Genomic DNA, 144,179 nt, shown 5'->3' on the forward strand with positions numbered 1-144,179 from the left:
GCTGCAAAAGCGGCCCTGTAACAAAATCGTCCAAAAACCGGCCCAACAAAGAACTCGGTCGCACCCCCAGGGGGCCGGCCGAGCACTTTTCCAGGGCCGGTTTTGGTTCTCAGTCCGGCCCTGAACAAGGCTATACAGTGCATTGTAACAACGATAAGCATCACAATCTAATAGTAAGTGCCCAATATATTTAATTAAATCTTTTTAACATTAATCCAGTTGGACGGTAACTGGTCATAATATCGATTCCAAAATATCGAATGGACAAAATATCGAGTATAAAATATCGAGTATAGGGAAATATCGAAAGTAAGAATATCGAGGTGCAAAATATCGTTTATCTTGATAGTAATAAAATGTCGAATACAAAAATATCTAGTCAAAAATATCGAGTAGTCTTAATATCGTTTATTTAGTGTTGGTAAAAATATCGAAAATATAATTATTAAGTGTTAATAATATAATAAAAACCCTAAAAAAATAAAAAAGTGTATAAAACCAAAAAAAGTAATATTTAGTCAATATTTCTAATGTAATAAATGTGTAATTTCTTAGAAAAAAATTTCTATTAGGGACGGGATGTTGGGTTAATAGGGGATAAGGGTTGGGAGTAATTTAAAAATATGTAGGTTGAAAAATGTATAATTTGTATTAAAATATTAATAGAAAATTTAAAAAATATAATAAAATAAAATGAAAAATGTTTTATAAAAATTATTAGAAAAATATTTAATTTATAAAAAAAATAATAATTGAACGTTAATGTTTAGGAGAGGGATGTTGGGTTATTAGGGGATAAGGTTGGGGAGTAATTTAAAAATTTGTAGGAAAAGTAATTAATACATTTAATAAAAAAATTAAATGAAATTCAAAAAAATATATTAATTTTTTTAAATAATCAAATAAAAAAAAATAAAAAAAATAATAATAATTTAAAAAAATACAATTGAACGTTAATGTTTAGGAGCGGGATGTTGGGTTATAAGGGGATAAGGGTGGGGACTAAATTAAAAATATTTTTTTTAATTTATAAAAAATGTGTTAAATAATATATATAGCAAGATTAAATTAAAATGAAAAAATATTTTTAAAAATATATTTTAAAATTTATGGAAAAAAAAATTAAAAATTTGAATATGGAATTTAGAAAAATATAACAAAATATAATGAATTAAATAGAAAGAAAGAAAAAATACAGACTTTTTTTAAAAAATATTTAAAAAAATTAAAATAGAAAAAATTAAAATATAACAAAATATAATGAATTAAAATGAAAGAATTTTTTAAAAAATATTTGTAAAAACAATTTACAATTTAAATTGTATTGAAACAAAAAATGTAAACATTTCAATATTGAAATATTTAAAATATAACAAAATATAATGAATTAAAATGAAAGATTTTTTTAAAATATTTGTCAAAACATTTTAAAATTTAAATTTTATGGAAACAAAAAAATAAAAAAATGTAATATTGAAAAATTTAAAATCTAACAAAATATAATGAATTAAAATGAAAGAAAACATTTTTAAAATATTTTTTTAAAACATTTAACATTTAAATTTTATGGAAAAAAAATTGGAAAAATAAATATAGAAATTTGAAAAATATAACAAAATAAAATGAATTAAATAGAAGAAAACATAATAAAATAAAGAAATATAAAAATATATAAAAAATTAAGAAAATGTTTTATAAAGATTTTGAAACAAAATTGATAAGCATAAATTGTACAATTAATTTATGTATAAAAATACTACATTAATTATTCAAATATTAATAAAAAATAAGGAACAAATACATTATAAGACAAATAAATACAATAAATATAATTAATAAATTAGGAATTAGAAAATTGAAAATAGAAATATATTTAAAGAGCAAAAATAAATAAATCAATACTATATATTGCATGTATTATTAATAATGTTGTTTGTCCATTGTTTTAATTGAAAAATAGTGTAAATGTAAAACTAATGTTGGATGTTTACAAAGATTATACCAAATTAATTAAATATTACTAGAAATAAAATATATATAAATATATCATATCATCGCAAATTTAGAAAATAATGAGGAAATAGTACAAAAATTCCCAAAAATAAATCAAAAAAATCTAAAATATTTAATTTAAAAAAAATTGAAAAGTTTATACAATTTATCAAAATTATCAGATTTGTTATACATTTATGTAAAAAAAAATGTATTACTTGTAATTAAAATATCATAAGACATAGGTAAATGTATATTTTTTTAATGGATCTGTGTCCAACCACTTCCCTGATATTTGTCTGATTGGAGTTGGAATAGTAAATTATAATGGGTTACTGTCCAGCATCTTCTCTGATATTTGTCAGACAGGAGTTGGAATAGTAAATTATAATGGGTCAGTGTCCAGCACCTTCCCTGATATATTTTTGACTGGAGTTGGAATAGTAAATTATAATCGGTTAGTGTGCAGCAGCTTCCCTGATATTTGTCTGACTGGAGTTGGAATAGTAAATTAAAATGGGTCAGTGTCCAGCACCTTCCCTGATATATTTCTGATTGGAGTTGGAATAGTAAATTATAATGTGTGAGTGTCCAGCACCTTCCCTGATATTTAACTGACTGGAGTTGGAATAGTAAATTATAATGGGTCAGTGTCCAGCACCTTCCCTGATATTTAACTGACTGGAGTTTGAATAGTAAATTAGAATGTGTCAGTGTCCAGCACCTTCCCTGATATATTTCTGATTGGAGTTGGAATAGTAAATTATAATAGGTCAGTGTCCAGCACCTTCCCTGATATATTTCTGATTGGAGTTGGAATAGTAAATTATAATGGGTCAGTGTCAAGCACCTTCCCTGATATTTAACTGACTGAAGTTGGAATAGTAAATTACAATGTGTCAGTGTCCAGCACCTTCCCTGATATTTAACTGACTGGAGTTGGAATAGTAAATTATGATGGGTCAATGTCCAGCACCTTGCCTGATATTTAACTGACTGGAGTTGGAATAGTAAATTAAAATGGGTCAGTGTCCAGCACCTTCCCTGATATATTTCTGATTGGAGTTGGAATAGTAAATTATAATGTTTGAGTGTCCAACACCTTCCCTGATATTTAACTGACTGGAGTTTGAATAGTAAATTAGAATGGGTGGATGCGAGGAGGGGATCAAGGGCAAGATGGCCGCTGAAGCCCTGTAGGAGTCAGTCGCTCACTGACCCCTCTCTGACCTAAAGCTCAAACTCAGGCAATGGAGCTTTGAAACAGCATGCAATCGGCTTTCTGGAACCAACAGACAGGAAACGCTTCTGTGAGATTAATTCACGGCGGAATCACTGGCCTCACACGAGCAATTTTGAAAGCGAAATCAATCTATTTCAAAATCCTCGAGGCACTTATGGCAGAGATGGGGACCCGAGGCAAAGATAAGCATCTGCAGCAGCAACAACAGCCCACATATAGCGGAGCGCATAAGGAGATGCCGCAGAAAGAAGCTGGAAGAACGGGCGCAATTCCAAAAATAAAGGCACCAACTACCAGCAAAAGAACCACCCCCACAGTCTCTACGATCACCAAAGCACAGATGCGCAAACTGGAGAAAGCCAGTGATAAAGAGAAGGGGATCAGCCAAAGTAAAGAGGCAAGAGGCAGCAATATCACCCCAGCGGCGCGAGAAACATCGGAAAAGAAGAAAAATGATGTTACCTACCGACAACTATCAATGTCCGAAGTTTTCAGCGCTAAAGCTCCGCCAGAGACACCTGGCTCGGTCACAGCAGTCTCACTCTCCACGGCATCAGGGCCGGTTGCCGACACAACTCAGAGCGTCCTCGAGGACGCAAGCGGTGGGGTTGCTAAGCAACCAGAGCTCACAGGGCTTACGGAGCTTACGCTTACCGCGGGACGCCACGTAGAGGCTCAGCCAGACGCTGGGGAATGGGAGCTGATGCAGGAGAGGCGGAATGAAGGTCGGGAGCTGGAAAAAGAGGTGAGAGAGGCTGATGGCGGGGTAAAGACATCGGGGGTGTCAAACACTGGTCAAATGCTAGAAGCATTGATAGAAGTGGAAGCGGAAATTCGAGAGGAGAAGATTCAGGCTCAGAGAAAAGAAAACAATGCGCTGGGTGAGGTCACTGCAAGCCCTAGACTGGACAATAACTTGATAGAGGTGGATCTAACAGAAGGGGCTGAGGGGGATAGGTTCTTCTCTGTTCCAGAGGAATCGGAATCCACGCTTGCAAGTAGCAATGACGAAAGGGACTCAATGGACTCAGAGTCAAGCTCAAGCTCTGATGATAGTGGCAGCTCCAGGGGAAGAGGGACACAAAAAAGGCGGAAAATGACTGGGAAAATGACTGGGAGCTCACACAAGGGTACACAAAAGAAACTCGTGTGGGACTACTCCGCTACCTCCAATATGTATAAAGATAATGAGCAAGAGCTTCAAAATGGTGGAGGGAAACTGGACTTAATGTTTGCTACATTAAAACAGATACAAATGGAGGCGAGAGCCGAAAGTCGGAGGGCCAGACATGATACGAAAAAAATCCAAGCCTCAATCAGGAAAATAAATAAAAAGTTTGAAGAAGTGGAGGAAAGAGTCACTGAAGTTGAAGAAAGAACTGGTAGACTAGAAGACGAGGTAACTGATTGGCAATCATCTAGAGAGGAACAGTCTAAGAAAGTGGAAGACCTACAGTGGAAGGTGGAGGACTTGGAGAATCGCCAGAGGCGTAATAATGCCAGGCTCCTCGGAATAAAGGAAGGGATTGAGGGGCAGGATCCCAGAGGTTTCGTCATCAAGCTATTAAAAGGAGCCTTCCCAGAGGCCCCATGGATTTGGGAACAAGAAGTGCAGAGAGCCCATAGATACCCACTTTTTGTAAGGAAAACTCAGAAAGAAGGTTCAGGAGCTCTACCCAGGGCTATGTTGGTATTTTTTGGCAACTTCCTGGCAAGGCAAGAACTAATGGAGAAAGCCAGACCTGATGCCAAAAAAACGGTGGAAGGAATAACTTTCTTTGCGAGACCGGACTTCTGCCACATAACAGTGGAGAGGCGCTGGAGGCTTAGACAGCTGATTAATGAATTTCAGTCACAAGGAGCAGAGGCCTACCTGATGTTCCCAGCAAAGTTAAAGGTTATCTCAGCAGGCCGCACTAGAATGTTTTTCTCTGAGATCAAAGCGGGTGAATTCCTGTCAGAATTAAAAGAACAAGGGGGTGCTAGTAGAAAATAGTCAGGGAAGGGAGCAGAAGAAGCCCAAAATGGGTAGACATAAAAGTTGGATAACTTACCAAGCCTGATAAATAGAAGTAGTACTGGACAAGAGGGGAGGAGAGGGGGAGCGACTCTACAACGCTAAGCGTACACACATAGGTCAGGGATGACCTATTTGCCTGTCACAGGGGGGGAGGGGCAGCAGCAGGGGTGGGGGGGGTTAAAGGGGGGGAGGGGTAGGGAAGAAGTCACGGGGAAAAGGTGCTGGTGTAAGATAATGCAGATTTGTAAGGAGTGTAGTGATGCAGTAAAAGAACACATAGAAAAAGACAAAGAAATAGCTGAGGCACCGGTAAAAGTTAAACTAGAGATATGGCACTTAGGATAATGTCAATTAATATCTGTGGGTTAAACAACATGGAGAAAAGGCAGAAGTTCTCCGCGCTGTTGCGATACTGGAAAATTGATATAACCTGTATACAGGAAACGCATGTAGCAGCTGATGACAAATTTTTGCTTGGTCAGATGGGGCTGGAGATCCTTGCTAACACAGGACAAAAAGAGCGAAATAAGGGGGTGGCAGTCCTGGCCAAAAAAGGGGTGGTTAAAATTAAAAAGAAAAAAGAGGATTCTGAAGGGAGATGGGTGATGCTAGACCTAGAAACAACAGCGGGAAGATGTACTCTGGTCTCATTATACGGTTCAAATGAAGACGAATCGGATCTATTAGAATTTTTGGATAATGAGTTAGCCTTGTGGCCAGAGCCTGTGATTTGCTGTGGGGACTTTAATATTAATGGGATGTATGGAGTAATAGGCGCAAGTGGGGGTGGGTATCAAGGAAGGAAAAAAAAGGTGCATAAAGCAATACAAAATCTCGCTAGACACAACGCATTGGTGGATATATGGCTGGAGCTCAATCCGATAGGATCAGGTAGCACTTATTATTCAGCACCACATCAAACAGTTGCCCGCTTGGATTATTTCCTCATCTCTAGCTCATTAGTTTGCAGGGCTAAAATAGATTGTCTCCCAAGGATAATGTCGGATCATAATCCGTTGGTGTTAAGTTTAGCAGTATTACAAAAAGTGGAAAAAATAAACCCGACATGGACATTTGAAAGAGGCTTGCTGAAGGAGGAGGGTTATATCGCAAGGATGCAAGAATGGATGACACAATTTTGGGACTTAAATAGATATTCAACCTCAGCAGATATGGTGTGGGATAGTTTCAAAGCAGGAGTAAGGGGAGAGACATTAAGTTTTTCTTTGACAAGAAGTAAAAAGGAAAAAGATAAGATGGATGAGGACATTAGAAAGTTGTTGGAGATGGAAAAAATGCTAGTAGAAGCAATAGAAAAACAAGAACCTATTGAACATATTTTAGTGGCCATAGAGATGCAGAGATCAGAAACAGGGATTACTCTGGCACAAAAAACAGCGAGAAAATACTTAGCACATAAAGAGAAATGTTATGAGTGCAACGAGAGGGTGGGACATCTGCTTGCAATTAGAACTAGGCAAACCCTAGCTGCAGGAGAAATCAAAGAAATTAAGGATTGTAATGGGATAACTGTTAATAAAGCAGAGGAGGTGCAGGAAGAGTTCAGGAGGTTTTATGAGAGACTATACGCGCAGGATAAAAAAGATGAGGAGATAGAAGCAAAAACCTTGGAATACCTAAGGCAAGGTCAAATGGATGGGATGAGCATAGAGGATAGGGATAAGCTAGATACACAATTAACACTACAGGAGATAAAAGACGCAATATTTAGTTTACCATCTGGCAAAGCAACGGGACAAGATCAGATCCCAGTAGAATTTTACAAAACTTTCTGGGATATACTAGCCAAAGATATCTGGATAATCTGTTGCTTGGCACAAGGAGGCAGAACGGTTCCTCACTCTTGGGCGGGGGCTGATATAATCGTGTTATTAAAAAAAGATAAACCCCCCACCGATCCGGGCTCTTATAGGCCTATCACATTGCTTAATGCTGATGCGAAGATATTCTCCAAGGCACTGGCCAACAGATTGAGCAAGGTGATAGGGAAGGTGGTCTCCCCCATACAACACGGGTTTATACCAGGGAAGGGAACCACAGAACATACTAGACAGCTGATAACCATTTTGGACGCTGCAGCGGCCGTAGGTGATCCAGTCGCTGCGATCTTTTTGGATGCCGAGAAGGCTTTTGACAGGGTCTCTTGGGTCTACCTCTGGAAGGCTATGGAGTGGGCTGGAATAGGGCGAGGATACATAAAGGCAGTCCAGGCATTATATAAACATCCCAGTGCAAGGATCCGTATTAATAGATCTTACTCTAATACAGTGCAGATTAGACGAGGGACTAGGCAGGGCTGCCCAGTCTCACCATTACTATTTGCAATATATCTTGACCCATATCTGAGAAGATTGTCAATAAATAGGAGGATTACCCCAGTTATATTACACGGGAAAGAATATAAACTATTTGCCTACGAAGATGACGTGGCTGTCATAACACCGACGCCAGAGGAGTCACTGGTTGAAATCGAACAGGAGGCTAGGAAATTCGGTGAGGTGTCTGGATACTCAATAAACAGGGGGAAAACACAGGTCGTTCAGAATATTTACACTACATTTGTAGACGCAAGGGTCGTCTCAGATACAAAGTATTTGGGTATCAGGGTGACTGCAGACCTTGAAAAATTAGTAGAGATAAATTTGGAACCACTGCTAGCCAAAGTTAAAAGCAATTTGGAGAGAGTAAATAATTTACACTTGACTCTCATGGGTAGAATCAACTTTATCAAAATGGTTACTTTTCCGAAATTTTTATATTTGTTCAGGGCAATCCCACTCTTCTTTGAAGGGATTTGGTTTAATAGAATAGAATCAGCGGTAAATAAGTTAATTTGGGCACAGGGGAAGACACGTAGAGCATATCGGTTTTTAACACTACCACGTGAGAGAGGAGGCTGGGGTGCACCTGATTTTAGATTTTATTACTGGGCGGCAGCTCTACAATACTCCAAAGGTTTATTAGGTGGAAGTGTTCAGGAGGAGGGAATGGGGAGGAAGGGCCGGCGAATGTATATAAAGCAATCCTTGGTGACGCGGCGGAAAATGCTTTGGTAGCAACGGTGGACTTTGCATATTTTAAGCACACAAGATTCAAGACACTGACTGCGATATATAAAGTTTGGAAAGCGATAAGGAAACAATTGGGACTGGGAAGGTACAATCGATATTTAAGACTTTATAGAAATGATAGCCTTCCGATAGAAATTTTTTGGGACACAGTTATGAAAGAGTGGGACGAGAAAGGGATTAAGAAATTGGGAGACTTAATGGATGAAGGGGGTGCAATCTTAACGTTCCAAAATGTACAGCATAGGTATAAAATAGCTGGACATAGCTTCTTTAAATACCTACAAGTGAGGAGCTATTTCTATACAAAAACGGGGGGCGTAGGAGGGATGGCGAGATGTAAGATAATGGATTATTTGGGAAGTAATTTATCATGTTCAATAAGACAGCTGTATGCAGAATTACAAGTCTATAAAACTGATGACAGAGAGAAATACAGCAGTAAATGGAGAGAGCAGGTAAATGCAAGACCTGAAGATTTACAGATCTCCTTAGATCTGGGTAGAACTATTTTATGCTCCGCTACACTTCAAACCCAACACTATAAAACAGTTTATTCATTATATTATACACCAGCCAGAATTGCCAGTTGGGGAGGCTCCACGGGAATAACGTGTCCAAGGTGTAATTCAGCTCAAGCTAATATAACACATATGTTTGCACAATGTCCACAATTATATACTTTAAAACTGGCAATAGAAGAGTTTCTGGAGAATTCACTGGATATAAAAATTAAATTATCTGAAGAGTTACTAATCTTGGGGGTTAGCGCAGAGGATAATATAGCCTTCCCAGAATTCTTATTCATGGTCGCAGCAGTATACAGGATAATTGTCGCAAAAGCATGGAAGGACAAAACTGCACCGTCATTCCAGACATGGGTTGCTAGATTATTATCTACGTATAATTTGGAGAGGGCAATTTATGACAGAAAAGGAAGGAAGGCAAAAGCTATGGGGTGCAAGATATGGCTTCCCATTGAGCAGTGGAAGAATAGGAAAAAGGATGGGCGGTAATAATTGAGAAATGTGTTGAATATATAAGGGTAATAGTGATGTTCTGTTATGTGCCATATTTATGTCTTTGAATTTATGTCTTTGAATATGAGTATTTTAAATCTGCATATTATTATTGCTATTATTTAGCAGTACAAATCTGTATTCGTTTTAAAAGAATATGCAAATGTATAAAAACACACTGGTTGTAACAGAAAAATGGGGGGGGGAAAAAACTTCTTGAATAAAGATATTTAAAAAAAAAAAAAAGTAAATTAGAATGGGTGAGTGTCCAGCACCTTCCCTGAAATATTTCTGACTGGAGTTGGAATAGTAAATTATAATGGGTCAGTGTCCAGCACCTTCCCTGATTTATTTTTGACTGGAGTTGGAATAGTAAATTATAATGAGTTAGTGTCCAGCACTTTCCATGATATTTGTCTGACTGGAGTTGGAATAGTAAATTATAATGGGTCAGTGTCCAGCACCTTCCCTGATATATTGTTGATTGGAGTTGGAATAGTAAATTATAACGGGTCAGTGTCCAGCACCTTCCCTGATATTTAACTGACTGGAGTCTGAATAGTAAATTATAATGTGTCAGTGTCCAGCACCTTCCCTGATATTTAACTGACTGGAGTTGGAATAGTAAATTATAATGGGTCAGTGTCCAGCACCTTGCCTGATATTTAACTGACTGGAGTTGGAATAGTAAATTAGAATGGGTCAGTGTCCGGCACCTTCCCTGATATATTTCTGATTGAAGTTGGAATAGTAAATTATAATGTGTGCGTGTCCAGCACCTTCCCTGATATTTAACTGATTGGAGTTGGAATAGTAAATTATAATGGGTCAGTGTCCAGCACCTTCCCTGATATTTAACTGACTGGAGTTGGAATAGTAAATTACATTTGATCAGTGTCCAGCACCTTCACAGATATTTATTTGACTGTATTTTCAGTAGTATATTTCTTTGGGTAAGTCTCCGCCACCTTGTTATTTTTCTATGTAATTTAAATAAAGTGGGAATAGTAAGTTATATATATGTTAAAAATATATCTCAAAACGAATAGTAATAAACATCTGATGAAATTTAATTGTATTTTTAATATATGTAATGGTACATAAAGTTTTACATTTATATCGCTAATTATACATTTTCAAATGTTTAAATAACAGTTTATTCATCTTTAAAAAAAAGTAGACATGGAGGTTTAGAAATGTTTTATTGTCAATTTGTATTTATAATATGTACAGTACAGTATACAAAATTTGTTACATTTTACTTAAGTAGTTAGTTAAATAGGATGTATTACATTACATTTATTTATATTCATAAAATGTAGTACATTTTAAAAAAATTATATTTTTGACAATATTTCCACAATAAATTATAAAGTGTTGTTCCTTACATTTGGCAAAGAAATTGGTATATTTACAACATATTTTCAATTTTTTTTTAAAGCATATTACAAATGTATTTAATAATGTTAATATATTATATATTAATATTATGTTGTATATAGACATTATTATACACTAATAAGCAAGTAAATATTTATTTTTATAATATTAATTCTAAATAGACTTTTAAATACTTTGGTACATATTACATACAATGTTCTTAATCAAAATAAGTTATAGAAATAATTATTAATACATTTATATAAATCTTTTAGGAAAAAACATTATTCCTAATGCTATATCAAATTGTAAATCATTTAGTTAGTTGGATATAATGTTTCATTAGTAATTTCAATTTATTTACATACATGTTTAGAATTATTAATAATAATAATTAATATAGTATATTAATTATTAAAATTAATTTACACATGTGAAAAAATTATAACTTTTTTTATAAAATAACATATATATTACGGAAAAGCAGGTCGGAGGGAGTACCTGAGATCGCCATCACATCGTGACCAAGCTATTAAAATAGGGATTCGTGAAGGTCTTACAATTGGTCAACTATCAACTCTGGAACATACAAAGAAATAAGAAACAGTGATGCTTGTTCATCTCTAGTGCAATTGATACCTGAGCAAGTCAAGTGGAGTCCGAGGAGAGAGGAGAGGGAGAGGAGCACAGGAGCCGCTGCGAGCCGTTTGAGAGCCGTTAGAGAGCCGCTGTGAACCGCCAAGAGCCGCGGTGTCCACTGATGGTCTCTTTAATCCCTCCACCCTCCACCCTCCACCCTCGTGAGAACATTGCTACCGACAGCGGCAGCAACGGAGTGAGCCGCGAGCCGTGTGCCACAAGCGAGGAGCAAAGAGCAGCTGAGTCAGGAGGGGCCGCGAGAGGACCGCCTGTGCTGCGACCGCTGGAAACAAAAAGCGGCGGGGGTTTACCATCTACCACCCGCCCTCCGCCTGTGTTGTGGAGTGCAGCGGGAGAGCAGGAACCCCGCCCAAGACCCGCAGCTGCAGCTGGAGGATCGCCTGTGAGAACCGGAGATCAGTGGAGAGGAGGGTACGGTGAACAGCGGAAGGAGCAGTCTAGTCCAGCTCTGCCAGCTCTACCCCACGTGGGAGGTAAGCCCAGGAGGCAAGCGCGGCTGCCGATAGAGGCGGCTGCGAAGTAAGAGCCCGGGGGCTGACCGAGGGGCTGCCTGACTAGGTCTTCCCCCTCCTCCTCCCTTTAAGACGGGACAATAAAATTTTGGATAGGTCTCCTTCTGAAAATCGCTTAATAACTTTGCTTAGTCTTCTTCTGACAGTTCTGACTCCCCTAAGGCCACCACCTGTGGCCCTTCCACCTGCCACATCCCCCTACATTCTCACTGCCGCTCTCAAAGGTAGGACGAGCACATTGGGAGGCCTTTTACTTATCAGGTCAATTCCAGTACCCCCTTTCTGCCAAGAGCACCATTAAGCACCATTACACGCTCATTCCAAAATCAAACTGCTCTAATTACACCACGATCTACACCATTAAACCCTCCTCCAGTTCGGACAACTAGGCGGACAACTAGGCGCTGATACAAAGGACCCTGGGCACTGCAGTCCTCCTCAGTGACCAAGTGCTTGCAGAAACAGGCACACAAAATTAACTTAAGGGGCCAGAGAGGCCACGTCTCAACAAGGAGGACCATAAAGGCACTGAGTTATATCATTCTGAGCCCCAACCTTCGGTGTCTGAGGTGTCTGAGGATGTCAACCAAGAAGACTCCATCAAGGACGGAGGCAGGGCCGGAGGTGGACTTCGAAAGCACTGCACAAAGAAGGGTAACAAGGAGCATCAGCTCACATAAACCCCAGGAACCAGTTAACGGCAATACCCTCCCTCAAGGACTAATCACTAATTTCTTCCAGGCTTCCAGTGGCCCTACAGCCTTGGAGGAGGGTCAAGGAGAGCCAGCGTCGAAGCTCATCCTCAAAACGGGCCCCCCAAAGCCAACTAAAGACCAGTGGTGCCCACACCCCGGCGAGTTTGCCGCCACTCAGAAAACTGGGAGCCCCAAGCCATGCCTCCAGCCTGTCGCTAAGAGTCCGATATGGATTACAGCCGATATTCACGTGAGACCCACTGCGGGGGCGAGCGGGATGAAAGAGCTCAAGGAGGTAGCCACAGCCGCAGCCACTTCCCCAAAGACAATACGCAAACGATCAACCTCAATGGATACACCTCGTGAAAAACAGAAGACAACTCCCTCAGGAATGGATGCACTAACGACATCATTCCTGCAAAAACTAGAACAATCCATCGAAAGAACACTGGAAGCAACACCAATAAACCCGGGCAGATCTGTCGACCCAGGCACGTCTCAAACAGAAGGGCCTAGCACACCTAGCAAGGCGCTATGGAAGAAGTTACTTTCAAAAAGTTAAACCTGTCAGCTATAAGAGAAGTACAGGACACAATGGCCAGGCGCTGCTATGGCAGTCCACAAAGATGGAAGTACAAATTGACCTGCTGTATTCAATCGCTCAGCACCTGGCGCGTCAAGATGATAAGTTGGCTAAACTAGAGGTTCTTCGCGTCCAACACGCCAACGTGGCTAACACCGACGCTAACGCTGCCATCATCGAAAAATGGGCAAGTCTACCAGAAGTTTTAAAGGACATGTTGGCACTAGCGAAAGGTCAAAGTGAGACGCCCCTCCCAGTACAAGCCACCCAAAAGCCACCAGCCTCGAAGACGGTGCAGCTTGTACAGTCTAATAATTGCACTGCAGCTAGCAGCCCACCAAAGTTGCCACCGGCAGGGCTAAGCAACAACAACTCTTCTGTAGCACAAGGGTTTGGGGAGCCCGATATCCTGGCACTTGACACCACAAGTGACGACTCATTTGACACTGCCCCTCCAGCGGCGACGGCCGAAGGTGTATCGGCTGGATTGAAAGCTCCGCTGTCAAGGAGGGCCAAAAAAAGATTAAAGAAACAAATGAAGAAATCTAAAGCCAAAAGCAAACAAACATTACCAGTAACACAAACTTTTGGTGTGACAGCAATTAAAAGCAGTCCCAAACCACTTTATCCCGTTTTCAACTTCAAACCGGGTACTAAGACCAAGAGGTCAGGTGATGCACCTCCCGTTCCAGACAAGGCCCAAAGTCTTCAGAACATCCCTCGGGAGAGTAGACACGATGAGGTGGTTCAGCAGAGGATGGTACAGGTGGTACCCGGTGCACCACTCTGCGCCCCCGGCTCCCCCGGCTCGGTGCATCAACATAAGACTGTAATAAATTCCAACTTAAACCTGGGTGAGCTGCCAAGAGTCCGAAGAGAGGAGGACTCACCATATGAGCTATCAGGAAGTCTGCGGCCAGGGGTCGTTAATAACAACCCTCAGTTCACTAATCGCCAGAGGCACATCACTCTGGGAGAAGGGCAGACCCTGCGCCCCCTGCAACATAAAAATCAACCTGCCACATACGAGGTGCTGCTGACTCCCAGATATTTTGCCAAAGGCTCCTACGACATTTTGAACAGGTCTAACATCGTTCGCCTCTTCGGCTCCATTGCATCCTTGGCACAAATCACCTCAGACGAGATTGAGTGGGTAATGTTCAAAAGCTTGGAGACGGATACCCACGGCGACTCCACTTTACTTGGACTCGCACAACAGCAGGTCCAATACGCGATCCTTAAGGAAGTCACACAACTCGCAGAATGGGGCATTGAAGTCACTGGGCCCAGGGTGCCAAAATATCCACATATTCGCACGCCTAATTATGGCCACCAAGAACCCACCTCAGTTCTCAAAGGAACCTGGCCTATAAGCCTAGACGGGGGACTGAAAAGAGGGGGGAGGCCAAGAACTCCGCTAAAAATTAACATCATGCATAAAGACACGCAGCGGAGGGTGCAGCGGCTTCAGCAAGGTCTGGATTATCCGGAGGACACACGGACACAGGGTCCCTAACCAAATACACACCTAAGACAACAGTGTATACTCACATCCATCCAGGGGCCAAGACCGTAAGCTCACCCTCATTTCATGGAATGTAGCAGGGCTAAGCAACATTTCAGGAGACGCAGCCTCACTTGAATACCTCGCACAGGGAGACATACTGTGCTTCCAGGAAACCTGGGCGAGGTCAACCACTCCAATTGGAGGCTTTTATGAACACTTTAAAGCAGCTACCAAAAGGACCATCTTTGGACGCCCGTCAGGGGGCCTTTCCATCTTTGTAAGCCACGCCTGCAAAATTAAGATCACAGAATTAAAAGTGGTGTCACCCGATCTTCAAGCTTTCACAATAGAGGGTTTGAAAACGGGTAAAAAGCCCCATCCCCTCTTACTAATTAACTGTTACATCAATCCAACTAAATATCAATCGCAACAGGCCATGGAAGCATTTATTACCATGTTGGAAGATCTACTCATAAGCTTACAGCATCATGATGTGATAATAGCAGGCGATTTCAACACTAGAGGCCTGGGTCAGCTCCCAGCTGGCCCCCAAGCAAGAAGTCAGCCCCACTGACCGAATTTCTCACAAACTTCAAGCTGCAATCCACTCACGGGTCACAAAAAATGCGCCATCTTTCCTGGACTGCCAAACCGACTTTCAGGAATAAATCCACCATTGACTATATTTTCACTAATGAAGGGCTGGCCTACAATCTCTGCAACTTCACTGTGGACGATAGAGAGGAAAGCGACCACAGGCCCCTCCGCGCAACATTCAACCTAGCGCGGGAGCAGGTGGAAGCTCAGCAAGTAATCGGAGCAACCTTAGGCAAAGAACACCTTCAGGTCCTCAAAAGAATAAAATGGTCGACCAACCTCAGCCACAGTCTGTCAGAATTTGTAGCCAGCAGGGAGGCAGATCTAAAGACACAAGACATCAAGAACATCACACACTTCTGGGAAACACTGATCAAGGACTTACTGAAGAGCTTGGGCAATTCCAAACAACCAAGAACTCTTCAAACTAACACCTGGCCAAGACGCAAAACATCACAGAGTTTGACACAAATCAAGAAAGCGCTTAATAAGGCAATCAAGGAAAAAAAGAAAGGCTTTCACCCACCAGCGAAGACCCCAATCTCCGCCTTGCGAGCAAAATACAAAAAGAAAGTCTGAGAGCTGAAAAGGCAGTGGTCAGAAAAGAACTGGATCAAAGTGTTTTCCCTAATGAAAGAAACGGACAACAGCAAGCTATGGCGTTTTATTAATAGCCTGACCCCCAGAGGTGACTTTAAGGAAAACAGTGTTGCAGGGGCCGTGTGGGAAGAGTACGCAAAGAGGTTGTACACCAGCGGGATAAATCAGACAATCCCTGGCAGCTCAGACTGGTCCAAGGAGCCTGCAGTAACTCTTAAAATTCAAGGTACGTCGAAAGACTTATCAGGGCCCAGCCAATCTGTAAAGTACACAGAGGAGGAGATCTTAAAGCTCATTAGGGCTACAAGAACAGATGGGGCTCCCGGCCCAAATGGTATTCCTGCCCAGGTCTTTAAAACCGCCCCTGCCTTTTTTGCTACCATACTCACCCCGCTTTTCAATCATTCATTTGCCTCCGCAATCCTGACAACATCCTGGAAAGGCTCGGTCCTATTTCCTATACACAAGAAAGGTGACCACTCGAATCCGGCCAACTACAGGCTCATAGCGCTTCTTGATATAGAAGCCAAGGTATATGCCCGCCTATTATTAAGGGACCTGGAGGCTTGGGTAGATAAGAACGGCATTCTCCCACCCTCACAGACTGGCTTCAGGGCCAATAGCTCTACCTTGGACAATATCATAGCGCTTTCTTACCTTGCGAAGCAAGCCAACATGAGGAACAAGTTGCCCCTGTTTTGTTGCTTCATAGACTATTCATAGACTATTTGACCGCCTTCGATCGAGTAAATAGGAGTCGGCTATGGGCAAAACTGGAGAACTGGGGGCTCCCCCAGATTCTGCTTAAAGCCATAAAAGCTCTCTACGAGGGGACATGGGTCAGGTGAAATTAAGTCCAACAATTACAACAGCAAGAATCAACACCAACTCCGGACTTAAGCAGGGGTGTGTCCTGGCCCCCTTACTTTTCAACTTGTACACAGCAGACATGGGGCAAGCTTTGAAAGATGCGAACTTAGTACCTCCAAGATTGGGGAAGTTGGCCCTGGGAACCCTTCAGTATGCAGATGACACGGTGGTCATGGACCACACTAGGGTTGGGCTCCAAAGAGCCTTAAACAGTCTGGCAGCATACAATAAGGAAAACAGCCTTCGGATCAACGAGAGCAAGACAAAGATAGTAATCTTCGGCAAATACCGCCACAAAAAACGAGCAACATGGTCCTTGGGGGAGCACCGAATCAGCACAGCCCCTTCCTACAATTACCTGGGCGTCTGGGTGTCAGAGAAGGCCACAGCAGTCAAACATCTAAAGGCGTTAAAACCTAGAATTGATAAAATAATTTTGTCCCTAAGACGTCTAAGCCATCGACTAGCCAGCCCCACAGCAGAACCAATGATGACCGTACTTAGGGCGAAACTGATTCCCTCTATTACGTACGGCCACATAGCCTACCCAGGGGCTTTCGCGAAAAAGATCAACGCGGCCCAGGTAAAAGCGTATAAACTCGTCCTACAAGCCCCAAAACAGGCAAGGAATACCAGGCTAAGGCTGGAAATAGGCTTGAAACGCCCAGAGCTGATACTACAGGGGGACTTGCTAAAATATTACATCAGAGTGCTGAAAGCGCCCGAAAACAACCTTAAACACTACCTAAAAATAATCTTTGGACAAATGGGCTCCCCGTGGCATACCATGGTGGAAAAAGGTATCGCCTCACTGAAAATCGAGAGCAAGAGCTTATCCCTCCCGGAAATCCCCTATTCAGCCTGGGCCCAAGCCGTAAAGCGCCAAGTCCAGATTATCTCATTTGAGCTTGACTGGTCTTCACTACGGCACAACTCATCAACCCTGGCCCTGGATAAGTCTTACATCCCAGGCAAACCTCAACCATACTTGCAAGACTCGCTATCAATTCAAGCGAGGAAGAAAATTCTGTACCTACGCCTTCTGGCCCTTAGGATTGTGGATTTTAACCCAAAATGGGCACGTACGGACGGTGCCATCGCCTGCCGGCTATGCAACTACCGCAGAGAATCCTGGTTGCATCTTCTGTGCTGCTGTACCAAGCTGGACAGCGACCGACATCGTCTGCTGCACCCGGCCCTACGGACCCTAGGCTACAGAACCTGTAGAGAGGCCTCGGATTGGTGCTTTTCGGTAACTACGACCTGCCTACTAGCCAGGGTTGGCAAGTTCATCCACCAAGTCAGAATGGCACTGGAGCACCACCAAAAGGCCACAGCCCTCAACGGTCCTGATATAGTGCAAGGTACACCATCTGGAACCCCAATCACACTTGCAGATGGTTAATTTAGCACGTAAAGTAAGTGCGATGACAGGAACTAAAAACCAAAGCAGGGCTGGCCTAGGGCCTCACGAAGAACACCTCGACAGCCAGCTGGAAATTTATAGAGAACAACCATGCTGAACTACCACAAAAGCTTTAAATTCACAAAGGTGGAAAAATAAGGACTAAAAAAAAAGTATTTCTTCTTCTCTTATACTTTTAGGAGTTTTCAACGGCATAAAGCACTGAAAATACTTGTAATGTTATTTTTAAAGTTGTACATAGGGTTTTAACGGGCGAAGGGTTCCTCGGGTGGGGTGGGGTTGTTCATGTGTTTTATACTGTAAAGATTTTAATCAATCGTACACAAGAAAGATATATATATAAACAACAAATGTTAAGTCACATTTATATTTCTCATGGTATTCACTTACAATTGACATATATAAATATTATTAATAATAATAAATAATATTTTTTATTTATTAATAATATTAATTTAAAAATGGAATATAGTTGTGGAGTCTTTTCAATAAAGGAAAAAAAATTATAATATATAAATTCACATTACATATGTTTTATGTATTTATTTCAATTTTTATATATTTTTACAATATTAATATTAAATAATATTAATAAAATATTCTTTAATATTAACTAACAAAGGATATTTAATCTAATTATGTGTTAGAAAATTGTGTATACAATTATAGGTGTAGTTATATATTTTATTTCGACTTAGAACATTGTATTTAGTATGTTTAAGTTGCTAATATTGTTTCAAGGGGACTACTTTTTTACCGCGTAAGGTTATTTTGCTTCATTCACGACTGGAGAAGCTCGCGGTTGGAAGCTGCGTCGCGTTGAGAAAGGTAAGGTCTATTTTAAGTAATATATGTTAGAGAGTAGTAGTGTTTGAGTGCATATTAGAGGTTTGTAGTGCTATTGTGTGTATGTAGTCGTTGGTTTTGCCATGTTTTAGGTGAAAAATAGTTTTGACAGGGGTGTTGTGAGTGTTTGAGGCATAGTGTAGTTTAATGCTTTGGATATTATCATATGTGTATTTAAATGCTTTACATTACTGTTTATGTGTATTTGGAAATGTATGGGCTTTTTTGTGGGTGGGTTTGTTTTCTGTATGCTTTTTTACAGGTTCTGGTATTTCGCTGTTTCTTTCCGGAGAAGGAAGCGTTTTTTTTGGGAGAAAAGAGTGTATTACTTTTAAATGTAATATTTTAAACTCTCTCTCCTCTTTTCGTGCTTTCATGGAGCGATTTTTACATGTATTTAATATTTTTCGGGTTTTTATGGTTATCCGTTTGGAATGGACTTGGAGAACATAGTGCGTTTTTTTAGAAACTAAGGAGGCCATTAGTCCGTCCGCGACCCTTGAGGAGGAGGGAACGTCCGCATGGGCTGCGGCGTTCCCTCCTCTGCAATTAGGCTGTGACCACCACCCTGGCGGTCACATCCTCTATTTTTAACATTGCGGCGGGTGCGGCTTCAAGCTGCGCCCGCCGCAATGGTAAAAAAGCACGCATTGCATTTACATGCAGAAAGCTGCAGGCACCGCGCGGTGCCTGCCGCTGTCTGCATGTAAATGCAGGGGGGTACCATAGGTACCCCCCATGTGCAACACCCACCCCCCCCTTCACCCTGGGGGCCCGCAACGGGCCCCTGAAGTGCACATCCATATACTTTTCCACGGCGGAGAACCCGCCGCGGAAAAGCATATCAGTTACGCAATCCTAATATGGCTGGCGTTGTCTGAGAGACACCGCCACCATATAAGAGCTTTTCGCCGCGGTTGTAAGCCGACCGCAGCGGAAAAGCGGCGGACTTAAACCAAGACCCACCAGCCATCCTAATTTGGCAGTGGGTATTTGGAGGCTCCGCAGCGGTTTTCCCGCATCCTCCGGGCCGGCGGTGGCTTCCGCCGGCCCGGAGGATGGGGGAAAACCGCGATCCTAATGAGCCCCTAAGTGTGTGTATGTTAATTTTTTTGAATAAAGTTAACACAATTTGTTTAGTTCCGTGTTCTTGGAGCTATTTCTATATTCTTTACCTGTTTTTCGAGTTTTGAGGGTATCGCATTGGATTGGGAGAAGACTATGCGTTTTAATTTTTAACAACGTGTGTGCATATCACTTTAAATATTAAAGTTACCACACTTCTTTTATCGGTATTTCCTGGAGCGTTTTTTCTATTTTTACTTGTTTTTGGGTTTTTGAGTGTTTCCAAAATTGGATTTGTCATGGATTGTCAAGGGATTGGATGGATTATAAGTGGCTGTATTACGTCTTCTTCTGTGACATAAATTGTAAGTATTTTAATTCTATATTATTAGGGTGGGAAATGTAATTTTAAATGTTATTGTGATGTTTGATATCATAATAAATATTGCATATTTGTCTACTAAATGTTTTGTAAATGTTTATAAATATGTACAACAAATATGTAATATTTTTTATGAAACCAAAATGTCAAGATTTTGTAACATTTTAAGTAAATACCAGAAACTATTGTTATTTTTTGACAGATAATTTACAGTAGGGTTTTTGCTATTAGGGATAGGTAGTCTAGACCTCTTGTTGAAGGATATAGTGTGACCTGGCTTTGAAGTAGTCGGAACATTTGTATTGTTTGTTTTGTTAGTTTAGGTCCTATTTGTGTTACAGATTGTTCTATCCGTAGTTCTTGGTAGCTTTGTTCTTTTAGTAAAGCTTGTATTAGATTGTGGAAGGTGGGTTTTCCTCTGCTCGTTTTAGCTTGGAATGCATTGTGCCACCCTTCTACACTGTTGTTTGTTTTAGCCTCTTGATTTAATGTACTTAGATACACATTCCACCAAGCTATGTGGAATTTATGTTGGCGTCTTTGTCAATCAATCAATCAATCAATCAATCAATCAAAGCATTTATAAAGCGCGCTACTCACCCAGAGGGTCTCAAGGCGCTGGGGGGAGGGGGGCCGCTACTGCTCGAACAGCCAGGTCTTGAGCTGCTTCCTGAAGGCGAGGTGGTCCTGGGTCAGGCGGAGGTGGGTCGGAAGGGAGTTCCAAGTCTTGGCGGCCAGGTGGGAGAAGGACCTTCCTCCTGTGGTGGCTCTTTGGATGCGGGGGACGGCGGCGAGGGCGTGGTTGGTCAATCGAAGCTGGCGTTTGGGAACGTAGAAGTTGAGGCGGCTGTTGAGGTATCCTGGGCCTTGGTTGTGTAGGGCTTTGTGTGCGTGGGTGAGGAGCCGGAAGGTGATTCTCTTGTTGACCGGGAGCCAGTGCAGGTCTCTCAGGTGTCCGGAGATGTGGCTGCGTCGGGGGATGTCCAGGATGAGTCGTGCTGAGGTGTTCTGGATCCGCTGGAGTCTCTTCTGGAGTTTGGCGGTGGTTCCGGCGTAGAGGGAGTTGCCGTAGTCCAGACGGCTGGTGACGAGGGCCTGGGTGACCGTCTTCCTGGTCTCGGTGGGGATCCATCGGAAGATCTTACGTAGCATGCGCAGGATGTTCAAGCATGACGAGGAGACGGCGTTGACTTGTCTGGTCATGGAGAGGGAGGAGTCCAGGATGAAGCCCAGGTTGCGTGCGTGGTCTGTGGGTTTGGGTGCGCTGCCCAGGGCAGGGGGCCACCAGGAGTCGTCCCAGGCGGAGGGTGAAGATCCAAGGATGAGGACTTCCATCTTGTCCGAGTTCAGTTTCAGGCGACTGTTCATCATCCACTTGGCAACGTCTGTCATCCCTTCATGAAGGTTGGCTCTGGCGGTGACGGGGTCGTTGGTGAGGGAGAGGATCAGCTGGGTGTCGTCGGCGTAGGAGATGATGTTGAGGTTGTGCTGGCGTGCGATCCAGATCTATGTAACCTTCCCACCCAAGTATCTTCAAAGTAGTCTAGAAGTGGGGCTAATTTGTCCTCATTTCTTGTAGTATGGAATGTCAATTAGTATATTATAATGTTCTGCTACGTCAGTAACAGGGACATAGGATAGTGAAATTAATTTTTTAATTTGATAAGCAAAATTGCTATCTGTTGCATATTGGATGCTTAATGTGGATTTTTGGAGATGTCTCCATATGCTTTGGTTAAAATGATAATAGCAACCTTGTATTGCTGTGTGGGGAAATGTTTTTAAAATGCTATTAATCATTGCTAGCTCGAAATCAATAATTATTTTCTGGGGAAAATAATTATTAGTTTCATGTTTTATTACATTTAGCATTTCTGTATATGTGTTTTGTTGTTTGTTAGGTAACAAACAGTAAATAAATGGTATATTGTAATGATGGTACAATCCATGTATGCTATACAGTTGGTAGAATGGTTTAGGACATGGTTTAAAAGTCCCATCCATCATCCAGTGTTCGCATTGTTGTAGTTTCCTTAAATTTGTTGCAGTAGCAAACATTATAATTCTGTTTGTAGGGCTTTCGTTGTCAAATTGTACAAATTTATCCTTATTATGTGTTATGCTCATTTCTGGGGGAATTACAATTTCTTTGAATGTTTTAGGGTTAGGTTGAGTTGTAGTTGTGAGTCTTTTTTGGCGTGAAATTGTGCGTTTTAGGGAGTCAATTGAGGGTAGTTGACCTGAAGCATGGGCAGGAACTTTTAAAAGTTCCTCTTTTAGGATCTGTGTTGTTGGTTTGTTAGTCCCTGTACTTGCTTCTTTGATACTTTCCAAAGCATCCCTGATCTCTATTTCTGTGACATTAGGGGGGTGATTGTGTTCTCTAGTAAATAATACATTTGCTTCTTCAGTAGTAGCCCTACCATAGCATTTATTTGAATAATATTTAGTACATTTCCAAAATACTTTGGTTCCTGTTTGTCTTTCCTGATTATAAACATACCCCGTGTAGCATAGCAAAAGTTTATTTTTCTGTGACATTACAAATTCAGCACCTTCAGTCATTTTTCTATTACTTGTGCTAGGAAAAAGTAGAAAGAAACATATTTTAATGTAAAATATAGTTTTACATGTGTTTTAGACATTTATATTTCACTGTTTATACTTACAGTTATTTTTTCTTGTTTTCAGAAATGCTGAAAAGGTGTTTCCAAAATATTTCTTGTATGTTCTTCTTTTATTTCTGTGGGTAGGAAATGCAAGAATTTTATAAACTAATTTGTTATAATATTTGGAGCTTTTTCTAGCTAGGGGAAAGCAGTTTTGTAGTTAGTATTTTAGGGCCTTTTAGGAAGTTAACAGATATACTTACTTTTTTTAATTGTGTAGTCTTTGCCTTAGGTGGAGTACATTTAGGACGTATTCTGAATATCTGTGAAAAAGATAGAATAAAAAAGATTTCTATTAGAAAAAAGTTTTAGCATTTTAGGGCCTTTTAGGAAGTCAACAGATATACTTACTTTTTTAAAATGTGTAGTTGTTGACTTTGGTGGAGTAGATTTATGATGGATTATGAATATCTGTGAAGAAGATAGAAGAAAGAAAAAATGGCTATTAGAAAAAAGGTTTTGTATTTGTGGGCCTTTTAGGAAGCCAACAAATATACTTACTTCTTTAAATTGTGTAGTCTTTGCCTTTGGTGGAGTATATTTAGGATGTATTCTGAATATCTGTTAAGAAGATAGAATAAAGAAGAAATGGCTACTACAAAAGAGTTTGAAAGAAATGCAGTTTGTGTGTTAGAGAACATTTCTATATACTTACAATCAGTATTTAGTGGCAAAGAATTAGTAACAGGTTATTTGATGTGTTTTAGAGATTTCTGTAGAAGAAATGTAAAAGTTGAAAAATAAATGTTTTTTAAACTGTTAAGAGACATAGTTACATTTCTAGCCTAATACTTGTTTTTTATAAAAATAATGTTTAACTTACTTGAATTATTTATGTAGCAATCTTGTTTTCCAAAGTAGATTTCTCAGGAATAATGTTGTCAAACTGTAGCCTTCTTTTTTCTATAGAGTTAGCAGCAGGAAATAGTAGTGGGAATGTACTCCTTTTATAGTGTGTATTTTATTTGTTATTTCATTTGATTGGATGTTTTAAGAAAGGGAGCATTTCATTGGCTAGTTTGAATTTGTTTACATTTAATTGCTTGGTTTGTTGTAGTGGGAATCCTAATCTGTGAAGATTTCTGCATTAAAGCTCGTTTATATTTTAACTATTTTCAAATATATGTAATAATAATGTGATAATATATGTCGAAACAATAGTATTTATTTATATATGTACTGCAATGTTTTGATGATATGTGGAATTTTTTTTTAAATATTTTAATGTGTTTCAAAAAATGTTTTTTTATAATTTTATATGTATTGTGGAGTGTATAATGTATTTTAAATGTAGAGTTTTATAGTATTTTACATATTTATTGTATTTATTCTATTGTCGATAATCATCTATTTTCGATATTTTTGCTATCTATATATTTGCAGTCGATATTTTTGTAGTGTTATATATATTTTTTCACAAAACGATATTTTAGTAGTCTATATTTTGGCTATCTATATTAGTGTTGTCGATAATTTTTATACTCGATATTTTGTCCTCGATATTTTTGCAGTTTCCTAAATAAATATAGGAACTCGATATAATTGCTGTTGATAATTTATCGTCGATATTTTTGCAACTCGATATTGTGTCCGTCGATATTATGTCAGTGATCCCGGTTGGACACATAAGTGGACAGGCCACCCTTGTTTCTCCCGTCTTGAGATAATATCGCAGGAGTATGAAATGTTTTGTAATTATTAATATGCATGGTATTCTCCGCCCAAGTTTCTTGAAGGCATAATATATTAAAATCCTCTACAAAATCTAACCATGAGGGATTAATAGATGTAGAACACAAACCTGCCACATTCCAAAATAGTACGTGGTGGGTGTGGGTCCTGTAGTGATCTATATTACTCACTTCTATGTTTTTGTGATGAGTCTTTGTAATAGGGGTGTTTTCTGAGGAAACCATGGTACCCTTAATATAGACTGAGGGGTTTACATGGGTAACTAAATTAGTACCTGTTACCAAGAGTGTTATCAGATAAGAAGAAGAAGTCTGTATAACAGGAGTTGAGTGTGAATCAGCGTGCCTTGGTTGGACAACACATATATCTGATGCTTTTAGTCAGTCTACTTCCTCTAATGAGGGCAAGATGTCAAAACGGTTACACACAGGGACGTTATAAGTACGGAAAGTATTTTCATGAGGTTCCCTTCTTTGTAATCTCATGTAGGGTACATTTGACAGTTGATAAAAATATCCCATGGGGGCTATGTTGATACCAGAAGTTGTAATAAATTGGCTTCCAACTCTTGTCAAGATGGCTTGGATTAATTGTGAGGATTTAAATGCCAGTACCACACAATTGCCCTGTTGCATTTTATAGTCTTAACCAATCCAGCTGACCCATCTTGCCATTTTAAATTTGGCGTGTCTCAGATACCCAGTTTGGGTATCCAAACCGAATAAAGATTTGTTTCTTAAAGCATCCCAGGGTTCTTTTGCCTGAAACAATAGGACTAGATGTATCAAGATTCCATTTTGCGATTCCTAATAGCGATTTTTAAGGAATCGCTATTTAGAAATCGCAAAATGGAATGTATGTAAAAAATCGCTAATTTTTTGCGATTTCTTAATCTTCGTTATTTGCGAATTCGCATTTTGCGAATTCGCAATTAAGGAATAATTTCCCGTGCATTCCCATGGGCCAGAAGGCCCATAGGAATGATTGTTAAATAATTCTCAAATTGCGAATTCGCAATTTGCTAATCGCAAATTGAGAATTATTTCAAGGGTGCAGGGGTGTCTCAAATACACCCTGCTGCACCCCTGAAATGTACATGTGAGTGCATATGGTGCACATACATACCCTATGGACATGTGTGTGCGTCACATGCCACCTTAAAAAATGTCAAATTGTGCATTTTTTAAAGAATTCGCAAATTAACATCAACTACAAGTTGGTGTTAATTTGTGATTTCTTAAACAAAATTCGCAATTCAAAAATGCTACATACATAGCATTTCAGGAATCGCAAAAATTGCGATTCCTTAAATGCTATGGCAAAATAAGGAATCGCAAAATTTTGATGCATGCCAAAACATGCAAAAAGACCGTTTGCGACTCTCAAAGGCCGAAATTCTGCAAATTTCGGTCTTTGCGATTCGCAAAAGGCTTGATACATCTAGGCCTTAGTCTCTGTACATTGGCCAAGACTATTGTGTAAGGTGTAGCTGCCGGCGACAAGTCCAACATGGACGTTTCCGTTTGTACGTTAGTTGAAGGTGGAGGTAGGTTCAACTGATAATACCTTGTATCTAATGTTATGGATGCCCTTGAGTTATTTTCTGTATTATAATTGACTATTTTTGTTTTTGTGTTAGGAAGAGTTGGACCTGTTGCTGTCTTTACAGAATTTGATGTAAGCATAGAAACCAGCATTATATAGGGATCATTAAAAAGTACCCTCCCCCCAGGATGTTAATCTTCATGCGGAAGTGTTGGATCACTACCTGAGCACTTTACTGAATTATCCTTAGTGGGACACTGTCGGATTTCTAAATGCTTGTTTAACATCTTCTTTACTGAGGTCACCCTCGTTGATAAATTATTTAAGGCGTCCCTTATACATTTGTGTAGGTCTTCCATTTTATACGTTAACTTATTAAGATCGGCTGTCTGATTATTGGTAAGGGGCTGGCCCCTCCTTCCTTCCTCAGATTTACTCCATTTAGTCATTTCTTATTTTTATTATGGGTTGTAACCTAGTTACTGAGTGAGTTTTCTCATTATTTTTTGGTACTTCCTCAGAGTTTCTAGGGCGCTTTGAAGGCGGTTGATGGATGCATTCCTGATCACTAACGTATATGTGATTTGACACATTTTGTACACACCCAATTGAGGTGAGTTGGCCAACTGTAATCTCAGGCTGATGTTCCAGGGAAACATTTCCAACGGTGGTTTCTGTACTCGAAACCACCCCTGCCCCCATTTTTCCTTGATTTAATGACTCCTCCACTGAGTTAATCTGTTTTTTGATGGACCCCATCATCCCAGTTAAATACTTCATTAACAATTGTTGTGACCCCCCTACAGGCTTTAATAAACTTGTGGCCTTTCTCTTACCCATCTCTCACAATTGCTTGCTATATTACAAAAACTATTGATGTCATGAGTCTCAGGATGCTTGTCCCCTTAAAGCTTACAAACTGGGTGCCCGTTAAGTCTGAATAATAAGACCAGAAGAAATAGTAAAATGAATGTCCTTATGAAAGAAGTGTGGCTCAATGGTTAGAGCGGCAGACCCTGATGCAGAGGTCTAGCCCGGGACTAGGGTTCAATTCCCCGCCTCGGCGGGTCTTGGGCTCAAAATTCCACGGACCTGATATTTCTCACCTCGGTGCCTATTCCAATCATGGAGTCCCACTCTGCAACTCTGGGCAATAGCTTGCTTAATCTCCACAACGGCCCCCACAACGCTAAGGATGCCTGGCCTCCACCTTGGGGGTGCCCAGGAGTGGACACCTCACAGGGAAAGCCAGGATGGGTTCCACAGCGGTATTCGTACAAGCGCCTTGAGACCCTTACGGGTGAGTAGTGCGCTATACAAGTATCAATTTACATTAGGCCAGTTCCATTCAGGATCCTGGGAAAACCTTTGGCCCCACTTGTTCTGTATTTGCCGTACAGGAGCAGAGGATGCTGTACTAAAGCAAGTGTCAATGTCCTCCTTCGCACCGGTACACAAGGCCTACAAATAATGGCCCAAGACGGACTACAGAATGTCTGACAAAATAAAATAAGGGACTCACCCCATGCGCTCAATGTCCCGATGTCGACTGATCAAGGAAATGGCCCGGCACAGCTCGGTTCGGTCTATGATGGGCTTAGACTGGCACGTCTTGGCCGGGTATTTACCCGGTTAGGCCCCATGCTGCGGGACTGCCAAAGTGAATTTATGGCACTCTAGCCCCTCCTCCATGGTCCGGCAAGGGTCTGTAGCAAAGTGCATAGTGCTGAACCCAGGGCCCATAGGCAAAGTGCAGAGTGCTCTGTCTTCCGCGCAATGGTCCTGCCAAAATAACTTTATGGCGTTCCTGCACCTCTAGCTCCTCCTCACAGGTCTGACAAAGGTCCGTAGCAAAGTGCATAGTACTGAAACCAGGGTCTGTAGGCAAAGTGCGTAGTACTGAAACCAGGGTCCGGAGGCAAAGTGCAGAGTGCTATGTCTCCTGCGCTGTGCTGCGGGACTGCCGAAGTAAATTTATGGCTTTCCTGTACCTCTAGCCCCTCCTCACAGGGCCGGCAAGGGTCCATAGCAAAGTGTGTAGTGCTGAAACCAGGGCCAATAGGCAAAGTGCAGAGTGCTCTGTCTCCCCAACTTTAACCTATGCCATATCACTTATCAGAAATAAATTGCAATTCTTTGAGTTCCTTCAAGCCCCCATAATTGACCTTGCTTTTGTCATCAAAACTTGGGCCGACAATAGCCCTGGCCCTGTCTTAGTATTACCAATCCAAGAAGGCTTTTCAATTTCTAGATTGGACTGCCTTGGAAAGAAAGATGGTGGTTTGGCCATTGTCTATCAAGACTATTTGATAGTAAGTTTTTGGCAGCCCCTCGGTCAACCGATTGTGAGGTGTTAGCTTTTAAATTTGCTTTTAATATCCACACCTCCTTTAATGGTATGCTAATTTACCATCCACCAGGCCCCAGGTCAGCTTTCCTTCAAAACGTCTGCAGACTGCTAGATGGTGAGGCTGAGAAGGCTGAATTTACTTTGCTCTGCAAGTTTTTATTTTCATTTGGAGAAGAAAGAAGATAGGGACACTGAGTCTGTTAGATTTAATGAACAGTCTGGACTAGGATCAGTTGGTTAATATTCTAACTCTTCCTGCCCGGCACACTCTGGATGGTATTTTCTCAGATAAACGCATCATTATCTTTTTTAGAGGCACTACCGCTAACCTGGTCTGATCATGCTGCAGTCATGCTCAGTGCAAAGTTTGGGACTAACTCAAGTACCCCCCAGACTCTTGAGAACTAATCACTATAGGCATAAAATGGCTTCTGAAATGCTGGAGGATAAACTGCTATCCTCGCCATTCGTCGTCACAAATAACCTTGATCATGACACTTTCAGCATCAATTTTTAGTCAGCTAGCTCTGGCAAAGCCGGTATGTAATATTAGACTGACCCCTCCCAGCCATGAATCTCTGAGAAACCAAGCGATGACAAGAGTGCAGTTGGAAGCAAAACTATGACAAGTGGGAAAAAATTGTCTACAAACAGAAAATTTCAGAATACAAACCTCTGATCTTCACAGAACAATATGCTTATTTCTTGCAGAAGATAATGGTCCATATTATCAAGCAAGGGCGATACATTATCGCCGCTTTTATTGGCAGGAAACTGCCGCTAAAGTGGCGATAATGGGCTTGATCATATGCCCTTGTGAATTCCCATAGAAGCCCAGGTTAACACCAGAACCTGGGCTTCTATGGGAATTCACAAGGGCATATTATCAAGCCCATTATCGTCGCTTTAGCGGCAGTTTTCTGCCGATAAAAGCGGCGATAATGTATCGCTCTTGCTTGATAATATGGCCCAATAACTTTAAAAAAGTCTTCCAAATAACTTTTCTCCACAGTAAAAAAGCTTGCTAAGATCGATGCTCCCAATCTTTATGTAATAGTACTGCAACCGCCTTTCAGGCACTAGTGATAGACATTTATAACATCTTCACCACTAACTTAGCGCAATCTTCTGTGACATCTAATGAGGTTCGTGTAGGAGATTCCTGCACTGTTGGTCCTCCAAGCCATGTGGAGTCAACCTCTATTACTGTCCTGATAGGTCTCTTTTCCTTTTCCATCTTGATGGTTGATCAAGTTCAGGATCCAGTAGTATCTTTTAGATCTGGCTCACCTCTGGACGGCTGTCCTCCCAATATCCTACAACTAACTCGTAAAACCATTGCTTGCCATCTAACTAACATTTTAAATGGGATGTTCAGTCAAGGCTACTTTCTGTAAGACTGGAAAGTTTCCTCTGCTTTACCCTTGTTAAAAAAAACAAATCTTAGTCCTCTGGACCCAAATAACCGCCGACCCATTTCTCGCCTCCCCTTTCCCGCTAAGACTGTGGGGAAAGCAATTATCAAAGACCTTTCTCTCTTTTTGAAATTATTGAACTCCTGGGCCGTACACAATTTGGTTTCCAGAGCCAATACAGTTCTGAATCCGCGTTGATAGTGGCTTCTGAAGAATTTAGATCAATTCACGACAGGGGCAGTGGCATGGCATTAATTTTAGTAGACCTCTCGGACGCTTTTGACACAGTCATTCATGTGTTATTGATTGACCATATCAGCTTATTGGGCATTGGGCATTAGGAATTCTGTTCTTGCTCTGAATAAAGCCTTTCTGTTTGAAAGAGAGCAATCAGTTGCTTTGGATGGGTACACCTCCAGCCCTTTTTCTCTTCCTTGTGGAGTAATCCAGGGCTTCTTCTTTGAGCTGAACCATTTGTAATCTGTATATCATGCCCTTAGCTAATCTCATAAAAAAAGTTGGGCTTTCAGTGGAAAGCTAGCAGATAACACCCAGATTGTGGTTTCAGTGTCTGTTAACCAGGAGGTCTCAGTGGGTAACTTCCACAGCTGTATAGAACAGATCATCCAATGGATGTCCAATAATTGCCTAAAAATAATTTCCAGCAAAACCGAAATTCTCCTATAGGCAACTGTACTTCCTTCTGGTCTCTGAACTGGTGGGCCTCAGAGTTAGGAGACATGCCAGTCCCTGTCCCCAAGGATAAAAACCTTGTGATTGTGTTTGACAACAAATTGTCATTTGTCAAACAGATAAACGCAGTGACTTCTTCATCTTTTTTTATTCAAAAGATCTTAAGAAAGGTCCTTCCCTTCATTCCGTTAGACCTGAGAACACCAGTGGTTACCACTCTTGTCATTTCAAAGTTGGACTAATGCAATGCACTTTATATCATTATGCAGAAGAAGCTATTGAATGAATTACAAGTCCGATTGAACGATGTGGCACGTATGCTGATGGGGATTCTTAAGCATAAATCCACCTCTCAAGCTCCTGTCCAGCTTCAGAAACACATTAGTGTGAAGGTCTTGTGTATCACTTTTAAGGTCCTGCAGGACCTAGGTCTTGAGAAGCTAAAGAAAAAGTGTATCTGGTATATTCCTTATACGTCCCTTAGATCCTCCTCAGCTCTCAATTTAGCGATTCAAAAATTCAAGAGAACTTACTGGGGTGGAAGAAGTTTCATATATGGTACTGCTAAGCAGTGGAACTATGCCTTTACAATTAAAGAAATTAAATTATTTATAATCCTTCATGAAGCTTCTCAAGGGCCCCATTAGGATAGCGGGCGGAAAACCACCCCGCCCGCCATGGATGCGGGAAACAACCGCCCGCCATGGAGGCGGTGCAACCGGCAGACAAATTAGGATCGACCGCCACTAGAGACCGACCGCGGCGGTAGCGGTGAAAATGAAACCGCCCGACGTGTGCGGTGATGACAAAACTCCGACCGCGGCGGTCGGAAAAGCAGATGGAAATACAACACCGCCCACAGGGAAAGCGGAGACACCGCACAGGAAATTACGATATCCCCGAGGGTGGCGCGGCCGGACCGGCAGGCACCGACCGCCGCGGTCGAAGGCAGGATTGCATGGGAGAAATGACGGACAAGCACCAGCAAAGTCACCGCAGCGGACGAACACGAAATCCATCGCGGTCGATGTCAAAGCACCGCAGCGATGCAAAATACTGCATAAACAAAGTAGCCCAGCCACAAATACATACAACACACACACACAGATACAGAAATGGCAAAGAAATACACAATACTACATAACCACACCCACAACACACCTGACAACCACTATCCAATTGGACACACCCACACAGCTGAGTACAAATCCACACCCTCCACTCACCACAATCCTTTGCATCTTCCCAGAACAGAAGGCCACACACCACATCTGAGAGAGGCAAAATCGCACACAACACCCACCACCACCATCAACACCACCATCACACCATCACAATCAAACCCCCAGCACAGAACACACCTCATCACCACACCCTTGCACCCACACACCCCTGCACCCACAAACACCTCAACACCCCCACACCATGACCTCACAAAAAATGCCCAAATTCACAGAGAGTGAGTTGACAGTCATGGTCAACGAGATTGTGAGAGTAGAACCACAACTATTTGGGAACCTAGTCCAACAGACACCATTAGCCACCAGCACACAAATGTGGGAAAGGATTGTCCAAAGGGTGAATGCAGTTGGGGCCACCCCAAGATCCAAGAAGGAGATCATGAAGCGGTGGCATGATCTCAAGAGGGTTGTCAAGGAGAAGAGGAGCAAGAACTGGACCCTGGCAAACGTGACTGGCAGTGGCCCTCCCGTCCCACTGAAGACATTCACACCATGGGAGGAGAAGGTGCTTGCTATCCTGCTACCTGAGAGTTTCACAGGAGTAGCCGGGGGAGCGGAGGCTGGTAAGTACAGACAACCACATTGACTTTCACCTCCTTGCAATACCCAACCACCAATACACTGTCCATCCCTAAGCAAGATGTAGCCAGCCATTCTGCTGAGGAGGCCTGTATGGGGCCGGAATGTCAGTACAACAACTCCCACCATAGCCCCTGTCCCACAGGCCAGCAGCATGGAGGCTTCCCCCACCCAGGAGCAAGTGTCAGCCATTGCACAGTTTAACAAACAAACTTACAGGTAGGTAGCCATCTTCACTTGGAGGGTGTTTGTGGGGGTGAGGCCTGTACCACTACTCCCAGCATGCCCCCTGTCCCACAGGCCAGCAGCATGGAGGCTTCCCCCACCCAGGAGCAAGTGTCAGCCATTGCACAGTGTAACAAACAAACTTACAGGTAGGTAGCCATCTTCACTTGGAGGGTGTTTGTGGGGGTGAGGCCTGTACCACTACTCCCAGCATGCCCCCTGTCCCACAGCCCAGCAGCATGGAGGCTTCCCCCACCCAGGAGCAAGTGTCAGCCATTGCACAGTTTAACAAACAAACTTACAGGTAGGTAGCCATCTGCACTTGGAGGGTGTTTGTGGGGGTGAGGCCTGTACCACTACTCCCAGCATGCCCCCTGTCCCACAGCCCAGCAGCATGGAGGCCTCCCCCACCCAGGAGCAAGTGTCAGCCATTGCACAGTTTAACAAACAAACTTACAGGTAGGTAGCCATCTGCACTTGGAGGGTGTTTGTGGGGGTGAGGCCTGTACCACTACTCCCAGCATGCCCCCTGTCCCACAGCCCAGCAGCATAGAGGCTTCCCCCACCCAGGAGCAAGTGTCAGCCATTGCACAGTTTAACAAACAAACTTACAGGTAGGTAGCCATCTGCACTTGGAGGGTGTTTGTGGGGGTGAGGCCTGTACCACTACTCCCAGCATGCCCCCTGTCCCACAGCCCAGCAGCATGGAGGCCTCCCCCACCCAGGAGCAAGTGTCAGCCATTGCACAGTTTAACAAACAAACTTACAGGTAGGTAGCCATCTGCACTTGGAGGGTGTTTGTGGGGGTGAGGCCTGTACCACTACTCCCAGCATGCCCCCTGTCCCACAGCCCAGCAGCATGGAGGCCTCCCCCACCCAGGAGCAAGTGTCAGCCATTGCACTGCGTAACAAACAAACTTACAGGTAGGTAGCCATCTGCACTTGGAGGGTGTTTGTGGGGGTGAGGCCTGTACCACTACTCCCAGCATGCCCCCTGTCCCACAGCCCAGCAGCATGGAGGCCTCCCCCACCCAGGAGCAAGTGTCAGCCATTGCACTGTGTAACAAACAAACTTACAGGTAGGTAGCCATCTGCACTTGGAGGGTGTTTGTGGGGGTGAGGCCTGTACCACTACTCCCAGCATGCCCCCTGTCCCACAGCCCAGCAGCATGGAGGCTTCCCCCACCCAGGAGCAAGTGTCAGCCATTGCACTGTGTAACAAACAAACTTACAGGTAGGTAGCCATCTGCACTTGGAGGGTGTTTGTGGGGGTGAGGCCTGTACAACTACTCCCAGCATGCCACCTGTCCCACAGCCCAGCAGCATGGAGGCCTCCCCCACCCAGGGGCAAGTGTCAGCCATTATACCCTGCACGCTCACCTTACAGGTATGTAACTACCGTTTATCTTCATGAAGTGTGTGTGTATTAATCTATTTACTATAGTACAAAATGCATAGACAATCAACCATTAGGACACCATGATCTAACTATCCACTATGTAATGTAACACGATGTTGCCATGATTTGTACAACTGATGACAGCACAATGCACTAGTGTACAGACAGCTGATGATACACAGATGACACAAACACTGACCACTCCCCATCTACTCCACAGGTGATGAAGAACTCACTGCTGGGGACAACACCAACGACCCGCAGAGCCAGTCTCCACCTCCGGCACATGGACTCACAGATGCAGACTCCCAGGACAGTATGGACGATGAGCTCCAGGCCGGCCCATCCGGTGTTCCACACACCCAGAGGTCCCAGGCCCCCATCCTCCCCACCACCACCTCTGCTGCAACGACAACGCAGCAGACCCCTGCTGTCACAGCCTCTGCCTCCACCGCAACCACCACCGCAGCCACTGCCACCAACACCACCACGACCACCAGTACCACCTGCAGCACCCTCCCTGTCCCTAGGGATGACCAGCCCACACCAACAACTGTGGAGGGCAGGGAGCCAGTGCGTGGCGCACCAGTGGCGAGGGAAGAGGTTCGTGGCAGCAGAGCAGGTGGGAGGGCCAGGGCCAACACCAGACCTCGGGCGGAGTGGACACCATCCCTGGACCACTTCACCAGAGTTGTGGATGCCTATCAAGAGGTCCAGGGACAAAGTGGCCGGTCGGACGAATTTTTCAGGGAGCTCATCCTGCTGATGAGGTCCATCAATAACCACATGGGACAGATGGTGGACCTCATGGGCCAGCAAGTGGCGTTGCAGAGGGACAGGCCTGTGTCCCAACCATCACCGCCATCCCCTCCTGTTGTGCAGCAGGATGACAGTCCACCATCCTCCCCTGCGCCAACAGAGAGGGGCGAGTCCTCTGACGCCGCTGGCCATTCAGCAGGCCCCCCACCGCCAAAAAGATCTAGGGGGCGTCCAAAGAAGAGCCTGGGAGTCTCTGGAAGCCAAGCACCTGCCACACGCCAGTCACGGAGCCAGCCTTGAAGACAACCCTCTCCCCAACTGCATTGACTCTTTTGGACTATCTTTCCCCACATTGCCTTGGCAATGGCACCTGTCTGTTGGACTGGGTCACCACATTTATGTGGTGTCTACTCTTGCATCTCAGCGACCATGACTGTCAACTCACTGCTCATTCCCCACCTTCCTGTAAATATTCACGCACAATTCACATGTCCACCCCGTAAATAAAATACCTTACAATCCAGATTTTGTGTAGTGAATTCTTTAGTGCATAATTTACAATGATGATAATGTCCATGATATGTAAACATGATGTACAGTATGCAGGGCAGGAACACGCTGGAGAACCTAGGGAGACACAACAGAACTACAGTCACTGGTCTCATCGTGGCAACACACACAGATCACTGATCCACAAATATCCTAATTATCACAGGTACCCTACACAGTGTCTATCTGAAATGCTGTAATGCCGTCCATAATACATCTCCGGACGTAACGTCCATTCCAACAATCCCATACATAGGTGACAGAACATGTGGCTATTGGGAACATCTGCGCATAACCATTCACAACATAAGCTAAGACACTAGACTATGTAGACGTTGTAACTCGTCACACACCTTCAAGTGAAGTAGCGTTGGATTAGCTGCTGCCGTTGGTCAACTCCTTCCTCCTCTCCACTCTCCTCATCACTGGATTCAGGTCCCTGAGCAGGTTGTGGCCTTGGTTCCTCACCGTCATCCAGGAGCAGGGGGACCCCCTTGTGGATGGCCAGGTTGTGTAGCATACAGCATGCCACAACGATCTTGCACACCTTCCCAGGCGAGTATGCAAGTGCGCCTCCAGTCCTGTCAAGGCACCGGAACCTTGCCTTCAGCAGCCCAAAAGTACGTTCAATTACCCGTCGTGTCCTGCCATGGGCCTCATTGTAGCGGATCTCTGCAGGTGTCTGGGGATTACGGAGTGGGCTCAACAGCCATGGCCTACTGGGATAAGCCGAGTCCCCTGTGAATAAAAAATACACATTGCAATGTTGTACGGCCACAGTAAAGGCAGTGACACACAGCACGTGATAGCAGTTGTGTAACTCACCCACAATCCAGGCACGTTCGGGATGCAGATTCTCCATCATCCGTGGCACCATGCTGTTCCTCATGACGAAAGAGTCATGTGCCGAACCGGGATACTTAGCACACACATGTGAAATTGTCATGTCTGCAAGGCACACCACCTGCACATTCATGGAGTGGTAGTGTTTCCGGTTTCGAAAAATGTGCTCCGTCGCCTGCGGTGCCACCAGAGCCACATGGGTGCAATCTATCGCACCGACTACATGTGGGATGTGCCCAAGTGGATAGAAGTCCCCCTTAACGGCAGCCAATTCACGTCCCCGGGAGAAATGGATGTAGCGATTCCGATAGATCATCATGGCCTCGAGTACATCCCTCAGCACCATGCTGAACATGGGCTGCGACATTCCCCCAGCGTTAGCCACGGTCTCCTGGAAGGAACCAGTCGCAAAGAAGTGTAGTGCTGCCATTACCTTGTGGGCGGGTGTGAATGCCGTAGGATAGTGACGGCGAGGCTGCAGGTGGGGCTCCAATAGATCACACAAGATCTTCAATGTCGGTCTGTCCAACCGGAATTTCCTGATGATTGCCTCATTCTCCATGTCCTCAAGCACAATCACCTGACGTAGGAGATTTGGCCTCCTCCTAGTTTAGGATTAAAAACAATAGGTCAATGACAAGCATCATGAGATGGCCATAGCACAAAACATCAATGATGTAATGGGTAAAAAACAATGGCCAGAAAGCTGCATGGCACATCTGGTTACATGGCTGCCCAAAAGCTACACACAGAGGGCAGGCCTCTCCAGTGACAATACCCAAGTGACAATAATGTGGATACAATGATTAAACTAGTGACATGCGCAGACATGGAGCTACAAGAGCCACAAATCTAATGTGACTTAACATGTCTGTCATACCCATCTGCCGTACCTGCCAGACCTCAATGCATCATGTACATTGTGGAAGCATTCATCAACACAATGATCACAATAGCAGGGACACTTCTGGTTGTGTGCATGATCAGTTCTGAATGCACAAGTCAGGTACGATACAATGCAGTGCCACCAGCCTGGTCAAGGTCTGCACTGACCAACAACACATTAAACCTCACTACATCTATGTAGAGCACCTGACGTCTGTCAATAAACATCACCCATCAAAAGCCTTACTAAAATGGCACAAACACATGCTAAAGTGGCTCAGACTGAACGTGCGTCCTCCTGTGGATGCAATGGCTCTGTGGCATCGTGTGTACAATGATGTGCCCTACACCATGTAGCTGCATGGCACTTATACATTGTCCATGATTGACATACACAGCAATGTGTACGAAAATGCCAGAACCTAGCGCCAGTCCCTGGCGGTGTGACCCCAGCACCACCATCTACCCAGCCAAGGTAGCCATTGGCACATGGACTGGTGTCCATGCCGCTGGCTAGGCTCCGCCGCATCAGTCGCGGTACCTACCGCCGGTCCCCGGCGGTGTGACCCCAGCACCACCATCTACCCAGCCAAGGTAGCCATTGGCACATGGACTGGTGTCCATGCCGCTGGCTAGGCTCCGCCGCATCAGTCGCGGTACCTACCGCCGGTCCCCGGCGGTGTGACCCCAGCACCACCATCTACCCAGCCAAGGTAGCCATTGGCACATGGACTGGTGTCCATGCTGCTGGCTAGGCTCCGCCGCATCAGTCGCGGTACCTACCGCCGGTCCCCGGCGGTGTGACCCCAGCACCACCATCTACCCAGCCAAGGTAGCCATTGGCACATGGACTGGTGTCCATGCCGCTGGCTAGGCTTCGCCGCATCAGTCGCGGTACCTACCGCCGGTCCCCGGCGGTGTGACCCCAGCACCACCATCTACCCAGCCAAGGTAGCCATTGGCACATGGACTGGTGTCCATGCCGCTGGCTAGGCTCCGCCGCATCAGTCGCGGTACCTACCGCCGGTCCCCGGCGGTGTGACCCCAGCACCACCATCTACCCAGCCAAGGTAGCCATTGGCACATGGACTGGTGTCCATGCCGCTGGCTAGGCTCCGCCGCATCAGTCGCGGTACCTACCGCCGGTCCCCAGCGGAGCGTCACCGCCATGGTGCATTGCATACAGCCAATGGCATGGGTGTTCAATGTGGCATGATGCAGATTTGAATAATGCGGAAGCGGCGCGCCGCCGCCGCGGAGCCGCTCATTGGATGCTTTTGAATGATGCACCATCGCGGTAGCGCACCCCGGACACCCGCGGTGCGTCACCGCCATGGTGCATTGCATACAGCCAATGGCATGGGTGTTCAATGTGGCATGATGCAGATTTGAATAATGCGGAAGCGGCGCGCCGCCGCCGCGGAGCCCGTCATTGGATGCTTTTGAATGATGCACCATCGCGGTAGCGCACCCCGGACACCCGCGGTGCGTCACCGCCATGGTGCATTGCATACGGCCAATGGCATGGGTGTTCAATGTGGCATGATGCAGATTTGAATAATGCGGAAGCGGCGCGCCGCCGCCGCGGAGCCGCTCATTGGATGCTTTTGAATAAGGCTGACCCAGACAACCAATTGTAGCACCTTATCAGCTTCCTAACGACCCCATGGGCCTATAAATCTGTGGGAGTGAGCCACACATTCCCACTGCTCACAGAGCCTGCTGCCTGAGACCCTCTCCTGCTGCTGCCTGGGACCCTCTCCTGCTGCTGCCTGGGACCCTCTCCTGCTGCTGCCTGGGAGCCTCTCCTGCTGCTGCCTGGGACCCTCTCCTGCTGCTGCTGCCTGGGACCCTCTCCTGCTGCTGCCTGGGACCCTCTCCTGCTGCTGCCTGGGACCCTCTCCTGCTGCTGCCTGGGAGCCTCTCCTGCTGCTGCCTGGGACCCTCTCCTGCTGCTGCCTGGGACCTTCTCCTGCTGCTCACAGAGCCTGCTGCCTGGGACACCTCACAACTCACTTCCGCCACAGGTCTGCCATATCCACAGGGATGTCAAGAACAGATAAGATCCGTGCCAGTCCATTCACGAGTGAGGAGCTGGATGTCCTTGTGAACGAGGTGCTGGCACAGTACCCACGGCTGTTTGGTGGCCCCAATGTCGTGGTAAGTCACCATGTAGGGAGCAGTAGGGCAGGGTGGTGTCAGACGTGTATTCATGATGCAGCTGTATGTTATTTTGGATGTGTGGTGCAGACAAACACTGACAGACAAGATGTTTGCAGGTGGTGGGAGTGTGTGTTTTGCATTATGACTCTGTCCTAGGCCAATACTTGTATGTGTGAGTGGGATGTGCTACTTTTTGGGGCAGACATGACCAACGGTTGTTTGCCTTGTAGCTGGTTGGACAGTGTCCGCTTGTGATGTAATTTCAGGGTGCCCCTGTAGTCATAGTCAGTGTGCCCCACAGAGTAGGTTCAGTGGCTGCCCTTCCAAAGTTTGTCCATCAGCCAACTTACATGCTACAGTTGCTGCACACTGATTAGTGGATATGCCACATCAATGCCCTGTACAATTTATGATTTACACAGTGCTGTCGATGCATTTGTGTTGAATCATCATTCTTCAGTGTGATAATCATGGAGACTACGAAGCTCAATGTGTGCATGCATTCACTAATGTTTATGCCATGCAGAGTGGCCTTGTGAGGGTACCCCCAGTTCTGGAGGGAGGGAGGTCACTGTGCGTCCAGATTCAGTGTCTGGCTGCTGTACTGATAGATGCTGACATATGACAATGTGTAAATGTTCATTAGTCCTTCTTTACTCTCATACCTGCAGCTCAAAGTACACCAACGTAAGGCTGTCTGGAGGGCCATAGCAGCAAAGGTGCGAGCCCTGGGGGTATCAAACAGATGACACACACACTGTCACAAGAGGTGGGACGACATCAGCCGGCTGGCTAAGCAAGTGGCAGAGATGAACTTGGGGATGGTACCACGCACAGGGCGTGTGGCACGCCGCACCAAGACTCCGCTGATGGCACGCATACTGGCAGTGACCTATCCAGACCTGGATGCACGTCTGAAGGGGCTTCAGCAGCAAGACAGAGATGGTGAGTATCCGGGGAGGGAGAGTTTGTCTGGGAGTGGATGCATGTGTAGAGTGCCTGTGTCTGCGGTGACACATGTGATGTGCGTGTGCTGCCATGCTGTGATATGTGATGTGAGTGGCAACTGTGATGTGTGTCTGTATGAGGCATTGGCCCACCATGGCCTTACTCTGCAGCTCCTGGCTGCAGTTTTCAGTCCTTGACATATATTTTGTTGTCCACATGGTCACTCTTCTTTGTGATGGTGGGTGTAGTCCCTATTATGCTGTACAGCTGTGTCCACTTAATGAGTGTTACACCATGTCAGTCTACTTTGCATGCACCTGCATGGTAGTGGCCCACACATCTGACAACAATGTGAACCCACATTGGCACATGGTGATTGTAATGGCCTATTTGACAATGTGGCATGTGTAGACAAAACAGGTGTGTGTATTCCCCTCTGGATCCCTTTAGGCTCTGGAAGTGGTGATGTTAGTTGTGGCTACATCATGTCCGTGGGGCAGGTCCATGTGGGCTAGGGGAACACCATCCATGGCCAGGGTGTAGTGCTGTGTATCATCGACATTGGTCCACTCCTGCCTGTTTGTCCGCATGACAGGCACAGTTGTGGTGTAACTGGTGTGTAGCAGCACAATGATTTGAGGGTGTGGTGGTTACCATGTAGCTCTAGGCCTCTCATGTGCTGCATTTCTCTGATATCGTGTGACCAGACTATGACACTTATACAACCATGTTTCTGTCACTAATGCAGATTCGGAAGACACCACGGCGGAACATGATCCTGAAAGTGGTGGGGAGACCAGCACGACAGCGGCAGCAGAGCAGGGTGAGACGGAGCAAAGTGACACTGACCACACCAGCGCTGATGAGGGTGACAGGAGTATGCATGAGGAATCTGTGGCTGAGACACAGAGTACCACTTCATCTGATGGCAGGGGGGATGAGTCCCTGTTAGCAGCCACAGGGGATGGGGACTCTGCTGCTGCATCTGACTACCAACGGCCACTGCCCACCCTCCCATCCACTTCCTCTGGGGCTGGCCGTATCCGTGTCACTAAGAGGGGACGTGTGACATTCACACATGGCACCGCAGCACCTGCACCTGTCCCCCCTGCTGCCCTCAGTGCAGAGTGCGTAGAGCTCCTGCGGCAACTTTGCGTGGGCCAGACCGCCCTGCTGAATGCCTTCAGTGCCCACGATTACAAAATAGGGCAGGTTCTGGCATTCATGGAGGGCATACACTCTGACGTGGGTGGCCTACATCGTACACTCCTGTCATTGTCAGGTACAGTGACGTCAGCCCTCCAACATGCCCCCTTTGCAGCTCAGGTGCCTGTGACGTCCACCCAGTCAGTGGCCACATCAGATGACAGTGAGCACTTGGGACATACATCAAGTAAACGTTACAACACTAGGAGCACAGCTCAGACCCAAAGCAAACAATCCCGTCCACAGACTCCATCCCCAAAGAAGGGCAGGGACCCCCCAATATGCACAGACAAGGTGAAGTCACAGAAGAGCAAGGCCAGAAGAACATTGTGTCAGACATCAGGCTCACATGCTGCTGAGCCATCACCAGATATTGACTCTGCTATGCCCACAGAGGATGTGTGGGATGTCATGACTACACCTGGGGTGAACACAGGGACACACCCACCTACCACATCAACCCCAGAACAAAGTACATCGAGGCAGGTGGAGGGAAGCCCTGTTGTGACCAGCCCAGTCATTGTGGCAGTGGAGACCCCTGTCGTGACCAGCACAGTCATTGTGGCAGTGGAGACCCCTGTCGTGACCAACCCAGTCATTGTGGCAAAGAAGGGCAGTGTAGTGGCCATCCCTGGCAAGAAGGGACAGGAGGGCAGTGTAGTGGCCATCCCTGGCAAGAAGGGACAGGAGGGCAGTGTAGTGGCCATCCCTGGCAAGAAGGGACAGGAGGGCAGTGTAGTGGCCATCCCTGGCAAGAAGGGACAGGAGGGCAGTGTAGTGGCCATCCCTGGCAAGAAGGGACAGGAGGGCAGTGTAGTGGCCATCCCTGGCAAGAAGGGACAGGAGGGCAGTGTAGTGGCCATCCCTGGCAAGAAGGGACAGGAGGGCAGTGTAGACACCACCCCTGGGGTAAGTGGGAAGGTGGTCACTGTGGGGGGTACACCTTCCAGAGAGGCTAAAGTGGTCCGGAGGCGTAGCCAGCACAAGCGTACTGCAGGATCAAGCACTTCTCCAGAGGGAGTGGCAGTGTCTGCCCCTGAAGTGGAACAGTTGGGGGGTGTGCAGGTGGTGTCAACGCCACTTCCCATCAACCCCATGACAGGGAAGCAAATTCACATTCCAAAGAAGTGGAAGGGCACCCCTCCAACCTCTCCCACCCACACTGTGTCAAGGGCGTGCATGACTCCACCTCCACGTGCCACGGTGCCACCTGGTCCGCACAGCCCTCCACCTTGCAGGCCCTCTGTTATAGCCACACCACATGTCCCTCTGTCACACCAGTCAAGTCGACCTGCAGTCCCTGACACACAGCCAGGTTCCACTCCACATGACAGCCAGGAGTGAGTTGTCAACACCCTCAGACGCCTGTGCCACACATAGGTGTGCTACAGTACACCATTGTTAGCGATGTGGGTGTGTTCCTGGGCCTGTTGCTCTGATGTGCTCTCCCCTGCCAAGGACACTGGGCCTGTTGCTCTGATGTGCTCTCCCCTGCCAAGGACTCTGGGCCTGTTGCTCTGATGTGCTCTCCCCTGCCAAGGACACTGGGCCTGTTGCTCTGATGTGCTGTACCCTGCCCTGCCAAGGACTCTGGGCCTGTTGCTCTGATGTGCTCTCCCCTGCCAAGGACACTGGGCCTGTTGCTCTGATGTGCTGTACCCTGCCCTGCCAAGGACATTGGGCCTGTTGCTCTGATGTGCTCTCCCCTGCCAAGGACACTGGGCCTGTTGCTCTGATGTGCTCTCCCCTGCCAAGGACACTGGGCATGTTGCTCTGATGTGCTGTACCCTGCCAAGGACACTGGGCCTGTTGCTCTGATGTGCTGTACCCTGCCAAGGACTCTGGGCCTGTTGCTCTGATGTGCTGTACCCTGCCCTGCCAAGGACTCTGGGCCTGTTGCTCTGATGTGCTCTCCCCTGCCAAGGACACTGGGCCTGTTGCTCTGATGTGCTGTACCCTGCCCTGCCAAGGACATTGGGCCTGTTGCTCTGATGTGCTCTCCCCTGCCAAGGACACTGGGCCTGTTGCTCTGATGTGCTCTCCCCTGCCAAGGACACTGGGCCTGTTGCTCTGATGTGCTGTACCCTGCCAAGGACACTGGGCCTGTTGCTCTGATGTGCTGTACCCTGCCAAGGACTCTGGGCCTGTTGCTCTGATGTGCTGTACCCTGCCCTGCCAAGGACTCTGGGCCTGTTGCTCTGATGTGCTCTCCCCTGCCAAGGACACTGGGCCTGTTGCTCTGATGTGCTGTACCCTGCCCTGCCAAGGACATTGGGCCTGTTGCTCTGATGTGCTCTCCCCTGCCAAGGACACTGGGCCTGTTGCTCTGATGTGCTCTCCCCTGCCAAGGACACTGGGCCTGTTGCTCTGATGTGCTGTACCCTGCCAAGGACACTGGGCCTGTTGCTCTGATGTGCTGTACCCTGCCAAGGACTCTGGGCCTGTTGCTCTGATGTGCTGTACCCTGCCCTGCCAAGGACTCTGGGCCTGTTGCTCTGATGTGCTCTCCCCTGCCAAGGACACTGGGCCTGTTGCTCTGATGTGCTCTCCCCTGCCAAGGACACTGGGCCTGTTGCTCTGATGTGCTCTCCCCTGCCAAGGACACTGGGCCTGTTGCTCTGATGTGCTCTCCCCTGCCAAGGACTCTGGGCCTGTTGCTCTGATGTGCTCTCCCCTGCCAAGGACACTGGGCCTGTTGCTCTGATGTGCTGTACCCTGCCCTGCCAAGGACTCTGGGCCTGTTGCTCTGATGTGCTCTCCCCTGCCAAGGACACTGGGCCTGTTGCTCTGATGTGCTGTACCCTGCCCTGCCAAGGACATTGGGCCTGTTGCTCTGATGTGCTCTCCCCTGCCAAGGACACTGGGCCTGTTGCTCTGATGTGCTCTCCCCTGCCAAGGACACTGGGCCTGTTGCTCTGATGTGCTGTACCCTGCCAAGGACACTGGGCCTGTTGCTCTGATGTGCTGTACCCTGCCAAGGACTCTGGGCCTGTTGCTCTGATGTGCTGTACCCTGCCCTGCCAAGGACTCTGGGCCTGTTGCTCTGATGTGCTCTCCCCTGCCAAGGACACTGGGCCTGTTGCTCTGATGTGCTGTACCCTGCCCTGCCAAGGACATTGGGCCTGTTGCTCTGATGTGCTCTCCCCTGCCAAGGACACTGGGCCTGTTGCTCTGATGTGCTCTCCCCTGCCAAGGACACTGGGCCTGTTGCTCTGATGTGCTGTACCCTGCCAAGGACACTGGGCCTGTTGCTCTGATGTGCTGTACCCTGCCAAGGACTCTGGGCCTGTTGCTCTGATGTGCTGTACCCTGCCCTGCCAAGGACTCTGGGCCTGTTGCTCTGATGTGCTCTCCCCTGCCAAGGACACTGGGCCTGTTGCTCTGATGTGCTGTACCCTGCCCTGCCAAGGACATTGGGCCTGTTGCTCTGATGTGCTCTCCCCTGCCAAGGACACTGGGCCTGTTGCTCTGATGTGCTCTCCCCTGCCAAGGACACTGGGCCTGTTGCTCTGATGTGCTGTACCCTGCCAAGGACACTGGGCCTGTTGCTCTGATGTGCTGTACCCTGCCAAGGACTCTGGGCCTGTTGCTCTGATGTGCTGTACCCTGCCCTGCCAAGGACTCTGGGCCTGTTGCTCTGATGTGCTCTCCCCTGCCAAGGACACTGGGCCTGTTGCTCTGATGTGCTGTACCCTGCCAAGGACACTGGGCCTGTTGCTCTGATGTGCTGTACCCTGCCCTGCCAAGGACTTTGCACTTCCCGATTGTGATTCACCAGTGCATAGTCTATGGCATTTGCACATGATTTTGAGACTTGCTGTTGTCTACTTATGTTGTGTAGCTACATCTGTGCAATATGTGAATAAATACAGTACATTATGGTGTGTTTTCTCTGTCTCCTTACTGATTAAAGTAATTTTCTTGTTTGACTGAGTTCCATGGTCTATTTTGTACATCACCATTGCAAGGTTCTATGTGGCCATATGATTTTTAGACAGGGGGACAGGTTCTTCAGTCCATTGTGGCCCTGCTGATGTTGTACTCTGTGATGGTTATTTGGCAGGCCATGCAGTTTTCGTGTGGGTGAATTGCTATTGCTGCATACACTGTTCACAGGTCACCTTGGGGGACACTGGCAGCACAGGGTGTGCAGCTGTGCTGTGGTGTAGTAGATATTTATGATGTGATGAGGTGTGTGTTTCCCTTTCTGTGTGCCCTGGCGTGTATGTGTATGGTCGTCTTGTGTTGGCCCTTGGTCCTGGTGGCATGGCTTACATGGCATGTGTGTGGCAGAGGTGTGCAGTGTGAAGGGTGTTAGTTTGTAGTGTATGTATGTGTGCCCCTGTATGGTGTGAGACACACATGTGTCAGGCAGGAGTTGTATGCCTGTTGTATGTTTTGTCTTGCCCTGTGTGGATGTTTGTATACAATTGTGTGGGCTGTGGGGAGTGCACTGGTGTTGTGTGTCCGTTGTCAGGCAATCCTGCTGTGCCTTTGTCCCTGGTTGTGTGTCGCAGTGTGTGTGTATTGTGCTTGTTGTTACAGTGCTTGTTGATGTGCAAGGGGGTGCACGGGATTGGCACCTGGCCTGTGACTACTTCGGGTGGTGTGCAGTGTTGGTCGGGGTGGTGTGTCGCTGTGATGTTTGGAATGTGTCCATGCCTTGGTGTTGCCCTGCCTTCTGCATTGTGCGCATGTGTTGACCGCGGCGGTGACGTGTCCGTGACCGTGACGTTGCTGCAGGTTGGCCGACGTTGTGTGTTCCGGATGCCGTGGGGTGCCTTGTTCTGAGGTGGGTGATGTGTGGGTGCCCATGTGGATGTGTTGTGCCCCCCAGCAGGATGCCAGTGTGGTGCTTGGGACCTGTGTCGGCATGTGTGTTGTGTGGTGTATATGTGTAGTGACGTACCTGCGGCGGCGTCCGCGGCGGCCCATCTGGCGATAGTGTTGCAGCAGGTACATGACCGGATGCATGTGGAGGGCTGGGTCCATGGGGTTCATGTCGGATCTCGGCGTGCGTGCTCCGCTGTAGACTTTCCGCCTGCTAGAGCTGTGCGGTGTCTCCGGTGCGGTGCGTCAGCTTGTTTGGCCCATCCTAATTTGTCGAGCGGGGCGGACGTCATCGACCGCGGCGGAGGGTCTCGATTGGCTGCAGCCGCCGCGGTGGCGGGCGCACCTTGATGGCGGAGCGAGGCGCTCCGCGGCGGACGGGAAATGACCTGTGTTTACATATCCTAATGTGGCGGACGTGATTTCCACTGCTAGCGGGCGGAAAAAGCTGTTTTTCCGCCCCGCCATCGTTTCGGTAGTGCCACCGCCCGACATCCTAATGGACCTAAGCTTTCTAATCTTTAGGTTAGTTCTTCTTCAGTCTTTATTTCTTTTTTTTACTCCCTTCCCCTTTCTGGTTAAGCTGGCAGCGCCAAGAAGCCCACAGACATATTCACACCTTATAAACTTTATTTTAAATGTATTTCAACTTGTGAGAGGAGTTAGTTTTTCACAGTAGTGAAAAACGAAATAGACTGCTTGTCACTACCAGGACATGCAAGCATAAAAGTACAGGTCCTACCTTTTACTTACATATCACCCTGCCCTTTGGGCTAACTAAGCCTAACTTTGAGATGACGTATATGTAATAAAGGGGAGTTTAGGACTTGGGAAGTAATTTTGAATGCCAAGTCTAAGTCACAGTAAACTGCACACATAGGCACTGTAGTGGCAGGCCTGAGGCAGGTTTGAAAGGATACATTTGTGAGTGGCACAATCAGTGCTGCAGCCCACTAGTAGCAATTAACTTACAGGCCTTGGGTATATGGTATACAAGTCAATTGCATAGGTCAATCTGGTATATACCAATTACACAAATGTTTAGGGAAGAAGAACATGCACTTTAGCACTGATTAGCAGTGATACAGTGCTCAGAGTCGTAAGGCCAACAAAAAGAGTTCAGCAAAAGAAAAAGAGAGAGGCAAGCACTGGGGGTGACCCTTCAATGACGGCCATTTTCCAACAGATTGATAAATAGAAAGATAGATAGATGGATAGATAGATAGATAGATAGATAGATAGATAGATAGATAGATAGATAGATAGATAGATAGATAGATAGATAGATAGATAGATAGATAGATAGATAGATAGATAGATAGATAGAACGATAGATATATAAATAGATATATTAACTGAAAAAACAAAAGGTTAAGGTAACATTATAATTAGATGAAATGGTCAGTAACAGTATAACTTTTAAAACTCTAGAACCACAGAAATTTACCAATCATAGAGTTATGTCAAGTAACTATTACTCATGCTCTAAGGGTACTACAATTTGCACCCTTGCCATGCACAGTTTTCTTATCAATAATTTCATTGCAAATGTTGGATTAATATTATCAATGTCATAGAAAATGTCATGAGGGATGTACCATGTGGGGCAATTTGCAGTGCATGGCTGTGGCATAGATTATAATTACCTTCCAGCACGAGTCATAGTTACTTGGATAGCTATAACTGCTGCATTTCTATGGTTTCTAGACTTTAAATGTGGCATTGCTAGTGACCATTTCATCACTTTAACCTTTAGTTTCTTCAGTGAATCTCCAGGATTTTCAAAGTAAATATGTTATTACCATTAGTAAAGTCAACCAACCACAGACAGCCAATCTCAGGCTATACATGGCCTTCAGCCATGCGTGTCTGTGGGTTGGCCACAATGCCGCCAAACTCTGCAGCCAAACTCCTCCCATCTGCACACATAATACCCTATACATGAAGTGCATCTATCAACTTTCTAAAAAAAATACCAATAATTTTAATCACATTTATAATTCAATATTGCACATAATGAAATGTTTATTATTATTGATTATTTAGAAAATATTTAATAAAGTTTTAGTAAACTACACATCTGTGGCTGTTTCTTTTATACAGTTTTTATTATTATTTTGTGGGGGTTAAATACTATAAAAATAAATAGATATACAAAGGAAACAAGTAAAAGAAATGTCTTGTAACCTACATTTTAGCATTTTACACGGTTCAAAATGCAATTATAAAAACAACTACATAAAAGTCTTGTATTTTATGTGATAGTTAGTCAGGCAGTATAAAATGCAACCGGCACCTGGGTGGCACCTCATTCCCAGCTGTAGAGCAAACGCTCAAGCCTGGGGTATGCATTTAAAAATATTGAGAGTTCCATGGGGTCAAGGTTCCAATGACCCAGGAGACTTATTTCTTTCCCTAATTTTGATGGTGGCCTGCAAAACTCCCTGCAGCACCCTCAACAACATAAAAAAAAAATTGTTGATGTCCCTACCCCTTCTAGGGACATAATCTAAAACAAAATATAAGCAAGTAGCCCTCCCTGGCATTATGGGGTGCTCCTTGAAGGAGCAGTGAATAATGAATGAGTGGATGTGGCAACTCATTTAGTATTCAGTTTTTTTTCTGCGTGTCCTAATCTCACTCGGTACAACTACTATTTCTTTTGTATGGGGCCACAGGGGAGCCATAAGTCCCCTGCAGCACCACTGGCTCCCTTCAACAGCCCTATAGGGCCACACAGGAGCTGCTTTTTTTTGTAATTTAAAAGGTGCCCCAGTACCCACATGGGGCACCCCAAAGCATTATTATTTTGGGGGGGCACGCGGCACCACTGGTATTGTCTTTTTTTTCATTAAAAAGTGGCGTGACCTAGTGCACATCCTGGGCACACGACAACTGCTCCCAGCATGTTTTGTTGTTTCAGTGGGGTGCCCACCCGTGGCACACCAGAGCTAGTCCCTCAATGAGGGCTACAGGGGGAGGCTAGGGGCACCACCAACCCTGCTGGCTCCCCTGCTTGCACCCCTCACAAGTGCAGTGGAAGCCAGCATTGCTCCAGCTCAGCAGGGGCAGTTTGCTTTTGCTCTAGCAGGGTGGGAACTATTCAAAGCATTTCCCTGACCGAGAGTGCAGGCTAGAAAATATTTTGTTCACGCAGCAGGTGGGAGCAGTTTGTTGTTTCTGGCCGTTGAGAGAACTTTGCATTTTCCCTGCCTTCGAACAGGGAAATCTATGGTATTACGGGGGTGGGGACCCCGGACAACGTTACTGAGCCAGCCTCAGGGAATAAGGTCCCAGGGCCCATTGTGTGGCTCAGGGAGACAGACCGCCTGGCCCCACTCCCATTTACTTAAAATACTAGCCCCTGAAGATGAGGTCCCCGGACCTCTTGGAGGCTAGCTGGGCTTCCCCTCCCTTTTAATTAGGATGCCGGCCATGGGGGATGGAGTCCCAGGGGCCTCTTGGAGGCTCCAGGAGAGGGGCTGCACATTTCCGGCCATTTATTTAACTTATTGGCCCTGGGGAAGAGGGGGTCCCAGGTGCCTCTTGGAGGTTTGGGGAGGATGGCCCACCACCCCCCTTAGACTAAAACATAATCTGTGCCTCCACGTCTCCCCCCAACTTGGCCCACTGGGAGGGGGGTGTTAAAAGCAACAGATAGGAGCAAATGCTATTAAAAAAAAACTTTACAGCAGATTTGAGGATCCTCCATAAATTTGGTGAAAAATTAAAAAAAAATGTTGTGGGCCCAAGGTGCAGTCTCACTGGGACCCCAGCACCGGGCCTAGGGTTCAGGGTATCCCAATTATGCCATCCCTTGGATTTTTGGGCATTTATTTCTTAGAATTTAGGCCTGAGCCCCAAGACCTAAGATGGCTCACACCACTACCTGGTGGATGTGTTTGCAGCAAATCAGATCTCAGCAGCTGATTTGTGGTTTTCACAGATTCTCCATGGCGGATCCTCCATGGCGTGTTTTTCCAAAATGACTGAACATATTTGCACCAAACACAAAAAAACACTCTTTGAGGGCCAAGTTTGCTGAAAATTAATTCAAGGGTTTGGGCTGTAGCTGTGTCTACAGTTCCTATGGAAAAGTGAATGAGGGAAACACATTTTGTTCCCCCCCACTTGATGGATCACCCTGAAACTTTCTATATGCAAACTAGTTGTAAAGTAGCACTTTTTTGGAAAGTTTAGTGGAGATTCATTAAATGGTGCCAAAGTTATTAGGAACGCAAAAAGGCATTTCTTATGGAAACGCGATCCTAGCTATAACAGCCCAATGGTGATAGACATCCTGTAGTTAAAGCTACTTTTCTCAGAAATCTGAATTACTTCGATTTTTTTTATCAGATTGTAGATTTTGGTGTGCAGATGATCCTTTTTGGTAGTACAGGTAAGTAGGGTAAGTATTTTTAACGTTGTAAGGACTTTAAACTTAGTGCTATCTGAAATGAAATTTCAGGAAATGTTGCAAAATTACTGTGGTATTTCGTGGTGCATGCCAGCAACAAAGAAGAATATGACTTGACAATAACTTCCTTAACAAAATAAAAGTCAGCTGCATTGTTTTACCCACATTTTGGCTGTGTCCTAGTTTCTAGTTTATGGCCTTAGATATATAGGTAAGTAGTAGGTTTCATATATCTTCTCTACCTATTTCCACATTATTTAAATGGTACTAAGTAGAGAAAATTATATATAAGTTTCTATATATTTAAACATAAAGGTTGCGGAGTGCCACTATACCACCTAGGAAGAACCGCAGTACCTAAAAAATTACTTAAAAAAAAATATAAAAATAGTTTCACATACGCTATACTTCACTATATTTCACAAATATATTGTACTACAGTGTATGGTTTTGCATATTTACCTTTTTGAAAGTTAATTAATGCAGTACCATGCTACTACATAGAAAGTATGTGCTACTTAGCAAAATTATAAACAAATGCTAATTTGGGGAACATAGGACACTATACTACACTATATTTCACAAATGTAGTGCACTGCAAAGTATTTTTTAATTTTTACAAATTTCTTTTTCTAATTTTCTTGTAACTACCACTTTGGATTGTAGGTACTAGCACAGAACTGTGCAAATATCCTTAAAAATGCATTGAAAAATATTAATACATTTCTCTCTCTATCACCACTTTAATAAAGTTGAAATAGGTAGGGAACAACAATAATAATTCCTACTTAGCTATATATAAGACCCTAACCCAGAGGACTGTCAAAGTGTGATGAAAACTGTATAGCTTACATTTACTTTTTTTTAATGCAGACATTAGTCAATGATATACTGCTTTGCGATCAGCATGTTAAATGGTATAACACAAAGTTACCACTGAATACATAACTAAGTCACTGTATAAGTGTTTAACTAAGTGTTTAGTCACTTATACATTCAAAAGTACTTCACCAATTCAGAGCTAATTACCCAAAATTACACTTTCCAGCCCATAATATATATTCTTGCCAAATTTCATCTACATTTGTTCAGCAACTTTCACAATACATCTGTTAAACTACATTCTAATACACCACACTCCACTCCAGTGTACACAACTACACTGTACAGCCCTACTCTCTGTGCAACTCCACTCTATGCTATTCAACTAAACACCACTCCACTGTACCTCACTCTATACTTTGCAACTCCACTGCATGCCACTCCACTCTACAGCACTGCACGCTAATCCAATCCATGCCACTTCACTCCATGCCATTCCACTCTACGCCACTCCACGCTATTCCACTCTATGCTACCTCTCTCTATGCCACTCCACTGTCAGCCACAATACTGTAGACAATTTCACACCTATAACTTTAATAGCATGTGACCAATTTAAAGCTAGTACCAAAATATACCCTTTCCAGCCCATAATATATATTTCTGCCAAATTTCATCTACATCCGTTTAGCCACTTTCACACTACCGGTGTTTAAACTACAGTCTATTAGGCCATGTGCAACTCCATTGAATGCCACTAGACTGTACACCACTACTCTCTATGCCACTCCACTCTATGCTGATCAACTCTATGTCGCTCATTCCATTGCTCACCACATTATTCTATGGTATTCCACTCTATGTCACTCTACTCTTCGCTATTCCACTATACGTCACTCCATTGTATGTTATGTTATGTTATGTTATGTTATGTAACATTTTTTTTAAATTTTTTTTTTGTTATGTAACATTTTTAATGCGCACAGATGCTCCAGCAAAGGAGCGTCCTGGCGCAGGGAAAGGCGGACACAACACAACACTAAAACCAGCAGCAAAAGCAGAGCACTTAAAACAGGGGAGGTTTAAAACAGAAAAGTTTTCAAGGCCCTACGGAAGGATATTAGATCATCCAAAAGACGGATTTCCAGGGGGAGCGCATTCCAGAGAACTGCAGCTTTCACTCGGAAGGAGCGTCCTCCCATCCGGCTGAGTCTAAACCGAGGAACAACCACCAAGGATTGTCCAAGGGAGCGAAGTGAGCGAGTTGGCACATAGGGAGAGATCAAATTATTAAGTAGCAAAGGTGCCGACTCACGAAGGATTTTAAAAACCAGGCTGAGGGCTTTAAATTGGATTCGCTTATTCATCGGGAGCCAATGTAAGGACCGCAGAGTGTTAGAGGTAGGGCAAGTCCGGGGCAAGCCGACCACCGCCCTAGCCGCAGCATTCTGGACTCGCTGTAAACGGAGTATCTCAGCTTGGTTCACTCCTAAAAGGAGTGAACTAGCATAGTCCAGGCGAGAAATAATCATCGCTTGAATGACCAGCTGTCTTGTAGGAGCATCGAAGAATTTGAGCAGGGGTCTTAGCCCGCGTAATACTCCAAAACAGCAGGCCGCCACTCTCTTCGTGTGGGTCACAAAGCTTAACGTGTGGTCAAGCCATACTCCCAAATTCTTGAGTTCCAGGACAGGGGCTGGGGCTATTCCCAGCTCAGGAGGCCACCATCCATCTCCCCAGAGGTCCGCATCCCTTCCAACGATCATCACCTCCTTTTTTGATTCGTTCAGCTGGAGACAGTTGTTATTCATCCAGCTGGCCACCTCTCTCAGTCCACTGCGGAACCTGAGGGCATCCTTCTTGGCATCCCCGCTGATCGTAACCGCCAGCTGAGTGTCGTCGGCATAGGAAACCATGGTTAGGCCCCATTGCCTGGCGACTTCAGCCAGCGGCTGCACGTACAGATTAAAAAGCGTGGGACTCAGCGAGGAGCCCTGAGGCACCCCCAGGTCCAGCGGATGGAATTTGGACTGAAAGGGAGGGGTGGCAACGCAGAAGGAGCGATCACTAAGGAAGGAGCGGAACCACTGCAGAGCTGAACCACCAAGGCCAATGTCCTGCAAGCGGTGTAAAAGGATGCGATGGGAAACAGTGTCAAAGGCAGCGCTCAGGTCTAATAAAATAAGCGCTGCCGTTTGACCTGCATCCAATACAATCCGCAAGTGCTCAACCATTGCCAGAAGGGCCGTCTCGGTGCTGTGACCAGCACGGAACCCATTCTGCACGGGATCCAGGACATTAACTTGGGTCATATGCTCTGTGAGGGCCAGATTTACATGGGCCTCCATGACCTTGGCCGGCCAAGGGAGCAAAGATATAGGGCGGTAGTTTTCTGGTTTCAACGGATCCAAAGATGGTTTTTTCAGGATCGGGGAAACTACCGCTTGCTTCCACTTGGCAGGGACAAGGCCAGAAGTCAGGGAGAGGTTAATCAGAGAACACACTATTGTGCGTCCCTGAAAGGCAGCATCCCTGAAAAGGGCCGATCTTACCGGGTCTGCAGGCGAGCCAGATTTGACTCGCAAGGCCCACTTCGCAAACTCCTCATTAGAAAGAGTTGGGAGGGAATGCAGCGATGGACAATTACTAGAGCCACTCCAGGGAATCACAGGTGGTAGTGGGCTCGGAAACGCCTGGTAGATTTTTTTAACTTTGTCCAGAAAGAAAGTGGCTAGTACTTCGCAGTGGGAGGTGGAACTGTCCAACTGCGGAGGAACCCTCTTTGCCATCAGATCTTTTATGGTTTTAAAGATGGTTTTTGTGGGGTTGAGGCTGTTACGAAATTATGCTGCGTAAAACGCCGCCCGGGCCCTACATATAGCTCGATGGTAGAGCTTAACTAAGGCCTGGTAGGCGGATTTCCTATCGGCGTCATACGTCTTGCGCCACTCCCTTTCTGCCCGTCTACAAGAGGACTTCATGGCACGCAGCGCACTGTCATACCAGGGGCTGGCCTGCCGAGGTCTGGACTTACTGGAGATGATAGGTACCAGGGCATCAAGCGCCCTGGTAATCCAGTTACAGAACCGGTCATAGCCCGAGGTGACATTCAGCAAAGGACCCAGAGGCTCAGCACCCATGATGCAGTGAAGGTCCTCCAGCCTAAGTTTATTCCAGTGGCGCCGAGGTATCCGCAAAGAAGGTGGAATAATAGGATTGGCAGGAAGAGGAAGCCAAGCAGACACCAAGTAGTGGTCAGACCATACCACAGGATCAACCGCCACGATCTGGACCTCCAGGAGAGTTGTAAAAAACGGGTCGAGGATGTGGCCAGCCACATGTGTGGGCTGGGTGACAAGCTGGATCAGCTGCAGAGCCTCTAAGTCGGCCAAAAAACCACTAATGGCCAGAGACTCCAACCTATCGAGGTGGAGGTTGAGGTCGCCTAAGATCGAAAAATTAGCGCAACCACTAGCCAATAGGCTCACAGCCTCCGGAAAAGCACCTCTAAAAGCTACATCGCTGCCTGGGGGGCGATAGACAACCATTCCCGACAGCGAGAACTGGGGGCTGACGGTAACTTTAAACAGCGCACTCTCGCAACCAGCAATCTGCAAGACCGTCCAGGTACATGTATAATCCGATTTAATGAATAAGGCAATACCTCCACCTCTCGAGTGGCGATTAGATCTAAAACATAGGTAACCCGGGGGACAAGCAAGGTTGACTATAGCGTCATCAGTGTCTTGAAGCCAGGTTTCAGTTAAAGCCAGCAGATCTGGTGTCTTATCCAGGATAAGGTCTGCCACGGATAAGTGGTGCTTTGCTAGAGATCTGGTATTAAGATTTAAGAATCGTAGACCAGATCCCAGGCGACCAGGTGCAGGAGAGACACCGGGACGAGCTCGTAGAGCAGGAGAGGAGGCAGGCTCGCGAATACCTACAGGCTGGTCAAGCGACCACCCATTACAAACACACTGACACGGGCCACATAGCGGGTGGTATGATGCGGCCGAGCATCGTGGGAGAGAATCCCTAATGGCTCGAAGCGAGGCACTGCAATAAACAATCATCCTAACAAATCAAAGGATGAAAGCGTACATCGATTCCACAAAGTAAATCCCCCAGCGTCCCGCGCGTCCTTGCGCGGACGGGCGCAGACGGGCAGACTCTGGCTCGACTCCGGCGCGAGTCAGGCGCGACCGCTGCGCGTCACCGTTGCGCGACCAGAGTGAGCATTAAGTAGCAGCTCACCTGTGCTGCAGGAAGCGCTAGAGCGCTCAGACTAAAGGCGGAAGGAGGCAGAGACCACCCCAAGATGGCGACCAGGCGCCACGAGGAAGCTGCCAAAAAGACGGTAGGCTCCGCGCTAAGCGCGGTGGGGGCACTCTTTAAAATGCAAGTGTGTGGGCAGGATAATTGTACAGTTAAAAACAAGGATCACCAAAGAAAATTAAACAATTTAACAAACGAGCGTTTTAAAATGATAATATCAAGCGCAGCACGCTTAAATGAATGCCAAGCACAGCGCGCATGCAGGCGCCTTTCCCAAGAAAGAACAGTGGGAGAGCTCGCCTTAAGTAGCAGCTCACCTGTGCTACAGGAAGCGCTAGAGTGCTCAGACTAAAGGCGGAAGGAGGCAGAGACCACCCCAAGATGGCGACCAGGCGCCACGAGGAAGCTGCCAAAAAGACGGTAGGCTCCGCGCTAAGCGCGGTGGGGGCACTCTTTAAAATGCAAGTGTGTGGGCAGGATAATTGTACAGTTAAAAACAAGGCTCACCAAAGAAAATTAAACAATTTAACAAACGAGCGTTTTAAAATGATAATATCAAGCGCAGCACGCTTAAATGAATGCCAAGCACAGCGCGCATGCAGGCGCCTTTCCCAAGAAAGAACAGTGGGAGAGCTCGCCTTAAGTAGCAGCTCACCTGTGCTGCAGGAAGCGCTAGAGCGCTCAGACTAAAGGCGAAAGGAGGCAGAGACCACCCCAAGATGGCGACCAGGCGCCACGAGGAAGCTGCCAAAAAGACGGTAGGCTCCGCGCTAAGCGCGGTGGGGGCACTCTTTAAAATGCAAGTGTGTGGGCAGGATAATTGTACAGTTAAAAACAAGGCTCACCAAAGAAAATTAAACAATTTAACAAACGAGCGTTTTAAAATGATAATATCAAGCGCAGCACGCTTAAATGAATGCCAAGCACAGCGCACATGCAGGCGCCTTTCCCAATGTATGGTGCTCTACTCTATGACACTCCATAATAAGCCACTCCAGGCTGCGCCACTCCACTCTCCACTATTCCACTCAACTCCATTCTACACCATTCTATGCCATGATATTACACTCTATGGAACTCCAATCTACGCCAATCCACTGTATGCTACAGCACTGTATGCTATTCCACTCAACACCACTCCACTCTCTGCTATTCCAGTGTACGTGACTCCATTCTACAGCACTCCATTATACATCACTACACTATATACAATTCTATTGTATCCCACTTCACTCTATTCTACTACACTGTTATCCACTTCATTCAACGATATTCCACTCTATGCCATTCCACTGTACGCCACTCCATTGTACAACAATCCACTTTCTGCCAGTCCAAGCTATGCAAATGTGCTCTGTGCTATTCAATTTTCCACTACCTGATGTCATGCCACTCTATGCCACTCCACTCTACGCTATTCCACTCTATGCCATTCCACCCTCCTGCACTCCACTCTCCTGCACTCTACTCTATGCCATTTCACTGGATGACTCTTCACTCTATGCCACTCCACTCTACTCTATGCTATTCCACTCTATTGCACTCAACTCCATGCCACCCCATTCTACACCACTCCACACTATGCTATTATACTATTTGCCACTATGCCATTCCACTGTATGCTATTCCACTCTTTGCCACTCCACTCTACTCCACTCAGCTTTACGCATTTCCACTGTACCCACTCCACTCTATGCCACTTTACTCTACATCACTCCAATCTATGCCACTGCACTCTATGCCATTTCACTTTACTGTACCCCGCTGCATTGTACATCACTCAACTTTTACTTTTCACCTCTCTATTCTAGCTAATTTCTGTCTATGCCAATGTATTCCACCCCACTGCGCTTGACGCCCTGTATGCTATGCCACTGCCATCCACAACACTCTACTCTAGTCTGTACTGCTCTATTCCACTGCACTCTACCCTAGTGCCACTCCACTCTACTCTGCATCAATCTATGATGCTGCACCAGACGCCCCTTTACTCTACTCTGCACCACTCTACTTTCTATATGAAAGAATTAATACCAAAATAAACAACATTATGTGATTACACACCAATGTTTAAGAAAAATAGGAATTCAATGAAAAAAACAAAGGTTAAACCTAATTTATAGTTTAGAAAACATAATTTATTATATCTATACAAATCAACTTAAACTACACAAACAATAGAAATTAAAACAGTATAATATCAGCCACATCCAAAACTTTCTATAACTCATGCACCTTCATAGAGAGTGCTGCAAAATCGCTAGACAAACTAAATGAACTAGAACTCATGCCATCACCATGCATTGCCTATACCCTTTCATATCACATCTTTTATATAATTTTAAATGCTAGCATTCGTAACAACACTCATGCCATCTCAAATGACCTTATTCAAAAGAACACTGGGAATGGTAAAGGGCCATGGTATAGTTAATTGATTTAGTCAGGAGCAGATACCTAAGAGTGAGACTGGAGTTTGAAAAGGTCTGGGTGTATCCTGAGGTAGGATGACCTTTGATGGTCCAAAATATTTGATCTGCTAAATCATTGCATTGCACTAGCTATCTCAAATACAATCATAATTTTTACTATCTCGCTATGATTTTCTTCACATTTGTCTTTTACGGCTTAACAATACTGTTATTCATGGTCAGTTGTCAAGTGTACAACATTGGTAAAGGAGCCAAGACTACCAAAGTATCCCAGCATGTCCATGGAGACTGTTAGTGCATATTCAGATAAACCTCATTCAGATGCCCCTCTGTTGCTCTTCCCACATTGTCCTAGTTACATTTACCTTGTGTTATACCAGCCAAACATTCTTTTTAGATTCTTTTTTACAAAGTCACGCTCGTTACCACCTCCTTCCACATTTTCTCTCTCCCTTTGTGACTTCATTTGCAGCCCTTATAGCAAAAAAACATTGTGGCATAAGAATAGTTAAAAATAATACTCTCCCAAAATCTGTTTTAAATACAGGAATAGTGGAATTTCTTCAAGCATTTCTTTCTACAACTAAAATAAAGACTACACATAATAATACTAGAACAATGACTTAGGTGCACATCCATAAATGTTTCAGAACTCTAGACTGGAAATTGAACCAGAGAAGAGGCCGCAGAGCCCTTTCTGAACAGAGCGTTGTACTCAGAAATCAGAATGTATCCAACCTGACTGGAATTTCTCAAAGAACATGTACGGCATATTTTGATTTGAACAAAGATAATTTCAGCATTTAATAGGTGTGCACTACTACCCCAGATAATTAAGATGAGTGAATAATTCAAATTCTAACCTTAGAAATGCATTGCTGCATATAGTTGGTGAGCTCCAGCACAAATGTGGTCCCCCCGCCCCACACAGAATGGAAAGTCAGGACAAAATTATGCTTTCATCAAAAGATTGAGGGTATGCAAATGTCCTGTTCAAATACGTTTTGCTCTATTTTTTTGTCCATGCGCACTATAAAGCAGCTTCCTCTAACAATTTGGGCAGTGACACTTATTATTTTTAGCAAATACCTGAAGATATTTCTTTCTAGGAGGTGCACGTTGACGCTGTGTAAGATGGCAGCTTGCCTCTGAAGCTCCTGAGTGGCTCTGATGACCAGACAGAGAGGCAGCATCCTTTCATCTCTGTTCCTGCTTTGCAACTTAGATTCTGTCATTGGAAGGTGGGTGTTTTCTAACAATGCCTTCTTCAACACGCTGCAAGTATTTTTCAAGCCAAAAATGTATTTATTAATCTGAGCCTCTGCTACTGAGAAGCTCCAGCCACCATTTTTGTTTTGCACTCTATTCTGAGGAAAAATACAGCACCTAAACAGTGGTAGTGAGATACTCTGCTGCTCTACTCTTCAATTGATAGACTCTTGGCAGTGTCTATATCTCATTGCATGGTTTCATCAAAAGCTCCTATAACAAGGATGGTTAAACTGCATTGATACCCTTGTAATGGGTTAAAAGCTATCCATGCTTTTCAGCAAGAAGTGGGTAACATTCAATTGCTTAGTGAGCTTTGCATCGCTTGTGTTTAACCAGTCTGTTTTATGAGTGCATATTGAGCTCTTTAGGTATATCTGCCTAAAAAATACATTCATAATTTAAAGTTAAAGCTGCAGTAATTTGAAGTGATTTATTAATTGCTTCCCTGAGGGCCTGCTCATATTTTCAAGGGTGTACTGTGATGAAGCCACGTCTAATATTAGTTGGGTGATATTACTACTATCTCTCTTCATGGGCAAGCCGCATAGACAGCAAGGTTTAAGTAAGTCATCTTTTTCCACCGCCAAGTCTGTTATTAGGAGACCTCAATACAAAAAAGGCATCGGTCCAGACTACTTGACTGCTAATATGGTGGGCGAATGTGGGTATAAAGGAACTCCATCAAAATCTGCAATGGGAGCCATTTTAAAGAAGCCCTCTGGGTCAGTTGAACATCCCAAAAAGATACTGAGTCTCTGTGGCATCTGAGGCATGCTTGCTTCTTATTTCATGCTGTCTTGGTTAGCATAGAATCTCAGAAAACTCCCTGGTGATAGAATGGTTTGTATTTGAAATGTACTAGAGTTTCTGCTGAGCTGGCTGGGACCTGGATGGGTTACTTCTTGCTGAAGAATAAACCTGAGTTTTCTTCATCATACCTGCCTCTGTGTGATCCTTTCAGCTGCTACTGGAATCTTACACTGGCGTAGTCAGCAGCTGAAAGGCAAGAAGAACCCAACACGCCTTAAATATTTTCTTCAACTTTCCTGTTTATAGGTAGTGAATGCACACTCATACCTCAGGTACTGTGTTTTCATTTCCTGTTAAATTCCCGGGATCCAACTTTCCTTGAGGAGTATTTCCCTTCCTATTCTCAGAGTTTTCCTCATTGGGACTGGGAGCTATCACCGCGCTTCTTATCTTTGTGTCTATCTGGGTGACAAATAATCAACGTCGGCTTGTCCCACCCTAACTATTGCTGGAGTTACTTTGCTTTTTTGGGTGATTGTGGCACAGCTTTGCAGTGATTGTGCTTTTGTCACAAACCGTGGACAGATCGCAGTGTACTGATCTCCACACGTCAGGTGGCATTTCTGATCAGTTCACCTTCCTTCACTACATTAATTGTGGCTCCTTTGACTATTTTCTCATGTTCTGTGGGGAAGTGAGACTCTTGTGTAGAGTGAGTCTTGTTGTTAGTTTTTAAAATATTCTAACTGACAGCTGACGGCTCTCACCTCGCGCATCTCTACGAGTCCAGCAGTTCTCTCGAATCTCCCTGGCCTCCGCCTTCAGAGCACCACCTTTGCCATTCTTTGAGCGCCAGCACCCGTGGCATTTGGAGTCTTTTCCTGAAGGCGTCTGCCTTCTGCGCTGAGTTCTCTTGTACCTTGACCTGCGGCGGCACATATTTCACGCAACGTGCTGCCATCTTTGTTTTATTGTGCGAGTTCCTGGTTTTGCTTTGCGCGCCACTTCTGTGACACTCACACATTCATGAATAATATTGCATTGTGCGCGCCACCTCTGTGACAAACACACATTTACAAATAATATTTATTGTGCTTTGCATGCCACGTCTGTGACATGCGCACATTCACTGAAGATATTTTGTTTTGCGTGCCACCTCTGTGACACGCACACAAGTGTGTACAGAGACGTTTTAAGGCAAGGGCAAAGTGGGCTCTGGCCCAGGGCCCCAGCCTTTCAGGGGGCCCCCTGTTAGAGCCAGCTCTGTTCTGCAGAGTGTTGCTCTGCTGACCTTGAATCATTCTTAAACAGACTGTTTTAAATACCATTTCCTTTAATTTTAATGTGGGTGAAGGGTGAACGTCTATTATACACATTTTACAGAGAAATATTGTGTTTATGTTTAATGCAACATCCATAAAAAAGTTTCATTTTATCATAACAGGACCTGGAATATGGGAAATGAGAAGTTGTCACAAAGATTATGTGCAGTAATATTAATGGGCTGCTGTGTTACAATACTGAAAACAATATCCCTAAATATTAGAAGTGTAGATGCCGGTAGTCTCCTACTAACTCTGCTCTACCCACTACTGTCTATTAGCATTTAGTCACTTGAATGTTTTTAATGTTTTATCGTTTTAAATGCCCTATCATTGCTCTACTGCGTGTTGCAGGGAGCAATAGCTTTTAAATTTTGAATCTGTGGTTGTTACTGTTTTTATTCACTTTTGCCTTGCTGAGGTTTGACTCCGCTGTTTGACCCTGTCTACTTAGTCGGTAGTGCACCTTTACGTGTTGCAGGGTGCTGGAGCTATACTTTGCTTCTCCCCGCTTACCTTGAAATCGCTGGGCAGCAGGTTTTGTTCTGCCCCTGCTCCCCGTTTGCTAGTAAATTTGCTGTCCTCGCATTGTGTTGCAGACATTTTTTAGTTCCCCGGGCTGGAAATTTGCAGGCGTCATCTTGGGTAGGCGGTCTAGTTTTTTCCGCTCGACCTCTAGGTCATCTATTTAATGGTACCCTTCTGGCAGGTGTGCGCAGAGGGTGCGCCACCTGCGCGCTTAAAGCAAGCACGTCTACGCTTGTCCGCACCTGGACCGCAACCAGCACCAGCCATGCTGCACCTTTCGTCCCAGCAGCCAGATTAGCGTGGTCTAGGGAGCAGCTTTTAAGTATGAGTACAAAAAGGTGTCTTGTGTCTCCTTGCATTGACCTGGATACCAACGTGGACTGCCAGGATAAGTCAGGTCAAAAGCTTCACTGTAATAGCTGTACCTTTTCTTTGAGCTACAAAGAGGGGTCGAAAAACAGTTGTACCCCCTCCCCCAAAGTTACCCTCAGTATATCATGTGGCCACAAGCATTGAACTTAAGGCCTGCCTGATAAATTGTAGATCTCTAGGTAAACATTCTGATGAAGTCTGGCTTGCATTGAAGTCCAGCACTTGGGACCTTATGTTTTTAACTGAAACGTGGTTAGAAGATAGTTCCAATCCTGATATTTTCCTGGCGATACCAGGGGGTTTACGGGTTGTCACTTCTAATCGAATGGGCAACAAAGTGGGGGGTGGGCTTGCTGTGATTTTGGGAGATGACTGGGAAATCTTGAGCAAGAGAAAAGATGGCTTTGGGATGATTGAGTCCCTGTCTTTCTGCATTAAAACTTCCCCTGCATTATCCATAGCAGGGTTGCTGGTCTATAGACCCCCGGATACCATCACCAGCCACTTGCTTGAGCTGTGTGGTACTATTGCAGACCTGGCTTTGAGGCATCCCAATTTTATTTATCCTCATAGACTTTAATGTCCAAATGGACAATAGCAACTGTACTTCAGCCTCTCAGTTGGCAGTCACTCTTAAGGGCATGCATCTTGCTCAGAAGGTGTGCACCTCCCCCCATAAATCCAGACACATGTTGTATCTTATTTTTACGAATGTTCCCACTTTGAAAGTGGAGGCTCTGCTTCCTCTTACTTGGTCTGACCATTGGTTAGTTCCTTTTAGGTGGACCAGCACTACATGGTTATCCTTGTATGAAGAAAGGAGAGCTTGGAGAAAGATCTCCCCTGGGACTATGGTTCCTGTGTTACAGTCAAACCCTATTGAGCTGTCGGGTGACCCCTGCAGGGATGCATGGTCCTTCAATTCCTGGATCACATCTGCCTTGGACAGTTGCACCAATTAAGACTTTGAAAGTGGCCAGGAGGAAACCGTCTGCCCCCTGGTTTACTTCTGATCTTCGGGTATAGAAAAGCTCATGTAAAAAGCTGGAGTGTGCATGACGTAAAGCCTACGACCCTGAGGCAAAATCTGCCTACAGAACAGTTGTAAAAAAGAATTCACAAGCTAAAACATAACGCCATCAGAGACTTTATGGCCAGCCAAATTAAGTCCTCCAACAATTCTCTTAAAGAAGTCTTTAAGATAGTCCAAGGCTGTATCACACCTACGGCTTTGGACAGCACTATCGTTCCCTCAGTTCCCCTTTGTGAGGACCTATCTCTTTTTTTCCAGGAAAAAGTGCAATCCATCTACTCCGCTTTATCCTTAGCTGGGTCTCCTATCATTCCAAAACCCACTCTTGACCTACCTAGGTTGTGGTCCGAGTTCAGCCCGTTTAGCCCTGCTGCATCCCTGGCAGAATTGAACAAATGCAGATCACATTCACTTGGTGATCCTTGCCCAGCAAAGTTAATTAAATTGCTCACTGATGGGTTCAATTGGCAACTGAACACTATTTGGAACTGTTCCCTGATGACGGGCATCTACACTTCCATCTAGAAAGCGGCCTACATCTTGCCCATCCTGAAAAAAGCAGATGCCGATCCTATGGAGCTCAAGAACTTTAGGCCTGTCTCCCTCCTGCCTGTCCCAGCCAAAATCCTTGAGAAGGAAGTGCAGAAGCAATTATCTAACTTCCTTTAGTCTAATAAACTGTTTGCATGGCTCCCAATCAGGCTTCGGATCGGGATATAGTACAGAGACTGTCCTCCTGGAAGTGACAGAAACTGTAAGAGAAGCCCTAGACCAGGGTAGCTCAGCCATGCTAGTGCTGTTGGATCTTTCCGCAGCATTTGACGCAGTGTCTCCCCAAATTTTACTGGAGAGACTTGAGCACCTGGGACTGTTGGGTACTGTGCTGGCGTGGTTCTGCTCGTTCTTAGTGGGCCAGTCGCAGCAAGTGTTTTTTTTCGCCCCCATATTTTCACACCTAAATCTCGTGTTTGGGGTGCCCCAGGGCTCTGCCCTGATCCCCACTCTGTTCAACGTTTATCTGGCTCCTCTGGCTTCTCTCGTCAAACAATGGGGAGTGAAAGCTGTGTCCTATGCTGATGACACTCAGCTGCTGTTCGCTTTCAAAGAGCACGCAGAGGCAGCATTTGACAATTTTAAGAACTGTCTTGTCCATATCTCGGTAAGCAACAGGGAGGGACATTTGGAGGACAATATTTAAAGGGGTCCAGTGTGCGTGTCCCATCAGTCTATATAACAAAAAGCTGCACAAAGTTCCCCAGGGGAGTGGTATTAGTACAGTGAAGTGATCTTTCTTCCTCTCTCTAAGAAATGCACGTGTGCAGATATATCAATGTGAATCAGGGAAAGGTATCCCTTTTCGGAACTAGGGATGCCTCACACAACAGGCTGGTTTAACGGATGTTGTCATATCGCCAGCTAGTTGTCTCGTGTCATCATCGGCTTCCTGCTCCAACGTCAAGCCGGCGCTGCAATGCCTGACGGGTAGCACACAGTGCTACACTTTTGTGGAGATCTTTCGTTCCTGGCCGTTGATCGAGTGGGTGTGAGGGCCCCAGGTTGTGAAGTAGTGAGCGTGGGGGAATGTGTGGTTAAAAAAGGTTGGTATAGTCTACTCCATTCAGTTTATTCGTGTAGCTAACCACCTTGTTAAAACAAGAGGGGTGCAGGGGCACAAACAGGCTATGGGGATTGGTCCCGTTCAACCCTCGTCTGTGATCAGGTCAACATGTTTCATGCCCTATCGGCAATTCTTCAGGACCTAGGGTGTGCTCATAAACTAGTGGTAAGCCCAATTTGGGCTGAGGAGTGTGGAGAATACAACCTGTGTGGTTGCAGACTGTAGCAGGAAGAGTTCCTGCGTTGTGGTCCACCCTGTAGGGAGAAAGATAAACATGAACTAGTGACCGTTCTCCGCGGACTTATCCATTTTTAGTAGTCAATGTTGTATACAGGTGTAAAAAGTGGAGAGAGAGGAGAAAGAATACTTAACAACTAAGAGGGTAACACTGCAAATTTTTCCCATGTTAAATTTGCAACAAACATATAGTGTCTCAACCATGTGGTTGTGTACATAGGCAGTTAATCTGAAGGATCTGGCGCCACAAGGCGTGCTCTAGACAGGGGTAGAGAAGAATACCAATCGAAAGTGATCACTTTTAATAGACTTACCCTCAATGGTTGGTGCTAGTGCCCCAAGGCTGTTCTCGTGGGACCTGCGTTGTGAGATAATTATCTGAAAAGGTAGGAAAGGAGGGTCCTGCTAGATTAAAAGGGAATTTAATTAATGGGGTGGGGTACTAGATTAGACCTCAAGGGTAGACAGTTCGGTGTAGCAAATGGACACCACTGGCTAATCCCACTGTGGTCTCGCCTACCACCCGTCGACTCCAGTGCAAACGTACCACTCGAGTCAAGCCGCAGCCCGAGCGGGGACCCAGTGGGCATCCATCAGGCCACCACAACCACCACAGCGTCTCCTCATGAGTTAGCGGCAATGTACCCGGTGTAGGAAGCTCCACGTGTGAAGCTCCCCCCACTCTTTTTAATAAAAACTTTGCTATCCCGGGATGGGGGGTGCAGGAGTGGCAACCGGCAGCACCTCCCCAAGGGAGATACCGCGGTGGTCTGGGACCCAAGGGTGTCACCGGTCATCCATCCACGCCGTCGACCCGGGAGACGGCAGTTCCCTGGAGCCCCTGGGTGGCAGGTCCACAAGACACAGCGGGCTTCGTATAAGGGTCCATTGAGCCCGACTGACTTCAAGGAAATTGTGCCCACTACAGCGGCCCCCTTACCTCATTAGCGCAAAGGAGTTACCTCTCCACCTAATCCCACGCACCGACGTGACTTGGCACGTAGAGCAGCCGTCGGTGTTGTGTGGTTCCAAACGCCGTTAAATGGCCGGGCTCGGTAGCGTGGTGCGGGGGCGTGTCTTGTTTGAGGTTGCGGGGCAACATAAACAAACAGATCAAAGATACTGGTGCATGAAAATGACGTGTATGCGTCATGGTATCCGAAACGCACGCCATCTTTGAGAAGGGTCAAAAACGGACGGAGGACTACCTGTGATGTGTAGTCAACTCCCTCATGTCGGGCATACAAGGCAGGGAAAATAGAGCGTATTAGTTTAATATTGGATCTATAGTGGTGGCAGGGCCGATCGCGATGATCTATGAGAGCACATCGTGATTGTGGGGTCTGTGCTGGGATTGGTTGTTAAGCAACCATGTTGGGCGGGTGTCGGTGGCGCTGTGTAGATTTCGGCGTTTCAGAGTAGTGCGCCATCTTGGAGTGGGGTAAAGGACTCTTAAGGGTGCATATATTAGTGATTTAGTGTCCCTCCCGGAGGGTGTTAATGGCAAGACCCAATGACATGTTGGTGTGGAGATTCATCCGTGATGATCGTATCGTGGTCGTTGTTCTCGCAGGGGTGGAGAAGCTTGTGTGAGACACAGCTGTTGTTGAGGACCCCCGGTGATAGCGGTCGTGTCTTTCAAATGACAGGTACAACCTAAGGTACAGCATAGCTGTCATGTCGAGATTGAAGGTAGGTCAACAATTCTTGGTGTACATTTGCAATACCAGCTCGGGTGGGTCATGGATCAAGGAGTGTATGAGCGGGCCGAACAGTATTGAAAGATAATATGTAGATTTGTAAGCCCTTCTCTCAATTTATCAAAGCTATGGTGTGGCAGCCCATACGAGGGTAATGTCACCACGTGGTTATGAGCTACTAGGGTATCGACATGTCGGCATGTATTGTCAGTATAAAGGGTTCATATCGCATGGGTGCAAGGGTGCAATGAAAGGAGGGAGTGGTAGACATTGACATAGAGAAATATGTCTTCCTAGCTGCAATCTATCTAGATAGCATATTCCAGGGGACGGAGTCATTTAGTCCCTCAGTGTCTAAATGTAAACATAGGCCCCTCACTGTGGACCCGACCAAACGCTTGGCCACCACCATTATGAGTCTAGTGATCGAGGGCGAAACCAATGAGTGGATTACGAGGAAGGAAGCTGATTTTCTCATAACTCCAGAACCAATTACACCATACTTCTATACACTTCCCAAAATCCACAAAGGGATCACCCCAGTCCCCGGCAGACCGATTGTCTCCGGAATAGGATCCCTACTGGAACCTCTGTCACAGTTTTGTGACGTCTTTCTACAACCAGTAGTAAAGAAAATTCCCTCCTATCTCCAAGACACCAGAGATGTCCTTCGCCTGATTAATGATGTGGACGGGAGTACAGATGTAGACCTCTTATTGACCTTAGACGTGGAAGCCTTGTACACGAACATCCCCCAACAGGCAACCTTAGAGGCAGTGGAATCCACCCTGAGATTGGAAGAATGGACATCCCCCACCCCGATCTCCTTTATTATGGAACTAGCCAACATAGCCTTGACGGAAAAAAATTTCAAGTATGAATCACAGCTATACCACCAGATCCGTGGAACTTCTATGGGTTCAACCTTCGCGCCGAGCGTGGCTTGTATATACATGGCCACATTCGAGAAATATTGCATCTACTCTCCTGAACGTAACCCATTCCTTGAGAATCTCACCCTATGGCGTCGTTACATTGACGATATCCTGATTTTTTGGAAAGGAGATCGGACGAGCTGCAATGCCTTCTGTACATGGATCAACCAGCAGGATCCTTTTCTGAAATTCACTGGGACTATTGCTGATAATTCAATACCTTTCCTTGACCTCACAATCATACTGGGCCCCACAGGAATTTCCACTACCCTCTACAAAAAAGAGACTGATAGAAACAGTCTCCTGCTCTATAACAGCCACCACACCAAGGCACTGAGGGACAACCTACCGTTTGGGCAATTTCTCAGGCTCCGTAGAAATTGCACCGCTACCTCTGATTACCAACGGGAAGCGCACATCCTACAACACAAACTTCAGGAGAGGGGCTACCCGACAAGATTACTGAAACGATCAATGAAGAGAGCTCTCAACAACAACAGAGAATCTCTCCTTGAAACCCACACAAAGGAGAAAGAAGATATCATTACCTGCGTCACTTCTTTTACGAAAAATTCCTCTTTCATTAAGAAAACAGTGAACACTCACTGGGGCATTCTGAACTCTGTGACTTTGGACATCCCCCGTCCTCGATTCGCCTTCAGAAGAACCACCAGTCTGAAGGACCAATTGGTCCACACCCGACCTAAGAAGACAAGTAGTCGCCCACAGAACACTCTTTGGGATTTGCCCCCCGTCACGGGACATTACCGATGTGGCAATTGTGTGGTTTGCCCTCAAACTACACAAACAAAACGGTCCAACTCTCAGACACCTTCACGTGGCATCTGAATAGACACACTAACTGCAACAGCAGCAAGTGCATCTATATGCTGACCTGTCCCTGTGGTCTGAAGTACATTGGAATGACGACTCGCACGGTGAAGGTACGCATTATGGAACATAACAGCAATATCCGATGCACTAAAACGCATACCCGCCTATATGAACACTGCAAACAACATGGCCATGCAGCTGAAGATATCCAATGGGTGGTTCTGGAATGGCATCCTTCATCAAACCAACAGGCCCTATATAGAGTTGAACAAAGATGGGTGCACCGCTTACATTTAGACACTGAGGGACTAAATGACTCCGTCCCCTGGAATATGCTATCTAGATAGATTGCAGCTAGGAAGACATATTTCTCTATGTCAATGTCTACCACTCCCTCCTTTCATTGCACCCTTGCACCCATGCGATATGAACCCTTTATACTGACAATACATGCCGACATGTCGATACCCTAGTAGCTCATAACCACCTGGTGACATTACCCTCGTATGGGCTGCCACACCATAGCTTTGATAAATTGAGAGAAGGGCTTACAAATCTACATATTATCTTTCAATACTGTTCGGCCCGCTCATACACTCCTTGATCCATGACCCACCCGAGCTGGTATTGCAAATGTACACCAAGAATTGTTGACCTACCTTCAATCTCGACATGACAGCTATGCTGTACCTTAGGTTGTACCTGTCATTTGAAAGACACGACCGCTATCACCGGGGGTCCCCAACAACAGCTGTGTCTCACACAAGCTTCTCCACCCCTGCGAGAACAACGACCACGATACGATCATCACGGATGAATCTCCACACCAACATGTCATTGGGTCTTGCCATTAACACCCTCCGGGAGGGACACTAAATCACTAATATATGCACCCTTAAGAGTCCTTTACCCCACTCCAAGATGGCGTGCTACTCTGAAACGCCGAAATCTACACAGCGCCACCGACACCAGCCCAACATGGTTGCTTAACAACCAATCCCAGCACAGACCCCACAATCACGATGTGCTCTCATAGATCATCGCGATCGGCCCTGCCACCACTATAGATCCAATATTAAACTAATACGCTCTATTTTCCCTGCCTTGTATGCCCGACATGAGGGAGTTGACTACACATCACAGGTAGTCCTCCGTCTGTTTTTGACCCTTCTCAAAGATGGCGTGCGTTTCGGATACCATGACGCATACACGTCATTTTCATGCACCAGTATCTTTGATCTGTTTGTTTATGTTGCCCCGCAACCTCAAACAAGACACGCCCCCGCACCACGCTACCGAGCCCGGCCATTTAACGGCGTTTGGAACCACACAACACCGACGGCTGCTCTACGTGCCAAGTCACGTCGGTGCGTGGGATTAGGTGGAGAGGTAACTCCTTTGCGCTAATGAGGTAAGGGGGCCGCTGTAGTGGGCACAATTTCCTTGAAGTCAGTCGGGCTCAATGGACCCTTATACGAAGCCCGCTGTGTCTTGTTGACCTGCCACCCAGGGGCTCCAGGGAACTGCCCTCTCCCGGGTCGACGGCGTGGATGGATGATCGGTGACACCCTTGGGTCCCCAACCACCGCGGTATCTCCCTTGGGGAGGTGCTGCCGGTTGCCACTCCTGCACCCCCCATCCCGGGCTAGCAAAGTTTTTATTAAAAAGAGTGGGGGGGAGCTTCACACGTGGAGCTTCCTACACCGGGTACATCGCCGCTAACTCATGAGGAGACGCTGTGGTGGTTATGGTGGCCTGATGGATGCCCACTGGGTCCCCGCTCGGGCTGCGGCTTGACTCGAGTGGTACGTTTGCACTGGAGTCGACGGGTGGTAGGCGAGACCACAGTGGGATTAGCCAGTGGTGTCCATTTGCTACACCGAACTGTCTACCCTTGAGGTCTAATCTAGTACTCCACCCCATTAATTAAATTCCCTTTTAATCTAGCAGGACCCTCCTTTCCTACCTTTTCAGATAATTATCTCACAACGCAGGTCCCACGAGAACAGCCTTGGGGCACTAGCACCAACCATTGAGGGTAAGTCTATTAAAAGTGATCACTTTTGATTGGTATTCTTCTCTACCCCTGTCTAGAGCACGCCTTGTGGCGCCAGATCCTTCAGATTAACTGCCTATGTACACAACCACATGGTTGAGACACTATATGTTTGTTGCAAATTTAACACGGGAAAAATTTGCCGTGTTACCCTCTCAGTCGTTAAGTATTCTTTCTCCTCTCTCTCCACTTTTTACACCTGTATACAACATTGACTACTAAAAATGGATACGTCCGCGGAGAACGGTCACTAGTTCATGTTTATCTTTCTCCCTACAGGGTGGACCACGACGCAGGAACTCTTCCTGCTACAGTCTGCAACCACACAGGTTGTATTCTCCACACTCCTCAACCCAAATTGGGCTTACCACTAGTTTATGAGCACACCCTAGGTCCTGAAGAATTGCCGATAGGGCATGAAACATGTTGACCTGATCACAGACGAGGGTTGAACGGGACCAATCCCCATAGCCTGTTTGTGTCCCTGCACCCCTCTTGTTTTAACAAGGTGGTTAGCTACACGAATAAACTGAATGGAGTAGACTATACCAACCTTTTTTAACCACACATTCCCCCACGCTCACTACTTCACAACCTGGGGCCCTCACACCCACTCGATCAACGGCCAGGAACAAAAGATCTCCACAAAAGTGTAGCACTGTGTGCTACCCGTCAGGCATTGCAGCGCCGGCTTGACGTTGGAGCAGGAAGCCGATGATGACACGAGACAACTAGCTGGCGATATGACAACAGCCGTTAAACCAGCCTGTTGTGTGAGGCATCCCTAGTTCCGAAAAGGGATACCTTTCCCTGATTCACATTGATATATCTGCACACGTGCATTTCTTAGAGAGAGGAAGAAAGATCACTTCACTGTACTAATACCACTCCCCTGGGGAACTTTGTGCAGCTTTTTGTTATATTGTCCATATCTCGACCTGGATGATGGATTGCTACTTCAAATTAAATACTGACAGAACGGAAGCGTTGTTTTTTAATCAACCTTCTCCTCCGTCTCCTGATCTCTGGTGGCCTTCGGAGCTGAACCCTCCACCTACTCCAGTCAATGCAGCTAGGAATCTCGGTTTCAAATTCGATATGCTCCTCTTTTGTAAAGCACAGATCTGCCAAGTCTCTTCGGCTTGTTTCTGGAAACTTAAAGCATTGCTGAAATTTTTGCATTTTCTTCCAATGGATTGTCGGAAGACTGTAGTCCATGCCATGGTTACATAGAGGTCGGACTATGCTAATAGCTTGTACCTGGCTCTTCCGGTCTATCCGATTCAAAGACTACAGGTTATTCAGAATGCGGCAGCTAGACTCATTAGAAATGTGCCATTTCATCAACACATCTCCCCCCACCTGCGGAGCCTTCATTGGCTGAATGTCCAAAAGAGGAAAGTGTTCAAGGCACTCACCATCGCCTATAGAGCATCCAGGGAAAGGGGCCCGGTATACCTGAGACAGAGACTCCGGAAATACCACCAAGCGAGGACTCGAGATCCAATCTTCAGCAACTTCTCAGGATCCTGCGCTTCCCTAAAACCAGGATTGGTGGTAGAGCTTTCCCATGGATGAACCGCATCTTTGTGGAACTCCATGCCTGGCCATCTTTGTAAGGTAGACACTGAACACGCATTTCGGAAGGCGCTGAAGACCTGGCTATTCGCCTGTTCCTAGTCTGGAGTCTTTTTTCCCTTCCTCCTACTCTGCAGGATCCGCCTCAGCGCCGGGACACCTCCGTTGGTGGTAGCCGTGTGCTGTACAAGTGCTATTTGATTTGATTTAGAATTTGGACCAGTGTACCTGTGTACTGGTAGTGACATTGCCTAAGAGCGCATGAAAGAGGTGAAATTGGATCATAAATTCAAAGCTGTTGCGGACAGGGGCCCCCAAAATACGTTGGGCCCAGGGCCCCCAAAATCCTTAAGATGTCCCTGAGTGTGTAATATTGTTTCACAAACCTACACTCCTTTGCGTGTTACATTCTTTTATCACAGTGACACTCGCACATTTTCAGCTGGCTATTTCAATTGCATGTTACTCTGAGCACTCCTTATCTGCGTTTCACAACTGTGATACGCACACATACTATTACTTATACAATATTGTTTAAAAAATACTTTGAAATTGTCTGCATGTTTTGCAAAATTTTACTCTAGACTATAATTTTCTCTTCATATCTTATCTTCGGACACCTGCTTTGAGAGAAATTACCATGCAAAATGTAACTGTGCCTCATTTCTTTCTAATGTCACCTGGTGAACCACCTCTCAAGTGGCAAAAATGGAAGAAGGTGTTTGAGCGCTATGCCAGGGTTTGTGGAGTTAGCCTTAGTGCCGAGCATAGATCTTCTCTTCTGCTTCATTGTTTAGGGTCAAAAGGACATCTTCCCGATCTCACTGATGCAGAGAGCACAGGTTTAAATGAATTTGAAATATGCAGGAAGAACTGGATAAACACTATTTGCCTAGAGTTAGCACCGTTCTTGAATGGTACCAATTTGCAAAAAGGATTCAGAATGATGATGAGAGTGCTGAGAGTTACATCACACAACTTATAAAACTTGCTTTATCTTGCAAGTTTGCGGGATTGCTTGATGAAAGAATTAGGGATCTGTTCATGTATGGGTGCAATAATGACAAGATTTGTGAAGAAATTTGGTTAACAGATGAACCTGCTCTTGATGAGGTTATTCAGGTAGCAAAGACAGTGAAACACTCTCTCAAGTGTGTTGAGACTTTGAAAAAGGATAAACAAACTGCGGTTCAAGTGGTTCATGAAGGAGCTAAAAGTGTTTCCAAGCAGAGTAACATTACTAAAACTAAAAGTAAACCATTTGTAGCCAAATGTTATAGATGTGACAAGTTGGGCCATTTAGCTAACGACAAAAAATGTCCAGCATTAAATGTCATTTTCTCAAAATGTAAGAAGGGCCATCTTTCTACTGTCTGCAAGTCCAAAAGTTCTTCTTCTAATATCAATTCTGTTGAGGCAGAGATTCCTGAGGAGGACTTTGTCTATGGCCAGATTGTTGTTCGAATGGACTCTAGAAAGGAACGAAGACCTTCCCCAGTCGATTATATTTTAGTTGATGGTGAATCCACCAAAGTAAACCATTTGTAGCCAAATGTTATAGATGTGACAAGTTGGGCCATTTAGCTAACGACAAAAAATGTCCAGCATTAAATGTCATTTTCTCAAAATGTAAGAAGGGCCATCTTTCTACTGTCTGCAAGTCCAAAAGTTCTTCTTCTAATATCAATTCTGTTGAGGCAGAGATTCCTGAGGAGGACTTTGTCTATGGCCAGATTGTTGTTCGAATGGACTCTAGAAAGGAACGAAGACCTTCCCCAGTCGATTATATTTTAGTTGATGGTGAATCCACCAAAGTTCTATACGACTTGAGTGTCAAAATCACCATAGTTTCCAGAGTCTTTTATCAAAATAAGCTGGCACACAAGACTTCTTTGTTGAACCCAGACATTCGTCCTTTGGCTTATGGTGGTGAACCCATTCCACTACGTGATTACTTTGTAGGTCTCATAGAGTACAAGGACCGCTACACTTCTTGAAAGATTTATGTCTCCGAAAAAGGTGACAGTATCATCAGTTGATTCCATCAAGGGGAGCTGGCTGTTATTCTTGACCTGAGTAGCAATTGTCCCATCAAAGTGAAGGATGATGTGAACACAGTTGTTGTAGGTTCTGATCTTGACGCTGAGACTACTGTCAAGCAAGCTTTTCCTAAAGTTTTTAAGGATGAACTATGAAGCCTCAAAGACTTCAAGCTTGAGATACGTAACCGCCCTGATTCTCAACCTTCCAGTTGCAAAGTTAGGAGTGTTCCTTTAGCAGTGAGGGATGAAATGAGTAGGGAATTGGACAAACTCAAGCAAGGAGGAATCATTGAAGAGGTCGAAGGGACAGATTGGTTGGCTCCTGTTGTAGCTGCTTGCAAGGCCAATGGTTCTCTCAGTTTGTGTGTGGACTAAAGACAGTTGAACAAATGTGTTGCAGTTGATCATTATCCTCTTCCAAATATCTCGGAACTGTTGGTATTGCTAGGGGGAGCCAAAGTTTTCAGGACGATTAATTTAGCCTCAGCCTATTACCAGATAGAACTGGCAGAATCCTCAAGGGACTATGCAGTCTTTATTACATCTTTTGGGGCATTTAGGTTTGTAAGGATGGCGTTTGGCCTTGTGTCAGCGGCACCCGTCTTTCAGCATGTAATGGAAAAAGTACTTAAAGGTTGTAGGGGGTTGCGTTTAACAAGACGATATCCTGGTGTATGGGAAGGATCATAAGGAGCCTTATGACCATCTTAATATAGTGTTAGCAAGGTAGAATGTTGCCAATCTTACCATCAAATCAGAGAAGTGTCAATTTGGTATGTCCTCCATTCATTACTTGGGACACACGATCTCGGGTGACGGGATTGCTCCTAAGGCCAATTTGGTTGACACTATTACTCACACGTCAGCCCCTTCCTGCAGGGAGGAGCTGCTTAAATTTTTAGGAATGATTGAATATTATAATAAATTCATCAAAAACTTTGCCGAAGGTAGTGTTCACATGAGGGCTCTCTTGAGGAAGGGTGCAGACTTCAACTGGTCTAAAGAGTGTGATCAAGAGTTAGACTTCCTTAAGAGAAAACTCAGTGATGCTCCTAAACTGAAGAGTTTTGACCCCTCAAAGATGTCCATTATTACAACGGACGCCAGCCTCAAAGGTTTGGGAGCCGTTCTCCAACAGGATGGTAAAGAGGGTTTGAAGACCATCATGTTTCTTTCGCTGGGACTCAAAGACGCTGAGTCCCGCTACTCTGTTGTTGAACGAGAAGCGTTGGCTGCATATTGGGCTATTAACAAGTGTAAAAACTTTTGTGGGGTACCAAGTTCTTAGTTAAAACTGATCATCAGCCTCTTTGTGAGACTTTCACTAAAAAAGGAATTGACCTGATATCCAGCAGAATAACAAAATGGGTCATTGCACTCCAAGAGTATGATTTTGATATTAGGCATATTACGGGAGTTGAAAACGGCATAGCAAGCACCCTTTCTAGGTTGGTTGAAAAAAGTGAAAATGATGCTCTTGATGAAGAATGTGAAGATGTTGATCTTCATGTGTGTGCAGTTGGTGAAGGAATCATTGATGAGCAACAATGTTGTCTTGAGCTAGCTTCTGATCCTATTCTCTCGGAGGTGTTGTCTCTCATTCACAAAGGATGGCACTCAAAGAGACAGGCATCCGAGGAAGCTGCCAAATATTGGGCTCTTGAGCATGAGTTGGCAAATTGTGATGGTGTGTTATTACATGGTACGAGACTTGTTCCACCACTTAAACTTCGTCAAGCCCTGGTTGAGTTAGCTCACAAGTCGCATCTAGGCATGCCAAAAACCAAAGAGAGACTGCGATCCTCTTATTGGTGGTCAGAATGGATTTGCAGGTGGAGAGGGTTGTGAGGGACTGCGTGGTGTGTGCCATGAGTGAGAAATCTAATCTCACAAGGGTCCAACCAATGGTGATCAATGACCTTCCCCATGGGCCTTGGAAAGAAGTTGCATTAGAAATATTGGGTCCATTGCATACCAATGGCCAGCAGATTTTCATCTTGGTGTTAATGGATCTCTTTTCCAGGTGGCCTGCAATTTGTTTTACGTCTAGCATAGAAACTGTGTCTGTCATCAAGTTTTTAAAATCCCCTATGGCCAAGGAAGGCTACCCTGAAGTCATGCTCACGATAATGGGGTACAATTGGACCCACGAGAAATGGAGGTTTTTCCTAATGACTGGCATCAAGCACAAGAGATGTTCACTTTATCACCCAGAAACCAAATGAATGGTAGAAAAGTTCAATAGGGTGTTGAAGGAGACCATCTCTTGGGCAAAAAGCTCTGGCCTTAACTGGAAGGAAGAGGTACGCAGAAAGGTTGAGAATTATAGGCTAACACCACACAGCACGACGGGGAAGTCACCTTTTGTGCTCTTTAGGGGCAGGTCTCCCTGTACTTTAGTAGAGCCTCCTTGGGTTAGACATCTGGAAGAATCTGTCTCTACCTCTCTGTCTGGGGATGTCTCTTTAGACTGGCGTAAGAGAGAAGCGGCCAAGTGTATTTCCAGAAAGCTGTATTTTGATTCCAAGAAATTCACCAAGGAGACCATGGTCAGGGTTGGTGGCATGGCAGTCATCAGAAAACCTGTTCTTAAGGTTAGATTTTCCAAACCAATACGAGTAATAAAGATTTTTAAGAATGCTGTTAATTTGGAATCTTAACAGAATCTTAGTTTACAAAGAGGCTGGGTGTGTTAAACGTTCTGTGGTTGGTGAGAATCCCAATAATTCTGTTGTTGGTTCTCCAAGTTTGTCCTCTAGGATTGTCAAGAGGCCAAAATATTTAAAAGATTTTGCATCTTAAAGGATTCTTCTCATGTTTTGGGTGTTGCCTGTCTCTTGGGTATTTTTTCTGTTTCCTCTTTTTTTCTTTCTTCTTTGCTCTTACTCATTTTTCTTTCTTCTGTTTTTAACGGGAAAGTGGTGTGGCATCTGAGGCATGCTTGCTTCTGATGTCACACTGTCTTGGTTACCATAGAATCTTAGAGAACTCCCTGGTGATAGAATGGTTTGTCTTTGAAATGTACTAGAGTTTCTGCTGAGCTGGCTGGGACTTGGATGGGTTACTTCTTGCTGAAGAATAAACCTGAGTTTTCTCCATCATACCTGCCTCTGCATGATCCTTTCAGCTGCTACTGGAATCTTACAGTCTCCTTCCAAGTCACCTTCTCCTTTCACCCTGGAGAATATAATGGAAGAGATTAGAGCCTTGAAGCCGCCAGTGGTTAAGACAAGCACTTCCATTGAGCACGTTGAGGATAAGCGTTTTTTTCATGATCAGTGTATCTCAGCTTTTGAACGAGTTAGAGAAGCGGAGGACAATTTATTAGATGTTTCTCACCTACAAAAAGAAATTGCACAACTTAAGAAAACTGCAGAGGATTTGGAAAATAGAAACTGCAGAAACAATCTAGGACTATATGGCATACCAGGGAATTCAGAAGGATCTAACATCATTGTATCTCTGCAAAAAGCAATTCATGCAATAGTTAAAATACAAAACCTAACTCCTCTTAATATTGAAAGGGCACATCGTTTGGCGCCCAGGCCCACTATTCCATCTTTTTCCAAACCCAGAGGGATTATAATTCTATTTTTACAGTTTACAGAACTGATGCAAATATTATCAGCACTAAACAACTCAGTACCCCTCTATGGTCTGGAAATAGAGTGTACTTTAAACAGGATGTCGCTAATGCAACTGCTGCTAACAGGAAACATTTCCTTGCGATGCAACCACAATTGAAATCATTAAATATAGGAAATGGTCTGCTACATCCTTGTTTTTTAAAAATCCCCAACAAGGACAGGCTATTTCCTTTAGAGGAACTGAAGGATGCGCAAGCTTTCCTTTGACAACGAGGTCATGAAGATAGGGAAACTACAAATGCTATACAATTACTTTGCCTCATCTTTTATTTTTTTATTTTGGCTTCCATGATGTTTGTGCTTAATTAATTCTTTTTTTTACATGTTATGTTCCATGAAATAATGTTGTTGATCCTTTTCTTCCTTTTCCTTTATGTTTCAGTTTTGGTTTGTGACAGATGTTTCCTCACCCACAATGCCGCCGAGTAGGAGCCTGCCGTTGGAGCTCCCGGTTTTGGGGATTACCTTTTGGTAGATATCCCCGCATAATCCGTCCCACCGGCCCACCACCTGCCTTCACCTGGATCGTACTGTACAACTCTACTGATGCACACCGTTGAAGGATAAACTGGGCATTCATGGCGGACCCAGTGCTCCCAGTTTGTTCCGCCGCTTTGGGGTTGATCTGAGTCGCAACAAATCTTGGCTTTCCTGTTGCTGCTGACCCATCTATCCGCACGCAAACTACCTTGCAGAGACTGGCTTGACTGGTGCCGAACTGGACCCACCTTGCTGTTGCCATTATTCATGACTCCCTGCGATAACCAGATGAGGGGCAGAGGAGTCCCTGCCGGCAGCCGGAAATTCCCACACAGGAAGACCCAACCTGAGCCTGCAAGCTAGCTGCTGACTCAGACATTTGTCAGCCTGCCTTGCCTCTGGTTTTGTCCCGTGCTGAATTCGTCCCTCCATGCTGGTGCCTGCAGAGGCTGGTGCAGAGCTCGACCCTCCTGGCTGGCGCCATTGCTCAGCACTCCTCGTAATACCCAATTGAAGTGCTGAGGAGTTCCTGCCAGCAGCCGGTGAGCCCCATGCAGACATAATTGACCTAAGCACGGCAACCCTCCGGGGCGCCTCAAATCACCGCTGCCTTCCTGTCTTGCTTCGAACCCTGCTGATGGTCGCATCCTGCAGAAGTTTGATCCTAAGGGACCAGCGTCAGTCAGCGGAGGCTCCCGCCTCCCTCAGTGCTTCCACACAAACATGTTTCAAATTAGCTGAATGAGAAGCCCTGCCCCGCTGCCTCCGAAATTGTGGAAGTGCCGGCGCCGTGTTGTTACTAATAAATATTAATATGACCAGGGACATACCTGACCTAAAATGGCGGCACCTTGATAAAATGGAGAACATTGTTCTTCCGATTGTTTGTGGGAGCACTCATCAAAAAGACGATTAACTACCGCTCTTGGGAGGCTACACTGTTTTTGTTTGCTGCTGGCTGCTGGATCGAGACTTGCGGGATCGGCTACATTTCTCAGCCCCAGGTCTGACTCTCCGACATTAACGACATTTTGTCCTTCCTCATCAGAATGGCGACTTGCAAATGCTTGTGTAGCTGCCACTATTGTCTACCGGTGTGCAGTGCAAAGCCTCCTATTCGTGTCCCTGCCTGAACTCTGCACAACATCCCCAAAATGGCTGACACATATAATCAAATAGATAAAGGACTACCTACTCCTAACCAACTACCAAGAGACAAGGCCTAGGACTCCACATACATCCTTGAACAGCGACATAGGACTTCGCCCAGAGAGGTAATACAATGGAAAGAGCTATAGGACTACTCCCTTGAGAGGAACACCACAACCTAAATCTATGGGCAGTGACATAGGACTACACTCGGAGAGATATGATTCATGGATGGAGTAATAGGACTACTCTCCGGAGCCATAATATCACTAGATAAGTTAGCAGCCATCTTGGAATGGCTAATTTCTCATCTTTTTACGACATAACCTGCGCCTGACTCCATCCTACGTTTATTTAATCCACAAAGGCACTGGAAATAGCGCTACATACGTTATTTAGATAGTCCGAAGCGTCTACTCTCCTTATGGGTTATGGAATCTGGACCTCTTCACTAGAGGACCAGCTAATACAAACGGGGAGAATATCCATTGATCATTGGATGGCCTAATTATATTCTGATTTTTATTCTGAGTCACTCCGTTTTGCATCTATATTTCTGCGGTCCATTTTAGTCATAACTCATCCTCTTAACACATCCTCTGGGTGACCTATAGTATAGGACAGACGCATTGAGGTCGCTACCCCTATATCTCACCACCCTTAATAGACCTCCTGGGCGGGAGTTCTCCCCTCCCCATCTATCATGGCTGGGCCCCGCCTGACCCCCACGGGTGACAACTACTACACTGTTGACTATCCTCCTAAGCTCCCCAAAACCTCCAAGAAATCTTTTAAACATTCGATCCTAAAAAGGTACCCTGAGACCCTGATCTCCGACCTGCGTTTCAGGGCAGACAAGGGTAGAGTCAGCAATGACCTCATCTTCTACTCCAGAAAAACGTCCCTTTGGCGTAAAGCCTTCTGGAACCTCCTTAAGATACTTGAAGCCAGAAACATTCCATACGGCAGCAAACTCATGATTATTCCATCCGCAAACCTGCATACCGACCTCACCATCACCCTCTACAAAAATGGCATCATCCTTATACAAGCTCCTCCCAGAGACCTCACTAAATTCGCTGACTTCTTCACCTGTCTTATAAAATACGTGCACGACCCTCCTCTGCCCATACCCCCCCTGCAACACCCCTCGCCCAGTCCGCCAAGGGTGCCTAGCCTTTCTCTAACCTCCCATGCTGGAGATCAACAACCGTGTGCCTATAACACCGATCTCAGGCCTGCTAACTCCCACCTCTCCTTTGGCTACTCTAACGCCCCCTACGGCTCACGCCTCTAGCAGTCTTAGCCCCACTACCATGCTACCAGTACAAGCCAACAGAAACGTTCTTAAACCCACAAAACTCCTGCCCACAAAATCTTCCCCCATTTCATTTTTGAGACTCCTGCTAGGGCTCACAACACTAGTCATCTTAGTCACAACAATGCTCATCTTAATCACACCACAGGCTACGAGCTCACTCCATCAGAATCACTCCCATCCCATCGGCACCCTGCCCACATGTGCTTCCCTCCTATAGGGATGTTGATACTCTCCAGTGCAGAGCCACCAAACCGACCGTGAGCATCCACAACACCATCCTGGATCTAAAGAAACTCCTGCACCTCACCGAACTCTCTTGATCAAATCTCAAGCACTCGCAGAGCTCTATCCGCCCCCTTACTCCGAGCCCCTCATTCACCCATTACCCCTATCCCTGAGACACCTGCGCCCCCGCAAGCAGCCCTGCCACCTATTGGAGGACGAAGTTCTGGCCCTCCTCCTTTCCTACAATCCTACCCCTAGCACGACTAGTCCTCTAGACCTCACAGAGGACAAAGTTGCAGCCCTCCTCTCTAGCTATGAATCTGCCCTGACAACCCCTTGCCCCTTAGACTTTAATGACAAACACCCTATCCGCACGGTTGCACCCAACCCCAACAGACCCTCTACTATCAGCCTCAGAGGAGTGGTCAATAGTAACCTAGTGATAGTACCCATCTCTGCACCTATCCACGACACACACTTTGACCCCCATTTATTTGGGCTTCAAATTAAATGCCGTTCTGCAGTAAAGCACGCCTCGGATGTCGCTGATCTCATCCTGAGCCATAATTCGAACTTAGCGATCTTGACGGAATCTTGGCTCACCGAATCCTCATCGCCCTGCTTAGACCTCTTAGTCCCACTCAATTATAATATCGTAAGACTAGACAGGCAATCAAAAAAAAAAGGAGGTGGCATTGCCTGCATTTATCGCTCTTCACTCCTTGTTACTGAACTTCTGGGTGGTCCCACAGACTCCTTTGAATACCTTGCACTCTCCATTTGCAACAACAACACCCAAATGTGTAGACTTCATATTTTTACCACCCCCCAGGCAAAAACGACACCTTCACTGACCATCTTATGGAAATCATCACAACCAAGGCTTCCCCAAACTCTAATGACATTTTCCTTGGAGATTTCAACTTGCACTGGAACGACCCCAAAGACCCTCAGGTCAATGCCATCAAAGATTTCCTGGCCGACCAAGCCCTTACCCAAGCCTGCACACTCCCATATCACACGAAAGGCGCTACTCTAGACTGGATTATCGCCAAGGAATCAGCAATTAAACTTATCTTTATTGACCCTTATGACTGGTCCGACCACCACGCTATTTCCTTCCTTCTGCCTGGCACCCACAAGACATGGACACCTCTAGCCGAAATCCCCAAACGATGGGTTAGAAACACCAAAAACCTAGATTATGGACAATTGGCTGCACGCTGTGAGACTGACCTCCCTCCCACCCTCATCTCACCTCAGTTCACAGCCTCACTGAACATTACTCCTCTACCATATCCAACATTCTCGATGACCTCGCTCCGCTAAAACTTAAAAGAATCCAGACCAAAGACCGGAATCCCTGGTTCAACGAATCCCTCAACAAGCAGAGGAAATCCCTTCAGCAAACAGAACATAACTGGAAACAACATCCGTCAGCAACCCACCTAAAGCTTCTCCGACAGGCCAGAAATGCCTACAATAGGAAAATCCTCAACTCGAAAAAGAATTCTTCAGAACAGAACTAGATAACGCCAAAAATAGACCTCTCAAGTTATTTGACTTGGTCAAACACCAATCCAACAAACTAGCAAAAACCTCTAAACAAACCCCTAAATTGCTAATATCTTGCGAAGAATTCTCCTGCTACTTCTGCAACAAAATCTCTGCCTTAGGAATCGAACTCAAATCTGCAACTCTCTCCCTAACTCCTTTGGCTCTCTCCACGTTGCCCTCCCTGACATTACCCAAAAACCATGCCCATTGGTCCAGCTTCAAAGTCTATGACGACCACTCCGTCTCGAAAATTCTTTCCTCCCTAAACCCGAACAATCACTTTAATGATCCTCTTCCCTCTAACTGCCTAGCTGCCGCCTCTCAGGCTATCATCCCTTCCAGGACTGCAATAATCAACGCCTCCCTCCTACAGGGATACATACCAGATTCTCTCAAAGCTGACCAAGTTGCCCTCATTTAAAAAAACCTACGCTGGATCCTTCCTCCCTTGACAACTACAGACCTATTTACAACATCCCACTCCTAGCCAAAGTTCTCGAAAAATGTGTACAACAGAAACTGAGCCTACACATCACTAACTTCCACTTACTGGATGACTACCAAATCGGATTCAGACCTGGACACAGCACCAAAACCACCCTCCTCCACATTGTGGATGATGCTCTTCAAGCCCTGGACCAAGGCAATACCTGTCTCCTTATCCTCCTAGATCTAGCCTTGGCCTTCGATACGGTCAACCACGAAACACTCCTTGAACGCCTCAAACTCAGGATGGGTTTAGATGGCACCGTTCTTGAATTGTGTAGGTCCTTCCTCCAGAATCGCTCACAGAGAATCCTAATTAATGGCAACCTACTTGCCCCCTCCCCCATCACGGTGGGAGTCCCTCAAGGCTCAACCCTCTCCCCTACTCTTTTCAATCTTTACCTGGAACCACTCGCAGATATCGCCTACCACATATATGCTGATGACACACAGATTTACATACAAATCTCTTCTCCTAAGCACATTCTCTCCCTTAATGAGTCCTTGAAACTGACTGTCCACTGGCTCACCTCTAACCAGCTCTACTTAACGCAAAAAAACCTGACTTTCTTCTCATCCACCCACCCAAAACCAATCCAGACATCCAAGATTGGATCAAGGCCATCACAGCGATAAACTGCTCTCCTACCATTGTGGATTCTGTAAAATCCCTGGGAATAACTCTAGATGGCAGCTTGAACATGCGTGGCCACATCAATTCGATGGCTAAAGCTGGCAGATTTCACCTGAGTTACCTAAGAAACTTGAAACCCTTCCTCGGCCCTCCCGACCTAAAAATGGCAACCCAGGCACTAGTCATCTCTAGACTTGAATACGGTTGCTCTACTCATGCAGGTCTACCTAAAAACTCTCTGGCCCGACTGAAAGCCTGCCTCAGCACCGCCGCCAGACTCTTAATGGATTCAAGTAAATTCGACCACATCTCTCCCCACCTGAAAGTCCTGAATTGGCTCCCTCCCGAGGCCAGAATCCAACTTAAGATGGCCTGCATTACTCACAAGGCTCTATACTCTAACTCCCCTGCCTTCCTTGCCCAGAAACTCATGATATCCGGAGAAACCAGAAACTCCCGGTCCGCCAGAGACCTCCTGCTCCAACCAGCTCGTTTCCGGAACAAGAAAACCTACAATCTGGCCTTCTCTGGGGCTGCCCCAAGAATATGGAACTCTCACTTGCCTGCCATCAGAAGGCTGTCATATTTTGCAAGCTTCAAAAAGGAGACCAAAATGTTCCTTATGGGCAAATTCCTTGCCTAACGACCGCATTACTATCTCCTCTACGTCTTTGTACCACCCGCCATGATGGCTTTATCCTTGACTTTCCCGGATGATACCTCTCGGCCCCCTGGGCTTCCCACCCGGGAGCGGAGACTACCTACTCTCTTGTATAATAATCTCTACCTGTTTTTATCCCGTCTATCCGGAACTTGAGACTGCCTGTTTTTCCTACATAATGTACATAACCCTTGTTTCCCTTTAATATCCTCACCCCCTAAGCCCTTTGTATACCAACCCCCTCAATCATGTAACGCACTCTGATACCCTCACAGGTCTGGTTCACGCTCTATAAAACCTTAAAATAAAATAAAAAAATAAAATAAAATAATGTGCTTACCTCGCATACATTTCCTTCATTGACGTCATGTCTCTTGGTCATTAATTGTAAGTTTGTAGTTCATGTCAGTATGTATCTTCTCTCTTCCCCCTTCCTACTTGTTGCTGTCGCTGTTTATTAACGTATATTATACAGTATTACGTCTGTGCATGTCCAGAACCTAGGCAGACACATCTTCATAAGGTGTTCCAACCCCCTTGTTTCATTTGGGAACTGCCTTTCTGTTATTCTTCTTTTACCTGCAATTAAGGAACTTTTCTTTCCTGTTTTGACCTTTTTAGCTCTTACTTTGAGTCTTTTCTTTTTCCCCTGCTCATCTTTCATTTCGTATGCTCCTATCTTTTTCTTTCCCTTCTTTTCCTTCGCTTCTCATTTTGTCTCTTTTTGATTTATTCTTTGCATACCTTCCCATATGTTGGTCTGGTTTTGTCGTGTCTGTTCCTGCAATAAATGTGAGAGTTGTTACATGGAATGTTAAAGGTCCAAAGAGCTAATATTGTCTCACTTGTCTAACCTTAAATGTCAAATTGGTTTCCTCCAGGAAACACACCTTACAGATACAGAGAATGTTTGGTTAATGAAATCCTGGGTTTGTTGCTGTATACTTTTCTTCGTCTATACATCCTAAGAATCATGCAGCACTATTCACAGAACTCCATACTGGGTGGAGATTGCAACCTGGTACTGGGCCCCTTTCTAGATTGCTCTTCCTCCAATAAATTTTCACCTCATAAAGCACATTAAGCTTTGCAACGTACTATTTCTCACCACTCCTTGTTGATTTCCTGGAGAATATCTAATCCAAACGTTAAAGAATATTTCTTTTACTTCCCCATCAATCCAAAACTAGGATTGATTATAATTTTTCAAGCAAGAATTTGCCTCAACATTTGACACACTCTGAGATAGGGTCAGTTTTGATTTCAGACCATGCCCCTGTTATAATCAACATCGAAATTCTCAGCACGCATGCTAACAAATTTAGATGGAGATTCAATATTTCTTTACTTTCTGATCAATGTTTCCTAACCGCATTTGAATCCTACATTTTGGGTTTTTTGAAACAGAATGACAAATGTGAGATTGCTTTCCATTTCGTATGGGATGCTTTTAAGGCTGCAGCTAGGGGATTTATAATTAGTTATGTTTCATGAAGGAAAAAACCTTAGGAAAACGAGACTTTCACTCTATTAACTAACAGTAAACACTTAGAACAGGTCTATTATACATCTAAAATAATACGACAGATCGAGAAGCACTGATCGTAGCAAAGACACAGTTTAAGTAATTATCTAACGAAAAAGCATGCGGCACACTTCTCAGGGCTAATGCTCATTATTGTGGAGGTAAGACAAAGCAGGAACCTTGTTGGTCAATTATTTAAAAGATAGACAAAAAATACTATTAAGACAATCATTACCTCCTCAGGTACCCAATTGCTCCGGGACGCTGATATAGCAGAATGTTTTGCAAAATATCACTAAACACTAGCAATTGAGATTTCATAGAAAGATTTAATTTATATAGATACAATTCTATCTATTTTGCAATCCTATTCCTTGATCAAACCACTTCTTATCTCTCATACTTGAACAATTCAGCACTTTCTCCAAAGCCCCATCTAGTGTAACAAATTGCTTATTCATAAAGGGAAACCTCATTTTTGGAAGAGATGGATTGGCAACGGCTTACTTACTGTTTCTCAGCTTATCACAAATAATTCAATTATTTACTTTCCAATTCTTTCCCTATTATTCACTTTATCATCTTCCTTCCATAATCAATGCAACACATTGCATGATCTTCTTTTACAAGCACTCACTCATTCACTCAACCCTCAAATACAACTGATGCTAAGCCGTTACCCCAATACTCACTGCAAAAATCTCCAATTGGCTCTCTTACCCATAAAACACTTATCATACCCACTAAAGATAGACCTAATCTAAGCAGGAAACATTATGGGAAGCTGATTCACAATATGGCTGGCCACTTTCTTTATGGGATAAACTGTGGGTCAAAGTACACTCTAAAGGCTGTCCTGCTAATTTAACTCAAACATTATACTATTTTTATAATAGATTATCTTATAAACCTGTTCACATAAGTAAACTCAAACTTTCTAGGCAAGATATTTGTTGGCAATGTAACTCTTATTCAGGTACTTCTGTTCATATGTTATTTCAATGTCAAGTATTTTTTGATTTCTGGATTCAGGTATGGGATAGAATTGTACACATTATTGGGATGTATGCACCTTTTTCCTTTGACAAGATATTCTTCATGGACTACATACACTATGGACATCTAAGAAGAAATATGGGAAATTTGTAGATTTGTTGCTTGCAATAGGTTTGCAAATCATTACGTCTCACTGGAGATCTACAGAAAATCTCAACATTAAACAATGGTGATACCTAGACTGCCATAGCCATAGACTTGATAGATACAATTTACAAACTCTTGCAATGTTGGCTAAAAGAGATATTTTGTGGTCACCTCTCAGTACATATCTCCCTAAGGTTGATTATGTTTATTCTTGTATTTTTTATTTTATTTAATATTGTGTAATCGTTCTTATAAGCCTATTACTATAGATTTAAGATTCATAGACCTGCTGTTGTAATTCCTTTTCTTTGACTTGTTGTACATTTTAGATATTGACCTTGAAGGTGTATCTATTTTCTCGTTTCCCCTTTTCCCCTTTTCTCCTCTTTTCTGTTGTCCTATCCTTTGTTTGCTTGCCTTTTTTCAATTGCCATCCATTTCATTTCTTTCATGATGTACTTGATTTTTTTAATTATATATTGTTTTTATTTTCATTGTATACTATATTCTTCTTATTGTATGGCAGTTGAATATGTATTCACCTAAATTCTTAATTAAAAAAAAATACTTGAACGAAAAAAAATATCTTTCTTATTGAGAGATTGGCCACTTACTAACAGCGCACTTTGTGGTATTGCTTATGTTTATACCAACTGTTGGAACGGGCCATTTTTGCAGGGTTATTGCCGAACGTTTTCCCTTCCTCCTGTATTTTTTATGATCTGTTTTTGTTGATTGTATGACTTTGTGCACTTTATTTACCACTGCTGATCAGTGTTAAAGTGCATATGATCTCTCTTGTAAACTTGGTAAGATTGGTCTACACCTGTTTGGCATATTTAATTTCCTATAGGTCACTTGGGCAGTGGTATCCGATATACCCAGGGCCTGTAGTTTAAATGCAACTAGTGGGCCTGCAGCGCTGCTCGTGCCACCTACAAAGGTAGCCTTTCAAACCTGTCTCAGGCCTCTGCCACTGTAGGGCCTGCATGTGCAGTTTACTGCCACAGTGACGTAGCATTTAAAGTGTTTGCCAAGTCTGAAACTCATCTTTTACTACATTTAGGCCACCCCTAAAGTAGGCCCTAGGTAGCCCTATGGGCTCAGTGCTGTGTAGGTAAAAGGAAGAACATGTGCCTTAGCTGTGTGGGATTTCCTACTAGTGACAAACAGTCTATTTGGTTCTTCATCGCTGTGAGGGTGCCCTCTCATAGGTTTTTCATTAGGAATTACCTGATATGTGTTGCAGTGGTAATTTCTCATATTAAAGGAGTAGCGTGGCCATGTTTGGTATGTTTGGAATAGTGGTGATAAATCCTGCTTGTTGGTGAAAGCAGATTTGTTGTTACTTTTTTTTATAAATGTCACTTTTAGAAGTGGGCATTTCTTTGGGCTTATGACTCTTTGTGCCCTGCCTCGTTGTGTATTTAATGTATGTTTAGACTGATAGGAGCTGGGGCTGTACATTCAATCTGACAGTCAAAAGGGGATCTGAGGTGTGTCCTGCCTTTCTTGTGTAACTCATAGTTGGGCTGAATAGGCCTGGTCTGCATTTAGAATGGTGGGAGGAGGTGTCACCTGCACCTGAATGGGGCAGTGCCAGCCTTTCACAATGCTGTCTCCGCCCCCTGTAGTGTCTGGAGACGGAGACGGCGATTGAACGTGGGTGTTGTGCACTTTCAAAGTTTGTTTGAAGTGCCCCCAGAACAACAACTTTGAGAGTATTCCTAAAGGGGTTGTGACCCCATGATTTTAGGCACTGAGTGGGACTTGTAACCAGATCCTGCAGGCTCTACATGCTGCACCTTGCCAGGGGACTATTGGGCTGCCAAGAGGACCAGCCATTGGGACTGCCTCTTCTACTGTGTGGCATGCTGTCTGCTGGGCTGCAGCAGAGGCTACCACTTTGCTTGCCTTATGTACTGGCCTGTTGCCTGGTTACCTGTTTGAGTCCCTTCCAGTGACTCCAAGGAGCCCAGTGAATGGGGAATGCTGTTGCTGCACCTTGCACTTGTGAAACCAGGGAACGTTCTGGGTAGAATGTTAAGGTAGGAGGAGAAGACCCCACACAGCTCCCTTTCTTCAAAGAGAAAACAAAAGAACAAGTGAGGATAAAAGAAAAGATGGAGCAGAAGGGAAAGAACAGAGAGGAAAAGAGAAAGCAAGACAAAGCAAAACACTTCATTTAACAAGGTAAAGCAAGATTTAAGCAAAATACATCATTTGACAATGTAAAGTAATTTGCATCACTATCGCTATACAATTCACAGCAACGATTCATTTTAGTGACACAGCATTACCATGCGCCTACCATGTGGTCTAGAAATTACCCCATCACATAGTCTTGAAACTTGGCAGGAACAGATCTGACTCTGGGAGGGTTGTCCCTCTGCGGAAGGTGCCGCCCTGAATGTACCGCACCACCACTCTTAGGAGAAGGAGGGGGAACGCTAACCCCTAAACGCCTACCGACACTCTCAACCATGGGGCCAGGCACAATAGAAACCAAACTCTTGCTCCAAACCCTTCTATCTTCCAACACCACCACAAAATCCTTCACCACAGACACTTTCTTAGGAGAATAGAACCGCGACTCCCCTTTACGGAGAAACCCAGGCTTCTTTATTCTCACCCAATCACCAACCTTCACTCTGGAAGAAGGCAACACATCCGATCTGGTACTATACTTGTCTTGGACCGAAGACCTGACATCAGTTACGCCGGCTAAACAACTCGCATCTACAACCTTTCTGGACATCCATTCCTTGTTCAACTTCGTACCAGCTACCCTACCACGCAACAATGTAAAAGGAGCAACACCAGTCGAAATATGCGGGGTGGTTCTAACAGCCCATAACATGTCGCAAACGGCTTGACGCCATTGCAACCCGTTCACTAAAGCCAATTGAAGGTGCTCTTTGACAACACGGTTGAAGCGCTCAACTAAACCGTTGCTGCGTGGATGATCGAGGGATGTGCGAATATGCTTGATTCCAACTTCTTTGAAGAACGAAGACATTTCGGCAGAAACCAACTGCGTGCCATTGTCCGAAACTATTTCCTCAGGGAAACCCTCCCTAGAGAAAACATCGCGTAAGAACGAAATCACTACAGAAGAACTGATGGAATCAACAAACCTAACCTCAGGCCACTTGGTCATATAGTCAATTAACACAAGGATAAACTTTGGAGACGAACCGACAAGACCATAAGGCCCAGCGATGTCCAAAGCCAACTTAGACCAAGGAACATTTTTTACTACTACAGGTTCCACAGGCAAAGGATGGGTGACTTGCGACTTATCACTGATTATACATTCACAACATTCACGAACAAAATGTTCGACATCCTTGTCAACAGACGGCCACCAAAAATCTTGCCTCACCCTGCGCTTCATAGAGCGAATACCTGGATGCCCTTCGTGAGCAAGATCGAGAATTTTGCTACGAATTGAAACTGGAACAACCAACAAACCACCCCTCCTCAGAATTCCATTCACAAGGGATAACTCGTCCTTGACTCTCATATAAGGGACAATCGCGGCCGGACAAGCTTTTTCACACGGCCATGGTTTGCGAAGAAGATCAATAACCACTTGCATGTCATCATCCGAAGCAATCCCTGCCAACCACTCACTCTCAGAAAGGGCACAACCAACAGAGTCACACAAGGAACCTATGGCACAAACCACATCAAGGTCTTCACTTGCAACGCTGTCATCACTATTAGGCAGGGGTAGCCTCGACAAGTAATCAGCAACCAAATTCTTTGCCCCAGCTACGTATTCAAGCTGATATTGGAATTCTTGCAGATTGAACTGCCACTTGGAGATTCTAGGTGTTGCTCTACCCCCACCTTTGGTCGTGAATATGTCGACCAAAGGCTTATGGTCAGTCCTTAAGATAAACCTGTTCCCCCATAAGAAATTCTTGAAATGTAGAACTCCCCACCACATAGCAAGAGCCTCCTTTTCAATTGTAGAGTAAGTTCCCTCAGCACCCCTCAAGGTTCTGGAGGCAAAGGCAATAGTTTCCTCACGTCCATCACTCCTTCTTTGCATGAGGACAGCCCCCAACCCCACATTACTAGCATCGGTGGAAAGAATACATAAGTCATTGATGTTAAACAATTTCAGTGGGCGAGCACCAATAATTTCTTCCTTTATGACTTTGAAGTTGTTAACACAATTATCATCCCACACAAACTTGACATTTTTCTTAAGAAGACTGCGCATAGCAGCAGTTTTAGAAGAAAAGATTTTAACAAATTTAGAGTAATACTCCACCAGACCAAGATATGAGCGTAGCTGATCCTTGTTGGTGGGAACAGGAGCATTTTGAATAGCATCAATGATTTTGATTTTAGGTTCGACACCATTCTGGGATATGTGGTGACCAAGATAATCCACTCCATCTTGGAGGAACTTACATTTGTCCTCCCTCAAGGTTAGCCCACTAGACCTTAAGATGCTTAGAACAAGTTTCACTCGTTCATCATGTTCCAGTTCAGACTTCCCATGGACCAATATGTCGTCCTGGAAGAAAACAACACCTGGAATGTCTTTGAATAGATTGTTCATCAACCTTTGAAAGACAGCTGAGGCAGAAGCTAACCCAAACGGCATGCGGATGTAGCGGTAAGCTCCCTCCGGAGTCACAAAGGAAGTAAGATGCTTAGAACTGGGACACAACTCAATTTGATGGTATGCAGATGAAATATCGAGAGAGGTGAAGAATTTAGCACCCTCGAGAGTGGCCAGCATTTCGTTGATATTAGGGAGCGGTTGCCGATCGATCCAAATGTTGGCATTGAGATCGCGAAGGTCAACACACATCCTTAAACACTTGTCAGATTTCCTTGCCAAAACAATAGGCGCAAGCCACTCGGAACCCTCGATTGGCTCAATTACACCTGCAGTACATAAACGCTCTAATTCCTTTTTTAATTCCGCACGTAAGCTTAAGGGCACTTTCCGTACCTTATGGGCGACAGGAATGGCACTCTCTTTTAAAATTATTCGGTGTTGAAAACCCTTGAGTTTACCTAACTCTCCACTAAAAACCTCGGGAAACATAGACGCCCACTTGGTGTTAGACACATGAGAAACAGCAAGTAACTTGGGTGATGCAGGAATCGAAGAGTAAAACTCACATAGTTTACTGCGGGGTATCACCATGTCTGGATGATTTGGATCTAAAACGATGTTCAAATCTCCCTGCTCGTCCCACCCTAATAGATTGGTACCATCCCTCACTATGAATACAATGCAAGTAGAGTGGTCCCCATGGAACTCTAGTTCAGCAGAACATTTTCCCAAAACTTCAACCCTTTTGCTATTATAAGCAAAAATGTTGATACTGGAAGGTTCCAGAAGTACATTAGATAATTTGCTGAAATCAGTAAAGTTCAACAAAGTAAAAGGAGATCCAGAATCTGCTAGGAATTTGCAGACAACCCCATTCACTGCAATTGAACAAGAAGGAGACTTCCTCTTCCTAAGACCAGACAAAGCAAACAGTTCCACTACGCCAGCTTCATGTGAAGCAGACAACATCAACAGCTCATAACATTCCTCATCAGATTCCCCAGAAATGTTTTTTATGGAAGGAACAGCCTTACTCGTAGAAGTAACTATGCACATGCGAGAATAATGACCCTTGTTCCCACATTTATAGCAGGTTTGATTGAGTGCAAAACAAAACTTAGCAGAACCGAGATGGGATCTGCTGCCACAACAAAAACACATCAATTCACTGTGCACAGATTTGCTTCTGTTAGAAACATTGGATGGTATTGAGCGGGTAACATTAGGCAAAGGGGTGACTTTAGGTCTGAAAGGAGGTTTGGAATTCAATAGCTTGACTTCTACAGCAGAAGATGACGTGGAAACAGAAGGGGAACTCATTTCTTTGACACAAAATTGGGAATGCTCAATGCTTTTAGCCAAAGTGAGGGCAGTTTCCAAATCAGGATCACCAGAAGCCAGCAGTTTCTCTTGAATTTTCTTGTTGGAAGTACGTTCAATTAGTTGATCTCGTATGATCTCGTCCCTGAATTCTCTGTAGTTACAGTTGATAGCTAAAATACGAAGGGCTGCCACGAAGTCATCAATTGATTCGCCAGGGGTTTGGGCACGTTGAAGAAACTTGTGGCGTTCAAGCACAACATTCCTTTTGGGAGAGAATCTTTTATCAAGAGTTTTGATTAATGTAGCATAATCATCAATCAAGAGTGATTCTCCGGCATCCCCACCACTCACTGTAATACTGACTACTTCTAGAGTTAAGGTTTTTAGTATGTTCCTGCCTTCAGTGCCGAGATTGTAAATGAGTAAAGCTTTTTTTCTTTTTGCCAGTGAAAGTATCTCCATCGATAGCCTCCAAATACGCTTCAAAGGTGTCCTTCCACTGCTCCCATGGCACAGGGGAGTGCCAGCAGTTTGTAAAAATGGAGGAGGGGCCAAAACACGATCCATTGCGTGGGTGAGTTGCTGCCCCAATGTTAAATCCTTAAAATAAATGCACTTCGATCAAGGATGAGACTGTAGTACAGAAGGTTAGGTTTGGTGTGCAGATAAATGCATTATGCCAAAACACATCTGAAAAAAATATAATGCAGGTGTGCACAGACGAAATTGGAAGCAAATGCGAGCAAAAGGTGAATTCTACTTAAAGTCTGTACTGAATTCAGTTTTGTTTGTTTCACAGATATATACACCAACCAATTCCTCTGTTGTACTCTTGATCTCTACTACTAATCAATTGTTGCCTTGCTTCAGTTTTATTCCACAGTTAATCTCATGAACTGCTTTCATAGGATGTCTTTATCTTCCTGTTGTACACAACCAATACTTAGTTTGTGCCATACATTCAGTGAGTTGTACCTTTTGTATTTAGTTTTGCGTTAATAATGCGCTATTGTACATTGTTTGTCTTTTCATCGTCTCTCTGTGCTCTCACACGCTAATGAAAGGAAATGCAGGCAATGACTGTGCGCAATTACGAACTAAGATGTAATAATGGGGAAGCTGTGCGCATCAGCGGTGAAAACGGAGAGGCAGAGCAGCTGTGCGCATCGTGCGGATGTTTGTTTGGTTGCTGGGAAACCAGAGCAACCTAAAATGGCCGCCCGCGACGTGCAATGTCGCGCTGACGTCGTCAGGCAGGTCAGGCGAGGTCCACGTTACAGCGCGAGAGCAAGGAGGAGCTCTATCGCGCACAGAGACTTTTTTAAACAAGGAAATTGTACCTTTGAGAAGGCGCTTGAGGCAGGCAAATACAGGGAATACAGCAACAGGCAGCGGGAATCAACGGAAATGAAGAGATTTTTCCACCGGCAGTATATCCAAACTTCGACACTGCCAGACGAGAGAAAACCGGACTGCATCAGAGGAAGTCCACATCTAGTTGGGGAGGCTGGGAGCTGGAAACCATCATCGCCACTGTAAAGAAGTGGAAACCACACCGAGGTAGGGGAATGGCTTTATTTACGTCCAGCCACAGTAACTCCCCGGCAGCAACTGCCAACCCTAGAACAAAGCAAGTGTTCCACGCAGGGAACGTTCTGGGTAGAATGTTAAGGTAGGAGGAGAAGACCCCACACAGAGGCTACCACTTTGCTTGCCTTATGTACTGGCCTGTTGCCTGGTTACCTGTTTGAGTCCCTTCCAGTGACTCCAAGGAGCCCAGTGAATGGGGAATGCTGTTGCTGCACCTTGCACTTGTGAAACCAGCACATAGTGAGCACTGCTTCTGCCCCCTTGCTTCTAAGAAACCAACTAGAGAAAGGATTTGTGACTAGTGCCTGGTAAACGCTTGAAATTCTGTTGCCCATGACGTGGGCTCCTTGTACCACAACAAAAAGGGGAAGAAGAAAATCACAGGAGGACGCCTTCCCCGCGTTGCCTCGCCACACCGAGTTCGTGGAGGGTAATGACCAGTCTTGGAGGAGTGGAGCCAGTTGAAGATAAGCTCCATCTGCACTGCAATAACCCACCTCAGTGGGACCTGGCTGCTGGGAGGCTTCACTCTGACACTGATGGGTTGCCACAGCAACCTGACTTCCAAAACTACATTTGCTGGTGTTCCGTCATTTTCAGCTAACCATACACTGACCTCAGAAATGAGAGACTGCGGTCCTGCCACCACGCGTGGGAACCTTTTCCGGGAGGAGACAATGCACCGTTGGAGACTAAAGGAGCAGGTTCAGCTCTCTCACTGAGAAAGGTGTGGTTTGGGGAACTGAAGCCCCGTGGGGCAGACGTAGTGGTGAGAGTTGCATGAGGCAGACGCAGGCAGTCCCAAATGTGGTGGCCGGTGTTTTTTGCAGTTGGGGCCGACCTCAGATATCTGTATCCACACTGTGGATTGTGTTTGCAGCTGTCCCACCCGATCGTGGGCAGCTTCCTTTTCTCTTTTGAAGCAGAAGGGGCCTCTGGGAAGTCTCCCCACTGACCATGGTGGTGCGTTTATGCACCATTCTTAGGCATACCTGGGGGATTGCAGTTGGATTGTTGGGACAGGGTGGATGCTCGATGGAGACCCCCAATGCCATATGAAAGTTCATCACAATCCCTGGTTTAGGTGTGAAGGAGCTGCTGTGCCCAGGTCCTTTGTTTCATTACTGTCTAACCCCTATTAGGTGTGCAGATGTGCTGCACCCTATATTCCTATGGGGGTATTTTGTGATACCTGATGTTAAGGTGACATGTGCTGACTGATGGCTGTTACTGCTGCAGTTCATACCCTGACTTAGTGATGCAGGATGGGCTGCTGTTTGCACTGTCAGGTTTGCACAGTGATTGGTCCATGCTGCTGATTACACTCTTAAGATAATATCTTTCGCTGAGATCCCGTTTAGCCTGGTCAAGCTACCGGTGGTTAAGAACTGTGGGGCTACTAACAAATGTGTAGAGAGACCTTTGTACTGTCTGCTCTAGGGATCAATTTTCTTCCTTAGCTTTCCTGAGATTTTCAGCATCTTTTCCGATGGCCAGCCCTCGAATAAACGCCTTGAGTCAGTCCCAAATCATGTTTAAAAGTGCAGAGCCATGGTTTTGCGTAAGAAATTCTCTGATCTCAGTTTCAATAAAGAGCACCCAGTTCTCTTCTGATAGATATTGCCTATTTAGCATCCATCTTTTATAGGTCCTAATAAAATCCCCTAACTGTAACTCAAGAATCAGCATTGCATGGTCTGAGAATCCATTCTGAAGGAATCTCTGCTGGCTGAAACGCAAACTCCTAGAAATAAGAAAGAAATTGATGCGTGATGAGGTATGAAAGCTACCTGACAAACAAGTGTAGGTGATCTTAGTTGGAAATGCCATCCTTCTAGGATCCAGCATGTCTAAAGTCACGCCACAGTTTTGGATAATTCTTAAAGTTTTAGGTTTCAGCTGTTTTTTGGACAGAGCAGAGGAGTCGATTTTGGGTTTCATCAAAAAGTTAAAATCCCGCCCTAGGATCAGTTCGCCAGGTACTTGAATAAGGGATTGAAAAAATGTCTTGTACGGCGTTGGATTGTCCTCAACTGGGGCATATATGCTGGCGAAAGTTTTAAGTCTGTGCCCTAAGTTACAGGTGGCCCAACACCACCCTCCTTCTGATCATTTACAAAATTGACAACTTCTGCCAGAAGTCGTTTACTAAAAAATATCGCCATGCCCCGATGGGATGCTGAAGATGAGGAAAACGCCCTATAGGCTGCCCAGGCTCTAAACATAGAAAAATCTGGCAATTTCGCTGTAGGTATATGGGTTTGTTGTAATAAAATAACCATTGGTTTTTCTGTCTTGATCCATGCCTCAATGGCCCTCATTTTCTTTTTATTAAAAATACCAATAATGTTGAAAGAAGCCATTTTCAGAATCTCCTTTCTTGCCATTATTAATAGAATAGATAATTACCAGCCTTAGCAGCATTGAAACGAGGTTAAAAGAAAGTATACCGCAAACTATGGCTATGATGGTGAAGAAGAATGGCCCCATCTGCGAACTGACAGAGTGTAAGTCTGTTGATATAAAATGGATGCATATGTGTATAGATTTAAAACATGGATTTCGTTTTTACCCTATGCACCCTTCTCCACCTTCGTGACCCCACCCACCCCTAGCATCCATTATGAACAGAACGCCGTCTCTGCTCACATCTGACATGCTTCTTCCCTCCCCTTAACTGGCACTTTGTCTTGGTGCCAAATGCCCCTCGCCTCACAACATCCCCTTCCTAAAAAAAGAAAAATCAACAATAGACGAAAGACACAGAATCAATCAAAAAAGCAATTGAGAAGGAGCTATTTAACCTATTTAGCCTATCACAGGTGTCTACAGGAAGGTAGCGTACATTAAAAAAGAGCAGCACAGCAGCATAGCAGCGGAGTCAAGGGATCAGAAATAGATAAAACATGACCTCTTGTCTAAAGACTACCCTTCAATGTTGAATTCCATCAAGCCCTACCAACCCAACCATATCTGCAGGTCAGTAAAGTTTGAATTTGTTGCTGTAATTACCACATCTTTCCAAGACACTACCGGCCAAGCAACCTGCTGCGCTTCCCCATCTGAAAAAAATAAAAGATAAAGGGCGCCGGCTCTACCAATACAACTCAACAGACAATAACAAAAAGCAATAGAAAAAAAACAAATCGCACAATAGATAGAGAACCAGAACAACAATGCAGAAAATATAAGAAACATATCATATCTTGAGACTGAAACATGTACTAGCACTTGAGAAACAGATATGTACTAGCTGCAGGAAGAAACAGAAAAAAGAACAAGTCTATAATTCTTCATTAATGGCAGTTGTTCACTCATTTTGCCATTACATTAACATGACAAAAAAGGGCTCCATAGGCTATAGATGGTGACCTGCCTAGAAAATAGGCTTAAAGGTGACCCTTGACCCTGCTTGCAGGGCCGGTCGCTCCACACACCGCGCGGCTCCCCCCCCCGTGGGTGCCCAGGACTCCTGCCCCCTCCGCTGCTGCCATGACTCCTCAGCTGCTGCCCGCTCCTGAGCAGCGCTGATCGCCCCAGTGCTCGTGTCTCCCGCACTTTGCCAGCTGAGTGCCTGCCTGCCAGTATCTGTCTGTTTTTTGTTTAGTTACCAGTATTTTTTGCCAGTGTCTGTGTGTTTCTGTTTAGCTACCAGTATTTTGCCGATACCGTGTTCCCTGTGACTGTTTCCCGCTGCCTTTCCCCCCCTGCTCCCCGCCACTGCTCCCCTGCGGCCCCGCCCCTTATTCTCTTCCGTACCCCTCCCTCACAGAATGCAGAACAATGTCATACATTCACCCCAGTACAGAGATCTGGGCCTAAATCCATCGAATTTTTGCACTCCACACCAACCCAGTTCAGACATGGCCATATGCAAATTAGCCTTGACCCTGTGCCCCATGGGCACAGTCCAGCCCGAACTGCCAAGCCATGTCTTTCCTGGACCGGAATCAAGCATCCTAGGACCGGATTCTGGCTATCAGCCGTCTTCAGCCAGTATAGCTTGACTCCAGTGGTGTGGAGAGCATGGGACTCACGTCTGAGCATACCCATCCCACTCGGGATGACAAATGCAAAACCAACAGTAGATGGACAGAATGCAGAACAATGTCATACATTCACCCCAGTACAGAGATCTGGGCCTAAATCCATCGTTTTTTTGCACTCCACACCACCCCAGTTCAGACATGGCAAAATGCAAATCAGCCTTGACCCTGTGCCCCATGGGAACAGTCCAGCCCGAACTGCCAAACCCTGTCTTCCCTGGACCGGAATCAAGCATCCTAGGACCAGTTTCTGGCTATCAGCCGTCTTCAGCCATGATAGCTTGACTCCAGTGGTGTGGAGAGCATGGGACTCACGGCTGAGCATACCCTTCCCACTCGGGGTGACAAATGCAAAAGCAACAGTAGATGGACAGAATGCAGAACAATGTCATACATTCACCCCAGTACAGAGTTCTGGGCCTAAATCCATCGTTTTTTTGCACCCCTCCCTCTACCGCCCATTGGCCACCCCGCCTCCCAGCTGCTCCTCCCTCCCACTTCGCCATTTATGGAGGTCACTGCACGGAAGCGCAGCGGACATGTGTAGCGGGCGCGCCGCTGGTGCGCCAAAGGCAAGCCTGTCTGCGCCCATCTGCTCCTGGACCGCGCCCAGCACCAGAACCCCTGGACCCCGCAACACCCGCTACGCCAGACTACACTATGACTCCAACACCCTCCACGCACTCAACACCGGACGAGCCCACCCCTCCTACCAGGCCACGCTGAAACGCACCCAAGGACCCTTCACCTGCCACAACTGCAGCTACACCAGCATCCAGCTCACCAAAACACCAGCCAAAGAACCCCACCACCTCTGCTGCATTCTCCTCAACACCCGCTCTGCCCGCAAGCACGCCATCGAACTCCGGGACCTCCTAGACTCCACCGCCCCCGATGTCGCCTTCCTGACGGAGACCTGGCTGAACGCCACCTCAGCACCAGACATCGCCATAGCCATCCCACAGGGCTACAAGATCTCCCACAAAGACCGAGACAACGGAGTAGGAGGGGGAATCGCGATCGTCCACAAAGACTCCATCAGAATATCAACTAACACCGACGACACCCACGCCACCGACCCCAACACCACCCTCAGAGGAACACTCATCTACAAACCTCCCGGACCCCGACCACAGTTCAGCGACACCATCACCGACCTCATCAGCACCCACGCCCTCACCTCCACGGGCTACATTCTCCTGTGGTCCTGAACTTCCACCTCGAGAACAACAACGACGCCAACTCCACCGCCCTGCTCGCCAACCTCGCCAACCTCGGACTCAAACAACTTGTGACGACTTCGACCCATGCCGCTGGACACACACTGGACCCCATCTTCTCCGCAAGCCCCCACATCTCCTTCAACCACACCACCAAACCCCACTGGACCGACCACAGATGCGTCCACTTCACCTTCAGCAAACCCACCACACACCACCGCACCCAACAGCTGCCGCGCCGCTGCTGGGGCAAGGTCACTGAGGACCAACTGATGACCACCCTCGCCCGGAGACCACTCACCGACCCAGACACCACCGCAACCCACCTCACACAATGGATCAACAACTGTGCCAACACCCTCGCCCCTCTCAAGACCTCCACAACCAACCACACCATCAAGAAAGCTGCATGGTTCACCGAAGACCTCCGGACCTCCAAGCACACCTGCCGGAAGCTGGAGAAGAAATGGCACCACGACCGAATACCAGACAGCCACACAGCCCTCAAGAGCGCCACTCGCAGACACCACCAACTCATCAGGACCGCCAAGAGGACCGCCTTCAAGGACCAACTGGGCAACAACGCACACAACACCAAAGAGCTCTTCAGCATCATGAAAGAACTCTCCAACCCCAGCTCCAACACCAACGACATCCCACCATCACAAGACCTGTGCGACTCCCTGGCCACCTTCTTTCACCGCAAGATCACCGACATCCACGAAAGCTTCAACTCCGGCCCCCCCGCACCCACCACCGCACCCACCGCCCCTACGAATCCCACCCGCACCAACCGCCTGACCACCTGGTCCAGAATCAGCGACAAAGACACCATCAAAACCATCAACTCCATCCACTCCGGATCCCCATCGGACCCCTGCCCTCACCACGTCTTCAACAGGGCCAGCACTACCATCGCGCCCCACCTCCGGAAAACCATCATCTGCTCCTTCGAGACAGCCACCAAGTAACAGAGAAGATCGTCAACAAACAGCTAACCCGCTACCTTGAAGACAACAGTATCCTGGACCCCTCCCAAACCGGCTTTCGCAGCAACCACAGCACCACTGACGACATCAGGACCCTGATGGACAAATCCTATCAACACGCCTCCAGGACGCAGGCATTCAAGAGAAGGCCCTGGCCTAGACCACATCCTTCCTCTCCAGGAGAACCCAGAGCCTCCACCTCCCACCCTTTTGCTCAAAAACCACTGAGATCATCTGCGGCGTTCCACAGGGATCCTCCCTCAGCCCAACGCTGTTCAATATCTACATGGCTCCTCTCGCCCACGTCGCACGACAACACAACCTCAACATCATCTCCTACGCCGATGACAACCAGCTGATAATATCCCTCACCGAAGACCCCCATACCGCCAAAGCTAACCTCCACAGAGGAATGAGGGCCGTAGCCGACTGGATAAAGGACAGCAGACTGAAGCTGAACTCAGACAAGACGGAGGTCCTCATCCTCGGACCCGCCCCATCGGCCTGGGACGACTCCTGGTGGCCCACTTCACTAGGCGCAGCCCCAGAACCCACGGACCACGCACGCAACCTGGGGGTCATCCTCAACTCCACCCTCTCCATGACCAGGCAAGTCAACGCCATATAAATATAATGTGCTTACCTCGCATACATTTCCTTCATTGACGTCATGTCTCTTGGTCATTAATTGTAAGTTTGTAGTTCATGTCAGTATGTATCTTCTCTCTTCCCCCTTCCTACTTGTTGCTGTCGCTGTTTATTAACGTATATTATACAGTATTATGTCTGTGCATGTCCAGAGCCTAGGCAGACACATCTTCATAAGGTGTTCCAACCCCCTTGTTTCATTTGGGAACTGCCTTTCTGTTATTCTTCTTTTACCTGCAATTAAGGAACTTTTCTTTCCTGTTTTGACCTTTTTAGCTCTTATTTTGAGTGTTTTCTTTTCCCCCTGCTCATCTTTCATTTCGTATGCTCCTATCTTTTTCTTTCCCTTCTTTTCCTTCGCTTCTCATTTTGTCTATTTTTGATTTATTCTTTGCATACCTTCCCATATGTTGGTCTGGTTTTGTCGTGTCTGTTCCTGCAATAAATGTGAGAGTTGTTACATGGAATGTTAAAGGCCCAAAGAGCTAATATTGTCTCACTTGTCTAACCTTAAATGTCAAATTGGTTTCCTCCAGGAAACACACCTTACAGATACAGAGAATGTTTGGTTAATGAAATCCTGGGTTTGTTGCTGTATACTTTTCTTCGTCTATACATCCTAAGAATCATGCAGCACTATTCACAGAACTCCATACTGGGTGGAGATTGCAACCTGGTACTGGGCCCCTTTCTAGATTGCTCTTCCTCCAATAAATGTTCCCCTCATAAAGCACATTAAGCTTTGCAACATACTATTTCTCACACTCCTTGTTGATTTCCTGGAGAATATCTAATCCAAACGTTAAAGAATATTTCTTTTACTTCCCCATCAATCCAAAACTAGGATTGATTATAATTTTTCAAGCAAGAATTTGCCTCAACATTTGACACACTCTGTGATAGGGTCAGTTTTGATTTCAGACCATGCCCCTGTTATAATCAACATCGAAATTCTCAACACGCATGCTAACAAATTTAGATGGAGATTCAATATTTCTTTACTTCCTGATCAATGTTTCCTAACCGCATTTGAATCCTACATTTTGGGTTTTTTGAAACAGAATGACAAATGTGAGATTGCTTTCCATTTCGTATGGGATGCTTTTAAGGCTGCAGCTAGGGGATTTATAAGTAGTTATGTTTCATGAAGGAAAAAACCTTAGGAAAACGAGACTTTCACTCTATTAACTAACAGTAAACACTTAGAACAGGTCTATTATACATCTAAAATAATACGACAGATCGAGAAGCACTGATCGTAGCAAAGACACAGTTTAAGTAATTATCTAACGAAAAAGCATGCGGCACACTTCTCAGGGCTAATGCTCATTATTGTGGAGGTAAGACAAAGCAGGAACCTTGTTGGTCAATTATTTAAAAGATAGACAAAAAATACTATTAAGACAATCATTACCTCCTCAGGTACCCAATTGCTCCGGGACGCTGATATAGCAGAATGTTTTGCAAAATATCACTAAACACTAGCAATTGAGATTTCATAGAAAGATTTAATTTATATAGATACAATTCTATCTATTTTCCTAGGGAATTTGAAACTTTTTTTTACATAGACTTAAGCTCCCCAAATCGATGGTAGGTGTTAACTTTCCTGATTTCTATCTTTACCACAACACCTTTGGTATTAAACAAATTGAGTCCTTTATTTTTCAGCCTAATACAGTAGAACCTAAATTATGATATACATTAGGAGTCCTCTATGATCTTTCCTTTCTCACTTAAACAGATTATTTTTAGGGCATAGCCCCCTACGTTTTGGTTAACATCACTTATTTTGCAATCCTATTCCTTGATCAAACCACTTCTTATCTCTCATACTTAAACAATTCAGCACTTTCTCCAAAGCCCCATCTAGTGTAACAAATTGCTTATTCATAAAGGGAAACCTCATTTTTGGAAGAGATGGATTGGCAACGGCTTACTTACTGTTTCTCAGCTTATCACAAATAATTCAATTATTTACTTTCCAATTCTTTCCCTATTATTCACTTTATCATCTTCCTTCCATAATCAATGCAACACATTGCATGATCTTCTTTTACAAGCACTCACTCATTCGCTCAACCCTCAAATACAACTGATGCTAAGCCGTTACCCCAATACTCACTGCAAAAATCTCCAATTGGCTCTCTTACCCAAAAAAACACTTATCATACCCACTAAAGATAGACCTAATCTAAGCAGGAAACATTATGGGAAGCTGATTCACAATATGGCTGGCCACTTTCTTTATGGGATAAACTGTGGGTCAAAGTACACTCTAAAGGCTGTCCTGCTAATTTAACTCAAACATTATACTATTTTTATAATAGATTATCTTATAAACCTGTTCACATAAGTAAACTCAAACTTTCTAGGCAAGATATTTGTTGGCAATGTAACTCTTATTCAGGTACTTCTGTTCATATGTTATTTCAATGTCAAGTATTTTTTGATTTCTGGATTCAGGTATGGGATAGAATTGTACACATTATTGGGATGTATGCACCCTTTTCCTTTGACAAGATATTCTTCATGGACTACATACACTATGGACATCTAAGAAGAAATATGGGAAATTTGTAGATTTGTTGCTTGCAATAGGTTTGCAAATCATTACATCTCACTGGAGATCTACAGAAAATCTCAACATTAAACAATGGTGATACCTAGACTGCCATAGCCATAGACTTGATAGATACAATTTACAAACTCTTGCAATGTTGGCTAAAAGAGATATTTTGTGGTCACCTCTCAGTACATTTCTCCCTAAGGTTGATTATGTTTATTCTTGTATTTTTTATTTTATTTAATATTGTGTAATCGTTCTTATAAGCCTATTACTATAGATTTAAGATTCATAGACCTGCTGTTGTAATTCCTTTTCTTTGACTTGTTGTACATTTTAGATATTGACCTTGAAGGTGTATCTATTTTCTCGTTTCCCCTTTTCCCCTTTTCTCCTCTTTTCTGTTGTCCTATCCTTTGTTTGCTTGCCTTTTTTCAATTGCCATCCATTTCATTTCTTTCATGATGTACTTGATTTTTATAATTATATATTGTTTTTATTTTCATAGTATACTATATTCTTCTTATTGTATGGCAGTTGAATATGTATTCACCTAAATTCTTAATAAAAAAAAAAATACTTGAATGAATAAAAAAATGTCTTTCTTATTGAGAGATTGGCCACTTACTAACAGCGCACTTTGTGTTATTGCTTATGTTTATACCAACTGTTGGAACGGGCCATTTTTGCAGGGTTATTGCCAAACGTTTTCCCTTCCTCCTGTATTTTTTATGATCTGTTTTTGTTGATTTTATGACTTTGTGCACTTTATTTACCACTGCTGATCAGTGTTAAAGTGCATATGATCTCTCTTGTAAACTTGGTAAGATTGGTCTACACCTGTTTGGCATATTTAATTTACCTATAGGTCACTTGGGCAGTGGTATCCGATATACCCAGGGCCTGTAGTTTAAATGCAACTAGTGGGCCTGCAGTGCTGCTCGTGCCACCTACAAAGGTAGCCTTTCAAACCTGTCTCAGGCCTCTGGCACTGTAGGGCCTGCATGTGCAGTTTACTGCCACAGTGACGTAGCATTTAAAGTGTTTGCCAAGTCTGAAACTCACCTTTTACTACATTTAGGCCACCCCTAAAGTAGGCCCTAGGTAGCCCTATGGGCTCAGTGCTGTGTAAGTAAAAGGAAGAACATGTGCCTTAGCTGTGTGGGATGTCCTACTAGTGACAAACAGTCTATTTGGTTCTTCACTGCTGTGAGGGTGCCCTCTCATAGGTTTTTCATTAGGAATTACCTGATATGTGTTGCAGTGGCAATTTCTCATATTAAAGGAGTAGCGTGGCCATGTTTGGTATGTTTGGAATAGTGGTGATAAATCCTGCTTGTTGGTGAAAGCAGATTTGTTGTTACTTTTTTTTATAAATGTCACTTTTAGAAGTGGGCATTTCTGTGTGCTTATGACTCTTTGTGCCCTGCCTCGTTGTGTATTTAATGTATGTTTAGACTGATAGGAGCTGGGGCTGTACATTCAATCTGACAGTCAAAAGGGGATCTGAGGTGTGTCCTGCCTTTCTTGTGTAACTCATAGTTGGGCTGAATAGGCCTGGTCTGCATTTAAAATGGTGGGAGGAGGTGTCACCTGCACCTGAATGGGGCAGTGCCAGCCTTTCACAATGCTGTCTCCGCCCCCTGTAGTGTCTGGAGACGGAGACGGCGATTGAACGTGGGTGTTGTGCACTTTCAAAGTTTGTTTGAAGTGCCCCCAGAACAACAACTTTGAGAGTATTCCTAAAGGGGTTGTGACCCCATGATTTTAGGCACTGAGTGGGACTTGTAACCAGATCCTGCAGGCTCTACATGCTGCACCTTGCCAGGGGACTATTGGGCTGCCAAGAGGACCAGCCATTGGGACTGCCTCTTCTACTGTGTGGCATGCTGTCTGCTGGGCTGCAGCAGAGGCTACCACTTTGCTTGCCTTATGTACTGGCCTGTTGCCTGGTTACCTGCTTGAGTCCCTTCCAGTGACTCCAAGGAGCCCAGTGAATGGGGAATGCTGTTGCTGCACCTTGCACTTGTGAAACCAGCACATAGTGAGCACTGCTTCTGCCCCCTTGCTTCTAAGAAACCAACTAGAGAAAGGATTTGTGACTAGTGCCTGGTAAACGCTTGAAATTCTGTGGCCCATGACGTGGGCTCCTTGTACCACAACAAAAAGGGGAAGAAGAAAATCACAGGAGGACGCCTTCCCCGCGTTGCCTCGCCACTCCGAGTTCGTGGAGGGTAATGACCAGTCTTGGAGGAGTGGAGCCAGTTGAAGATAAGCTCCATCTGCACTGCAATAACCCACCTCAATGGGACCTGGCTGCTGGGAGGCTTCACTCTGACACTGATGGGTTGCCACAGCAACCTGACTTCCAAAACTACATTTGCTGGTGTTCCGTCATTTTCAGCTAACCATACACTGACCTCAGAAATGAGAGACTGCGGTCCTGCCACCACGCGTGAGAACCTTTGCCGGGAGGAGACAATGCACCGTTGGAGACTGAAGGAGCAGGTTCAGCTCTCTCACTGAGAAAGGTGTGGTTTGGGGAACTGAAGCCCCGTGGGGCAGACGTAGTGGTGAGAGTTGCATGAGGCAGACGCAGGCAGTCCCAAATGTGGTGGCCGGTGTTTTTTGCAGTTGGGGCCGACCTCAGATATCTGTATCCACACTGTGGATTGTGTTTGCAGCTGTCCCACCCGATCGTGGGCAGCTTCCTTTTCTCTTTTGAAGCAGAAGGGGCATCTGGGAAGTCTCCCCACTGACCATGGTGGTGCGTTTATGCACCATTCTTAGGCATACCTGGGGGATTGCAGTTGGATTGTTGGGACAGGGTGGATGCTCGATGGAGACCCCCAATGCCATATGAAAGTTCATCACAATCCCTGGTTTAGGTGTGAAGGTGCTGCTGTGCCCAGGTCCTTTGTTTCATTACTGTCTAACCCCTATTAGGTGTGCAGATGTGCTGCACCCTATATTCCTATGGGGGTATTTTGTGATACCTGATGTTAAGGTGACATGTGCTGACTGATGGCTGTTACTGCTGCAGTTCATACCCTGACTTAGTGATGCAGGATGGGCTGCTGTTTGCACTGTCAGGTTTGCACAGTGATTGGTGCATGCTGCTGATTACACTCTTAAGATAATATCTTTCGCTGAGATCCCGTTTAGCCTGGTCAAGCTACCGGTGGTTAAGAACTGTGGGGCTACTAACAAATGTGTAGAGAGACCTTTGTACTGTCTGCTCTAGGGATCACTTTTCTTCCTTAGCTTTCCTGAGATTTTCAGCATCTTTTCCGATGGCCAGCCCTCGAATAAACGCCTTGAGTCAGTCCCAAATCATGTTTAAAAGTGCAGAGCCATGGTTTTGCGTAAGAAATTCTCTGATCTCAGTTTCAATAAAGAGCACCCAGTTCTCTTCTGATAGATATTGCCTATTTAGCATCCATCTTTTATAGGTCCTAATAAAATCCCCTAACTGTAACTCAAGAATCAGCATTGCATGGTCTGAGAATCCATTCTGAAGGAATCTCTGCTGGCTGAAACTCAAACTCCTAGAAATAAGAAATAAATTGATGCGTGATGAGGTATGAAAGCTACCTGACAAACAAGTGTAGGTGATCTTAGTTGGAAATGCCATCCTTCTAGGATCCAGCATGTCTAAAGTCACGCCACAGTTTTGGATAATTCTTAAAGTTTTAGGTTTCAGCTGTTTTTTGGACAGAGCAGAGGAGTCGATTTTGGGTTTCATCAAAAAGTTAAAATCCCGCCCTAGGATCAGTTCGCCAGGTACTTGAATAAGGGATTGAAAAAATGTCTTGTACGGCGTTGGATTGTCCTCAACTGGGGCATATATGCTGGCGAAAGTTTTAAGTCTGTGCCCTAAGTTACAGGTGGCCCAACACCACCCTCCTTCTGATCATTTACAAAATTGAACACTTCTGCCAGAAGTCGTTTACTAAAAAATATCGCCATGCCCCGATGGGATGCTGAAGATGAGGAAAACGCCCTATAGGCTGCCCAGGCTCTAAACATAGAAAAATCTGGCAATTTCGCTGTAGGTATATGGGTTTGTTGTAATAAAATAACCATTGGTTTTTCTGTCTTGATCCATGCCTCAATGGCCCTCATTTTCTTTTTATTAAAAATACCAATAATGTTGAAAGAAGCCATTTTCAGAATCTCCTTTCTTGCCATTATTAATAGAATAGATAATTACCATCCTTAGCAGCATTGAAACAAGGTTAAAAGAAAGTATACCGCAAACTAAGGCTATGATGGTGAAGAAGAATGGCCCCATCTGCGAACTGACAGAGTGTAAGTCTGTTGATATAAAATGGATGCATATGTGTATAGATTTAAAACATGGATTTCGTTTTTACCCTATGCACCCTTCTCCACCTTTGTGACCCCACCCACCCCTAGCATCCATTATGAACAGAACGCCGTCTCTGCTCACATCTGACATGCTTCTTCCCTCCCCTTAACTGGCACTTTGTCTTGGTGCCAAATGCCCCTCGCCTCACAACATCCCCTTCCTAAAAAAAGAAAAATCAACAATAGACGAAAGACACAGAATCAATCAAAAAAGCAATTGAGAAGGAGCTATTTAACCTATTTAGCCTATCACAGGTGTCTACAGGAAGGTAGCGTACATTAAAAAAAGAGCAGCACAGCAGCATAGCAGCGGAGTCAAGGGATCAGAAATAGATAAAACATGACCTCTTGTCTAAAGACTACCCTTCAACGTTGAATTCCATCAAGCCCTACCAACCCAACCATATCTGCAGGTCAGTAAAGTTTGAATTTGTTGCTGTAATTACCACATCTTTCCAAGACACTACCGGCCAAGCAACCTGCTGCGCTTCCCCATCTGAAAAAAATAAAAGATAAAGGGCGCCGGCTCTACCAATACAACTCAACAGACAATAACAAAAAGCAATAGAAAAAAAACAAATCTCACGATAGATAGAGAACCAAAACAACAATGCAGAACATATAAGAAACATATCATATCTTGAGACTGAAACATGTACTAGCACTTGAGAAACAGATATGTACTAGCTGCAGGAAGAAGCAGAAAAAAGAACAAGTCTATAATTCTTCATTAATGGCAGTTGTTCACTCATTTTGCCATTATATTAACATGACAAAAAAGGGCTCCATAGGCTATAGATGGTGACCTGCCTAGAAAATAGGCTTAAAGGTGACCCTTGACCCTGCTTGCAGGGCCGGTCGCTCCACACACCGCGCGGCTCCCCCCCCCCGTGGGTGCCCAGGACTCCTGCCCCCTCCGCTGCTGCCATGACTCCTCAGCTGCTGCCCGCTCCTGAGCAGCGCTGATCGCCCCAGTGCTCGTGTCTCCCGCACTTTGCCAGCTGAGTGCCTGTCTGCCAGTATCTGTCTGTTTTTTGTTTAGTTACCAGTATTTTTTGCCAGTGTCTGTGTGTTTCTGTTTAGCTACCAGTATTTTGCCGATACCGTGTTCCCTGTGACTGTTTCCCGCTGCCTTTCCCCCCCTGCTCCCCGCCACTGCTCCCCTGCGGCCCCGCCCCCTTTTCTCTTCCGTACCCCTCCCTCGAAGAATGCAGAACAATGTCATACATTCACCCCAGTACAGATATCTGGGCCTAAATCCATCGAATTTTTGCACTCCACACCAACCCAGTTCAGACATGGCCATATGCAAATTAGCCTTGACCCTGTGCCCCATGGGCACAGTCCAGCCCGAACTGCCAAGCCATGTCTTTCCTGGACCGGAATCAAGCATCCTAGGACCGGATTCTGGCTATCAGCCGTCTTCAGCCAGTATAGCTTGACTCCAGTGGTATGGAGAGCATGGGACTCACGTCTGAGCATACCCATCCCACTCGGGATGACAAATGCAAAACCAACAGTAGATGGACAGAATGCAGAACAATGTCATACATTCACCCCAGTACAGAGATCTGGGCCTAAATCCATCGTTTTTTTGCACTCCACACCACCCCAGTTCAGACATGGCAAAATGCAAATCAGCCTTGACCCTGTGCCCCATGGGAACAGTCCAGCCCGAACTGCCAAACCCTGTCTTCCCTGGACCGGAATCAAGCATCCTAGGACCAGTTTCTGGCTATCAGCCGTCTTCAGCCATGATAGCTTGACTCCAGTGGTGTGGAGAGCATGGGACTCACGTCTGAGCATACCCTTCCCACTCGGGGTGACAAATGCAAAAGCAACAGTAGATGGACAGAATGCAGAACAATGTCATACATTCACCCCAGTACAGAGATCTGGGCCTAAATCCATCGTTTTTTTGCACCCCTCCCTCTACCGCCCATTGGCCACCCGCCTCCCAGCTGCTCCTCCCTCCCACTTCGCCATTTATGGAGGTCACTGCACGGAAGCGCAGCGGACATGTGTAGCGGGCGTGCCGCTGGTGCGCCAAAGGCAAGCCCGTCTGCGCCCATCTGCTCCTGGACCGCGCCCAGCACCAGAACCCCTGGACCCCGCAACACCCGCTACGCCAGACTACACTATGACTCCAACACCCTCCACGCACTCAACACCGGACGAGCCCACCCCTCCTACCAGGCCACGCTGAAACGCACCCAAGGACCCTTCACCTGCCACAACAGCAGCTACACCAGCATCCAGCTCACCAAAACACCAGCCAAAGAACCCCACCACCTCTGCTGCATTCTCCTCAACACCCACTCTGCCCGCAAGCACGCCATCGAACTCCGGGACCTCCTAGACTCCACCGCCCCCGATGTCGCCTTCCTGACGGAGACCTGGCTGAATGCCACCTCAGCACCAGACATCGCCATAGCCATCCCACAGGGCTACAAGATCTCCCACAAAGACCGCGACAACGGAGTAGGAGGGGGAATCGCGATCGTCCACAAAGACTCCATCAGAATATCAACTAACACCGACGACACCCACGCCACCGACCCCAACACCACCCTCAGAGGAACACTCATCTACAAACCTCCCGGACCCCGACCACAGTTCAGCGACACCATCACCGACCTCATCAGCACCCACGCCCTCACCTCCACGGGCTACATTCTCCTGTGGTCCTGAACTTCCACCTCGAGAACAACAACGACGCCAACTCCACCGCCCTGCTCGCCAACCTCGCCAACCTCGGACTCAAACAACTTGTGACGACTTCGACCCATGCCGCTGGACACACACTGGACCCCATCTTCTCCGCAAGCCCCCACATCTCCTTCAACCACACCACCGAACCCCACTGGACCGACCACAGATGCGTCCACTTCACCTTCAGCAAACCCACCACACACCACCGCACCCAACAGCTGCCGCGCCGCTGCTGGAGCAAGGTCACTGAGGACCAACTGATGACCACCCTCGCCCGGAGACAATCCACCGACCCAGACACCACCGCAACCCACCTCACACAATGGATCAACAACTGTGCCAACACCCTCGCCCCTCTCAAGACCTCCACAACCAACCACACCATCAAGAAAGCTGCATGGTTCACCGAAGACCTCCGGACCTCCAAGCACACCTGCCGGAAGCTGGAGAAGAAATGGCACCACGACCGAATACCAGACAGCCACACAGCCCTCAAGAGCGCCACTCGCAGACACCACCAACTCATCAGGACCGCCAAGAGGACCGCCTTCAAGGACCAACTGGGCAACAACGCACACAACACCAAAGAGCTCTTCAGCATCATGAAAGAACTCTCCAACCCCAGCTCCAACACCAACGACATCCCACCATCACAAGACCTGTGCGACTCCCTGGCCACCTTCTTTCACCGCAAGATCACCGACATCCACGAAAGCTTCAACTCCGGCCCCCCCGCACCCACCACCGCGCCCACCGCCCCTACGAATCCCACCCGCACCAACCGCCTGACCAACTGGTCCAGAATCAGCGACAAAGACACCATCAAAACCATCAACTCCATCCACTCCGGATCCCCATCGGACCCCTGCCCTCACCACGTCTTCAACAGGGCCAGCACTACCATCACGCTCCACCTCCGGAAAACCATCATATGCTCCTTCGAGACAGCCACCTACCCGGAAATTTGGAAACATGCCGAGATCAACGCCCTTCTGAAGAAACCCAGGGCAGACCCCAAGGACCTCAAGAACTTCCAGCCCATCTCCCTGCTCCCATTCCCGGTGAAAGTAACAGAGAAGATCGTCAACAAACAGCTAACCCGCTACCTTGAAGACAACAGTATCCTGGACCCCTCCCAAACCGGCTTTCGCAGCAACCACAGCACCACTGACGACATCAGGACCCTGATGGACAAATCTTATCAACACGCCTCCAGGACGCAGGCATTCAAGAGAAGGCCCTGGCCTAGACCACATCCTTCCTCTCCAGGAGAACCCAGAGCCTCCACCTCCCACCCTTTCGCTCAAAAACCACTGAGATCATCTGCGGCGTTCCACAGGGATCCTCCCTCATCCCAACGCTGTTCAATATCTACATGGCTCCTCTCGCCCACGTCGCACGACAACACAACCTCAACATCATCTCCTACGCCGATGACAACCAGCTGATAATATCCCTCACCGAAGACCCCCATACCGCCAAAGCTAACCTCCACAGAGGAATGAGGGCCGTAGCCGACTGGATGAAGGACAGCAGACTGAAGCTGAATTCAGACAAGACGGAGGTCCTCATCCTCGGACCCGCCCCATTGGCCTGGGACGACTCCTGGTGGCCCACTTCACTAGGCGCAGCCTCAGAACCCACGGACCACGCACGCAACCTGGGGGTCATCCTCAACTCCACCCTCTCCATGACCAGGCAAGTCAACGCCATATAAATATAATGTGCTTACCTCGCATACATTTCCTTCATTGACGTCATGTCTCTTGGTCATTAATTGTAAGTTTGTAGTTCATGTCAGTATGTATCTTCTCTCTTCCCCCTTCCTACTTGTTGCTGTCGCTGTTTATTAACGTATATTATACAGTATTACGTCTGTGCATGTCCAGAGCCTAGGCAGACACATCTTCATAAGGTGTTCCAACCCCCTTGTTTCATTTGGGAACTGCCTTTCTGTTATTCTTCTTTTACCTGCAATTAAGGAACTTTTCTTTCCTGTTTTGACCTTTTTAGCTCTTATTTTGAGTCTTTTCTTTTTCCCCTGCTCATCTTTCATTTCGTATGCTCCTATCTTTTTCTTTCCCTTCTTTTCCTTCGCTTCTCATTTTGTCTCTTTTTGATTTATTCTTTGCATACCTTCCCATATGTTGGTCTGGTTTTGTCGTGTCTGTTCCTGCAATAAATGTGAGAGTTGTTACATGGAATGTTAAAGGTCCAAAGAGCTAATATTGTCTCACTTGTCTAACCTTAAATGTCAAATTGGTTTCCTCCAGGAAACACACCTTACAGATACAGAGAATGTTTGGTTAATGAAATCCTGGGTTTGTTGCTGTATACTTTTCTTTGTCTATACATCCTAAGAATCATGCAGCACTATTCACAGAACTCCATACTGGGTGGAGATTGCAACCTGGTACTGGGCCCCTTTCTAGATTGCTCTTCCTCCAATAAATTTTCACCTCATAAAGCACATTAAGCTTTGCAACGTACTATTTCTCACCACTCCTTGTTGATTTCCTGGAGAATATCTAATCCAAACGTTAAAGAATATTTCTTTTACTTCCCCATCAATCCAAAACTAGGATTGATTATAATTTTTCAAGCAAGAATTTGCCTCAACATTTGACACACTCTGAGATAGGGTCAGTTTTGATTTCAGACCATGCCCCTGTTATAATCAACATCGAAATTCTCAACACGCATGCTAACAAATTTAGATGGAGATTCAATATTTCTTTACTTTCTGATCAATGTTTCCTAACCGCATTTGAATCCTACATTTTGGGTTTTTTGAAACAGAATGACAAATGTGAGATTGCTTTCCATTTCGTATGGGATGCTTTTAAGGCTCCAGCTAGGGGATTTATAATTAATTATGTTTCATGAAGGAAAAAACCTTAGGAAAACGAGACTTTCACTCTATTAACTAACAGTAAACACTTAGAACAGGTCTATTATACATCTAAAATAATACGACAGATCGAGAAGCACTGATCGTAGCAAAGACACAGTTTAAGTAATTATCTAACGAAAAAGCATGCGGCACACTTCTCAGGGCTAATGCTCATTATTGTGGAGGTAAGACAAAGCAGGAACCTTGTTGGTCAATTATTTAAAAGATAGACAAAAAATACTATTAAGACAATCATTACCTCCTCAGGTACCCAATTGCTCCGGGACGCTGATATAGCAGAAGGTATTGCAAAATATCACTAAACACTAGCAATTGAGATTTCATAGAAAGATTTAATTTATATAGATACAATTCTATCTATTTTCCTAGGGAATTTGAAACTTTTTTTACATAGACTTAAGCTCCCCAAATCGATGGTAGGTGTTAACTTTCCTGATTTCTATCTTTACCACAACACCTTTGGTATTAAACAAATTGAGTCCTTTATTTTTCAGCCTAATACAGTAGAACCTAAATTATGATATACATTAGGAGTCCTCTATGATCTTTCCTTTCTCACTTAAACAGATTATTTTTAGGGCATAGCCCCCTACGTTTTGGTTAACATCACTTATTTTGCAATCTTATTCATTGATCAAACCACTTCTTATCTCTCATACTTAAACAATTCAGCACTTTCTCCAAAGCCCCATCTAGTGTAACAAATTGCTTATTCATAAAGGGAAACCTCATTTTTGGAAGAGATGGATTGGCAACGGCTTACTTACTGTTTCTCAGCTTATCACAAATATTTCAATTATTTACTTTCCAATTCTTTCCCTATTATTCACTTTATCATCTTCCTTCCATAATCAATGCAACACATTGCATGATCTTCTTTTACAAGCACTCACTCATTCGCTCAACCCTCAAATACAACTGATGCTAAGCCGTTACCCCAATACTCACTGCAAAAATCTCCAATTGGCTCTCTTACCCAAAATACACTTATCATACCCACTAAAGATAGACCTAATCTAAGCAGGAAACATTATGGGAAGCTGATTCACAATATGGCTGGCCACTTTCTTTATGGGATAAACTGTGGGTCAAAGTACACTCTAAAGGCTGTCCTGCTAATTTAACTCAAACATTATACTATTTTTATAATAGATTATGTTATAAACCTTTTCACATAAGTAAACTCAAACTTTCTAGGCAAGATATTTGTTGGCAATGTAACTCTTATTCAGGTACTTCTGTTCATATGTTATTTCAATGTCAAGTATTTTTTGATTTCTGGATTCAGGTATGGGATAGAATTGTATACATTATTGGGATGTATGCACCTTTTTCCTTTGACAAGATATTCTTCATGGACTACATACACTATGGACATCTAAGAAGAAATATGGGAAATTTGTAGATTTGTTGCTTGCAATAGGTTTGCAAATCATTACGTCTCACTGGAGATCTACAGAAAATCTCAACATTAAACAATGGTGATACCTAGACTGCCATAGCCATAGACTTGATAGATACAATTTACAAACTCTTGCAATGTTGGCTAAAAGAGATATTTTGTGGTCACCTCTCAGTACATTTCTCCCTAAGGTTGATTATGTTTATTCTTGTATTTTTTATTTTATTTAATATTGTGTAATCGTTCTTATAAGCCGATTACTATAGATTTAAGATTCATAGACCTGCTGTTGTAATTCCTTTTCTTTGACTTGTTGTACATTTTTGATATTGACCTTGAAGGTGTATCTATTTTCTCGTTTCCCCTTTTCTCCTCTTTTCTGTTGTCCTATCCTTTGTTTGCTTGCCTTTTTTCAATTGCCATCCATTTCATTTCTTTCATGATGTACTTGATTTTTTTAATTATATATTGTTTTTATTTTCATTGTATACTATATTCTTCTTATTGTATGGCAGTTGAATATGTATTCACCTAAATTCTTAATTAAAAAAAAATACTTGAACGAAAAAAAAATATCTTTCTTATTGAGAGATTGGCCACTTACTAACAGCGCACTTTGTGTTATTGCTTATGTTTATACCAACTGTTGGAACGGGCCATTTTTGCAGGGTTATTGCCAAACGTTTTCCCTTCCTCCTGTATTTTTTATGATCTGTTTTTGTTGATTTTATGACTTTGTGCACTTTATTTACCACTGCTGATCAGTGTTAAAGTGCATATGATCTCTCTTGTAAACTTGGTAAGATTGGTCTACACCTGTTTGGCATATTTAATTTACCTATAGGTCACTTGGGCAGTGGTATCCGATATACCCAGGGCCTGTAGTTTAAATGCAACTAGTGGGCCTGCAGCGCTGCTAGTGCCACCTACAAAGGTAGCCTTTCAAACCTGTCTCAGGCCTCTGCCACTGTAGGGCCTGCATGTGCAGTTTACTGCCACAGTGACGTAGCATTTAAAGTGTTTGCCAAGTCTGAAACTCACCTTTTACTACATTTAGGCCACCCCTAAATTAGGCCCTAGGTAGCCCTATGGGCTCAGTGCTGTGTAGGTAAAAGGAAGAACATGTGCCTTAGCTGTGTGGGATGTCCTACTAGTGACAAACAGTCTATTTGGTTCTTCACCGCTGTGAGGGTGCCCTCTCATAGGTTTTTCATTAGGAATTACCTGATATGTGTTGCAGTGGTAATTTCTCATATTAAAGGAGTAGCGTGGCCATGTTTGGTATGTTTGGAATAGTGGTGATAAATCCTGCTTGTTGGTGAAAGCAGATTTGTTGTTACTTTTTTTTATAAATGTCACTTTTAGAAGTGGGCATTTCTGTGTGCTTATGACTCTTTGTGCCCTGCCTCGTTGTGTATTTAATGTATGTTTAGACTGATAGGAGCTGGGGCTGTACATTCAATCTGACAGTCAAAAGGGGATCTGAGGTGTGTCCTGCCTTTCTTGTGTAACTCATAGTTGGGCTGAATAGGCCTGGTCTGCATTTAGAATGGTGGGAGGAGGTGTCACCTGCACCTGAATGGGGCAGTGCCAGCCTTTCACAATGCTGTCTCCGCCCCCTGTAGTGTCTGGAGACGGAGACGGCGATTGAACGTGGGTGTTGTGCACTTTCAAAGTTTGTTTGAAGTGCCCCCAGAACAACAACTTTGAGAGTATTCCTAAAGGGGTTGTGACCCCATGATTTTAGGCACTGAGTGGGACTTGTAACCAGATCCTGCAGGCTCTACATGCTGCACCTTGCCAGGGGACTATTGGGCTGCCAAGAGGACCAGCCATTGGGACTGCCTCTTCTACTGTGTGGCATGCTGTCTGCTGGGCTGCAGCAGAGGCTACCACTTTGCTTGCCTTATGTACTGGCCTGTTGCCTGGTTACCTGCTTGAGTCCCTTCCAGTGACTCCAAGGAGCCCAGTGAATGGGGAATGCTGTTGCTGCACCTTGCACTTGTGAAACCAGCACATAGTGAGCACTGCTTCTGCCCCCTTGCTTCCAAGAAACCAACTAGAGAAAGGATTTGTGACTAGTGCCTGGTAAACGCTTGAAATTCTGTGGCCCATGACGTGGGCTCCTTGTACCACAACAAAAAGCAGAAGAAGAAAATCACAGGAGGATGCCTTCCCCGCGTTGCCTCGCCTCTCCGAGTTCGTGGAGGGTAATGACCAGTCTTGGAGGAGTGGAGCCAGTTGAAGATAAGCTCCATCTGCACTGCAATAACCCACCTCAATGGGACCTGGCTGCTGGGAGGCTTCACTCTGACACTGATGGGTTGCCACAGCAACCTGACTTCCAAAACTACATTTGCTGGTGTTCCGTCATTTTCAGCTAACCATACACTGACCTCAGAAATGAGAGACTGCGGTCCTGCCACCACGCGTGAGAACCTTTGCCGGGAGGAGACAATGCACCGTTGGAGACTGAAGGAGCAGGTTCAGCTCTCTCACTGAGAAAGGTGTGGTTTGGGGAACTGAAGCCCCGTGGGGCAGACGTAGTGGTGAGAGTTGCATGAGGCAGACGCAGGCAGTCCCAAATGTGGTGGCCGGTGTTTTTTGCAGTTGGGGCCGACCTCAGATATCTGTATCCACACTGTGGATTGTGTTTGCAGCTGTCCCACCCGATCGTGGGCAGCTTCCTTTTCTCTTTTGAAGCAGAAGGGGCCTCTGGGAAGTCTCCCCACTGACCATGGTGGTGCGTTTATGCACCATTCTTAGGCATACCTGGGGGATTGCAGTTGGATTGTTGGGACAGGGTGGATGCTCGATGGAGACCCCCAATGCCATATGAAAGTTCATCACAATCCCTGGTTTAGGTGTGAAGGTGCTGCTGTGCCCAGGTCCTTTGTTTCATTACTGTCTAACCCCTTTTAGGTGTGCAGATGTGCTGCACCCTATATTCCTATGGGGGTATTTTGTGATACCTGATGTTAAGGTGACATGTGCTGACTGATGGCTGTTACTGCTGCAGTTCATACCCTGACTTAGTGATGCAGGATGGGCTGCTGTTTGCACTGTCAGGTTTGCACAGTGATTGGTCCATGCTGCTGATTACACTCTTAAGATAATATCATTCGCTGAGATCCCGTTTAGCCTGGTCAAGCTACCGGTGGTTAAGAACTGTGGGGCTACTAACAAATGTGTAGAGAGACCTTTGTACTGTCTGCTCTAGGGATCACTTTTCTTCCTTAGCTTTCCTGAGATTTTCAGCATCTTTTCCGATGGCCAGCCCTCGAATAAACGCCTTGAGTCAGTCCCAAATCATGTTTAAAAGTGCAGAGCCATGGTTTTGCGTAAGAAATTCTCTGATCTCAGTTTCAATAAAGAGCACCCAGTTCTCTTCTGATAGATATTGCCTATTTAGCATCCATCTTTTATAGGTCCTAATAAAATCCCCTAACTGTAACTCAAGAATCAGCATTGCATGGTCTGAGAATCCATTCTGAAGGAATCTCTGCTGGCTGAAACTCAAACTCCTAGAAATAAGAAAGAAATTGATGCGTGATGAGGTATGAAAGCTACCTGACAAACAAGTGTAGGTGATCTTAGTTGGAAATGCCATCCTTCTAGGATCCAGCATGTCTAAAGTCACGCCACAGTTTTGGATAATTCTTAAAGTTTTAGGTTTCAGCTGTTTTTTGGACAGAGCAGAGGAGTCGATTTTGGGTTTCATCAAAAAGTTAAAATCCCGCCCTAGGATCAGTTCGCCAGGTACTTGAATAAGGGATTGAAAAAATGTCTTGTACGGCGTTGGATTGTCCTCAACTGGGGCATATATGCTGACGAAAATTTTAAGTCTGTGCCCTAAGTTACAGGTGGCCCAACACCACCCTTCTTCTGATCATTTACAAAATTGACAACTTCTGCCAGAAGTCGTTTACTAAAAAATATCGCCATGCCCCGATGGGATGCCCAGGCTCTAAACATAGAAAAATCTGGCAATTTCGCTGTAGGTATATGGGTTTGTTGTAATAAAATAACCATTGGTTTTTCTGTCTTGATCCATGCCTCAATGGCCCTCATTTTCTTTTTATTAAAAATACCAATAATGTTGAAAGAAGCCATTTTCAGAATCTCCTTTCTTGCCATTATTAATAGAGTAGATAATTACCAGCCTTAGCAGCATTGAAACGAGGTTAAAAGAAAGTATACCGCAAACTATGGCTATGATGGTGAAGAAGAATGGCCCCATCTGCGAACTGACAGAGTGTAAGTCTGTTGATATAAAATGGATGCATATGTGTATAGATTTAAAACATGGATTTCGTTTTTACCCTATGCACCCTTCTCCACCTTCGTGACCCCACCCACCCCTAGCATCCATTATGAACAGAACGCCGTCTCTGCTCACATCTGACATGCTTCTTCCCTCCCCTTAAATGGCACTTTGTCTTGGTGCCAAATGCCCCTCGCCTCACAACATCCCCTTCCTAAAAAAAGAAAAATCAACAATAGACGAAAGACACAGAATCAATCAAAAAAGCAATTGAGAAGGAGCTATTTAACCTATTTAGCCTATCACAGGTGTCTACAGGAAGGTAGCGTACATTAAAAAAGAGCAGCACAGCAGCATAGCAGCGGAGTCAAGGGATCAGAAATAGATAAAACATGACCTCTTGTCTAAAGACTACCCTTCAACGTTGAATTCCATCAAGCCCTACCAACCCAACCATATCTGCAGGTCAGTAAAGTTTGAATTTGTTGCTGTAATTACCACATCTTTCCAAGACACTACCGGCCAAGCAACCTGCTGCGCTTCCCCATCTGAAAAAAATAAAAGATAAAGGGCGCCGGCTCTACCAATACAACTCAACAGACAATAACAAAAAGCAATAGAAAAAAACAAATCTCACAATAGATAGAGAACCAGAACAACAATGCAGAACATATAAGAAACATATCATATCTTGAGACTGAAACATGTACTAGCACTTGAGAAACAGATATGTACTAGCTGCAGGAAGAAACAGAAAAAAGAACAAGTCTATAATTCTTCATTAATGGCAGTTGTTCACTCATTTTGCCATTATATTAACATGACAAAAAAGGGCTCCATAGCCTATAGATGGTGACCTGCCTAGAAAATAGGCTTAAAGGTGACCCTTGACCCTGCTTGCAGGGCCGGTCGCTCCACACACCGCGCGGCTCCCCCCCCCCCGTGGGTGCCGAGGACTCCTGCCCCCTCCGCTGCTGCCATGACTCCTCAGCTGCTGCCCGCTCCTGAGCAGCGCTGATCGCCCCAGTGCTCGTGTCTCCCGCACTTTGCCAGCTGAGTGCCTGTCTGCCAGTATCTGTCTGTTTTTTGTTTAGTTACCAGTATTTTTTGCCAGTGTCTGTGTGTTTCTGTTTAGCTACCAGTATTTTGCCGATACCGTGTTCCCTGTGACTGTTTCCCGCTGCCTTTCCCCCCCTGCTCCCCGCCACTGCTCCCCTGCGGCCCCGCCCCCTTTTCTCTTCTGTACCCCTCCCTCACAGAATGCAGAACAATGTCATACATTCACCCCAGTACAGAGATCAGGGCCTAAATACATCGAATTTTTGCACTCCACACCAACCCAGTTCAGACATGGCAAAATGCAAATCAGCCTTGACCCTGTGCCCCATGGGAACAGTCCAGCCCGAACTGCCAAACCCTGTCTTCCCTGGACCGGAATCAAGCATCCTAGGACCAGTTTCTGGCTATCAGCCGTCTTCAGCCATGATAGCTTGACTCCAGTGGTGTGGAGAGCATGGGACTCACGTCTAAGCATACCCTTCCCACTCGGGGTGACAAATGCAAAAGCAACAGTAGATGGACAGAATGCAGAACAATGTCATACATTCACCCCAGTACAGAGATCTGGGCCTAAATCCATCATTTTTTTGCACCCCTCCCTCTACCGCCCATTGGCCACCCCGCCTCCCAGCTGCTCCTCCCTCCCACTTCGCCATTTATGGAGGTCACTGCACGGAAGCGCAGCGGACATGTGTAGCGGGCGCGCCGCTGGTGCGCCAAAGGCAAGCCCGTCTGCGCCCATCTGCTCCTGGACCGCGCCCAGCACCAGAACCCCTGGACCCCGCAACACCCGCTACGCCAGACTACACTATGACTCCAACACCCTCCACGCACTGAACACCGGACGAGCCCACCCCTCCTACCAGGCCACGCTGAAACGCACCCAAGGACCCTTCACCTGCCACAACTGCAGCTACACCAGCATCCAGCTCACCAAAACACCAGCCAAAGAACCCCACCACCTCTGCTGCATTCTCCTCAACACCCGCTCTGCCCGCAAGCACGCCATCGAACTCCGGGACCTCCTAGACTCCACCGCCCCCGATGTCGCCATCCTGACGGAGACCTGGCTGAACGCCACCTCAGCACCAGACATCGCCATAGCCATCCCACAGGGCTACAAGATCTCCCACAAAGACCGCGACAACGGAGTAGGAGGGGGAATCGCGATCGTCCACAAAGACTCCATCAGAATATCAACTAACACCGACGACACCCACGCCACCGACCCCAACACCACCCTCAGAGGAACACTCATCTACAAACCTCCCGGACCCCGACCACAGTTCAGCGACACCATCACCGACCTCATCAGCACCCACGCCCTCACCTCCACGCGCTACATTCTCCTGTGGTCCTGAACTTCCACCTCGAGAACAACAACGACGCCAACTCCACCGCCCTGCTCGCCAACCTCGCCAACCTCGGACTCAAACAACTTGTGACGACTTCGACCCATGCCGCTGGACACACACTGGACCCCATCTTCTCCGCAAGCCCCCACATCTCCTTCAACCACACCACCGAACCCCACTGGACCGACCACAGATGCGTCCACTTCACCTTCAGCAAACCCACCACACACCACCGCACCCAACAGCTGCCGCGCTGTTGCTGGGGCAAGGTCACTGAGGACCAACTGATGACCACCCTCGCCCGGAGACCACCCACCGACCCAGACACCACCGCAACCCACCTCACACAATGGATCAACAACTGTGCCAACACCCTCGCCCCTCTCAAGACCTCCACAACCAACCACACCATCAAGAAAGCTGCATGGTTCACCGAAGACCTCCGGACCTCCAAGCACACCTGCCGGAAGTTGGAGAAGAAATGGCACCACGACCGAATACCAGACAGCCACACAGCCCTCAAGAGCGCCACTCGCAGACACCACCAACTCATCAGGACCGCCAAGAGGACCGCCTTCAAGGACCAACTGGGCAACAACGCACACAACACCAAAGAGCTCTTCAGCATCATGAAAGAACTCTCCAACCCCAGCTCCAACACCAACGACATCCCACCATCACAAGACCTGTGCGACTCCCTGGCCACCTTCTTTCACGGCAAGATCACCGACATCCATGAAAGCTTCAACTCCGGCCCCCCCCGCACCCACCACCGCGCCCACCGCCCCCTACGAATCCCACCCACACCAACCGCCTGACCACCTGGTCCAGAATCAGCGACAAAGACACCATCAAAACCATCAACTCCACCCACTCCGGATCCCCATCGGACCCCTGCCCTCACCACGTCTTCAACAGGGCCAGCACTACCATCGCGCCCCACCTCCGGAAAACCATCATCTGCTCCTTCGAGACAGCCACCTACCCGGAAATTTGGAAACATGCCGAGATCAACACCCTTCTGAAGAAACCCAGGGCAGACCCCAAGGACCTCAAGAACTTCCAGCCCATCTCCCTGCTCCCATTCCCGGTGAAAGTAACAGAGAAGATCGTCAACAAACAGCTAACCCGCTACCTTGAAGACAACAGTATCCTGGACCCCTCCCAAACCGGCTTTCGCAGCAACCACAGCACCACTGACGACATCAGGACCCTGATGGACAAATCCTATCAACACGCCTCCAGGACGCAGGCATTCAAGAGAAGGCCCTGGCCTAGACCACATCCTTCCTCTCCAGGAGAACCCAGAGCCTCCACCTCCCACCCTTTCGCTCAAAAACCACTGAGATCATGTGCGGCGTTCCACAGGGATCCTCCCTCAGCCCAACGCTGCTCAATATCTACATGGCTCCTCTCGCCCACGTCGCACGACAACACAAACTCAACATCATCTCCTACGTCGATGACAACCAGCTGATAATATCCCTTACCGAAGACCCCCATACCGCCAAGGCTAACCTCCACAGAGGAATGAGGGCCGTAGCCGACTGGATGAAGGACAGCAGACTGAAGCTGAACTCAGACAACACGGAGGTCCTCATCCTCGGACCCGCCCCATCGGCCTGGGACGACTCCTGGTGGCCCACTTCACTAGGCGCAGCCCCAGAACCCACGGACCACGCACGCAACCTGGGGGTCATCCTCAACTCCACCCTCTCCATGACCAGGCAAGTCAACGCCATATAAATATAATGTGCTTACCTCGCATACATTTCCTTCATTGACGTCATGTCTCTTGGTCATTAATTGTAAGTTTGTAGTTCATGTCAGTATGTATCTTCTCTCTTCCCCCTTCCTACTTGTTGCTGTCGCTGTTTATTAACGTATATTATACAGTATTACGTCTGTGCATGTCCAGAGCCTAGGCAGACACATCTTCATAAGGTGTTCCAACCCCCTTGTTTCATTTGGGAACTGCCTTTCTGTTATTCTTCTTTTACCTGCAATTAAGGAACTTTTCTTTCCTGTTTTGACCTTTTTAGCTCTTATTTTGAGTCTTTTCTTTTTCACCTGCTCATCTTTCATTTCGTATGCTCCTATCTTTTTCTTTCCCTTCTTTTCCTTCGCTTCTCATTTTGTCTATTTTTGATTTATTCTTTGCATACCTTCCCATATGTTGGTCTGGTTTTGTCGTGTCTGTTCCTGCAATACATGTGAGAGTTGTTACATGGAATGTTAAAGGTCCAAAGAGCTAATATTGTCTCACTTGTCTAACCTTAAATGTCAAATTGGTTTCCTCCAGGAAACACACCTTACAGATACAGAGAATGTTTGGTTAATGAAATCCTGGGTTTGTTGCTGTATACTTTTCTTCGTCTATACATCCTAAGAATCATGCAGCACTATTCACAGAACTCCATACTGGGTGGAGATTGCAACCTGGTACTGGGCCCCTTTCTAGATTGCTCTTCCTCCAATAAATGTTCACCTCATAAAGCACATTAAGCTTTGCAACGTACTATTTCTCACCACTCCTTGTTGATTTCCTGGAGAATATCTAATCCAAACGTTAAAGAATATTTCTTTTACTTCCCCATCAATCCAAAACTAGGATTGATTATAATTTTTCAAGCAAGAATTTGCCTCAACATTTGACACACTCTGAGATAGGGTCAGTTTTGATTTCAGACCATGCCCCTGTTATAATCAACATCGAAATTCTCAACACGCATGCTAACAAATTTAGATGGAGATTCAATATTTCTCTACTTTCTGATCAATGTTTCCTAACCGCATTTGAATCCTACATTTTGGGTTTTTTAAAACAGAATGACAAATGTGAGATTGCTTTCCATTTCGTATGGGATGCTTTTAAGGCTGCAGCTAGGGGATTTATAATTAGTTATGTTTCATGAAGGAAAAAACCTTAGGAAAACGAGACTTTCACTCTATTAACTAACAGTAAACACTTAGAACAGGTCTATTATACATCTAAAATAATACGACAGATCGAGAAGCACTGATCGTAGCAAAGACACAGTTTAAGTAATTATCTAACGAAAAAGCATGCGGCACACTTCTCAGGGCTAATGCTCATTATTGTGGAGGTAAGACAAAGCAGGAACCTTGTTGGTCAATTATTTAAAAGATAGACAAAAAATACTATTAAGACAATCATTACCTCCTCAGGTACCCAATTGCTCCGGGACGCTGATATAGCAGAATGTTTTGCAAAATATCACTAAACACTAGCAATTGAGATTTCATAGAAAGATTTAATTTATATAGATACAATTCTATCTATTTTCCTAGGGAATTTGAAACTTTTTTTTACATAGACTTAAGCTCCCCAAATCGATGGTAGGTGTTAACTTTCCTGATTTCTATCTTTACCACAACACCTTTGGTATTAAACAAATTGAGTCCTTTATTTTTCAGCCTAATACAGTAGAACCTAAATTATGATATACATTAGGAGTCCTCTATGATCTTTCCTTTCTCACTTAAACAGATTATTTTTAGGGCATAGCCCCCTACGTTTTGGTTAACATCACTTATTTTGCAATCCTATTCCTTGATCAAACCACTTCTTATCTCTCATACTTAAACAATTCAGCACTTTCTCCAAAGCCCCATCTAGTGTAACAAATTGCTTATTCATAAAGGGAAACCTCATTTTTGGAAGAGATGGATTGGCAACGGCTTACTTACTGTTTCTCAGCTTATCACAAATAATTCAATTATTTACTTTCCAATTCTTTCCCTATTATTCACTTTATCATCTTCCTTCCATAATCAATGCAACACATTGCATGATCTTCTTTTACAAGCACTCACTCATTCGCTCAACCCTCAAATACAACTGATGCTAAGCCGTTACCCCAATACTCACTGCAAAAATCTCCAATTGGCTCTCTTACCCAAAAAAACACTTATCATACCCATTAAAGATAGACCTAATCTAAGCAGGAAACATTATGGGAAGCTGATTCACAATATGGCTGGCCACTTTCTTTATGGGATAAACTGTGGGTCAAAGTACACTCTAAAGGCTGTCCTGCTAATTTAACTCAAACATTATACTATTTTTATAATAGATTATCTTATAAACCTGTTCACATAAGTAAACTCAAACTTTTTAGGCAAGATATTTGTTGACAATGTAACTCTTATTCAGGTACTTCTGTTCATATGTTATTTCAATATCAAGTATTTTTTGATTTCTGGATTCAGGTATGGGATAGAATTGTACACATTATTGGGATGTATGCACCTTTTTCCTTTGACAAGATATTCTTCATGGACTACATACACTATGGACATCTAAGAAGAAATATGGGAAATTTGTAGATTTGTTGCTTGCAATAGGTTTGCAAATCATTACGTCTCACTGGAGATCTACAGAAAATCTCAACATTAAACAATGGTGATACCTAGACTGCCATAGCCATAGACTTGATAGATACAATTTACAAACTCTTGCAATGTTGGCTAAAAGAGATATTTTGTGGTCACCTCTCAGTACATTTCTCCCTAAGGTTGATTATGTTTATTCTTGTATTTTTTATTTTATTTAATATTGTGTAATCGTTCTTATAAGCCGATTACTATAGATTTAAGATTCATAGACCTGCTGTTGTAATTCCTTTTCTTTGACTTGTTGTACATTTTAGATATTGACCTTGAAGGTGTATCTATTTTCTCGTTTCCCCTTTTCCCCTTTTCTCCTCTTTTCTGTTGTCCTATCCTTTGTTTGCTTGCCTTTTTTCAATTGACATCCATTTCATTTCTTTCATGATGTACTTGATTTTTTTAATTATATATTGTTTTTATTTTCATTGTATACTATATTCTTCTTATTGTATGGCAGTTGAATATGTATTCACCTAAATTCTTAATTAAAAAAAAATACTTGAACGAAAAAAAAATATCTTTCTTATTGAGAGATTGGCCACTTACTAACAGCGCACTTTGTGTTATTGCTTATGTTTATACCAACTGTTGGAACGGGCCATTTTTGCAGGGTTATTGCCAAACGTTTTCCCTTCCTCCTGTATTTTTTATGATCTGTTTTTGTTGATTTTATGACTTTGTGCACTTTATTTACCACTGCTGATCAGTGTTAAAGTGCATATGATCTCTCTTGTAAACTTGGTAAGATTGGTCTACACCTGTTTGGCATATTTAATTTACCTATAGGTCACTTGGGCAGTGGTATCCGATACACCCAGGGCCTGTAGTTTAAATGCAACTAGTGGGCCTGCAGCGCTGCTCGTGCCACCTACAAAGGTAGCCTTTCAAACCTGTCTCAGGCCTCTGCCACTGTAGGGCCTGCATGTGCAGTTTACTGCCACAGTGACGTAGCATTTAAAGTGTTTGCCAAGTCTGAAACTCACCTTTTACTACATTTAGGCCACCCCTAGAGTAGGCCCTAGGTAGCCCTATGGGCTCAGTGCTGTGTAGGTAAAAGGAAGAACATGTGCCTTAGCTGTGTGGGATGTCCTACTAGTGACAAACAGTCTATTTGGTTCTTCACCGCTGTGAGGGTGCCCTCTCATAGGTTTTTCATTAGGAATTACCTGATATGTGTTGCAGTGGTAATTTCTCATATTAAAGGAGTAGCGTGGCCATGTTTGGTATGTTTGGAATAGTGGTGATAAATCCTGCTTGTTGGTGAAAGCAGATTTGTTGTTACTTTTTTTTATAAATGTCACTTTTAGAAGTGGGCATTTCTGTGTGCTTATGATTCTTTGTGCCCTGCCTCGTTGTGTATTTAATGTATGTTTAGACTGATAGGAGCTGGGGCTGTACATTCAATCTGACAGTCAAAAGGGGATCTGAGGTGTGTCCTGCCTTTCTTGTGTAACTCATAGTTGGGCTGAATAGGCCTGGTCTGCATTTAGAATGGTGGGAGGAGGTGTCACCTGCACCTGAATGGGGCAGTGCCAGCCTTTCACAATGCTGTCTCCGCCCCCTGTAGTGTCTGGAGACGGAGACGGTGATTGAACGTGGGTGTTGTGCACTTTCAAAGTTTGTTTGAAGTGCCCCCAGAACAACAACTTTGAGAGTATTCCTAAAGGGGTTGTGACCCCATGATTTTAGGGACTGAGTGGGACTTGTAACCAGATCCTGCAGGCTCTACATGCTGCACCTTGCCAGGGGAATATTGGGCTGCCAAGAGGACCAGCCATTGGGACTGCCTCTTCTACTGTGTGGCATGCTGTCTGCTGGGCTGCAGCAGAGGCTACCACTTTGCTTGCCTTATGTACTGGCCTGTTGCCTGGTTACCTGCTTGAGTCCCTTCCAGTGACTCCAAGGAGCCCAGTGAATGGGGAATGCTGTTGCTGCACCTTGCACTTGTGAAACCAGCACATAGTGAGCACTGCTTCTGCCCCCTTGCTTCTAAGAAACCAACTAGAGAAAGGATTTGTGACTAGTGCCTGGTAAACGCTTGAAATTCTGTGGCCCATGACGTGGGCTCCTTGTACCACAACAAAAAGGGGAAGAAGAAAATCACAGGAGGACGCCTTCCCCGCGTTGCCTCGCCACTCCGAGTTCGTGGAGGGTAATGACCAGTCTTGGAGGAGTGGAGCCAGTTGAAGATAAGCTCCATCTGCACTGCAATAACCCACCTCAATGGGACCTGGCTGCTGGGAGGCTTCACTCTGACACTGATGGGTTGCCACAGCAACCTGACTTCCAAAACTACATTTGCTGGTGTTCCGTCATTTTCAGCTAACCATACACTGACCTCAGAAATGAGAGACTGGGGTCCTGCCACCACGCGTGAGAACCTTTGCCGGGAGGAGACAATGCACCGTTGGAGACTGAAGGAGCAGGTTCAGCTCTCTCACTGAGAAAGGTGTGGTTTGGGGAACTGAAGCCCCGTGGGGCAGACGTAGTGGTGAGAGTTGCATGAGGCAGACGCAGGCAGTCCCAAATGTGGTGGCCGGTGTTTTTTGCAGTTGGGGCCGACCTCAGATATCTGTATCCACACTGTGGATTGTGTTTGCAGCTGTCCCACCCGATCGTGGGCAGCTTCCTTTCCTCTTTTGAAGCAGAAGGGGCCTCTGGGAAGTCTCCCCACTGACCATGGTGGTGCGTTTATGCACCATTCTTAGGCATACCTGGGGGATTGCAGTTGGATTGTTGGGACAGGGTGGATGCTCGATGGAGACCCCCAATGCCATATGAAAGTTCATCACAATCCCTGGTTTAGGTGTGAAGGTGCTGCTGTGCCCAGGTCCTTTGTTTCATTACTGTCTAACCCCTATTAGGTGTGCAGATGTGCTGCACCCTATATTCCTATGGGGGTATTTTGTGATACTTGATGTTAAGGTGACATGTGCTGACTGATGGCTGTTACTGCTGCAGTTCATACCCTGACTTAGTGATGCAGGATGGGCTGCTGTTGGCACTGTCAGGTTTGCACAGTGATTGGTCCATGCTGCTGATTACACTCTTAAGATAATATCTTTCGCTGAGATCCCGTTTAGCCTGGTCAAGCTACCGGTGGTTAAGAACTGTGGGGCTACTAACAAATGTGTAGAGAGACCTTTGTACTGTCTGCTCTAGGGATCACTTTTCTTCCTTAGCTTTCCTGAGATTTTCAGCATCTTTTCCGATGGCCAGCCCTCGAATAAACGCCTTGAGTCAGTCCCAAATCATGTTTAAAAGTGCAGAGCCATGGTTTTGCGTAAGAAATTCTCTGATCTCAGTTTCAATAAAGAGCACCCAGTTCTCTTCTGATAGATATTGCCTATTTAGCATCCATCTTTTATAGGTCCTAATAAAATCCCCTAACTGTAACTCAAGAATCAGCATTGCATGGTCTGAGAATCCATTCTGAAGGAATCTCTGCTGGCTGAAACTCAAACTCCTAGAAATAAGAAAGAAATTGATGCGTGATGAGGTATGAAAGCTACCTGACAAACAAGTGTAGGTGATCTTAGTTGGAAATGCCATCCTTCTAGGATCCAGCATGTCTAAAGTCACGCCACAGTTTTGGATAATTCTTAAAGTTTTAGGTTTCAGCTGTTTTTTGGACAGAGCAGAGGAGTCGATTTTGGGTTTCATCAAAAAGTTAAAATCCCGCCCTAGGATCAGTTCGCCAGGTACTTGAATAAGGGATTGAAAAAATGTCTTGTACGGCGTTGGATTGTCCTCAACTGGGGCATATATGCTGGCGAAAGTTTTAAGTCTGTGCCCTAAGTTACAGGTGGCCCAACACCACCCTCCTTCTGATCATTTACAAAATTGACAACTTCTGCCAGAAGTCGTTTACTAAAAAATATCGCCATGCCCCGATGGGATGCCCAGGCTCTAAACATAGAAAAATCTGGCAATTTCGCTGTAGGTATATGGGTTTGTTGTAATAAAATAACCATTGGTTTTTCTGTCTTGATCCATGCCTCAATGGCCCTCATTTTCTTTTTATTAAAAATACCAATAATGTTGAAAGAAGCCATTTTCAGAATCTCCTTTCTTGCCATTATTAATAGAGTAGATAATTACCAGCCTTAGCAGCATTGAAACGAGGTTAAAAGAAAGTATACCGCAAACTATGGCTATGATGGTGAAGAAGAATGGCCCCATCTGTGAACTGACAGAGTGTAAGTCTGTTGATATAAAATGGATGCATATGTGTATAGATTTAAAACATGGATTTCGTTTTTACCCTATGCACCCTTCTCCACCTTCGTGACCCCACCCACCCCTAGCATCCATTATGAACAGAACGCCGTCTCTGCTCGAAAGACACAGAATCAATCAAAAAAGAAATTGAGAAGGAGCTATTTAACCTATTTAGCCTATCACAGGTGTCTACGGGAAGGTAGCGTACATTAAAAAAGAGCAGCACAGCAGCATAGCAGCGGAGTCAAGGGATCAGAAATAGATAAAACATGACCTCTTGTCTAAAGACTACCCTTCAACGTTGAATTCCATCAAGCCCTACCAACCCAACCATATCTGCAGGTCAGTAAAGTTTGAATTTGTTGCTGTAATTACCACATCTTTCCAAGACACTACCGGCCAAGCAACCTGCTGCGCTTCCCCATCTGAAAAAAATAAAAGATAAAGGGCGCCGGCTCTACCAATACAACTCAACAGACAATAACAAAAAGCAATAGAAAAAAACAAATCTCACAATAGATAGAGAACCAGAACAACAATGCAGAACATATAAGAAACATATCATATCTTGAGACTGAAACATGTACTAGCACTTGAGAAACAGATATGTACTAGCTGCAGGAAGAAACAGAAAAAAGAACAAGTCTATAATTCTTCATTAATGGCAGTTGTTCACTCATTTTGCCATTATATTAACATGACAAAAAAGGGCTCCATAGTCTATAGATGGTGACCTGCCTAGAAAATAGGCTTAAAGGTGACCCTTGACCCTGCTTGCAGGGCCGGTCGCTCCACACACCGCGCGGCTCCCCCCCCCCGTGGGTGCCGAGGACTCCTGCCCCCTTCGCTGCTGCCATGACTCCTCAGCTGCTGCCCGCTCCTGAACAGCGCTGATCGCCCCAGTGCTCGTGTCTCCCGCACTTTGCCAGCTGAGTGCCTGTCTGCCAGTATCTGTCTGTTTTTTGTTTAGTTACCAGTATTTTTTGCCAGTGTCTGTGTGTTTCTGTTTAGCTACCAGTATTTTGCCGATACCGTGTTCCCTGTGACTGTTTCCCGCTGCCTTTCCCCCCCTGCTCCCCGCCACTGCTCCCCTGTGGCCCCGCCCCCTTTTCTCTTCCATACCCCTCCCTCACAGAATGCAGAACAATGTCATACATTCACCCCAGTACAGAGATCTGGGCCTAAATCCATCGAATTTTTGCACTCCACACCAACCCAGTTCAGACATGGCCATATGCAAATTAGCCTTGACCCTGTGCCCCATGGGCACAGTCCAGCCCGAACTGCCAAGCCATGTCTTTCCTGGACCGGAATCAAGCATCCTAGGACCGGATTCTGGCTATCAGCCGTCTTCAGCCAGTATAGCTTGACTCCAGTGGTGTGGAGAGCATGGGACTCACGTCTGAGCATACCCATCCCACTCGGGATGACAAATGCAAAACCAACAGTAGATGGACAGAATGCAGAACAATGTCATACATTCACCCCAGTACAGAGATCTGGGCCTAAATCCATCGTTTTTTTGCACTCCACACCACCCCAGTTCAGACATGGCAAAATGCAAATCAGCCTTGACCCTGTGCCCCATGGGAACAGTCCAGCCCGAACTGCCAAACCCTGTCTTCCCTGGACCGGAATCAAGCATCCTAGGACCAGTTTCTGGCTATCAGCCGTCTTCAGCCATGATAGCTTGACTCCAGTGGTGTGGAGAGCATGGGACTCACGTCTGAGCATACCCTTCCCACTCGGGGTGACAAATGCAAAAGCAACAGTAGATGGACAGAATGCAGAACAATGTCATACATTCACCCCAGTACAGAGATCTGGGCCTAAATCCATCGTTTTTTTGCACCCCTCCCTCTACCGCCCATTGGCCACCCCGCCTCCCAGCTGGTCCTCCCTCCCACTTCGCCATTTATGGAGGTCACTGCACGGAAGCGCAGCGGACATGTGTAGCGGGCGCGCCGCTGGTGCGCCAAAGGCAAGCCCGTCTGCGCCCATCTGCTCCTGGACCGCGCCCAGCACCAGAACCCCTGGACCCCGCAACACCCGCTACGCCAGACTACACTATGACTCCAACACCCTCCACGCACTCAACACCGGACGAGCCCACCCCTCCTACCAGGCCACGCTGAAACGCACCCAAGGACCCTTCACCTGCCACAACTGCAGCTACACCAGCATCCAGCTCACCAAAACACCAGCCAAAGAACCCCACCACCTCTGCTGCATTCTCCTCAACACCCGCTCTGCCCGCAAGCACGCCATCGAACTCCGGGACCTCCTAGACTCCTCCGCCCCCGATGTCGCCATCCTGACGGAGACCTGGCTGAACGCCACCTCAGCACCAGACATCGCCATAGCCATCCCACAGGGCTACAAGATCTCCCACAAAGACCGCGACAACGGAGTAGGAGGGGGAATCGCGATCGTCCACAAACACTTCATCAGAATATCAACTAACACCGACGACACCCACGCCACCGACCCCAACACCACCCTCAGAGGAACACTCATCTACAAACCTCCCGGACCCCGACCACAGTTCAGCGACACCATCACCGACCTCATCAGCACCCACGCCCTCACCTCCACGGGCTACATTCTCCTGTGGTCCTGAACTTCCACCTCGAGAACAACAACGACGCCAACTCCACCGCCCTGCTCGCCAACCTCGCCAACCTCGGACTCAAACAACTTGTGACGACTTCGACCTATGCCGCTGGACACACACTGGACCCCATCTTCTCCGCAAGCCCCCACATCTCCTTCAACCACACCACCGAACCCCACTGGACCGACCACAGATGCGTCCACTTCACCTTCAGCAAACCCACCACACACCACCGCACCCAACAGCTGCCGCGCCGCGCCGCTGCTGGGGCAAGGTCACTGAGGACCAACTGATGACCACCCTCGCCCGGAGACCACCCACCGACCCAGACACCACCGCAACCCACCTCACACAATGGATCAACAACTGTGCCAACACCCTCGCCCCTCTCAAGACCTCCACAACCAACCACACCATCAAGAAAGCTGCATGGTTCACCGAAGACCTCCGGACCTCCAAGCACACCTGCCGGAAGCTGGAGAAGAAATGGCACCACGACCGAATACCAGACAGCCACACAGCCCTCAAGAGCGCCACTCGCAGACACCACCAACTCATCAGGACCGCCAAGAGGACCGCCTTCAAGGACCAACTGGGCAACAACGCACACAACACCAAAGAGCTCTTCAGCATCATGAAAGAACTCTCCAACCCCAGCTCCAACACCAACGACATCCCACCATCACAAGACCTGTGCGACTCCCTGGCCACCTTCTTTCACGGCAAGATCACCGACATCCATGAAAGCTTCAACTCCGGCCCCCCCCCGCACCCACCACCGCGCCCACCGCCCCTACAAATCCCACCCGCACCAACCGCCTGACCACCTGGTCCAGAATCAGCGACAAAGACACCATCAAAACCATCAACTCCATCCACTCCGGATCCCCATCGGACCCCTGCCATCACCACGTCTTCAACAGGGCCAGCACTACCATCGCGCCCCACCTCCGGAAAACCATCATCTGCTCCTTCGAGACAGCCACCTAAACGGAAATTTGGAAACATGCCGAGATCAACCCCCTTCTGAAGAAACCCAGGGCAGACCCCAAGGACCTCAAGAACTTCCAGCCCATCTCCCTGCTCCCATTCCCGGTGAAAGTAACAGAGAAGATCGTCAACAAACAGCTAACCCGCTACCTTGAAGACAACAGTATCCTGGACCCCTCCCAAACCGGCTTTCGCAGCAACCACAGCACCACTGATGACATCAGGACCCTGATGGACAAATCCTATCAACACGCCTCCAGGACTCAGGCATTCAAGAGAAGGCCCTGGCCTAGACCACATCCTTCCTCTCCAGGAGAACCCAGAGCCTCCACCTCCCACCCTTTCGCTCAAAAACCACTGAGATCATCTGCGGCGTTCCACAGGGATCCTCCCTCAGCCCAACGCTGTTCAATACCTACATGGCTCCTCTCGCCCACGTCGCACGACAACACAACCTCAACATCATCTCCTACGCCGATGACAACCAGCTGATAATATCCCTTACCGAAGACCCCCATACCGCCAAAGCTAACCTCCACAGAGGAATGAGGGCCGTAGCCGACTGGATGAAGGACAGCAGACTGAAGCTGAACTCAGACAACACGGAGGTCCTCATCCTCGGACCCGCCCCATCGGCCTGGGACGACTCCTGGTGGCCCACTTCACTAGGCGCAGCCCCAGAACCCACGGACCACGCACGCAACCTGGGGGTCATCCTCAACTCCACCCTCTCCATGACCAGGCAAGTCAACGCCATATAAATATAATGTGCTTACCTCGCATACATTTCCTTCATTGACGTCATGTCTCTTGGTCATTAATTGTAAGTTTGTAGTTCATGTCAGTATGTATCTTCTCTCTTCCCCCTTCCTACTTGTTGCTGTCGCTGTTTATTAACGTATATTATACAGTATTACGTCTGTGCATGTCCAGAGCCTAGGCAGACACATCTTTTTTTTTTTTTTTTTTTTTTTTGTTTAAAGTTTTCAAAAACCTTTATTGCTTGGTAAGAAAGGGAACACAGCTGGTGGCCTACAACCTTCCAAGGGCCGGCCGCTCCATAAACTTATGTCAGTTAACACAGCGTCCCGCCAACAACCCCGCAGGGCCGGCCGCAGTTAAATCCTCATGGCTATCATATCAAAGAGAGCACATATGACTTAAGTGGATACAGCATGGTGAAGTATGCATTATTGTAGTGCTGTGGAGCGCTCCACTTGTCCATAACTGTTAAACCCATAGGAACATTATCAACAATTTCTCATTGTAAGTCGTAAGCTTATCGATCCTAAATAAGGTAACCATTTCAACCTATATACAGAGCACAGCCAGTACAGTGAAATCAGGTCAAGCAGCAAGCGACATCACGCCTCCCGTTCTCGCCAAACACTCAAGCCAAGTTAGACAATGAAAAACCTGTAAGGATAAGGAACCTGTCAGCTCCATGCCTCATATCAATGCAGTGCAGTCATTTAACTTGCCTCAGTAGTCCCATTGCTCCCACCAGTGTAGAAGGTAAGTGTGGTAAGGGCCCTCGCAGCCCGTTTCAGTCGGCCTCAGATTCAGACTCCGCTCTAGCAAGCATATAAGCAGTGTATGGTCCCCAAATATCGGTAGGCCGAGAACCAGCCGGCAGTTCTTCGTGGTAACAGAGCAGTTGATCCCGGCAGTACGCCAGGTCCTTCAGCCAGTCTTGCAGGGCAGGTGCTCTCCTACCACCCCAACACACTGCAACCCTTCGTTTAGCCATTTGCAGCAACAGGCATACAAGTTTACGCACTCCCCTCGGGACCCCTGATATCAAGCCTAGGAGACACACTCGAGGGGTACAGTCAATCACAACCTCAGCCATAGCAGATACTGTCGCGACCACAGCAGCCCAGAATTCTCCCACCTTAGTGCAACCCCAAGCTAGATGCAGAAAGTCCGCAGGCCCAAGTCCGCAGCGCGTGCAATTATCGGTTTCACGAAGCCCATACCTGCACAATTGCACCGGAGTATAATAGAGTTGATGCAAATACTTATAATGAATAAGTCGAAAATTGCCATTTGCTGCATAATTACCCGTCATGGAGCAGCACTCCTCCCATTCATCGTCCGTCAATGGGTGCTGTAACACCGCGTCCCATTTATTTTTGGAGCTAGCATCCAACACACCCTCATCTCGCTGCGCAGCTCTATATAACCGAGATACCAGCTTCGTTCTGTCTTTTGCCGAATAAAGGAGTTGCAACCCTTCCAGCACCGGAGGTTCTGCCGGAAAAGACGGATAGTGGCTCCGAAGTGCAGCTCGGAGTCGAATGTATATAAACGTAGCCATACTGGCATTGCCGCCCTTTGCCAAAAAGGCCGCCAATGTGATAAAGGTGCCACCCTGGAATACATCCCCCATGAGGTGCAAACCGGCAGATCTCAGAAGGCGAAGCGCCCCTGTGTCCCCCAGCACTGATATGTGTTCATGCCACGAAAGGGGCATCGCCGGTGCATACAGGGGAAGTTTACCAGCACGCTGACCGAGCGCATTCCAGGCCGCAGCCGTGCTACGTACCGTATCCACGTCGTTCCGTTCATATGCCGTTTGAGAGTTTACTATCATGGCTTGCAGCGGCAGCGGCCCGGACGCCCCGGCCTCCACAGCAACGTGAGGCGTATAGGGCGGAGCTGATATCCAATATGTGGCAAAATGTGCTTGGGCACACAGATAATAAAGATGCATGTCCGGAATTGAGAATCCTGCGAGCTCATATGGTTTCGTCAAAGTAGTCCAGCTCAGGCGTGGCTTCTTGCCCCCCCAGACCAAGCTTATCAGCAAAGAACGAAGCGTGGCGAAAAAATGGCTCTTGAGTGCTAACGGGGCATTTACAAATAGATACAAAAATCTCGGGAGGACTACCATCTTGATCAATGCCACTCGGTCAGCCATAGACAGTGGTAGTCTTTTCCATCTATCCACCTGGTCCTCGAGCTTAGAAATCGCCGTGCCATAGTTCACCCGAAGCATTTCATCTGGATCACGGTGTATCCAGATACCAAGATAGCGGACCGGGTCGGTAGCCCAATCTAAGGGGAAGTTGAGCGGGAAGTGCACTGTGCTGTCAGTAAGTGGCATAATAATCGATTTCTCCCAGTTTATGGACAGGCCCGCAAACCACTCAAAGCGAATATATTCTCGTATCAACCCCTCCAGATAAATCTCAGGCTCCCTAACATACAATACCATGTCATCCGCGTACATGGACACAGCCAGCGGTCTCCGATCGAAACACAGGGCAGATTGCGAATGCCGTTGACGCAGGATACACGCTAAAGGTTCCATAATTAGCGCAAATAACAGAGGCGAGAGAGGACATCCCTGCCTAGTTCCGCGTTTAATGGGAAAAACGTCCGAAACATGTCCGTTGATCCTCACCCGGGCCACTGGGTCCGTATACAATAGCCTTACCCATTGGACAAAGACAAGAGGGACTCCCATGCGGCGCAGCACTGAGAACAAGAAATGCCACGCAATCGAATCAAATGCTTTCGCCGCGTCTAAAAAAACAGCGGCGGCTGGAAGTTCCGGTTTTATCAGATGGAGGACCGCGAACATAGCCCGCAAATTATGGGCAGTAGAACGGGAAGGAATAAAGCCCGATTGGTCCGGCAGGACCATCACCGGAAGAAGCAAGCGCAACCGCGTCGCAAGCACTTTAGCCAATATTTTCACGTCAGTATTCATTAAGGATAACGGCCTATAGGACTCACACTGATCAGACGGCTTGCCGGGTTTGGGCAGCGCGACTATGAGGGCCTCTCTTAACGTGTCTGGCAGACGCCCTTGCTCAAACGATTCCTCATACATTTCGGCCAGGTGCGGCAACAACTCGTCTACATATTCTTTATAGAATTCGGACGGGAGCCCATCCGTACCCGCTGCCTTCCCATTGGGTAGATCAGCTATGGCGTCCCGCAGCTCTTCGGCTGTGATGTGATGCATGAGAAAGTTTTGTTGAGCCGCAGAAAGCCAGACCAACGCCACCTCATCCAGATACTGGCTCACCTCATCCTCACTGGCTGTCGTCCTGTGGCCGTACATTCCCCGATAATAATCTACAAATTGGTGAAGAATCCCCTCCGCGTCAGTCACGCTGCGATCATCTACCGTGATCCCTTGCACAGTATAGTGTTTCGCCCATGGTTCCAGAATACGCTCTGCTAGTGCACGACCTGGTCGGCCCCCCTCCCCATAATGCCGAGCTCTTCGTCGTTTGGCCAAATGGCAAGCCTCCTGATCACTCAACTTGTTATATTCGTCTACCTTAGATCGAATTTCGGCCAACGTCGCATCAGAGGCAGAGGCATCATACCGGCGTTCCAGTTCCTTCAAGTCACGCTCTAAGCGCGCGAGAGAGTTGCGTAATGACTTGAGTACTCCAGCTTGCTTCCCAATACACACCCCCCTAATAGTGACTTTGAACGCCTCCCATATAGTGCATTTACTCATCTCCGGACTCTCATTCTCAACAAAGAAAAGCGCTATCGCTTCACGCAAGTCTGTCTTAAACACCTGATCCAACAAGGCAGTGGGGTGTAATTTCCATGTGTAAGGCGCAGATGTATACTGCGGTATAGACAGTGTCAGTGCCACCGGAGCATGGTCCGACAGTGTACGTGGCAGATGTTCTACACCCTCTATCCATGCATTCACATCCCGCGTCACCAACCAGTAATCCAAGCGGGACCACGTGTCTCGTGCATACGTATAGCATGTGCCCTCTGCGTCCCCTGGGTGTCGCAGTCTCCACGCATCCACCAGTCCTATATCAGTCATACCATCCCGCAGCACTTTCGCAGACTTTTTCTCATGGGAGAGATGAGGAGTTTTCCTATCCACTTCGACATCTAGCACCACATTATAATCACCCCCACAGATAATGGCAGCAGGCGGCAGATCATATACCTTGTTCCACAGGACCCGAAAGAATTCCGGGTCGTCCGTATTAGGCCCATAGACATTAACCATAGTAAACAACTTGCCACATAGCCTACCATGCAAAAGGATATACCTCCCCTCTTTATCGACCTCCTCACACAGACTCTCAAACTGTATACCCCTCTTGATCAGGACCATAACACCCCGAGCATAGGAGGAGTATGTCGTAGCTAATCGGAAACCAGCCCACTGCTTGGCCACAGAGACTGCCTTTTGAGTCGTTAAGTGTGTCTCCTGAAGGAAAACAACATGAGCATTGTGACGTGTCAGATACCCCAACACCTGTCGAATCTTTTTGGGACTATTGAGGCCTCTCACATTCCAAGTTAGCCAGTTGAGTGCACTACCGCTAGCCATCCTGAAAACGCATCACAGGACTAATGAGAGCTGAGACACTTAGCAGCGCGGAAATTCTATGAGAAATATACTGAGTCGTGGTGCGCAAGCTGAACCTACCCATCCAACCCCGCTGCGCTAGCAACAGGGTGTACAGCATAATAAAAACTCTGACATGGCCGTGTGTGCTCATCAAACCCTCCCAACAGGGGAGGAATCCAAAACATTCCCAAAACTGACCCCCCAGCCCCAACAACCCCCCTCCCACTTCAGCCACCCAATCTAGCCAAAGCCATCCCTTCCCGATCCCAAAGTCTCCATCTCCCCCCCTCCCATACAACATTTGGGGCACACCCATTGGAGAGACGCTAGGGTGCTCAGACCTCCCGTCACGGCCGTAACAGGAGGGGATCAAGCCTCAAATACTTGACATCCCAATAGAGTCAGAGCGTGATGGCAACATTCCAACCAATCGAAATCACGCAATGGATATCAAGGCCAACACCCTCCAGTATTCCCGAGATATGCATCCAACCTCCCGAGCCCAACCCAAGACTACCAGGCACCCCCATGACCCAGGGGCAGATCAACCTTCAAGCCAGCATCCGAGCATGCATAGAGTCCGCCCCCAACCCCCCAGAAACATAGACGCTGAACGCAGTCCCGTTAGTAGAGTGTTCGCACTGTAATGAAAGATGCCCAGGCAGTCGTCACATAGCCCCGTCTAGGGGACCCCGGAATATCCATAACACTGTTCAAAGTTCCTCATTGGCCCCCTCTTCTTCCCCATGTGTCGTGGCAGAGTCTCGCTTTTTCCGTTTAAGCTTTTTTGCGTAATCCATCGCCGCCTTCGGAGTATGAAATATTTTATTGTCAGCATGGGCACCAATTCGAAGTCTTGCAGGATAGAGCATAGCATACGGAACCTCCTCCTTTCTCAAAAATTGTTTAACTGTGCCATACTCCTTTCTAGCCGCTTGCACAGCCGCCGTGAAATCCGGAAAAAACTCAAGCTTGTTTCCTTGGTGTTCGATGGCGCCCTTTTCCCTCGCCATACGCAAAATGGCGTCCCGGTCTCTGTAGTTCAGGAGGCGCGCGATGACAGGGCGCGGTGGAGTGCCCGGCGGCGGCACGGCCGCCAACGACCTGTGCGCCCTCTCAACAATGAACATGGTCGATAAGTGCTCTGTCCCGAAAATATCAGTAATAAGACGCTCCATATACACCTCCATTTTCCCCACATTTGTCGATTCCGGCAGGCCTGTGACGCGGATGTTGTTGCGTCTTGAGCGGGCCTCCAAATCCTCGTTCTTAGCCCTAATGACCGCCAGTAGTTTATCCATGTCGGAAGTTTTGCCCGCAATCTCCGTGAGGCCCTCTTCAGTGGCCGAGACCCTCTGCTCAACTTCCCCCATGCGGGCGTTATGTTTTTCCAGTTGCGAAGACATGTGATCAAGGCGGTGGGTCACCGCCGACATGGCACCTTCAATAGATTGCAGCGTTTTCTGCATGGCTGCTAACGTGTCCTCTAGTTTAGGCGCCCCTCCAGTAGCCGTTTCAGATTCCGAATCAGAGGCCGCTTTTTGCGACTGTTTGGCCAGTCTGCGCGAGTCAAAATTTATTTTCGTTTGACCTCTGTCCGGCTTGCCCATGTTGAGATGTGGTCAGCTCCTCGCACCACAGGAATATAGACGACCAGATAATCCCCAGAGCCCCTCAGGAATAGCAGGGTGTTAATGTCCCAGTGCCTCTGTACACACCCACCTCACTTATGAAGGAAAGCGACTCACGACGTGGCAGGACTGTGCAACAAAAAACAATTGTCCAGCAGATTACCAGGCCCCTCTGTAATCAGAGCCCCGAACAGAAGCTCCCGTCCTGGGCCACGTTGTAATTGAGGTCGGGGATCTCCGGCCTGCACGCCGTGAGGTTGCCGGTCAAAAAATGGCAGCTCGGTGAAGGCAAGGTCCACAGGGGTCTCCCCGGTCACCACAGGCCGTCTGCCGCACCCCCTCCAGGCACCCCGCCCGTCCCTCCCGTCCCGACCACAGCTCGCAGAGCAAGGGCGCGCGCTAGGCCCACAACCACCTCCGCGGTCCCAGGCCGTGCCCGAACCCAGCCCCACTCACCGCAGCCGGAGCCGAGAGCGTCCGGACGCCGCCCGCACCTTCACTCCGGATTTTCGCTGCTGGCCGCTGGAGCCCAGCCGTCCCCCGGGGCACCGCTCGCGGCTCCTCCCAGGCAGCCTCCGATGTCCTCCCGGTATTTGTTCGCCGTCTGCGGGCCAGGCTCACCGCAGGATGTGTCAGGCAGACCGCACGTCCCCGGAGCCGCTTCCGCCGGGCTCCGACACTAGGGGAGAGCCGGGGCACAGCCTTACGCGGTTATCTCCACCACTCTGCAGGCCCGCCACGGGCCCAAGGATATCGATCGATCCTCGGGGCTCAGAGGCTCCGCAACCGCCACAGAGCTCTGGGTGAGCTGGGGATAGCCAGCCGCCTCGGCCGGGCCGTTCAGGCTGCAGGATGCACAGGATTAATGTAGGATGTTTACTTGATCCGACGGAGCCTCACTAAAGTGCGGCCATCTTGTCTCGCGCCCTCTAGCGCCCCCAGGCAGACACATCTTCATAAGGTGTTCCAACCCCCTTGTTTCATTTGGGAACTGCCTTTCTGTTATTCTTCTTTTACCTGCAATTAAGGAACTTTTCTTTCCTGTTTTGACCTTTTTAGCTCTTATTTTGAGTCTTTTCTTTTTCACCTGCTCATCTTTCATTTCGTATGCTCCTATCTTTTTCTTTCCCTTCTTTTCCTTCGCTTCTCATTTTGTCTCTTTTTGATTTATTCTTTGCATACCTTCCCATATGTTGGTCTGGTTTTGTCGTGTCTGTTCCTGCAATAAATGTGAGAGTTGTTACATGGAATGTTAAAGGTCCAAAGAGCTAATATTGTCTCACTTGTCTAACCTTAAATGTCAAATTGGTTTCCTCCAGGAAACACACCTTACAGATACAGAGAATGTTTGGTTAATGAAATCCTGGGTTTGTTGCTGTATACTTTTCTTCGTCTATACATCCTAAGAATCATGCAGCACTATTCACAGAACTCCATACTGGGTGGAGATTGCAACCTGGTACTGGGCCCCTTTCTAGATTGCTCTTCCTCCAATAAATGTTCACCTCATAAAGCACATTAAGCTTTGCAACGTACTATTTCTCACCACTCCTTGTTGATTTCCTGGAGAATATCTAATCCAAACGTTAAAGAATATTTCTTTTACTTCCCCATCAATCCAAAACTAGGATTGATTATAATTTTTCAAGCAAGAATTTGCCTCAACATTTGACACACTCTGAGATAGTGTCAGTTTTGATTTCAGACCATGCCCCTGTTATAATCAACATCGAAATTCTCAACACGCATGCTAACAAATTTAGATGGAGATTCAATATTTCTTTACTTTCTGATCAATGTTTCCTAACCGCATTTGAATCCTACATTTTGGTTTTTTTTAAACAGAATGACAAATGTGAGATTGCTTTCCATTTCGTATGGGATGCTTTTAAGGCTGCAGCTAGGGGATTTATAATTAGTTATGTTTCATGAAGGAAAAAACCTTAGGAAAACGAGACTTTCACTCTATTAACTAACAGTAAACACTTAGAACAGGTCTATTATACATCTAAAATAATACGACAGATCGAGAAGCACTGATCGTAGCAAAGACACAGTTTAAGTAATTATCTAACGAAAAAGCATGCGGCACACTTCTCAGGGCTAATGCTCATTATTGTGGCGGTAAGACAAAGCAGGAACCTTGTTACTTTTGTTCATATGTTATTTATTTAAAAGATAGACAAAAAATACTATTAAGACAATCATTACCTCCTCAGGTACCCAATTGCTCCGGGACGCTGATATAGCAGAATGTTTTGCAAAATATCACTAAACACTAGCAATTGAGATTTCATAGAAAGATTTAATTTATATAGATACAATTCTATCTATTTTCCTAGGGAATTTGAAACTTTTTTTTACATAGACTTAAGCTCCCCAAATCGA

The sequence above is a fragment of the Lissotriton helveticus genome, chromosome 5_1 (assembly GCF_964261635.1).
Source record: "Lissotriton helveticus chromosome 5_1, aLisHel1.1, whole genome shotgun sequence".
NCBI lineage: Eukaryota > Metazoa > Chordata > Amphibia > Caudata > Salamandridae > Lissotriton > Lissotriton helveticus.